The sequence below is a fragment of the Urocitellus parryii genome, chromosome 2 (genome assembly GCF_045843805.1).
Source record: "Urocitellus parryii isolate mUroPar1 chromosome 2, mUroPar1.hap1, whole genome shotgun sequence".
Taxonomy (NCBI): Eukaryota; Metazoa; Chordata; class Mammalia; order Rodentia; family Sciuridae; genus Urocitellus; species Urocitellus parryii.
The window spans coordinates 130,300,499-130,444,677 of NC_135532.1; the positions used below are offsets into that span (position 1 = coordinate 130,300,499).

Below are 144,179 nucleotides of genomic sequence, written 5' to 3' on the forward strand. Positions count from 1 at the left end.
CTTAAGCAACTTAGTGAAAACCTGTTTCAAAATAAAACAAAAAGGGCTGGCTGGGGATGTGGCTCGGTGGTCAAGTGCCCCTGAATTTAATCCCCTGTACCAAAAAAACAAAACCCAGAAAATGATCACAGACTTAATGCTAACTATCTTTCCCAGGCTAACCAATACAGCCTAGGATGCAACATATGAAAGAACAGAACACCCAACCACCCAGGAGACTGAGGCAGGAGGAATGCAAGTTCGAGGTCAGCCTCAGCAATTAATAAGACTCTCAAAATAAAAAATAAAAAGGGCTGGGGGAACATAACTCAGTGGTAAATTGCCCCTGGGTTCTAGCACACACCCACCCTCACCTGTTGGCCAAAAATAAATAGAATACTGGTCTGGAACTTGAAAGACATTGTTGCTGGTTCCAACTTTGAAAAAAAAAAATTTAGACAAGTCATTTAAACCCCTGTAAATTCAGTTTCTTCATCTTCTAGAGCCATTACATTTGTCATAATTATTATTTGCAAAAGTTTTTCACACAAACTGTCTCATTAGATGAATTTAAAAGCTACACCCTTATTCCAAAATTCTAGAAGAGAATCATTTTGCTAAAAAGAAAATGTATCAAATGTTTGTAATACTGAAATGGGGAGGGTCGACTTCATACTTTGAGTATAAACCATGCTGCTGGACTGCAGACTTTTAAAGTGACATTTCCTCCACTTTTCTTCTTCCCTTTACCACCTCCCTAACAGCAGGGAAACATGACTAATTCCTGAAGTGTCCCCAGGCTAAGCCAGTGTGTCCTTCATTGTCCAGAATATCGCCTCCCGCAAGAGTAAACTTCAAACCTGGGAACTGGAGTAGGGCTCTCTGAAGAATATTTGTTGGACACTAATTACTTATATTTACTGATAATATTTAGAACCCATCCCTGTATTCCTCTTTTAAAAGCTCTGTGGTTCTCCCCTTGCCCCCCCCCAACTTCTGTGACAGGAATCCCTGTATTTTCCTCTGTTAGCAATCAATAAAACTTTCCTTTTCCTCAAATCCTTGTCCTCACTATTGGATTGGCAAAGGTGACAAGGGCCAAACTTTCAGTACAAACATTAAGAATTTTCTAAAAAAAATAATAATATACACTAATCAGAGGAGAATTTCAACTATAATAGTTAAACAACAACTATAGATTTATTTAAATTTTGAATTAATTAAATCACTCTTAAAAACCGAGAGAAAAGCATTTCTAGTCCATGGAAATCCTTCTCTCAAGGGCTCACTACCACAAAGTTCATAAATGTGAGAAGCAAAAGTACCACTAGATGGAGCAGGAACAAAAGGCATCGCTCTAGTTTAAAGAATTTGCAGTCTTCAAAAGGGGTTTTAAGAGATGACCTTCTGAGAAAAGGGAGGCTTAATAAAGCAGAGTTCTTGAAAATTCTGTTGCCAAAAGCTCAGTCCTTGTCCCTGATGTCAATCCAATAATGAGGACACAGTTTTGAGAAAAAGGAAAAATGAAGGTTTATTGCTTTACTAGCAAAGGAGAAACACAGAGGACTCCAGAGGCTGTGATTCTGCCCATCAGCAGAATCAGGAGGCCCATGTGTTCTCTCTTGGAGATGTAATTCCCTTGTTAATCTGGGAAATAGTCCCTTCTGAGATCTTCTGGTACCATCCCCAAAGACTGGATTATTTCATTCCTATGGTAGGTTTGTACTCAAGGACAGATAAATCTGTCTAAAATGGGGACAAAAGGTAATCTTGTTTCCCCTGAGATTAGAGAGAAGCAGGGAGAGAGGAAAAGAAAGAAGCATGTCCATTTAAAAATAAGTTGCAGTAACTCAGTGAGACCCTGTCTTTAAATAAAATATAAAGCTGGGGATGTGGCTCAGTGTTTGAGTACTGCCTGAGTTCAATCCCCAGTACCAAAACAAACAAGAAGCAACCACAAAACCCCAGGTCATGCACATTTTTATCCTGGTATCTTCTTGAAATTTTATAATTGTATATTTTACATGTGTCTGTGATCTAGCTTGAGTTGACTTTTGTTAAAAGTGTAAGGACTGTGTCTAGACTTGATTCTTTTTTGCATATGGTTGTCCAATTTTTCCAGCACCATTTAAAAATTTTTTTCCTTTTTCCATTAAACTGTCTTTGCATCTTTGTCAAAAATCAGTTGACTATATTTGTGTAGGTCTATTTCTAGACTCCGTTCTGTTCCACTGATCTTGTTATGAATTCTTTCCTTATACAGTATTGTTTTGGTCACTGTAACATTATAGTAATTGTTGAAATTGAGTACTGTCAGTCCTTTTGCTTTGTTTTTCATCAATATTGTATTGCTACTTCTGAGTCTTTTGCTTTTCCACAAAACATTGAGTTATTGATTTGAATTTGATTGAGGTTGTGTGGAATTTACAGACTGTTGGGAAGAACTGATATTTTAACAATATTGAATCTTCCTATCCTATTCATGAATAAAGGAATGTTTCTTCATTAAAATAAATAAATAAATTGCAGTTGGCCAAGCAGCTAGGACTATATTCAAAGCATAAAGTAGACCACTTTAATTTAAATCCAGAAAGATTATTGGCAAAATTGGTACAATAACTTCATTCCTTATTTTGTGTTCTTCTCCACAAAACCACATAGACCAGGAAAAAAATCCTTTTTCTTCTTAGAGAACATTACCTCCCAAGCCAGGAAAATGGTGCATAACTATAACTCTAGCAGCTTTGGAGCCTAGGCAAGGAAAACCACAAGTACCGGGCCAGCCTCATTGACTTGGGGAGAACCTGTCTCAAATTTAAAAGAGAACTAGCTCAGTGATAAAGCACACCTGGGTTCAAGCCCTGGTACCAGGGGAAAATAAAGAAAAACCCCTGGTAACAGGGAAATAAAATAAGAAAATTACCTTACTAGCAACTGTGGATTTCACTTTTTCACATTTCTTAACAATGTGATGCTAACAAATACTTCTGTTAAACAACTCTGAGGGACCTATTTCAGGTAATAGGCTGAGATGCTACAAACATATACTTCATTGAACCCACCAGGGACTCAAAATGACCTACATCACCAGCCCTCTTTTATTTTGTGGTGCTGGTGATTGAACACAGGGCCTTCTGCTTGCAAGGCAAGCACTCTATCAACTGAGCTATACCCGCAGCTCACAGCATCTCCTTAAATTCTTGCTCAAGCTGGCCTCAAACTTGGCATCTGCTAACCCTCAAAAGCATCAAGATTAGAGCTCTTTGAGTATAACCCTGATGATTTGCCTTCATAATGCAGGCTCCTGGCTTTCCCAGACAGGGTAACCTAGAAACGTGATTCTAAGGAAGTAAAGGCACTAAATTAGGATGATGAATCACACCTAAAGTTTGGAGTTTTTCATGAGTGGGAAAAAATAGCCTGTTTGTGTGGGTTTTTTTTTTTTTTTTTTTTTTAAACCTAACTGGCCATCAGTTCATTTCCTTTACTGAAAGAAAATCAGACCCAATACCTTGGGAGGGAGTATGAATGGAGATGGACTAGAGAAAGGGTATATATTCCTTTCTAATTTTTTCCTTCTTTCTCCATTTAATATCTTACATCCAAAGTCAGAGTTAAAAATGAAATGTAAAAACCATTAAGGAACAAAGATTCCGCTTAGAAAACTGCCAGAACTTTTAGTTAAAAACTTAAAATCTCATGCTGGGGTTGTAGCTCAGTAGTAGAGCACTTGCCTAGCTTAAGTGAGGCACTGCGTTGGATCCTCAACACATTTTTTTTTTTTAAAGGGTACTTTTTTTAGTTCACCTACAACTAAAATATTTTAAAAATTTTAATCTGGGGCTGGGGTTGTGGCTCAGTGGTAGAGCACTTGCCTAGCACGTGTGAGACCCTGGGTTCGATTCTCAGCACCGCATATAAGACCCATCATCAACTAAAAAATAATTTTTTTAAATTTTAATCTTACACAGGCTCGTGCACATTACACACTGTTCTTCCACGCCTAAGGGACTGCTCTGCATACCTTGAAAAGGACAAAACCCCAACACACTTCGCACTCAGGAACTAAATGATAATGCAAGAATAAGGGCAACAAAAGGTGTGGGGGAACAAAATAAACCTCTAAGCGGGAACGTCTAGTTGGCAACCTTAGGTCACTGCCCATTAATTTGGGCCAACTCTGGAGGTTGCTCCACGTCTCCTGCCAAATTTACAAGCACTCTAGTCCACTTTTCTAGGTCCGGGGCGTCACTAAGCCCACCACTGACAGCGAGGGACTATGGACAGCACAACCGGCGTTCGCCATTCCATAGGGGATGCATGTATGAACCGAGTCCCGGGTCCACTTCCCACAGCTCAAGGAAGCGCACCGCGCACGGGGACCAGTTCCGTTCCTCTTCCTGCGACCAGACGGCCTAAGCCTTGCCCTTCGCAACCGAGACACCCGCGGCTGACAGAGACGAACTCTTCACGGCGGCAATGGGTGCCTCCGGAGAAGCCCCGGGCCTACCGCGGCCTTTAGGCGGGGCGCGGGAACAGGGCGGGCGAGCCCCCGCAGGTCCCCGGGAGAGGTGACGGGTCAGTGGCTGACATTTTTTGTTTGCTCCAGACTAAACGGTGGTTGGCGGTAGGCCAAGGCTTTTCCGCCCGCTGAAAGTCAGCCAGAAAAACAGCGCGCGGGGACCAAAAGCACGGCGCCTACGCCATTCTTAGTTAGGGTTAGAAAAAGGGTGACCGCCACCCCTCCCGGGCCCACCCTCCGCAACCCGCCGGGAAGCGTGCAGCAGCACCTTATAAAGGAAGAGGACGTCGCTGCGCGGATTGGCTAAGTATTTGCCACAGATCTCGCGAGAGTTGGCCGCAGAATGGGGGAGAATTCTTGAGATTGCATTTCCGGCCATGAGGGCAAGCACCGCCCCTCCCCCTCTGTGGAAGCCGCGGTGTGGTCTTTTACTGTACTTTAAAGATGAAACCAATTGTGCTTCAGAACGCTTTTTTCTTCTTTTAAATGTCTTTTAAGATTCTTCTGATTACTGTATATATGAGAGTGTGGGGCGGCCAGGACACTGCTCTGGTCTTATTTATTGAACCTTTTCACATATCGTTCCTCCACCCCTCAGTTCGAGGGTAGTGGGGAAGCCACTGTTAGGGGGAAAATGGCCAGGTCTGTCTCTAGGGCTTGTAGAGTGTACCAGGAAGAATGGAGCAGGCTTGCTTTCTTTTCTCTAGAGCCAGTAGGCGGAGTGCCTTTTTCTGTCTCCAAACGGACCAGATGCTGTGTTCCTTCACTTCAAGATGGAGTTAACAGGAAAAAATAAAAAAATAGGGCCGAGAACCCAACAGTGATTTCTAGTTCCAATTCCCACATTTGTTTGAGACCTCTATGAAAACAGATTCCTGGGCAGCATACGAATTCCTGTCCTGCCCACTTATACCTGGAAGAACTTTTTCAGCTTCTTGTGCTGAAGATGGGTTTTATTAAGTGAGTGTACAACTGGTTTTCTTGTTGGCAGTACTGGGGATGGAACCCAGGGCTCTGTGCGTGCTAGGTAAGGGTTGAACTACTGAGCTACATCCCTAGCCCTGCTTCACACATAAGAACCAACTCTCTGGATTGGGGATATGGTTCAGTGGTAGAGTGTGCATGAGGCCCTGGGTTCTACCCCAGTACCTGAAAAGAAAAAATAAAGAACACCTCCACGTCTCCTTTTTAGGAAAGAAAGGCTTTCAGTCCTTGACAGTGCTTGAAAGTAAGGTTGTGCTGTGATAAATAGGATCAATGCACCACAAATGGTAGGTTTTTACAATGGCCAGTATGATGTAGTTTGGTGTATAACTGGGCAGCTGATCTTAAATTTTACTTGTGCTCAGTTGGGAAAACTCACTGTTGGCCCTCCTTCAAAAAAATGAAATGATAATGTAACAGGGGTTCACTTGATGTTTTGACTATATCCCTTATGGGTTTGAAAATTGCATCCCCCCCCCCAATCTTCTTTTCCCTAAACTACCCCTCCCTGATCTTCATTTCCCTAATCTCATTTTCTCTGAAACACCTCTATAAAAACGTTTGTGTTCCTGCTGACAGGCAGTATCACAGCCTTTGGGACGGGGGTCACCTGTGTTTCTCCTTTGCTAGCAAAGCAATAAACATTCTTTTTCCTTTTTCTCAAAACCACGTCCTCAATGCATAGGCATCAGGAACAAGGATCAAGCTTTCAGCAACAATAAGAGTTTGGTTTATGATGATTGTTAATGACAGAGAAAAATATAACTAAAACTGAAATTTCATATTTTGTTCCCTAGATTTCACCTGAAAAGGAATACCTATGACTCATGGAAGAGGCTGGAGTCTACAGGATATTCTAGGCTGGTTGTTCTTGTTTAAGAGACCAAGATTAAGGACTGTGTGCCTGGATTAGCCATGCAAGCTACTTTTGGATCACTTTAAACTGAAATCTCAACCTCTTTAAATATAGATTTCATAACTTGTGAAATGGAAATAAGATTTATCTCTTGAAGTTTTTGAAGTTTAAATTAGATAATGTATAATTAGTCCTACTTTCTTTTTTAAAGTGCTTTACAAATTATAAAATGAGGAGTTGGAAAGTAATTGGCCTTGTGGGAGCTGAAGTCAGCTTTTTGGTGAACTTAATGTGGACTTTGATGAGCTTGTGTAGTTCTGCTTTATATTCATAAAGATAGGGTTTTGTTTTAACTTCCAAAGAAAAGCTATTCTCTAATCTAAAAACTAATCTTTGGGGTAAAGAGTTAAGTGTCCAAAGGTTTTAACTGTTCATGAGGTCAGAGGGAGTTAGCCTGGCACTTGAACTCTGCCCTTTCACAGCTGACAAGATTCCTACAGAAGTGTATTTAAATTCTCTAGTACTAGACAATGCTGGGCAGGGTGAGTGAGGGGATAGGGCTGGGTATTTTAACAAGTGATTGCCAAGGAGTAGTGTCTGGACAAAACAAAGTCACTTCCCATTTTTTTTGAAACAAAATAAACTTGAAAAAATAATTTTTGTTTGGTAAAAATGGGAGAGAATTCCCACCAATGTCCCTAGCCACAAGGGACCAGTTCCTCTGAGAAATGAATAGTGGAAACTCAAATTTGAAAACATTTTGGGAAAAGGAAAATTGGCTTTCTGTTAATTGGCAAGTGTTCCAGTGGGACTCTATTTTTTATGGGATGTTTATGTTGTATGTACCTGTATATAGACCAGAGTCTCATTTGAGTTTATAAGGTTCAGAAAAGATGATTGGTAAAATTTTTATTTTTGTTAATTTATCTCAATAAAAGCCCACTGGAATGCCAAAAAAAAAGAGGGCTTGGGATCATTCTGTCTTCAGTGCTTGTGAATCTAGTTGAGTGTGAGCATCAACTGTTAAAACTGCCCTCAAATAATCATTTTTTACACTTTACCCAATCCAGACAATCAGTAAAATGCACCTCTTCACAAATGCTTGACTCAAGCCAAAGGAGTTATTTCCTGCTCTTGTTTTTTTTTTTTTTTTTTTTTTACAGCTCAGAAATTTTGCCTTACAGTTCTCTTGGGGGAAAAGTAGCTATATGGTCAGTTTTGTAAGGACCTTGCTTAACATCTGGACAGCCACAATTTTAAGAAAAATTTCCCTCTCCCACTCAAGGGTATTTCTTCCAAAGGCTCACCACGCCCTCATACCAACCCCACCCTTAACCACCCACATTTGGACCCACCTGTTTCTAATCCCTGAGCCTGCCCTATAAAAGTCCTGAACCCCAAGCCTGTTTTGCCTGTCTATGGAGAGATGGCCTTTATTTGTCAGCTCTGACAAACTCTGGTGTGTATCTCTGCCTGGTCTCCATCTTTCATTTCTTGCATGCCTGTATCCTGGTTCCTCACTTTCTTTTCAAGTTTTATATATAAATATAGCTACCAGGAGTGTACCATAGTAGGCATCAGAGGAGACAGAGATGAAAAGGAAAATCTAAGAGCTTATCTAGTGAGGGAGAGAGGCAAGCAAACCAGAAGATATTACTTCATAAATTAAGAGGGCAGTACAAGTAATGGAATGTACTAGAAAATATGAAGTACAAGTAATGAAATATACTAGAAAATATGAAGGAATCATTTTGATGCCATGGAGGGAGTAATATCTGAACTGGGCCTGTAAATTCTCTTAATTTTATAAGCAAAAAAAAAAAAAGTTGTTTCAAAAATCCCTTAAGTACATTATTTCATTGAACTTCACAATGACCCTGTGAGACAGATAGGAATCAGCAACCCCATTTTATGGATGAGGACATTTATCTTCAAAATGTTTAAATAGCTGGATTCCAGTGTTGCACACTATAATTACAGCAATTTGGGAGGCTGAGGAAGGAAGATTGCAAGTTCAAGGCCAGGCAAAGTAACTGAAAAACCAGCCTCTACCTCAGAGCAAAGCCTGTCCAAGGAAGGGGAAAAGACCCTTGTCCTTGGAAAGACCCACAGGCACATACCCACCCTGCTGAGTTGCTTATCTACAAATAACAGGAGAGATCTTTGGAGCCAGGTGTCCCAGACTCACTCAGGCTAGGTGAGGACCCATAGCAACCCCCTAGCAACCACCAATCAGTATGAGACAGGGAAAATACCTGGGATGCCAGATGACCTTCCCAGTAGTTTATGGTGGTTGATAACGTGTTGAGAAACCGCGTAGTTCAGCACATACACCCCTTGTGGCTTAAACCAATCAATTCAAAGGAATCCTCCTCTTGTACTAACCAATCATCCTTACCCAACTTGTTCCCACCAGTGAATGTGCTAATCATATTTTAGAGTTGTTTTATGATTTTCCCGTGGTGTGTGATGATTTGCTAAGAGATGCTATGATGTATGTGAAGTCCCTGCCTTCCCCAAAGAGTGTATAAAACTGCTGCAAAGCCTCTCAGCGTCACCAGTTGCTGTGTACATGTGGAAGACCAAGCTAGCTCGCAATAAACACCTCTTTGCTGCTTACATGATCTTGGTCTCTGGTGGTCTTTGGGGTGTCCCGAATTCAAGCATAACACAACTTATTGAGACCCTGTCTCAAAGGGGGCCCAGGGGTGCTGAAGATGTACCTCAGTGGTACAGCACCCCAGTATTGAAAAAAAATAAAGTTTAACCAGTGGCTCAGGAAGCTGAGACAGGAGGATCACAAGCTCAAAGCCAGCCTCAGCAATGGTGAGGCGCTAAACAATGAAGTGAGACCCTGTCTCTAAAAAAACACAAAAATAGGGCTAGGGATGTGGCTCAGTGGCTGAGTGACCCTGAGTTCAATCCCTGGTACCAAAAACAAACAAACAAATAAATAAATAAAAATAAAGTTTAAACAGCTTGCTTTAAGTCATGCAGTTGGTAGCTGGCAGAGTCTGCACCTAAACCCACACATTTTGCCCCTAAATTCTTATGGAAAGGCACTCCATTAGGTATAAATTCTCATTGTCTTTCAAGCCTAGCCCCAAATCAAATCTATTGGAAAGTCTTCCTTGAGCTCTCAACTAATATTGGATCCTTAGAGCATTTTATACTTCTCATGGGACACTAAATCACTTTTTACCATGTATTATTATAATTTAGGTATAAATGAATTCTGTCTGTTCTACGAGGTTGCCAGAGTTTGTTGTTTAAGAGATGAGGTCTTAGAGCTGGAATTGTGGCTCAGTGGTAGAATACTTGCCTAGCATGTGTGAGGCACTGGCTTCAATTCTCAGCATCATATACACATAAATAAAATTTAAAAAGTTCATCAACAACTAATACACATATTTTTTTTTTAAGTGGGGGGAATGAGGTCTCACTATGTTGCCGAGGCTGGCTCTCGACTCCTGGGCTCAAGCAATCTTCCTGCCTCAGCCTCCTGAGAACTTAGGACTATCAGTTCATGCCACTGTACTCAGTCTCATCATCTTAAGGACAGAATCTGATTCCTGATTTAGCATTTATTACACTTGGCACAGTACTTTTCACAAATCATATGCTAAAAACTTTGAATTATATGTCAATACTATCACCATTCTCTCAGCTACCCAGGTCATTTCAGAACTTCTTTTCCCTTTCATATCTAACTTGATACCTAGTCTTGTCAGTTTTTCATAATTTTATTCTTTTTAATTCCTATTGCTCTTAATCTGGAGTAAAAGGGATGACTACTTTATATAATTTACCAAATGAGATCACTGAATCTCCAGGGCCTTCCCAGTCTAATTTATTCTCCAAACTACTCCCACATTCACTTTAACGTAATTCCCTTATGTCTACTACTTTTAAATCTTTGCCTAAAAGTCATTTAACACTTAAAACCTTTAAGTCTTTGCCTTAATTTACTTTCCTAGTCATAGCTCTCACTCTGATCCCTATGAGCTCTTCATTTTAATGAAACCTGTCTATTATACTTGCCTTGAATATGCTTTGTTCATATCCAGGATGCTCACCTGGATATCTGCCCACTCACCACTGTAACATCTATCTAATACCACCCCATCCATGATGTTATACCTCTGTTATGAAGACTTTCCTCACCAGAGCAACCTTCTTTCCCTAAACTTCAGCAAAACTTAAATCTTATCACTCATCTGATACATAGCACATTGTACCACCTATTGGTCTCATGCCAAGGGAAACATAAGCTCCCCAAGGTCAAGAATAGTTTTTCCTATAGCATTTATCTTGGTTCTACTCAATAAGTATCAATTTTTCCATCCTTATCACCATTCTTATTTCCCCCATTATAGAAATGCAACAGACATGGACATCCCAATAATTGAAATATTTTCTGTTCTCCCAGAAACATAATATCCAAAGTTTTCTGCCACAAATACTCAAAACATTTTCTTCTGACCATTTTATCTGTATTTTAGAAGCATCTTTGGTGTACTATATTGTGTCCAACTTCTTTAAATTCTGCAGCAGTGATCCACATGTCCCGAAAAGCAGACAGGGATGCAAGAATAGACCCTCCCATCCATACTGATATTTTCCTTTCTGGGGGAACTGTAACCTGCACTGAGGTATTAGGAGGTGCCACCTTTGCTATATCCTTAATTAGCCGCTTGTCTAAACCAGGGAAAGAGGTTGATCCCCCAGCAAGGATAATATTGGAGAAGAAGGAATTCCTCAGATCCACATCACATTTCATTATACTGCTGAAGCACATCTTGTCAATTCCAGGGGCATCGAGGTTCATGAGACACGGAGAGAAGAGGGCCTCCGGACAACGAAAGAGCTGGTCATGGAGCTTGAGGACCTTCCCATCAGGTAGTTGGTAAACTTTCTCTATGCACTCAGGTTTCTTGGCCCTTTCCTCTTCATAGTCTGTTGCCACATAACAAGAGGTTTCCTTAATGCTTTCAACAGTCTTTTTGTCTGTAGTACTAAGCAGCATGATGCCATGGTCCTTCAGTAGCATCATAAGGTAGTTGGTAAGGTCAAAGCCTGCCAGATCTAGCTGTTTTACACCATGAGGCAGACAGTAACCCTCAAAGATGGGTACACATTGAGTAACCCCAGCACCTGAATTCAGCACCAAGCCAGTAGTGAAGCCAGCGGCAAAGAGAGCCAGCACAGCCTGGATGGACATATAGAAGGCAGGAACACCCAGATGTTCAAAAAATACTTCAGTGGTTTTTTGCCTGTTGGCCAGTGGATTCAGTGCTGACTCTGTAATCAAGACTGGGCCATCACAGGGCTTTAGTTTCAGGTTAGAGTCATAGATGTGCTTCCACATAATCTCCATGTCCCCCCAGGAAGTAATGACACCACGCTCCACAGGATAGCTGTAGGGAGAGCAATAAGATAAATGGTAGGTTTTAATTTTCCCAGTTTCTGCTTTCTTCAGACCTCAACTAGTCCCTATATTATCGGTATCCCTTTCTAGGCAGTAATTGCTACAGCCTCTCAGAGGAGGTAACTGTCAGCCGAAGTGGCTGTTGCAGTTATACAACTGTAATTTTAAAAAACTGGAAAATTCCCAAATTATGGTATAACTTAAGTAGTTATACTATTTAGTTATTTGAAGATAAAACTCCAAATGACAAACAGCACCATAAATTATGTAACACCATTAAAGGAACTTGTATATCGTGAGCTATAGCTTTATTTACACGTTTGAATAAGTCTGTGAAGATACAGAGAACAAATAAAAGCCTTTAGATGTTTGGTACCCTAGGTCTCAGGCTGAGGCTTTCCGGTGTTCACTTCTTTCTCTTTCACCGTAGCCCGCCCCCTCTCTCTAGGCTCGAGGCCGGCCCTGCCCGCGGGGAGGAGGGAGTACCTGATAGACAGCGAATGTCTCCTTTCCTGCACCTGGTCACCCAGCCACAGCTCCAGCGCGCCGTCGGCCGCCAAGTTCTGACATTTGTCGCGGCCAACAATGTTCGGGTAGACAAAGTCCGGCTCCCGGTTCCCGGCCAGGCCGGCCTTGATCACTCCCGAGCCGTTGTCGATCACCACTGGTAGCTGGTAGCAGTTCATGCCGCCGCCGCCGTCGCCGCCGCCTGCTGTCCCAGGCCGCGCCTTCTTTGGGCTCTGCCAGGCCAGCGGCCTGGAACGCCGCGTCACAGAGGCCCTGCACCGCGCAGTCCTGTCGGAGCCCCGTGGCTGCGGGCCGCCGGTCCGGAGCGCGACAGGCCCACGGACGGGTTCCCGCGGTGAGCCCCGCGGTGCAGCCTGCGACTGCCACTCCTCCGCTTCCTGGAATCGCGGAATACCAAAATACTAGGAAAAAAATCCCCAAAGATAGCAAATCTACCCCTTCACAGGTGCATTTCTCAACACTCTGAAAAACCACGAAAACATTGTTCCCCAAAGTCCTAGAATTCTACTTAAGGCGTGTGCGTTTTAGAGTCCGCGGGAAGCTCTGGAAGGCGCCCTGGAAACCGGGAAAGTGGTCGCAGCATGGAGGCAGTGTCCTGTATCTGAAAGGCTCAACTTTTAGGAAAAGAAAATTGCCGAGTTTTAGACACTTTATTGTTTCTGTGCACTGGGCAATGCTTCCTTGAATTTCTTGCCTGGGATTTCTAAAAACGTACGCAATTAAAACAAATTATCAAACAACAAAACATCTCCTCCTTTTTCTTTTGGTTTGGTTTAAATAGCAATGTCTTCGCATTATATCCCTCGGTTTTTGGAAGCTTAGTCTTTAGTCTTGATTTTTAGGCATAAGTATGCGTCTGCCTCTTTGTAGTTTAAGTGAGGTTCATCCGCAGGTCATATGGAGAAAAAAAGTACATTGCGTATTCAAAAACAAAGTACTTGGTGTCTGGTTTGGCACACCCTTTAGGGAATTTTAAAATAAGTACACAAATTAGAAATTTTGGTTGGTCTTCAGGAGCGCTAAAAGGAAATCAAAACGGTATTTACACGTTCTTCCACGAGGCCGAAAGGTTTGCTTTGTCACTGGCTGACTAAGAGCATTGGGGGTCGGAGAAGCAACCCGTCGCGGGCTTTGGAACGTGGGTATCCGCTCAGGGATCGCATTCCCAAAAAAGAAAGCCCCAGGACGTGCCCGGGATTCTGAACAGCTTGACGATCTGGAAGGGTGGGGATGGGTTTTTAAGTGTGCCCAAAGAACTGGCAATTAGCGGGTGCCTGAGTTTTACAGCGGTCCCGGGAGCTCTGCAAGGAAATCAACTCAAATTCGAACTTTCGAAATACTTTGAGTACTGTTCAATTGAACATGTGGTTTTATTTTCTGGGTGATTGTTATTTTATATAGACATATTGTTGTCCACTAACTATTAAAACAATTCCGTTTCCTTTAGGTGAAACTGCATGTTGCAACATAGACTTCAGGGACTTTGAGGAGACCGGCCAACAGCTCGGTTTCCGTAGTGTAGTGGTTATCACGTTCGCCTAACACGCGAAAGGTCCCCGGTTCGAAACCGGGCGGAAACAACAGCGAGTTTTTTTTTTTTTTTTTAAATCAGTAACAAAGCAAAGATGAAAATTAAGTATCCACTTTTTCCATGCATGTGATTTTAATAACAACTCTGCAGAACTTTTGAGAGTCTGAACTTTTCAGTTTGGCGTTATTTGATTCATTCACCAAATGTTTTAGTAGGAGATTCGCCACGTGAAAGAACTGCCCCAGATTCTAAAAAATTGAATTTGTACTATATATAGTGTTATATTAAGTTTATAAGTATTTCTCAATAAATTATGGAAAATGGTTCTGACCCCTTCCTAATGGAACCAAGAAAAAAGATAATTAAGACAGAACCAGTCTAAGATTTTTTTTTTCTTACAAAACGGCTGTGGTTTTATTCACAAATTTGATTCATACAAGAGGAAATCCATTGAGCAGGAAGAAGCTAGTAGAAAAAATCTCACGGAAAGAAGAGGAAATAATTCAAGTTGAGATTAACCTTCAAAATAAAGTCATAGGTTAAATTCCTTAAAGTCTTTTTATTGGTGGGGGTATTGGGGACTGAATCCAGGGATGCTTAGCCATCGAGCCACATCCCCAGCTCTTTTTAAAAATTTTGAGACAGGGTCTCACCTAGTTGCTAAGGGCCTCGCTAAATTGCTGAGGTTGGCTTTGACCTCAGATCCTCCTGCCTTAGCCTCCAAAGCCGCTGTGATTACAGGCGTGCATAACAGCGCGGGCTGACGCAGAATTTTTTTAAAAAATATTTTATTAGTTATTGACGGACCTTTATTTATTTGATTACACATGGTGCTGAGATTGAATCCAGTGCCTCACACATGAGAGGCAAGCCCTGCACCACAAGATAAAATAAATATTTAAGTTGTAGTTTTGAGATTCATGATATCCACAGTTAATAGGAAAGAATCCACCCTAACACATCAGTAAGGCTCATTTTATTGATACTTTTGTATATTGCAGACATAATTGATAGCCTTTTCCCTAACTGTACTAACCCCAAACTCGAAGTAAATAATTGTATTAAAATTACTCGGGTCTAGACTTTGGAAAACCTTTTCCGGTATAAAGCCCACCTTCCTCTGATGCTGCGCATGCCCAGTGTGTTCTACTGCTTTGGTTTGCTTTCGTGCGTATCAGACTTCTTTCACCAGGTAAGGCATCCTGGAAACAGAGCTATAGTTGGCTGGCACAAACAAAACCCAGGGGGTCCCAAGAGACTTCGGGTACGTAAAAGGGAAGGGGGTGCTCGCCCTCTGCGTTAACAGCCCCCACGGCCGAGAGCCAGAGTACATAAAGCAGCAGTTTCCACTGGCTGGGCCGGGAGGGAGGATGACGGGAGAAGACAAGCAACTACAAGCCCCAGCATGCAGTGCGCAGCGTGGTCTCCCGAGAGACTGGCGGTGCAGGCTGCCCGGCCGCGGTCCAGAGTCGGGCTGACCGATACAGGCTGACTGTCGGCCAGAGAGCTCAGCATGAGGAAGAAGGGTGCGGCACTGTGCACCAGCCTTTAGGTCTCGCATCCCTGGTGCCTGCTGTTTCGGGGACGCCTAGCATGCTGGGGAGTCAGGCTTCTACTGGCCAGCTTGTCGGCCTTGGCCTGTGTGGGACCTCCACGGCACTAGAGCCTCCGGAGTTACCACGGGAGTACGGAGCCGGATGTGACGCTGCCGTCGAGGAAGAAGGGAGAGGCGGAGCGTGGCGCGGTGACGTCCTCCCAAGATGGCGGAGAGACAGTGAAGAAACTGTTCCCCCTGGGTGGCCGTCGGTGAGTGCCCACTTCACCGTAGACCCCCGTCACCGCTCTCTCCAGACCCTGGGCCATGGGAGGGCAGGCTTCTTGGAGTTCTAGCGCTGGTCGGGGCGAAGGTGGAATGCTGTGCGAAGCAGCCCCCGTGGTGGCTTTGGCCTGTCTCAGCTGTGGGATTTCGCGGGAGTGGGAACCGGGCGGAGGCCAGGGCAGTGGAGGCCGAGGAAGAATCGGCTTCTGTTGTCACTCTCCGAAGCCGCCAGGCCAGGGGGGAGTAGGAGGGGAGGGGTGTGGCCTCCTGGGGCGAGTGACAGAACCTTTGACAACCCTTGGCCCTATGCATTCCCCGCCCCTCGGGCACGCGCCTCACGCTTTGGAGAAACTGCACCGTGTAAACTAACAAGTTTTGGTGATTTGAGGGGAAATTTTTTAAGTATTTTTCTTCCCATCTGTCCCAAGGAGTTGTTTCTTGATAGTTTGTTATTTTTTTTTCCCCGTTAACCATTTACTGAGTGAAAGTTTTGAGGGTTCAACTGATGTAAAACCTTGAAATTGTGCGGGTTTTTATTTTTATTTTTTGCAGTTTGTGCAGTATTTTCATTCACGTTCATCACAGTCATTTGTTGTTATGTGCAAGGATTGTGTTAGTGTCCAAGGCAAAACAAAATCATTTATCAGGTTTTTTTTTCTTTTTTGTTGCTGGGATTGAATCCGGGTCGTTTTACCAGTGGCTGACATCCCCAGTCCTTTTTCATTTTTTATTTTGGGTCTCATTAAGTTGCCCTAGCTGTCCTCTAATTGCCTCTCAGCATTTTTAACTGGACTTTTCAGAGGAGATAAAATAAGACCTTTTTTTCTTTAAAGTTTGTCCTCTGTCCCTTCTCCCCTCAAATGAGTGAACCTTTGATGAAAAATTGTGATTATTGATTACTTTTTTTCTTTGTCTTTTAGATCAAGGGTAAAATCCCATTCTGATATCAAAATGCAGTATTCACACCACTGTGAGCACCTTTTAGAGAGACTGAACAAACAACGGGAAGCAGGTTTTCTTTGTGACTGCACCATAGTGATTGGGGAATTCCAGTTTAAAGCCCATAGGAATGTGCTTGCTTCCTTTAGTGAGTATTTTGGTGCAATCTACAGAAGCACTTCTGAAAACAATGTTTTTCTTGATCAGAGTCAGGTGAAAGCTGATGGATTTCAGAAATTGTTGGAGTTTATATACACAGGAACTTTAAATCTTGACAGGTAAAGTACACATTTTATTTTCAGTTTTAAAAGCTGCTCAGTAGTCTTTAGAGCTCAAGTCATTTGTATTTTTTCTATTCGGTCTCTTCATTCATTCTTCAAATATTTATGCACACAATGTTTTTCTTTTAATAAAGAAGTCAGTGTCACTGACTTGGGATTAACAAGTATTTGATAAGCACAAAAAACAAAAATTTAGCACATTTGTCAACCACAACAAAGGCTGTGATTTCAGCTTTGTAAATGCAAAATTTAAACAGTAAATTCCAGTTTCCCTTTGCTTTTTGATCTTTATATCCCTCTGTTGTTCTTTCTCCCTTCTTCCATCTCCTACTTCTTAAGGTATCTGGAGTATAGATGGGGGAAGAAGGAAGAACTTCTGGGCTCATAGAGTAGTGCTTCCATTGCCAACCATAAATAGCAGTGTGCAGGATAGCTTCCTGATCCTGATTCGGGAAAATTGCTTTGCTGGAGCCTAGATGGCAGTAACTCTGTTATCTCTTAACATTAACCCACCATATTAATGCTTAAATCAGGTTGGTGCTAGCATGCTTCTCTAAAATGCTTACTGCTGTCACTGCATATACCAATAGGTTCTGAGGGACCTGACAACATAGGCACTGTGTGTCTTCTCTACGTAATGAACCAGATAATTAAAATCAATAGCAATACATTTAGTAGTAGTAGGAGAAAAGGGGGAGAGGATAAAGCAAAGAGAAACTGATGATATTATTGCTGTTTTCCTACTGCTATCACTTGTGAAAGTCGTAGAAGAATATAATACTATTCTCAGTCTCCCCCCCCCCCCCAATCTCTTGATAATCCTGGGGATTGAACCCAGGGCCTAAAACATGCTAGGCAAGAACTCTACCACTGAGCCACATCCCCAGGCTTAGTCAAGACTATTCATAATCTTCTGAGATAGATTTATGGGCTTTAGAATGAGATCTTGCCAGCCAATCAGTGTCTCCTTGACCAAGTTGTAACTTCCCTGGGCTTCAATTTCCCCATCTGTAAAAATGAGAAATAACTACTTTGATATTGTTGTGAAGATCACATGAGAATTTACTTGAAGCCCCAATAAACATTAGTTTATTCCTTCTAATAATGAATAACATTAATTTTTTTTCTTCTATACTCCCCACCCACATTCTGATTCCACATTTTTCAGAGAAAAATTAGAAAGAAAAAATACCTGAAATTTTGCCACCCACTAATAACCACTATAACTTTTTTTTTTTTTTTTTTTTTTTTTAGTTCTGGGAGGCTTCTATTAATATAGCAGATTTCCACTCTATCCCCTTGATTTTTTTTTTATTATTTTTTTTATTGGTTGTTCACAACATTACAAAGCTCATGACATATCATATTTCATACATTAGATTGAAGTGGGTTATGAACTCCCAATTTTACCCCAAATGCAGATTGCAGAATCACGTCGGTTACACATCCACAATTTTACATAATGCCCAATTAGTAATTGTTGTATTCTGCTACTTTTCCTATCCCCTACTATCCCCCCTCCCCTCCCCACCCATCTTCTCTCTCTACCCCATCTATTGTAATTCATTTCTCTCCTTGTTAATTTTCCCATTCCCCTCACAACCTCTTATATGTAATATTGTATAGCAATGAGGGTCTCCCTTCATTTCCATGCAATTTCCCTTTTCTCTCCCTTTCCCTCCCATCTCATGTCTCTGTTTAATGTTAATCTTTTCTTCCTGCTCTTCCTCCCTGCTCTGTTCATAGTTGCTCTCATTATATCAAAGAAGACCTTTGGTATTTGTTTTTTAGGGATTGACTAGCTTCACTAAGCATAATCTGCTCTAGTGCCATCCATTTCCCTGCAAATTCTATGATTTTGTCATTTTTTATTGCTGCATAGTACTCCATTGTGTATAGATGCCACATTTTTTTTTATCCATTCATCTATTGAAGGGCATCTGGGTTGGTTCCACAGTCTAGCTATTGTGAATTGTGCTGCTATGAACATCGATGTGGCAGCATCCCTGTAGCATGCTCTTTTAAGGTCTTCAGGGAATAGTCCGAGAAGGGCAATAGCAGGGTCAAATGGTGGTTCCATTCCCAGCTTTCCCAGGAATCTCCAAACTGCTTTCCAAATTGGCCGCACCAATTTGCAGTCCCACCAGCAATGTACAAGAGTACCCTTTTCTCCACATCCTCGCCAGCACTTGTTGTTGTTTGACTTCATAGTGGCTGCCAATCTTACTGGAGTGAGATGGTATCTTAGGGTGGTTTTGATTTGCATTTCTCTGACTGCTAGCGATGGTGAGCATTTTTTCATGTACTTGTTGATTGATTGTATATCCTCCTCTGAGAAGTGTCTGTTCAGGTCCTTGGCCCATTTGTTGATTGGGTTATTTGCTATCTTATTGTTTAATTTTTTGAGTTCTTTGTATACTCTGGATATTAGGGCTCTATCTGAAGTGTGAGGAGTAAAAATTTGTTCCCAGGATGTAGGCTCCCTATTTACCTCTCTTATTGTTTCTCTTGCTGAGAAAAAACTTTTTAGTTTAAGTAAGTCCCATTTGTTGATTCTTGTTATTAACTCTTGTGCTATGGGTGTCCTATTAAGGAATAACCACTATAACTTTTTAATATATATTTATTCTTTTCCTGAAGATCTGTATAGATATTTACATGTACACATTAAGTAAAATTCTTCTCTTTTATATTGCAGTTTATTATGGAACTATACTTCTTTAAAAAGTAAGAATCAGGATACTGCTTCATCCTTTTGAAAAGGAAACTTTTCATGCTGTTTTGTAATTATTTTTAAATTTTGGTAAAATGAAATTTTTAAGTGAATCAGTTCTGTTTGATTAAAGGAACAAAACAGTGTCATAAGTTAATCTCACATAATAAATTACTTAAATTTGCTAAATAGTTGATTGTGCAGGTACCTCTGATCTAAGATTTTAGAATACTTGATAGAAAATAACCACATACCAGTGATTTTTGGTTGACCTTCAATTTAATGGTTTCTTTTTCTTGATTAACTATGCAGGAAAAGATCTTAACTTGATTTGAACTCACTGCAGAGCATCTTTCTTTGTGCCTTCATGCAAAGAAGCAATGTGAAGAAGAGCCAGGTGTTTTGTTCAGTCTTTTTTCGATGCATATCTTTCCTGGTGAGCTGGGGAACTAATTGTTTGAGCCCAGCCAGGAATGTAAGAGAAGATTTATACCAAAATAGAAAGGCTATAAAATTTAGTTATTAAGAAAAAAGACATGGTGGTACGTAGTACCTGTAATCTCAGATTACAAGGCTGAGGCATCAGGATCCAAGTTTGATATCCTGACTCAAACAAAAAAAGGGCTGGGACATATGGTTTAGTGGAAGATTGTCCCTGGGTTCAATCCCTTGTACCAGAAACAAACAAAACCTAAACAGAGTAATAGAAAATCAAGTGGGCTCAGGAGCCAAATTGTCTTGGTCAAATCTTGGAATCTTAGTTCTAACACTCTGTAATCTTGGACAAGTTACATAGTTTCTTTGGAACTCTGACTTTTCTTTTCCTTTCTTTCCTTTCTTTCACCAGTGCTGGGGATTGAACCCAGTGCCTCATGCATGTTAGACAAGCGCTCTACCACTAACCTATACCCTAGCCCCTGATTTTTCATTTGTATGTACAATGAGAATTATAAAAGATTTCATAGGCACCTTCTGAGGATTAAGTGAACCAATTCTGTAAAGTATTTAGCCATATAGCTGGCAATAAGTAATTAGATGACCTTCAATGATTAAAAAATGATAGAAGTCTGGATGTTATAACTTCGTGTTTGTAAACAAAAGCAAAAGATCAGTTATTGAAATAAACAAATGCTGACTGGCTCTCTTAACTGTTGCTGAGATTATAGACTATGAAATAAACAAATAGTTTGTATAAATCACTGTTTCAGTATTGAACAATTAATGTGTCTTAATGCTAGTTTTATAGGCCTTTAAGGCTACCTGACCTGGTTGTTTGGTTCATTTTATGCAACACAGAGCATATTAATTTAAGACCACAAGATCTGTTTTAGTTAAGTATAATAAGTGGTACAGGAAGTTTGATTTTTATCCTAGTAGTGTCTCTCATTAATTGTACTTTTAGTAACACATTATAAAGTCAATAAAAATGCTGAAAGATGTTTTTAGATACTGATAATGCTGTATACCCATAAGAAAAAAATTGGATAAAAAGTGAATATAATTATATTTGGGGCATTTGTGCTATTTGGCAAGTAGAGAATTAACATGATTACAAAGAGTCATTATATATTTTTAAATTATAGCAATGGCCAATAAGAAAAGAATATCTTAGGTAATATTTTCTTATCTAGGGGAAAGACTGAGACTATACCAAAAATTTATTTGTAATCTGTTTAAGATGTGGGATGGATTTTCTGAGAGAATAAAATATTCTAAGCTGGAAGTTAGGTTTACAAATTAGCCTACAAATCTACTTAATCTGTAATGAACTGAAAATTGATTGTTTGCAATAAAATACAAATTTTTAAAAGACTTTGTAATGCTAGATTGAATAAGAGAAAACAAGGCAGGTTTAATTGTAAGATGATGAGAAATAGGTAGAGATTTGCAGGTACTGTAAAATGCTTGTAGATATCCTAGAGGTTCATGATGTTATTATTTTTAATTAAAATTCAAATTTTAGTCCTAAAAGTAATAATATTACCAGCACTATATTAGTATTAACTACAATTAAAATTAGAAGAGATCATCTTAGAGGACCAAATAATTTAGGAGAGAAATGACAAGTAAGGAAAGTTATTTGAAGGTGGTCTGTTTGTATCTATATTCAGTATGACCCTTTGGTCATATTTTTAGTATTGATAACACAAACTTTCTTTTTTTTTTTTTTTGTTGAGAGAGAGAGAGAGATATATATTTTTTTAATATTTATTTATTTTTTTAGTTTTCGGCGGACACAACATCTTTGTATGTATGTGGTGCTGAGGATCGAACCCGGGCCGCACCCATGCCAGGCGAGCGTGCTACCGTGTGAGCCACATCCCCAGCCCAACACAAACTTTCTTAATTTTATAGCTAGAAAATTGGAGTTTCCAAAGGTGCAGACTCACCCAAAATAATTTGTTAGTACTACCAGCCAAATCTAGTGATTTTTCTCTATATTGTAAACTTGTGGTAGGCAGGGACTATTTGATATTTCTTAATCTCTCTCTCAGTATCACTCATGTTAGATGCTCAGTAAATATTAACTAGAATGCTGAACAGAGTGACTTGTCTTTCTATATAACTCTAACATGACAAACTGTAAAGCCAACTTAGATTCTGAGTATCACCAAAAATGTGGGAAAGTTGCTAGAGGGAGCTTAATGCATTCTAAAACATTGTTCTTCTCGGCTATGATCCATGGACCTGAAGCATTGACATCACCAGGGCATATATTAGAAATGTAGAATGTCAGGCTCTGTAAAGACTTCCTGAATTTGAACCTTTATTTAACACAATTCCTGGGTGAGTCACATACACAGTGAAGTTTTAGAAGCAGTTAAAAGTCTCCCAGAGGAGCAGGGCAGAATAGTTGAAGACAAGTTTCATTAGACTCTTCCTGTTGCCAATTAAGAAAAGTTGGGTTGCTATCTGAAGAGATTTCAGAGTGAATGAAAGGAAGCAGGGAGTTGCCAACCACTATTTTTGTTTCCATGGTTTTTTAAAAGCAACCAGATAATTAACATTGTTTTCCTATAGTGGTCCACCTGCAGCTGTAGCCATTATTTTCCATCTTTTCATATTTTGTAAAATTGAAGATCTTTGCCTAAACATTATTTTGAATGAATTAAATTGTGTAAATTTGCTGTTAAGTTATACCTTTTTTCAGTATTCTGTTTCATTTGGTTTGTAAAATATGTGTAGCTCTGTTTCAAAAACAGTTTTTCTTTGATCAGAATATTGTCATTTAGCCTTGTTTCCTTACAGTTGGAATGTTAAAGAAATTCATCAGGCTGCTGACTATCTCAAAGTGGAAGAGGTAGTAACTAAATGTAAAATAAAGATGGAAGATTTTGCTTTTATTGCTAATCCCTCTTCTACGGAGATATCTAGTATCACCGGAAACATTGAATTGAATCAACAGACTTGTCTTCTTACTCTTCGAGATTATAACAATCGGGAAAAGTCAGAAGTATCTACAGATTTAGTTCAGGCAAATTCTAAACGAGGAGCTTTAGCAAAGAAGTCTTCTCAAACTAAAAAGAAGAAAAAAACTTTCAACTCCCAGAAAACAGGGCAGAATAAAACAGTGCAATATCCCAGTGACATTTTAGAGAATACATCTGTTGAATTATTTCTAGATGCAAATAAGTTGTCCACACCTGTAGTCGAACAAGTTGCACAGACAAACAGTTCAGAACTCGAGTTGACATCAGTTGTGGAAAATACTTTTCCTGCACAAGATATTGTACAAACTGTTAGAGTGAAACGGAAGCGTGGAAAATCACAGCCAAATTGTGCTCTGAAAGAACACTCTATGTCTAATATAGCCAGTATCAAGAGTCCTTATGAGCTGGAGAACTCTGGGGAAGAGCTGGATCAGAGGTATTCCAAGGCCAAGCCAACATGTAACACATGTGGGAAAGTGTTTTCTGAAGCCAGCAGCTTGAGAAGGCACATGAGAATACATAAAGGAGTGAAACCTTATGTTTGCCACTTGTGTGGAAAGGCATTTACCCAGTGTAATCAGCTGAAAACGCATGTAAGAACTCATACAGGTAAGACTGGTTGACTGTGGGAATATTCAACTCTGTTTTTTTTTGTTGTTGTTGGATATGTATGTGTGTGTGTGTGTGTGTGTGTGTGGTTTTTGTTTTTGTTTTGGTACTGGGAATTGAAATCATAGGTGCTTTACCATTGAGCTACATCCCCAGTCCTTTTTCATTGTTTATGACAGGGTTTTGCTAAGTTCATGAGATTGGCCTTAAACTTGTGATCCTCTTGCCTCAGCCTCCTAGTCACTGTATAGTGTGCTACTGCACCAGGATGACTTTTTTTTTTAATACTATAGCTACAAGGATTTGGGTGAGGGATGCTGGGCAATGAACCCAGAACCTTTAACATTCTAAGGATACAGCCTACCACTGAAGTGTCTATTCCCTGACATAAAATAGTATTTTTATAGGCAGCATATTAGCATACAGTATTTTCCACTTATGATCAAAATTTGCCATGTTCTTTTATTCATAGAAGTATTTAGCAATGTTAAACTGTTGGAAAGCTATTTGTAATTATAAGCAAGTATTTAATGGTTGTTTGTTTTATTGTAATTGACATTTTAAATCCTAAGGTGCTAGTTCCTTATTCCCTTTTTTCTCAAAATAAGCATAAACGTGGTTCTAGCTTGCTGAGTATTCAACAGAGACAGGATTACAACTGGTAAGAGAAAATATAATCACAACTTAAGCCAGTTTTCACATATTACCAACCACTCTTATTATGTGCTCCTTTGTTGACTTCTGAACATGTTTATTAGAATCATATATATAGGGGCTGGGGTTGTGGCTCAGCAGTAGAGCACTTGCCCAGCACGGGCAAGGCCCTGGGTTCAATCCTCAGCACCATATAAAAAAAAAATCAATTAATTAAAGATATTGTATACAACTAAAAAAATAAAAAAAAGAATCATATATACATTCTTAGATGGGCACAGTGGTGCATGTCTATAATCCTTGCTGCTTGGAAGGCTGAGACATGAGGGTCACAAGTTCAAAGCCAGCCTCAGCAATGGCGAGGCACTTAGCAACTCAGTGAGACCCTGTCCCTAAATAAAATACAAAAATAGCAAAATAGGGCTGGGTATGTGGCTCAGTGGTTGAGTACCCCTGAGTTCAATCCCGGGTCCAGAAGGAAAAAAAAAAAGAGTTGTAATTTTTCGTCAGTTTCTACCTTTACCTTATTTTGCTTGTTCTCTTTCTGGTGGCAAAGTATGAGCACCATTGGTACACTTACATTTATGCTTTTTTATATATATTTCTCTTATTGGTCACTTTTCACTATTATGAATTATAATGAGAAACATTAATTTATTTTATTCTACCAATATTTCCAATATTTTCAATAGTCTGGAAAGAGGTCCTCTTTACTTTTTTTTTTTTTGAGATAGAGAGAAAGAGAGAATTTTAACATCATTTAAACATCTTTGTTTTGTATGTGGTGCTGAGGATCGAACCCAGGCTGCATGCATGCCAGGCGAGCGCGCTACTGCTTGAGCCACATCCCCAGCCCAGCAGTTAACATTTTCTAAATACCAAAACTACTACTATTGATGAACACTTTTGAAAACTTAAATGACTTTAGCAACTAAAACAGAATTTTTCCTTCTTAACATATTTATTTGCTCCTTCAGGTGAGAGGCCATACAAATGTGAATTATGTGATAAAGGATTTGCTCAGAAATGCCAGCTAGTCTTCCATAGTCGCATGCATCATGGTGAGGAAAAGCCCTATAAATGTGATGCGTGCAATTTACAATTTGCAACTTCTAGCAATCTCAAGATTCATGCAAGGTAATACAAACAAAAAATGACTTGTTTAACTTTAAGTTTGTTAATCACCATAATCTTATGAATATACTGCTATATTAAAATTCAGGACAGTAGTGGTTCCAGCCTTCAGTATTCTTAGCACAATCCAGAAAATGTGGTAGTTGAAGGGTAATAAGAAGGGGTAAAAACTAGGAAATAAGGTCAGGGTGATATGGTGATTGGATGGTATAGTTCCCCCCCAACCCCATAAGCCATTGCAGAGCTTTACCTCTTGAGATTGAGAAACAAGTGATATGACTTGCATTTTAAGAGGATCATTCGGGCTGCTCTAGTAGGAAAAGACTGTAGGATTGCAAGAGTGGAAGCAGGGTGACTAGTTAGGAATCTGTTCATAAAATTCAAGTGAAGGGATTATGACTTAGGGCAGGGTCATAATAGGCAAGGGGATGGGTACCAGACATTTTAGAAATAGAACTAACAGAATTTGTTGACAGCTTGGATACAGGATCTGTAAGAAGAGTCAAAGATGATTTCAAGGTTTGGGGCCTGAGGATCTGAAAGGATGGAGCTGACATTAATGGAGGAGGGTTATAGAGAGAGCTGTTTAAGAAGGAGTTCAAGAGTCTACAAGTACAGTTCTGAAAATTTTAAATTTGAAATGACTACTACACATCTCACAAGAGATGTGCCATAGACAATTAGTTATCTAAGTCTGGAGCTTAGGAGACAAATTTGGTAGTCATCAGTCTATGGTCACCAAGAGAATGAATGTGGATAGAAAAAGGTGGGAAGACTAAATCCTGAAGTACTCTAGGGAGCTCTTAGATCTGGGATATGTGCAAAAACCAGCAGAGGTAGTCAGTAGAAAAGAAGGGCCAGTGTAAGAGGAAAACCAGGAAAATGGGCTGCCCTGGTATCCAAATGAAGACAATTATTCCAGAAGGGCATAATCACCTCCTAAATTCTGGTGATAGGGAGATGAAGATTTAAGAATTTACTTGAATTTAGTGAAATGGGAGGTAAGCAATTCTCATAACAAAAGCCTTATTAGCAGAGGTTAGTAGAGAATGAAGTGAGTAGAGAAGAAATGGAAATAAAAGTTTTAGAGACTCAAATTTTTGGTAAAAGGGAACAGATAAATGGAGGAATAAGGTGGGTCAGGTTTGTTTTTGTTTTAAGAGGGAAGACATACTGTTTGTATGCTGTGATCCAGTAGCAGGGATGGATGGTATAGGATGGGGGGCGGGTATATTGTAGGAGTGATGCCGTTGAGTAGGATTTCAAGTACTGTACAAATAGTCTCTCTGGATTCAGATGAACTGTCATCCTCATATTTGTTTCCAGAAGGAAAACAAAACGATATAGGAGGCAAGATGTCAGCTGGGAGCAAGGATGGATGAGGATGTGCTGGTGATTTGAGGAAGGAATTTTGACAAATGAGTGAACGGACCAATAAAAATAAGTGCAGTATTAGGAATTCACTGGCAACCATGTAAAGATGATAGCAAAACTTCCTGGCTCTCAAAACTAATGTTTTAATAATTTTATTTAACATTTAATTTTGGCAGTGTTTTACATTGAAACAACTATTGATTTTAATTTGAAATAAAATACTCTGTGAAATATTATTTGCAAAATGACTGCTGCATAGTTTTACCTCTAAATTGTTTTACTTAACAGAATACAATTGTGTATTTATTTACCAACAGGAAGCATAGTGGAGAGAAGCCATATGTTTGTGATAGATGTGGACAGAGATTTGCCCAGGCCAGCACCCTGACCTATCATGTCCGTAGGCATACTGGAGAAAAGCCATATGTGTGTGACACCTGTGGGAAGGCATTTGCTGTCTCTAGTTCTCTTATCACTCATTCTCGAAAACATACAGGTAAGAGTTTAACACAGAGATTGCCTAAAATAAGGAAAGTTGTACATAAAAGAAAAAGGGGAATTGGCCCTTTATAGAAGGAAGATTATAGATTTTATAGTTAGATATCTGTTCATACTTCTTGAAGCTATTGTGATTTTCACCTAAATATTAGATATAAAATCTGACACATTTTCTAGAATAATACAGGTGGATGAAATTTTTTATCATGTAACACATTAAAATCAGTGAGGTAATTTTGATACTTACATAAACTTGAATTAAGACATGTTTTATAACTTTAGAAAACATCCTAAGCCTCTTGAGAATTTATTTCCTTTGGGTAAATTGTGGAGGGAAGTTAAGAGGTAGGAATAGGTTTAGGTGGTACAGAATTTAAACTTAAGACTTTTCCTACATAGACATTCTGAGATTTGTAACTTAAACAGATAATGCAGCATATTATCAGTCTTGAAGCATACTATTGATTTGAGTCTCATTTTTTGGTAAGGTATGTTTTAAAAGAGAATCGTCCTTAAGTGCTTTATTCTCCTTGAATAATATAATAGATGCAAGATCTGAAATATGGATTCATGAATTTACATAATCTTAATCACCTAAAAATCTACTTGCCCAGTTCATCTCTACCAGAAGGGACATTTGTAGGAATAAAGTTTCAGTATATGAAAAGTATCAGGTTATAAGAACAGTATAAAATGATTATTAATAATTCATATAAGTTGGATCACTGAAACTACCTCTAAAATACAACATAGGTTTTAATTTAAATATTTTAGAAAGCTTACTTTAGATTTTTTGTAATTGACAAATATTATGTTGGTTATAGTACACCACTTCGCTATCTTTTATTTTCCATCTAGGTGAAAAACCATACATATGTGGTATTTGTGGGAAAAGTTTTATTTCCTCAGGAGAGCTCAACAAACACTTTCGATCCCATACAGGTCTGTGTTTAGGGAGAACGTATTATTTTTTGTTCTCTCTTAATTTCTTTTAATGTAAACCTTGGCTTTTAAACCATTATGAACTATATGGTATCTAGTCATAATTTACCTATAACAATATTTTAATGTATGAATATCAACATTTTAATTGCCTTTTTTTGTTTAAAATATGAATTAAATTTGGTCAGGAATTTTAAAGATTTTCCAAGAAATATGCCAGAAATCAATAGGATTTGAATTAAATCACACAAATGTACCAAGAAACAAAAGGAACCAATAATATCAAGAAAATATCAGATTTTCTTATTAAACTGTTTCTGTACGCAAGATTTAGGAATAAATTTAAACATTTTATTGTAAAAAGTAGTACAAAAGCATATAAAGAAAATATTTAAAACAAAGGAAATACCACTTTTAAAGTATAGTATTTTAAAGAATTCTTCCTCATAATTCCTAAGTAGATTAGTGTGAATATCTAGTAGAGATTTAATAAATTTATTGGCAACTTCTGTATTCCCATGTTTCTTGGTTTATGGTGTGAAGCACTGAATCGCTCTTATTTCAAAAGAATTACAGAGCTGGGGATGTGGCTCAGGGATAGAGTACTTGCTTAATGTGTGCAAGGCCCCGGATTCTATCCCCAGCACCACAAAAAAGGGAAAAAAGAGAATTATAATATTGTACCCTATTGTCATTGTTTAAGAATTTTCTAATTTATAAGCTATCTGAGAGCAGAAACCATAATTACATTGTTTTCTCTAGCTCTTTTAGCCAGGGTCTGGCATAAATTGACACTCAATAAGTACCTAAATGATAGAAGTAAAAGAGTAGGTTACTTTCTGGTTTGTAAACAAATTTCAGATAATGAAAAAAAAATACTCAAATTTTTCTGAAATTGGGATATACTATGAAGTACAGGAATGCCTATGTGTATAGAATTTCTCATTTCAGTATATTATAACCAAGTGATTAAAATGGTAGATTAAAACCAAACTTAAAAAGTATAATGATTTTTGCCTTATATTCATAAACATTGAACATTCAACAGCTTTGTGAATATTAAAGTTTTAACTTGCTTTTTAGGAGAAAGACCATTTATCTGTGAATTATGTGGAAATTCTTACACAGATATTAAAAATTTAAAGAAGCACAAAACAAAAGTCCATTCTGGTAAGTACTTTGTTGTTCTCCCATTGCTGCGTTTCGTTAAAATGTTGAGTGTACATTTTAACAGTTTAAATTAGATATCAGTTCTTAAAAACTAAGACCAGAAATCTAATAAATAAATGGAAAATGTAGGACATAATAGATAAAAAGTGATATAGTTTTTCTGGGGTATTAGGAAAGTTCTAATTTTAGGAATTTTAGGAATGAACAGAGTTCAAAGAATGAACATGGGTAAGGGAGGGTTCTTTCTAGGCCAGCCTCAGCAGCCTAGTGAGATCCATCTCAAAATAAAAAGGGTTGGGGGTGTATGTGACTGTGGTAGAACTTCCCTAGGTTCAAACCCCCAGTATCGCTAAAGAAATAAACAATACAAAACAAGAAAAAAAGATAGTAGAAAGTTTTCCCCCTGAGTAAAGCAGAATTTCTGACCTCTTAATATAAATGTAAGTGCCATTATCTGAACTTGAGTTCACAGAATAGTAAAACACTCAAATTTTTTGTTTTCCAGTATTTAGAAGGTACTGGAGTAAAAAATCTGAGGAATTTACAGCCTAGTTGAAGATTCAAGGCATACGTAGGTAGACTGTTATATAGCAGTGAGAGAGAGATGCCACAAGGCAGTATATGAAACTTTACAAATGTATAATGAAGTAATAAAAAAAAGTTTGTTCTTATCTAGAATAACTAGTTCCATTTTTTTAATGGAGTTGGTGCTTAAACTTAGCCTTGAGACCCAGATGGAGTATGTATAAATAAGGCAGGTATATCAGTAAAAGAGAAAATGCTAACACAAAGCTGCGAAGGTTTAGTGCAGTTCTGGGACCAGTAAGTAGATTTGTGTAGTTCAGGCATTTGGGGTTTTTTAAAAAGATTGTGTGAATTTTTTCCCCTTCCATTTCAGGTACAGATAAAACTCTGGATCCCAATATGGAGGATCATACTTTGAGTGAACAAGATTCAATACAAAAAAGTCCTTTGTCAGAAACTATGGATGTGAAGCCTTCTGATATGACTCTACCATTAAGTCTTCCACTTGGGACTGAGGACCACCACATGCTTCTGCCTGTCACAGATAATCAGTCTCCTACATCAGATACATTGTTGAGGTCAACTGTGAATGGATATTCAGAACCACAGTTGATTTTTTTACAACAATTGTACTGACTTTATGAGGAATATGGAATTGCTAAGACTTCTGTGGTAGTAAGCATAAACATCTCTGGTAAGGTGCATATATTCATATTAAATTCTCATTCATTTGAATTGTGACCATTCTTTTCATTCACCGAAGTAAAAGCACCTGATGCTGCATTCATAACTGCAGTGCTTGTTTTGTTTGGGGGCTTTTATGTCTAGACTATATACACAGCTTTTTAAGGAATGAATTAATTCTGTGGTAGCACTATCTTGGGTGGGTGGATTAGTTTTATTCTCTTTTAAATTAGAGCCTTCTTAATTCCATTTTTATTTGAATTTTAGAGTTGCCTTCATTTATTGAAGTAGAATCTGTCAGTTTGTAGTGCTTCTGTTTTGACCTGTGGGATTTTCTAATCTTCCCCTACCCCATTCCCGCTCAAAATTTAAACAAAATCCATGCTAGTATCAGTCCTAAAGTGTTGTAAGCTCCATAGGTCAAACCATAAACTATGGTGGAAAATTTTTTCATATTTCCACCTATGAAAATTCAGTCACTGAGTAAGAGCTGTGCTGTTTTTATAATTATATGTTCCATTAGAGGTAACTTCTCTAATGAAACCAAAAGAATTGTTTTTTCTTAAAAACTAGGAAACTATAAAAATTTTCGTCATTTAGAACTCAATATTCTGGGTTCTAAACCAATGGTCAGTTGAGTCGGTGTTTTTGATTTATTGGAGACTATATTTTCAAAATGTATTTTAAATAGACATTTGGTGTTTTTAATCTAGTCAAGACAGTTTTGAAATTTGATTCAGTTTATATCTTATTGAGTTTTTGGATTGGAAATGAGGAATATATACTAAGTTTTGAAAATTTTTGATAAGCCTCTCATGACTATTATACACTTTTTAAAACAAATATTCTACAAAGAATTTTCTGGACACAAATAGTGTAAACTAGAAATCACTTTGCTTCTAAATTTGATACATTATATTGCATAAAGATTCAAGAAATTCGCCTAGCAAACTTGAGGCACTGGCTGTCCACAGCACTTCAAAAAAGGAAAAGAAGAAATCAATTTCAATTACAGTTAACATTTTGGGTTATCAAAAGTTCAGTTTATCAAACATTTTATATAAGCTTTGTGTTCTTAAATTTTCTAAGTTGAATCACAATTTTGGGTTGTTGTCATGGTTTTATATTGCTTCTTTTTCTTCCAAGAGGAAAATCAGTATTTATCCTCATATTTGCTACCACTCTTTTCCATCTCACTTTTCCTACATATTAATTTATTTCACCCTTGATCTTTGAACATTAAATTATTATTGTTTCACAAAGTCATTTCCCATAATGCTGATAGAACATCATGGTGACATAATTTCTCATTTCTTCCATGCATTAATTGTGGCTTATTTGTTTTTGAGTTTTAAACTACACGTATAATAAAGTTAATGTGTTCATTCATCTTGATTTCTTTAATCACAATTTTCTTTATTTGGGGTCCAAGTCATAGGAATATATTGAAGGATGTAATAAAAACAGTGAATTTTGTAGACTAAGAAATTTTCACCATTTCCCAGCACACACAATTTATTTTCACAATAAATTGCCACCAGTGGAAATGACTTAATTAAATAGAGTATAAAATGCTACATTTGTATAATGCAAATTTAGTGTTTGGTCATTTAGTTAAAAAAATCTAATTATGCATGTGTATTAAGTTAACGTACTGGGTTTAAATAAAATCTATATAAAATCTATAAAGTTTAATGTTAAGCTAATTTGTTTTAGCTTAAATTCAGTAGGAAATTTGAATGTGAAGAAATTTAAAAAATTAAAACACTCAAGCCTCTTTAAGAGGTTTGCCAAAATGGAAAGATTAGTTTAATCTATATCTTCATTAATCCAAACTTCTAATGGATAAAATTTCTTTTTAAAAAATGACTATGGCCATGGCATAATTCTGTGAGGGCAAGAATGGTCAAATTTCTTCAAATATAATGATAATTAGTATTTTGCCTTTGCATAAATTAGCCTACAAAGTTATTATTTTTAGTATTATTTAGTAAAATTGGAGTGGCTGGGGTTGTGCTTTTTTAAAATCACATCTGCTTAGCTAAAATAATTTTACTTTAATATTGCTTGAGTCATTGTTATCCTCTCCTTTTCACTAATTATAGACCAAGAGAGCTTGACGACAGTATCCCTTATAATTTTACTATTTATCATAATATGCTTGTATTTTAGTTTGTCTGGTAATCATGATAACACATGAATCATTTAATTAACTCCTTTAAATATATTTGTTAAGCAATGCAGGAAAGATTTAATTAGTCAAGTATTACAGAATTTTTTGAAAGTTTGTCTTTAGAATGTTGAATATCTTTCTGAGAAACTATTATTTTCTAAATGAATTAATTTTATACTAGATTCCTACTGTATTGCTAGTTTTAAACTTTATAAAAGGAAATCATAGATCATTTATAAATGAATTTTTTGCTATTTTAAAATGGTATTTGTTTTATGTTTAATTTCACAGGATAATTTTGGTAGACACACTTTAGAAATTTTTTTTTTCCCCAAAGTGAGAGCTTCTATCACTTCCATTGTAGTAGTATTTATCATCTTTTCTCTATATTTATTCATCTTTTCTCTATATTCTAATCCTATAGAAATTGTGCACATGAAAGTGGTTAAAATAGACAGTAAGGGCTGGGGATGTGGCTCAAGCTGTAGTGCGCTCACCTGGCATGCACAGGGCGCTGTGTTCGATCCTCAGCACCACATAAAAATAAAATAAAGATGTTGTGTCCACCAAAAAAATAAAAATTAAAAATTCTCTCTCAAAAAAAAATAGAAGTGTACAGGTACTAATTTAAAGAAATATCCTGGACTAATAGCTCTTTTTTTTTTGGTACTAGGGATTGAACTCAAGGGTACTGGACCACTGAGCCACATCCCCAACCCTATTTTGTATTTTATTTAGATACAGGGTCTGACTGAGTTACATAGCACCTTGCCATTGCTGAGGCTGGCTTTTGATTCTCCTGTCTCAGCAGGAGACAGTCCCACTGGGATTACAGGCATGCTTTCCTGCGCCTGTAACATTTTAATTCATAATCAGAAATGAGTTTAAGAAAGAGCAATATCCAGGCCCACTTCACCTTAGACTTAATAAATCAGACAATCTCCAGGAAATATATACATGCTGGAAAAGCTCCACAAGTGATATATACCAAACACTGGGAACTATTATCCTAAACATTTCTTGGTTTTCTACCTTTGGAAAGCAGTTAAAAGAAGCTCTTGAATATAATTTTCCATCTTTTAGGGGACTTTGAGTTGCCATTTCTTAGCTAGAAACATCATCATGTAAAAAGGAGTCATATTAAAATAAGAAATTTAAATTCTAGGGCTGGGTTTGTTGCTCAGTGGTAGAGCACTTGCCTAGCATGTGCAAGGCCCTGGGTTCGATCCTCAGCACCACATAAAAATAAAATAAAGATACTGTGTCCAACTACAAAAAATAAATATTAAAAAAAAAGAAATTTAAATTCTAAATTTTCACCCACTGTTTTTGAATAATAATTGAAATTTAGTTATTGAAGCAGTAATTTCTTGACACCATGATATAATCGACTCTTCTGTCCTCTGCAACCCCTGTCCCCATTCATTCAAGTAAAGTTTGATGTATTTAAGAAAGTAGGTAATTAGAGTGTAAACATAGTAACTTTTCGGAATTAGTGTCTTTAATTTTGAGAAGGGGATAGTAAACACTGGAGGTGAACATCCTCTGATTTGGATAAAATATCTGGTTAGTATTTCAAATGCTGGAACAAATACAGAATGTGTAAAGATAAAAAATTAATAAGATAAACTCTACCCTTAAGTATAATCATGGAAAAAGCCAGCCTTACTATAACTAGCAGTAAAATAAGCCAGAATGTTGAGTGTTATGGTAACAGAAGGCAAGAAAGGAAATGTTAAGCAGTAAGTGGGAGTTAAATAGAGAAAGGGCCTTTGCCCACCTGGATAGACAAACAGGAAATGGCTGAAGGGAGGAAGTAGCACGAAGCTGACTGAGGAGTGAACTAGGAAGAATGGAGAAGTATTAAATGAATAGATACAGGAGTGAGAGAAATGTCCAGCATTGTACCCACACCGACTTACCTGAAATAGTCCTCTACCAATGTCTGCTAAAGCAGAGGCAGATAGCCAGCTTTATAACCCATGATCTCACCCAACAACCCCAGTTCACTTCTGGAGCTGCATTTGTAACACGATTCTATACTTGTGACCCCCATCTACTAGACACCTTAAGAAACAGTTTCCTGGACCAGACACCTGGACAGACTCTTTCTCAAGAATTTGAGCCATAAAATTCAGACTGTCAAAAAATAATATATGTTTGGGGAGCCAAGAGACTGCTCCAGAGAGGAAGGAGTGACCCTGGTTTTGGGCTTTGTAATCCCATGCCTGAGGAGGGGTCACAACAGTGCTTCATTTCCTCCACTGGATGCCAGTGATTTTGACAGTTGTGTCCTTGCATTAAATCCCCTTTTCCTCAAATGGGCTTTAGAATATCTGTTCCTTGGAGTCAGACAACCCTAAGTTGGACTCTTGATTTTGAATACTTGGTGATTGAGAAGATGGTGATACCAACTGTGAAAGAAACATAAGGAGTAGGTCTGGAAGGTGATCTTGGATATATATTTGATTGGTACTGGGATAGGCTGGCAATATTTGGAATTCAAGCCTAGGAATTATTAAATCTAGAAATGTAGATCTTGCAGCTCTGTATGAGGCCAACAACAATTTATTGAAATGATGAAGGCAGCCTGGGAGATGATATGGGAGAATAAAAGATGAGGACCAAAAATTGAGGGAAATATATATAAAGTACGTGCAAAGACAGAAAAGGAGGTGAAAATAACAGAAAAACAGGAAGATATCCAGAGTTGTGCAAGTTTCTCAAATGGGACTTTACAGTGATCACAAGGTAGAATGCAAATCAAAGACATAATTGGGTTAGGGAATTGAAGCATGATTATCATTTGAGAAGGCAGCTGCAGTGTAATACAGTAGGAGCCAGATGGATACTATTTGAGAAGTAGATATTAAGACATAATGAATGAATAGTACTGGAGAAATCTGAAAGTGACAATGTGTAAAGAACATTATTTGAAAGTGTATACTACTTTATTCCATTTTGCTTTCAGATCTGAAAGGAGGAGTATAATATGATCTGTGACTATGTAATAAGCTATATTTAAGCTGGATCTTTTGTAGTAATAAGAATTAAACCAAGAGCGCTCCACCAATGAGCTACATCTCCAACACTTTTAAAATTTATTTTTAATTTTATATTTTTATTTTGAGACAGACTAAACTGCTGAGTCATTGGGATTACAGGTGTGTACCACTGTGCTTAGCTAAGCTGAGTCTGATAGCTGCCAAGCTTGGTGGTGCATGCCTGTAACCCAAGGATGCGGGAGGCTAAGGCAAGAGGATCCAAGTTCAAGGTAGATCTCAACAATTTAGTGAGATCTTAAGCAATTTAGCAAGATCCTGTATCAAGATAAAAAGGGACCAGGGATGTAGCTAAGTTAAAGTCTAAAGGAAATTATGAGTAAGCAGAGAAAAGCAATCTGTAAAGGAAGAAATGAAGTTTGGGGAGCCAAGAGTTAAATTCCCAGTCACCGTCCCCCCCCACTCCAAAAAAAAGGATAATTGCTAAGAGGAAAATGGGCGAAAGTTATACAATATGGTTGCAGATTTACTCATTATGATTAAGATGTGCAGAGGAAATGGAGTTTTCTTAACAGAACTAATATAACCTTCTTAAACCCTACCTATTGGTAAGTCCATAGAAAATTAACTTCTGATCTTAGCCAGTTGAAAACTTACCATATACTCTGATATAAAGGAGATATAAAATATAATAGCTTAAGGTATCTAAAGTAATCCTTAATCTGCTAGGAAATGCTATCTGGCTTCTGCCTTTTGTCTCTCAAATTTGTGTCCAGATGTATGGAGAGGGCTTACATGACATAATGGCATTAGTGTGAGGGATCTTGAGCTCTTCCATTCTCTGGGCATCCTACTGGCCTCTGATATAGTTAAGCAGTGGCTTATAAAAATATATGATCAAGTCTTTCCTAACTCGGTCAGAGCCTGGTGGTTCTTGGCTGAACTGGCCTCACCTCCGTTCTCTTGGGTGTGGAGAAATCTCTGAGGCTCTGCCACCTGCAGTTCTGTCTCAAGCAGTCTAATGTAGGTCAGGCTGCAGGTTTATCACTTGCCATTCCACAGTAGGCTCAGGAGAGCCCCGTTGCTTCCCCTTTAGTTATATTTCTCCAAAAATATAGGAACTTGTGGGTCCATTCCATACCATACAGGAATAGAGAAAGCAAACTATATTGCTAAAAAGACTTCTTTTAACATGGCTGTGTCTTTGCCTGAAAGGCCATATCTTTTCATAATCCTTTAGACTATTCTACTTCCAAGCATATGATAGAATACTTCAAAACAATTAAAAATGGACTACTGTACATTCAGCAACATGAATTGCATGTATATAATGTTGAATAAAAGAAGCCAAACACAAAAAGATTATATGATTCCATTTACATAAAGATAAAAAATTGGCAGAAAGACTCTGTAGTATTAAAAGTCAGTATAGTAGTTGTCTATGAGAGGAAGGTTGGAGGAGCTAGCAGCACTCACTTCCTTGGAAAGGGTATATATTTATTTGCCTGTATTTATGAAATAGTTATTAAAATCTATCTGTAATACCTAAATAGGATACATACATAGAATATTTTTTCAACTTCTAAACTTTGAAAATCCTTTAAATTCACTGGGAATTTGTTACCTGAAACCTTTCTACCATTTTGTAAACAACTTTCAGTTAAGGTATCTGTAATGACCTTTATCTGTATCCTGTTTCACTACTTGGTTGTATTTTCATTATAAAAATAATTAGTATGGTTTCTTCAGGATTAAAGTTTTAGTCTTTTTTTTTTTTTTTTTGGTGGTGCTGGGGATCGAACCCAGGTATGCATGTGAAGCAAGCACTCTACCAACTGAGCTATGTCCCCGGCCCTAAAATTTTAATCTTCATATTGTAAATTTTTTTAAAAAATTACCCAGTTTTTCACAATGACAGCTATACAAAGTTTTACGCATTTCATAAAAGTAACCTAATTTATGAAAGAGAATAGGACATAAATCCAACAGAAGTAATTACATGAAAACTATTTTAGAGCTTGCTTTTCAGAAATATGGACCTACTGAAACAACACAGCAAAATTTGCACTAGATGAGGGGCTATTAGCATCTCTATGAGTTGGTGTCCAGTAATAATGCTTTTTAAGGCCGTTGGAAACTTCTGCAAGATACACGTGTCCATCCACCACATATGGCTCCACATCTGTATTGTTTGGTTTTAGATGGCCCATTTGAATTAAATCTGAATATGCCTAGGATTTTTAGGAAAAATTATCATTAGGAATATAATTTATTCAACTTACAATGCTGAAACAAATATAAACATTTGATTTAGCCATGTATTTTGTAGTTTAAAATACTCTTAACGTGGTTGAATTTTAATATTTTCCAGATATTTTTAATTCATTTAATTATGATGAAATTGTAATATTGCAAAATTTTTTTAAAGTTTTTAATATATTAGGCATGTTTTGTTATTTTGTAACTCTTCAATTCCTTATACTAAGTGGACCAAAGGTTTCACAGTCAAATTTAAGTCTTACAAGGTGATGGTGCACTGAGTAGAGGGTTGTTTTGGTTGCTCTGAAAAATCTGATGATAGCTGGGGACCCATTCCTCCGAAAAAATAAATGGAACCCTAGGATTTGGACATTTCAAGAATTCCACAGTATTATATGCTGGCCTATTATTTCTTCATTGTAGAATTTTCTTTGCATATCTCTTGGATCCTTGGTGTCTATATAAGGGTATCATACAATTACGGTGAATTGGTTTGTTAATAAGGTTTACATTATAGAAAGAGGCAGAAATTTAGACATGAAAAGATTTAGCTAGGCCAGGCCCAGTGGCAAAGTCCTGTAATACCAACTATTCAGGAGGTTAAGAAAGGAGAATGGTAAGTTCAAAGCCAGCCTGGGCAAGTTAGCAAGACCCTGTCTCAAAACAAAAATTTTAAAAAGGATTTGGGCATGTTGGTGCATGCCTGTAATCCCAGCAGTTTGAGAGACTGAGTTAGCAGGATCACAAGTTGGGAGACCAGTTTCAGCAACTTAATGAGGCCCATTCTCAAAAACATAAAAAGGACTGAGGATGTAGCTCCTTGATAAAGTGTCCCTTGGGTTCATAGTACTTCCCCCACCCCCCAAAAAAAGAAAAGAAAGAAAGTGTTAAGGATGTTGTTCAGATCAGTGGTAGAGTACCTGCCTAGCATGCCCAGGATGTGGGTTTGATCACTGGCATCATCAAAATTAAGAAAAAAGATTTAAAGGTTTGTTTTGCTTTCCATATTTAGCTTGTCATTATCAGTGGTTCCAAAATCAACTTACATACCTTCTAGTTTATAGAACTACTAAAGGACATTGATGTTTTTCAAAATTTATGAGTGTTTGTTAGACAGTAGTATGTATTTTAGTACCCTGTAAGTAGTGGAGTTTCGGTTAGTCCTTTTGTAAATTTTGAGAATTTTATCTTCTTTTTTTCCCCCAGTAATTCCTTATTATTTATTCTCCTCTTAGACACTTGGATATATAAATATAAAATAAATATAAAATGGTATATATCATACTTAGCAATAGCCAAATACACATTTTCTTGGTACTCCCCATAAGAATAAACTAATGAAATTTTCAGAAGCATACTATATACTCTATCCCTCTCACCTTCTTGGGGAAAAAAAAAAAAAAAAGGTCAATTCTTTCAATTCTCCACAATTTCTTTTTGAGGGGGGTGAGTTACTAGGGATTGAACACCCAGAGGCACTTAACCACTTAACCATCCCAAACCCTTTTTATATTTTATTTTGAGACAGGGTCTCACTAAGTTGCCTAGGGCCTTGCTAAGTTGTTGAGGCTGGCTTTGAATTTGTGATCCTCCTGCCTCAGCCTCCTGAACTGCTGGGATTACAGGGGTGTGCCACTGCACCTGGCTCCATGATTTTTAACAATGGAGTCTCAAATTAAGTAATCTAAGTCTATTGAGAGACTAAAATATCTAAATCAACAAATTTTAAAATATTTGTATGTGGGCCAGGCCCGGTAGCACATGCCTATAATCACATTGGCTGGGGAGATTGAGGCAGGAGGATCACAAATTCAAAGCCAGCCTCAGCAAAAGTGAGACACTAAGCAACTCAGTTGCTTAGTCTATGTCTAAATAAGATACAGTCTATGTCTAAATAAGATAAGATTTAGTCCTATGTCTAAATAAGATACAAAAAAAATAGAGCTAGGAATGTGGTTCAGTGGTCGAGTGCCCCTGAGTTAATCCCTGGTACCAAAATAAATAAATAAATAAATAAAAATATACACACACATACATATATATGTATGTGGCTGTACATCCACATACACAATGTATAATATCATGTTGCCAAGAAACTCCAACTAACAAATATTCTAAATAAGGTTTTCATTTCTTACATTTTGCATGAATAGATTCTGTTCTGTTCAAATCTGCATGGCAATTAAAACAAAGTTGAGTGCAATATACATGTGTTTGTGTGTATGTGCGCGTACATATGTGTATTCTCTTAAAACATTAAATACAGGTATATTTAGTATACATCTCCTTATATCTTGGAACCATTTCTGAGGCACATGTAAATAATGTCTGTCATAGAGAAGTTCCAGAAAAAGCCTTCATTGACGAAAAACTTACCACACATGTGGCCTCATCAAATTTGTTTCCCCAAATGTAGATATTAGATAATGTGGGATTTGTTTTCACTGACTGTGAAAGTGCAACAAGTCCTTCTCCCTCTATATTGTTGCTGACTACTGATAATCTGTAGAAAAACAAAAGGTAATAATGCTAGAAACCAGTAGTTCAACAAAGAAAAAAATGTGTAAGTTAGCAATAACATGTATTACAGCCATTTTCACATGTAAAATCTCAGCATTACTCTTTAATGTTTTAATGTGAACAAAATATTGGCCATATAATTTCTAAAGTTCAAGAAGTTTTTCTTATCATATGCTTCATTTAATTAGAAAAGCTGCCTAGCTTTTAAAAGTAGTCTGCTTTATATTATTCAGTAAATGTTTGGGTAGATTGTAGATATAAGTCTGTATCATAGTGAATGTTTCTGATTTTTCAATATAATTCAAGGTACATAATATAGTCAACAAGAATTTTCTCATGAATTTTTCTTTTTTCCTGTGGTGCTGGGGATTGAACCCAGGCCTTGTGATGCTAGACAAGCACTCTACCAACTGAGCTATATCCCCAGCACCTCTCAAGGGCTAAACATCTAATATTTAAAAGGCATTACTTTTGAAAAATAGAAATTAAATACTTACTGTAACTTAGTAGGGAAAGATTTAGAAACTGAATCTTCACATTTTATCATAATTTAAGATTTAAGGAGTTTGAGATTAGTATTGTTAAAAAAACATGTTTTTCTGTTAATGTGATTAAATATAAAACCATACTAACACTTTAAGACTTCTGTTGTGAGAAGTAAGAGTTTCACTGAGACAGTTTGCTCCTGCATTTTCTATTCTGTTAAAAGAAAGATCTAAAACTTCCAGGGTAGTATTGCTTTTCAGAACATCAGCCAAATACTCCATTCCATCACGAGTTATTTTATTGCTGTGAAAGGAAAAATATTTGGTAATATTTGAAAATACAAAGTACTGCTTTGTTATTTACAGTAGTAAGATGCTTGAAAACATAATAAATAGTACTTTCTATTTTAGCTCACTCAATTTCCAAAAAAGTTAATGAATTTATAAAATATTGTTCCATATCTGATTAACATAACTAAATTATTCATTCAAGATATGAGATTATCAAGGACCTAGGAATTAAACCAGAGACCCTGTGTCTCATAGAAGAAAAAGTAGGCCCAGATCTTCATCATATCAGATTAGGCCCCTACTTCCTTAATAAGACTCCTATAGCACAAGAATTAATAAATGGGATGGACTCAAACTAAAAAGCTTCTTCTCGGCAAAGAAATAATCAGTGGGGTGAATAGAGAGTCTATAGCTTGGGAACAAATTTTTATCACTTGCACATCAGATAGAGCACTAATCTCTAGGGTATATAAAGAACTCAAAAAGCTAAACACCAAAAAACAAATAACCCAATCAATAAATGGGCTAAGGAATTGAACAGACACTTCAGAAGATAATATATAATCAATCAACAAATATATGAAAAAATGTTCAACATCTCTAGGAATTAGAGAAATGCAAATCAAGACTACTCTTAAGATTTCATCTTACTCCAGTCAGAATGGCAGCTATTAAGAATACAGACAACAACAAACGTTGGCGAGGATGTGGGAAAAAGGGCACACTCATACACTGCTGGTGAGACTGCAAAATGGTGCAGCCAATATGGAAAATAGTATGGAGATTCCTTGGAAAACTCTGAATGGAACCACCTTTTGACCCAGCTATCCCACTCTTCCATGTATACCCAAAGGACTTAAAAAAGCAGCATATTACAGGACACAGCCACATCAATGTTTACTGCAGCACAATTCAAAATAGCTAAACTTGAATTAACCTAGATGCCCTTCAATAGATGAATGAATAAAGAAAATGTGGTATACATACACAATGGAATATTACTCAGGAATAAAAATAAAATCATGGCATTTGCAGGTAAATGGATGAAGTTAGAGAAGATAAGGCTAAGTGAAGTTAGCCAATCCCCAAAAAGCAAATGCTGAATGTTTTCTCTAATATAAGGAAGCTGATTCATAGTGGGATTGGGAGGGGAGCATGGGAGGAATAGACAAACTCTAGATAGGGCAAAGGGGTGGAAGGGTAAGGGAGGGGGCATGGGGGTAGGAAAGTTGGTGGAATGAGATGGACATCATTACCCTAAGTACATGTATGAAGACACGAATGATGTGAATATACTTTGTATACCACCAGGGATATGAAAAATTGTGCTCTATATGTGTAATATGAATTGTAATGCATTCTGCTGTCATATATAATACATTAGAATAAAAAATTTAAAAAGCAAAAAAAGATGAGATTATAAGAGACATAATAACAATATTATCTAAATTAATAAATATTAAGGCTTAGGATGAAAAGTTGACAATGTTTGCCTTTCCCAATCACTGAAAATAGTGTGTAACAAAATATCTCATGTACAACTTTTGATTTAGTAACAAGTAAATTATCACTTACCAGCTGATATCAAGGTAACGCAGGCTTCTGTTCAGATACAGTGCATCGCATAACTTCTGCATACCACAGTTTTTTATACCATGCTTACATATGTGTAGTTCAACAAGCCATTGGTTTTCTTTCAACATGTGGCCTAGATGGACAGTGGACTCTTCCTGAAAATAGATAAAATCTTGTTTTTAAAATACAAATTTGAGGGGTTGGAGTTGTAGCTCAGTGGTAGAGCACTTGCCTGGCATGTGTGAGGCCCTGGGTTTGATCCTCACCACATATAAAAAATAAATAAAATGAAAGATACATTTAAAAAAAATACAAATTTGAAGCAATGCGTGTTTATTCCAAACATGCTACTATTTAAATTAGCTTTTTAGAAATATATATATTTTTGTTTTGTTTTTGCAGTATAGTGGGGATTGAACCCAGGGCCTTACGCACACCAGACAAGTGCTCTACCACAAACTAATATCCCAGCCCAAAAGTTTGAGACTTTCTTGCTAAGTAGCTCAGGCAGGCCCTGAACTTGTTATCCTCCTGCTTCAGCCACCATAGTTAGGATAATTTGACATGTACAATGATGCCAGACATGAGAAAGGTTATACTGTTTTTTTTTTTAATTTTTATTTATTTATTTTTTAGTCATACATGACAGTAGAAAAAAATATGGAACGCTTCATGAATTTGCGTGTCATCCTTGCGAAGGGGCCATGCTAATCTTCTCTGTATAGTCCCAATTTTAGTATATGTGCTGCCGAAGCGAGCACAAGAAAGGTTATACTGTTTAAGACTATTAGTCTACTCAAAGTTGTATTTGGCCTTAAGAAAAAAAATCATCTTTGCCTCAAATCATATGTTTATTTGTTTGTTTTGTTTGTTTATTTATGCATGCAATGCTAGGGGTTGAACCCAGGGGCATTCTATCACCGTGCTACATACATCCCCCTCCCTTTTTTAAATTTTTATTTTGAGATAGGGTCTTACTAAGTTGCCAAGGGTCTTGCTAGCCTCAAATTTGTAATCTCCCTGCCTCAGCCTTCTAAATAGCTGGTATTACAGTTTGTGTCACAGTTCCTGGCTTGTACCCTCTTAGAAATAGGTATCAGGCACTTGTAAGATGCAGTGAGTAAGGATGTAGAAAAAGATGGAGAGTTTGATTTACAAAAACAATAATCAGTCATTTCATGAGGGAAAAAATAAAAATAATTGGTTAATCCTACATTAAACACGTAAATTCCCCTACTGCTGGCTGGACCCTCAAGAATCTCTGAAACTTTCTTATATCCTCTGTATGTTCCTGAACTTTGCCCCTGATTTCTACTCTCTTTTTACTTATAGTGTTGGGGATTGAACCCAGTGCTCTAATACTAAGCAATACATGAAGCCCTTTTTTTTTTTTTTTTTTTTTTTGTATGTTTCATTTTGAGACAAGGTCTTGCTAAATTGCCCAGGCTGTTCTCAGACTTATGGGTATGCACTACTAGGCCCAGTCCTGATCTCCACTCTTAATGGTTTAAGACAAAATACAAAGACATTTCCAATCTTGATTTTACTTTTAAAATATACTCATTAACCCTGTGATATATTTGATTACTTTCCTTTTATATGCATGCCAAGAATGTGTTCTACTCTTGTTTTCTGATCACCAGAAGACTTTTTTTTTTCATTTTTTAAATTTCATAGTCTAGCTACTTCTAAGAAAAATTATATACGTAGTCCCAACTAAGGTTTGAATACTAAGCATTTTAAGTTTTTAGAAAAATTGAAGCATATCTTAAAATGAATGAGCCCAGGTATTTTGTGGTAAGAAATCTTAAGATTGCTCTGTAACATAAGTAGTTTTACAGTCACTGGAAATATTGATGATGAACATGGACAACTACATGTTCTTATTATGTATAAATACATTGAGATAAACTAAAAGTTAAAGGAAACAACATAGTAATAACAAAATGTACATACGTTTTATAATAATCAAAACTGTCCAGATGTTAGTTTTACCTTTTTCCTGGACTATATGAATTTCAGCAAATTTCATCTAGCCCAGTCTCAATTTACTTTTCTGTAAAATAGGTGAAATTATGCTACCCTCACAGAATTAAGTAAGTCAACAAATAAGCACCTGCCACAAAATAAGTATTCTATAGTAAACTGTAAATCATTTATTATTGTTCAGTTTTCCAAAATTCTGTATCTGATTTGTTGAAATTACTGAAAAGATATAACTAAAGAAATTGCTATATAGTCTGGAATCTTAAAAAATGCAAACTGACCACTTACAGGTCCACTATTGCTCTGCTTCCTGCCGACAAGAGGACATAATACATTTTTGTGTTTGTACCCTGACTGCATTTTTAAACTAAGAAGCTTGAAAAAGGAACCATCTTTATTAAAGGAGAGAACTACTATCAGAAATAGTAAAGGATATTGTCCCCATTTGCTGAGTTTGTGACTTAATTTAGTTGCACCTGGCATCACTATTTATCTAAGCTTCCCAGATAATATCAATGAGCATCAAAGGTTAGGTCAACATTTACAACTTTTTATCTTATCATCCTGATTTTTCTATGGTAATGAACATTAAACCTTAAATGCAATAGGTTTGCAGGCTTTTATTTGGGAACTACACTGTATAGGAAAGAAGGTTTTTACTCTACAAATACTAAAAAGTGGACTAATGCCCTCTAGGATACATACAGTGATGTCTACCTTAGAAAAGAGAGGAGGCCTGAAGTATCAGGCTAGGCAAGAACATGGCCCCACATAGGAGCCCTGGGCTTTTAATATTTGTTCTCAGACAGATTTGTGATTAATGACACCACTCAACAAATTTAGAAGAGGGATTGCATCTAATGTGATTTCATATATTTAAACATACTTATTTCCTAAAAGATATGGTCCAAAAAATTTTTAATTCAACTGTCAAACTTGTCAGGTCCTCAATCTGAGATCCTTCCGTGCTGCCTCACCTCTCCCTGCTTTGATTTCAGTGCCTTCCTTATGCTCCTGTGGCACCCCGAGCACATCATTCTCTAGACTGGTTGATTTCCCTCTACACAGACTGAAAACTCCTGAAGACAGGGTCATATGATTTGATCTTTTATCTCTGTCACCCTGCATTTTGTCTGGTTTAGGGTTGCATTCAAATATTTATGATTCGTAAATGAAGCAGTTCACTGTGTGTCTACTTTGAGCCAGGTATTTTGCTGGTATTCAAAGCATTTTTAAAAGTATGTTTCTATTATTTGAGGATTCTAGGTGTCTGGTTGAACAGATTAAATTTCTGTTTATGAAACAATATGATATAAAACTCAAAAAATGTTAGTAAAGAAAAGTACAGAGGTAATTCAAAGGGAGAGATCTACATAGGCAAAGAATGCAAGATACACTTCTGAATGTGAAAAATAGTACTTAAAATATGGTTCTGAATTACTCATACTACGATGTAACTATCAGGTAGTTAATTTTAAGTTATTTAAAGAGCTTTGAATTTTGTTAAATTTCATTTGGAAGTTCAAAACTCACTTAAATATTGAACTTAAAACATTAAACATATGCACATTGAACTTTAATAAAGTTTATTTTTTGGACTATATAAAGTGCTTTGGTGGTGCACACATATAATCCCAGCAACTTGGGAGGCTGAGGCAGAAGGATCACAAGTTTGAGGCCAACCTTAGCATTTAGTGAGACCCTCAGCATCTTCCTGATATCCTGTCTCAAAATAAAAAAGAAAAAGGACTGGGGTCATAGCTCAGGGATTAACCATCCCTGGGTTCAATTCTCAGTACTTAAAGAAAAAAAAAGTCCTTTGGATATTTACTTTTCCTTTTAGTAGATATATCTCTTTTTATTTAGACCAATAAAAAAGGGGTTCTTATTCCTTTTTTAACTTTTATAAAATTTAAAATATTTTTTAATTTGTTCTAATTAGTCATATTCTCTCTCTCTCTCTCTAACACTATTTAAGTAAGTTTAAGCCACTCTAAAGTGGCTTAAAGGATATTTGTTAAGGAAAAAGAAGCCTGAAAGAAGCAACCATGTTTTTTCTATCTCCAACATGCACCTTAACTACACATAGGTTCAAGTTCAAACTTGCCAAACTGCTGTTCAGACACATTTTGCTGTTATTTGTTACCATGTTTCAAAAATACAATGCTTTGTCACATTTCAACAAATAAAGACAGTTGACACTGGGCTCTTACATCCTGGCCTTTAATAAAACTTTTACCATATATTATTTTTGTCTTGAATGTCTTAACCATATAGGTCTATTCATTCAGAGTTTGAGTTTCAAGAAAAAAAGACATTTGATGCTTAAATAAGCAATATCTAAAAGCATATTCAATTTTAAAAGTCTTATCAAGAATATAATAATTTTCCTTTAAAAAATTTCTATTTGTAAGTAGTAGTTTACAAGATATAAGGATAATTCAAAAAATACAATGTATTCATACACTATAAACTTCACTAAGAACTCAGTTTTATTCACATGCTGTTATACTAGCTACCATCACTTTGAAAACATACCTGTTCCCCGTACAGTATAGGTCGGTTTAGGTTTATTCCTTTAATTGCTTGGTTTTGAGTTAATACTGTTGCAAATGCTATCACACTTTGCATTCCCTAAAAAATAAATAGGAAAATTCATTAAGGAAACTGACAATATATAAATTAATCTCTCTACATAAATATTTCAAGATCATTTATCTGAATTCTAATAAATCAAACTTTGTTTTTAAAAAGATTGCTCTTTGAATTATAGGTTGATTGAATTCAGAAATCAATTGTTATTGTAGTCTTCTTTCCCTGGCCTAAAATCTGTTTGCAACACGCACAAGGAGTTTCTTAACATTTCAGTATTCATTTCTTGGGTGTCTGACTCTAGTCTTGCTTCTTGGCCCTCAAGGTTTTGTGTGGGGTCCTCAAGATGTGGACCCCAGCTAGGGATCATACTACTTATGCAATATATGACTTTGCACAGGCATTCTTTTATGTTCATATAGCACATGAAGACAAGCAAAAACCACATTTTTCATTTTCAGGCTCAGAGTAGCTTTTACCATCCTAGTATTTTTCTTTTATTTTTTTAGCATTATTTTAAATTTTTTATGGCATAATGTAAATATTACAAAGTATTTTCAAAGTAAAGGAATTTGTATTATATTAGAGAACTAGTATTTGTTTAATTAAAAATGAACATGATTGTTTTCTTTAAAATTCCCTTACAGGTTAAGATGAGTATGGACAAAAGTTTAGGAATGTTTTTATTATACTGTATATTTTTCTATGATATTTACTATAATCTGATTTTATTAACAGTCTGTACTATTATATCAAGGAAAAAATCCCATCTTTTATTTTAGACATTAGGGACAAGATTAACAATTCATAAGACTGCCATTTGACTGGTTTCTTGGATGGTTCTCTATGCTGATTTCCTGGGAGAATAACACATTATCTTGGTGATTTGTTTCATAAACAATTTACTCACCAGGTCACAGTCACCCAGATCTAATTTCTCTAAGGATGAATTAATTTGCAGCATTGAAGCAAAAAACATTCCACCTTTATTTTCAATCTTATTTCCAGTCATTCGCAGGTATTTCAAAGTTGTATTCTTCTAAAAAAGAAAAGAATCAAAACTTATTTAACTCTTTTTTTGGGGGGTACTGGGCATTGAACCCAGGGGCACTCAATCACTGAGCCATATTCCCAGCCCTATTTTATTTTTTATTTAGAGACAGGGTCTCACTGAGTTGCTTAGTTCCTTGCTTTTGCTGAGGCTGGCTTTGAACTCAGGATCCTCCTGCCTCAGTCTCCTGAGACACTGGGATTACATGTGTGCACTGCTGCGCCCAGCTGTTATTTAACTTTTTAATCCATGGAATTCTCTAAATTAAATGAGTTAGGAGAGGGAATATTACCATTTATAAACACATGTAATCTTCAAGGAGATAGACTAGGATATTCCTTAAAGGTAATACTCAATTTCCAACAATAGATAAAAATCTACTAGTTTAGTAAAACGAATGACCAAGAAACAGAAGTCCAGTCAATAACCAGTAAATAAAACACATTTTAATAAACTTTCCTTTCATTGAAAATATAAATTTATTTTCTAAGAAATTACACCACTTTTTTATAGAGGTGAAATCCACATAATGGATTTATTAATCCATAATAATAAAATTAACCATTTTAAAGTATACAGCTCAGTGGCATTTACTACATTCCCAATGTTGTGTAGCTATCATTTGTAGCTAGTTCCAAAACATTTTCATTACTTCTAAAAGTAGTCCTGTACCCATTCAGCAGTCATTTTCCATTATGCCATCACTTTTTTTGTTGTTGCAATGTTAAATTCCTAACTCCCATTTTAAAGCAATATAATTTCTCAGACACTTGCAAGACTTAATTCCATTTCTTATTTCACTCTTGATTAAATAACAAAATTATAGCTATTTCATTATTCTAATGAATACATGTTAGGATATATAATAATGTAAATAATTATCTGTTTAAAATGAATTCAAACTCCTTTAAGATCAGGAAGAAGAGAAGTATGTCTGTTCTGGTCACTTCTATTTAACACTGTATGGAAAGTTAGAGCTAGGGAAATTTGGCAAGAAAAAGAAAAAAAAATCCAAATTAGAAAAAATGCTTGGATATGACATGATCTTGTACTGAATATGAAAAACCCCTAAGGGATCCACTAAAGAAATGCTGTTAGAACTAATAAACAAATTCAGCATAGGATACAATATCAAAATACAAAAATCAATTGTATTTCTATACTCTAGCAATGAACAACCTAAAAATGAAGTTATAAAAACAATTTAACTTTCAGTACCATCAGAAAAAAATAAAACATTAATAAATAAATTTAACAAAAGAATAGCAGACCTGCACATTGCAACCTACAAAACACAGTTGAAAGAAATTACATGGAACACATTCCATGTTCTTAGTTTGGAAGACTTAATATTGTTAAAATGGCAATACTCTACAAATTTATCTACAGATTTAACAAAATTCCTATCAAACTCCTAGCTGCTTTTTCTTATAGAAATTGATAAACTCCTAAAATGTATATAGAAATAAAGGGATCCAGAAGATCCAATATAATCTTGAAAAATTAGTAAAGTTAGAAGACTCACACTTATTAATTTCAAAACTTACTACAAAACTATAAAAATCAAGATAGTATAGTACTGGCATAAGGACAGAAAATGGATTAATGGAATTCAGAGTACTGCAGAAATAAACCCTCACATTTACATCAGCTTTTTTTTTTTTTTTTTTTGACAAAGGGGTCAAGATAATTCAATGGGGGTAAAGAACAGTTTTCTTAACAAATGTGGTAGGGACAAGTGGATAGCCATTATATAAAAGAATGAAGTTAAGAGTGAAGTTTGATGCCTACCTCATACCATATATAAAAATTAATTCAAAATGGATGAAAGAACTAAATGAAAAGAGCTAAAACTACAAAACTCTTAGAAAATATACATGTAAATCTTTGTGACCTTGTGTTGGGCAAAGCGTTCTAGATATTTAACATCAAAAGAAAAGCAACAAAATTAAAAATTGGGTTGATGAAAAATCTAAAAGGTTTTATACTTCAAAGAACATCAAAGAAGTGAAAAGACAACGTACAGAATGAGAGAAAATGACTTGCAGATCACGTATTTGATAAGAAACATATCTAGAATATATAAAGAATTCTTACAACCCAAAAGGACAACCCACCAGTTGCAGGGCATACCCCTGTAGTCCCAGCCACTCAGGAGGCGGAGGCAAGAGGATCTCTTTAGCCCAGAAGTTCAAGACCAATCTGAGGGGCTGGAGATAGAGCTCAGGGGTAGAGCACTTGCCTAGCATTTACATATGTAAACTCTGGGTTCAATCCTCAGTGCTTCAAAGAAGGAGAAAAAAATAAAATGGCCAACCTGAATAATATGATAAGACCTTATCTCAAAATAAAACCCAATCTAAAAAGGGCAAAAGATTTGAACAGAGTTTTCTCCAAAGGATATATACAGATGAACCATAAGCACATGAAAAGATTGTCTACATCATTATTCATTAGAGAAAAGTAAATCAAAAAACTACAAACTGTTTCACACTCCCTACGAAGGTTAAAATTAGGCAATAACACGTGCTGGTGAGGATGTGGAGAAATTGGAACACCTCAACATTGCTGGTAGAATTGTTGGTAGCTGCAGCCACTGTGGAAAACAATTGTCAGTTCTTCAAAATGTTAGACCTCATATGACCCAGCAATTTCACTCCTAGGTATGTATCCTACAAACTGAAAACAAGTCCATAAAAAATATGTGACTATCCATAGTAGCATTATTCATAATAGCCAAAAAGTAGAAACCCAAATGTCCATCAACAGATAGATGAACACAATTGATATATCCATACAGTGGAATATTACTTGCTAATAAAAACAGATGGAACGTGTTACAATATGGATGAAACTTTACACATTAAGGCCTTGTATCATAGGATTCATCTATATGAAATGTTCAGAATAGGTAAGTGTACATATAGTAAGTAGATTGGTAGCCTCTAAAGACTGGAGAGAACTGGGAGGGAATAATGGAGGGGGGATTGCTATAGGTTTGGAGTTTCTATAGGATGGGGTGATGAAAATGTTCTAAAAATATTGATAGTGGTGATGGCTGCACAGCTCTCTAAATATACTTTTTATTAAAAACTCTCACTGAATTAAAGACTTTAAAAGGGTAAATTTATTATGTATTATAATCTTGATAAAACTATTTTTAAATGAATTCAAAAGTGCTCATGTAATGTCCATACTTTAATAGACTAAAAGTGAAATAAAGAAATAATATAATTTTACATTAACATTTAATTATGTTGTTACCAAGCAATCAAAACTTAAAATTCCCAAGTAATATGTTAGTTTGAAGTACATAAATGCTTACATGAAGTGCTTTAGCAATCAATTCTCCACCTTCAGGTCCAATATCATTAAACATAAGATTTAAGTAAATGAGATACCTCTGTGTCTATGAGAGAGAAAAAAGAAGCTATTATACATGTATTGTGGAAATCAATCATATACACATTTATTTAATTAAAAACACTAACCAAAGAAAATTTTTATGATCCAGAAAAACTGAATTCCAGCAAAAGCAACTACCGTTAAGGAAAAATAATGAATTTTCAATAATAAGTGAAAGAAAATTACTGTATTCACTTTTACCAACAACTCAAAGTGTGGACATGCTATGGTAATTCATAATGGTGGGGGAAGAATAGAGGTATTTTGAACTAGAGAGAGGAGTGAAGGAGGGGGCATTCTGCCGCACAACCAGCATGCGAGCTTCATAAAAGAGGTTCCAAGCATAGAAATTAACTGGTGAGTTTTAAAATTAAAGAGACATACTCTCGTTACCTTTAATAACCAGCTCCGGAGATGGCTTCTCCTAGCTCCCGCCTCCAGCCACCTAATTCGGTGAGCGAGAGAGGGAGAGCACGCCAGGGAGTGAGCTTTTATTGGGGAACAAAAAATTCAAGGGAAAATCCCATCCAATGAAGGTCGAGGAGGGCAGCATTCCAAGGTCAGGGTCAGTGATTGGTCTTCAGGTCAGTGGTCAGGCACACCTCCACACGGACAAGCCCTCGCACCTGGGACTGGGTGGGGAAGGCTCTGACACAGTTGTCAAAGCGCCTCTCACCCAGCCAGGGAGGTAACTCAAATCACGTGCGAGAACGGCTTCCCACAGGGCATGGGTGTAGAAATGATTGTAGAATAAATTGGACATTATTACCCTATGTGCATATATGATTATATGACCTGGGTAACTCTACATCATGTACAACCAGACAAATGAGAAGTTATACTCCAATTATGTATGATGTGTCAAAAGGCATTCTACTTTCATGAATAACTAATTAGAACAAATTTTAAAATATTTAAAATTATTAAAAAAGTGTGGACATACTTTATGTATTTAACAAGTTTGCAAAAGATAACTCAGGAAATCTGGGTATCAGCTCTACTGAGACCAAATATGAATTTCCATGTATTTCAAGTGTTATAAATATAGCACAGAGTCAGGACCTTCACATTTTGCATAACTAGTGTTTGTGTATGTGCCATTATACTAAGTAGTTTCACTGTAAACAGAACTAAGAATATTCTGTAGTCAAATAATACCTGAAGCAGGTTTGCAGCATAGTATGCACCAGCATCACTTAGAACGTTATATCTCACATCCAAACCTGAAAGACACAGATGAAACTTTACATTCCTTATAAAATAGAACACTGAAGAGCAGGAGGTACTTATTCTTAATCAAACATACCATTAATATATGGGCAACTCTCTAAAATTTGGGAAAGAATCCCAAAATCTTCATCTGTTACTCTTTCTACTGGGATTAATCTATTGTTACCCGCGATGTTTAAGGTGATTCTTTTTTCCAATCTGTTAAAATAAAAATAAAAAAAAAAGAAAGAAAGAAAGAAAAAAATGGAGAAAAGATTCTGAAATACAAAGATGACAGATACTGGAACCATGTAGTAGAATGACTTACAAGTATATAGTAGATTTTTACCAGGTAACTAAAAACTACTGGACATTCTATAGACTTCGCAAAGCACTTTAGTGTATTCTGTATGAGTTAATTTCTCTCTTACACACACATATGCAAAGTATTCCCTCTTTATATTAACAACATAGACAATATTGATGATTTGCCTAAATTTGTCAGCTCACAGAGCTAAAAGGAATCTGGAGCCCTGATTTGAGGGCTCTTGGTCTAGTGCCCTTCCCAGTATCCTACACCATCTCTAAGATCTACCAACAGTGTCACTCATCTACTTATTCATCTGAATCAAAACATTCATCCATTTTTACCCAGCTTTTTCATGGCTATAAAATCAGTGACTTTCACACATCTAAGAATTAGTAAAACTACTAATGTAGTCAAATACTTATTTTTCTTACCCCTTTTTAATATCTTCATCCACTTCTTGGAGTACATGCAATATATAAGGATTTATTTTCTTGGAGTTTTCCAAACACAGATTACAATAATATTCCTGGAGCCCAGCAATAGATTCTGGAACTTTTGAAAAAATAAATGTATCTATCATCACAAATTATTCTAAAAGTTTTTTTCTCAATATATGTCCTTCAAAAAGTGTGTGTGTGTGTGTGTGTGTGAGAGAGAGAGAGAGAGAGAGAGAGAGAGAGAGAGAGAGAGAGAGAGAGAGAGAGGAGAGAGAGAGAGAGAATGTGTAAAAGAAAAGGAGAGAGAACTAAGGATAAAAAGAGAAGAGAAATAAAAGCAATGGGAGACCAAATAAAAATGCTGATATTCCTTATAAAGAATAATTTCTACGAGGGCCATTGATGCACCCACCAAGGCTGGGCAGACACTGGCTGATGACAGTGGAAATGACATAAAGGGAGAACTAACCTCTTTCCTTTGGTAGCTGAGGAAAATGCTGTCCAGAGAAATATTTTATGTGAAGTCATGTAATAATAATGGAATGTGCAAAATCAAACCGATTTCAGACTCTTCCCATTGTGCCATATGAACTGTAAATATAAATGAAGCAAGTACAACAGATTTCACAAGTGTGTATGTGTGTGTGTGTGTGTGTTGGCTGCACCATGGACCAGGATACCAGAAATGTGTCAGATTTAGGAGTGGTTTTTGTGAAGGCATAAAGGAATTTTTGATTAGAGCCTAAACATTAGTTTAAGAAAGTTGCAAGAATATTTTTATTTAATTAGCTAGCCATATTTTAAAGCTTTGCTATATTTCCCTGTTACTCTTTTGATTTAAAATTCACCTGTGTTTTATATATGGAAATTTTATGGTGCCAATAATTGGCTTTCTATACTATATTCTTTTTTTTTAAAGAGAGAGTGAGAGAGGAGAGAGAGAGTGAGAGAGAGAGAATTTTTAATATTTATTTTTTAGTTCTCAGCGGACACAACATCTTTGTTGGTATGTGGTGCTGAGGATCGAACCCGGGCCCACACGCTTGCCAGGCGAGCACGCTACCGCTTGAGCCACATCCCCAGCCCTATACTATATTCTTATTAGCATAAAAATATTAAATCAGTCTTCAAATTGTAAAGCAAATTGAAAGGCAAAACTAGGTAACAATAGCTACACGGGAAAATGTCAAGAATCTAACCCAAATTTCGTTTTTTATCTACACCTCTGGCAGACATTTAAAAATTTCTAGAGAACAGGTCTACTTATTTTGGAGGCAGCTCTCTCCAGATCATCTTTTATGGCGGAACAGCCACATACTGGAAAATCCAAGAGTTTGAATCAGATTTTGTCGTCCATACTCTGTGGTATGTAACTTTAAGCAAATTAAATTCTCAGAGCTTAAATTTCCTTTTATGCTAAAGGCAGAGCATAATAATGTTTTGTTCTGGTGCAATGAGGATTAGGGCTCTTTATCCACCTTGTTTCACATCCATCAACACACACTTTAAAACAAGCCCAGTGACTGGAGAGGCCGAGGCAGGAAGATCTTGAGTTTGAGGCCAGACCTCTGCAACTTATTGAAACCTGTCTCAGAATAAAAAATAAAAGGGGCTGGAGATGTAGGTAAAGCATCCCTGAGTTCAGTCTCTAGTTTCAAATAAATAAATAAATAAATCCAAATTTGAAATAGGGGACAGGTGTCATTCAGGCTAAGCTTTTTTCGTTAAACTAAGGCAGTCCAAAAGTGCAAAGTCAGAACGGTCTCCAGATTTCTCTTGCTCCACTGGGATCTGACCAATGCGGCGACGAGCCCCTAAACACACCTTCCTTCAGACTCCGGAAAGCAGCTACGCGACTGGCGCGCACAGGGCACACCGCGGGCGGTCTGGGCTTTTCTCCTGCCAGGGTTTGGAGACTCCGCAAAGTCTGGTCCAGAGTTGGGGTGCCCAAGGGCATCCTCCAGCCGCGCCGCTCTGGGCAGGCAGCTCCTCGCGCGTTGCGTCCGGGCCAGGTGGGAGCACAACGGCACCCTCCTTCTTACCGTTCTTGCTCGCGGAGGCCGAGTCTGGGTTGGGGTTAGGGGTGAGAGTAGGAGTTGGGGTATCATCGGTCTCCACCGCCTCGACGACGTTCTCCTGCAGGCTACTCGACATCCTGTGCTCTTCTAAACGCTGCTGCAGCGGCGACATTGCCCTGGCAACTGCTCGCCGCGCCGCGCCGCGCCGCGCTATGGCCCGCCCAGGGGCGGTGCCTCAGGGAAAGAATGGGGCGGAGCCACGGCGCAGGCCCCGAGCGCCGGGTCCAGCGTGTTGCGCGCTCCTTGCCCCGCGCGCGTGGGCCTTGAGGCCCTGCTGGGCACGCGGAGAAGCAGATTCTGAGGCTCTTTGGCTACCCTGCCTGGGCTGAAAGGCACACTGAAGGAGGGCTCCCCGGCTCCTTTGCAGGGAGGAGTTCCCGGGATTTGGGTGGATATAGGGCTAGGGGCTGGGGCTAGAGAGACGATTATGACACATCCGTCACCCGCAAAGGGTGCACAGGTCTGCGGATGCCAAGCTCTGGAAACTGATGGTAGCACCAGCACGCGTTAAGGACGTGGCGGTATGGGAACATAAAGGGTTTTGTGGAGGGGCGGGACCATCCAGGAGGACTTTCTGGAGGAGGTGACAACCAAACTAGTCAAGAGGTAACCTGTCAGAGGGCACAATTGCTTAGTGTGTGTTGCAGAGGCGCAGGTACTTTGGGTGTACCCGGATCAGTTCAAGGAGGTGAGAGGCAGGCGCATCTTCCAAGGAGCACAACTGTGATGGAGCTGGAGCATCAACTGTTAAGGGACAGGGGCCCCCAGAGCCCTCAGATCGCAAGACACTGATGATAGAGGATGGATTTGACTGGACCTAGACGGGAAACCTAGTCACAGGCAGGTCCAGCAACCCAAGAGAGACTGGCTAAGGTGGGAGTCTTACCGCTCCGGTTTCACCGAAGGCAGCAAGAGGGGACAGAACCCAGTGATATTACAAAGTACTACTGCGGTCAGGATGTGGGGCTTTTTTGAGTGTAGGGGGGAAACAAGGTAGGAAAAGGGCAAGATCTTCTGTTTGGGAGTTGCCATAGACCGAAGCGAAGGAGATGGAGGGGACATGTAGAGGACTGTGGAACTATTTGAGACTCCTTGCGGGTGAGAAAGTGGAGGAAAATGCGAAAGGTGAAAACAGGCCACTTATAATTAAGTATAGAATGCTTGACTAGTGCATGCAAGACCCCAGGTTCAATCCCCAGTAAGAAACACACACACACACACACACACACACACACACACACACACTCACACACACACCACACTTCTCCTTCAGCTAATTAGCTTTTTAAAACAATAAACATCGCCTCCCTTGTACTACCGTACTGGGCGAATTCCTAAACAAACCAGCACTCCATCTCATGAAATTGTGTTCGACCTTGCTTGCCTATATGTTTTAGAGTATCACTTGAAATGTCCTTTCTCCAGGTGAAACATGATGATTATAGGGAGCGCTGTATTCATTTATACTATGTGCTCCCAACAAAGTTAAGAGGCAGCTTGGAATTCTAAAGCAAGAGTGAGTCCAGTTCCAGTACCCATGTGCCTTTTCCTATCTCTCCCTTACAGTATTTAGAATTAAGAAGGTAAGGGAAAGCAAAGAGGGTGAGGATGCTACTACTGAGGAAGGATGGAATACTCTTCCAAGGAAACAATAAGTAGTTCCAGAGAGTGACTAACTAACAGAATAGAAAAGGAGCTGCCTTAAACCAAGCAGCACCTATAGCACTGTTTTCCTCTCCACCTTAGCAAAACAAAGCAGAAACAATGAGAGAGCATTTACACCGAACTACAGTGATGTCAAATACATATCGAATAAAATGGTTGAAAGGACACTAATCACATCTACAACTAGTTTCCATCAATATATTTCTCCTTATTAGTGATTCCCAGGTGGAGGGGGATGTAGTCCAAAAAGCTACCTCTTAAGAATCACTGATGGGGGGAAGATGTTATTGAACAGACGTAAAGGAAACTTGGGTGGGTTTGCTGAATACTTAAATTCAAGATTCCAGAGTGGAGGTATAATTTGATTCTGAACTTTCTAGAAATCAGAACAAAAGATAATATATGTTCCAATAAAGGGCAGTATTTGCATTTTTCTGGCTTCTTATCCTAGGAAAGTTTAGTATGTATTCTTATATGAGTAACTTAATAAACAATGTACTATTGCTTGGTAGAAGATCCATAAATATTTTTAAATGATTGCTTCTTTTGCTTTAACTCAATGTAACAATCCAAAATCATGGCATTCAATCATAATTTAAAGGTGTCATTTCTCTAGAAACCCAGATAATACTTACACAGAGAAAAGGCTTGCTGCCCAAAGCACATAGAAGCCAATACCATGGCACCCCGTTTTTGTGAAAAGAAAGGGTTTTCATGTCAAGGAGACAGGAAGCATTCTCAAATCTGTCTCCTCTCTGAGCTGTATCAAAGGAATTTAAGCAGCTTGGGGTAAGGAATTGTGCCCAGTAAAAGGGAACAGGGAGAATTGTGGGTACTTTGTAACTGGGAAGTTTCCAGTCTCTTTGTTCTGGTCTGCTCTGCTCTGTAAGGTCCTGTTCTGATAATTTGTGTTCCACTCAATGAAGACTTTGGTTATGGCCAGGTTCTCAGTCATTTTAAGCCAAGTTGTAGGATTCTGCACCTGTGTTCTGAAGAACAGCTTGGACAATTTTTAGAAATAGGGAATTTGATGTTTTATAGACCACTTTCAATATGGCCCATCTAGGTATGTTTTCTTATAATTTAGAGATGGAACTCAAAGGATTCAGGGAATTCATACTTAACATATCCATCAGCTATATATATATATATATTTTCCTACCAGATGGCTCAACTGTGCTGCTATCAAGTGCTGGAACAGGGTAGACTTGTGGTTGAAATTGCTGACACTGATTTTTCTGAGGGGTATTTGGAGTGCTGGCTTCTGGTGTTATTCAGGCATGCATGTTTGGGTATTGAATATGTAGGTGGAAGAATTAGTGTTTTGTTACTTAAAAATTTTTGGCCCATGGATAAGAGTGAGTCATGAAAATTCTACATTTTTATTTTCTGATGAGATGGAAAAGTATGGTAGTGAATACCTACCTTCTTGCTCATTATGAAAGGTAAGTTTGAAATAACAAATTCTTTAAAAATAAATAAAGAAGATTTTTCCTGTGAATTGCCAGAGAGATGGTGTGAGTAGGGGAATGAAGAGTAGAAACACTCCAAAAAATGGGTAAAATGCCATTTTTGAGTCTATCTAAAGGAAATAAGTCCTAAAAGCTGTTTAGATGAATAGTTTGGTGTTGGGCTGATGGGGGCACACTGCTGTACACAAGTGCTGACAATTCTGGCAAAGGGATATTCTGCTAAGGACTTTTTCACCTTTAGGCAACTGATCAGATTTTTTTTTTTAACCAGGGATTGAACCTAGGGGAACTTAATCATTGACACATCTGCAGCCCTTTTTATATTTTATTTTGAGACAGGGTCTCACTAAGCTGCTTAGTCCTTCCTAAGTTGGTGAGGCTGGCTTTGAACTTGCAATCCTCCTGACTCAGCCTCCTGAGCCACTGGGATTTTAGACATATACCACTGACTCTGTCCTGATCAGAGATTTTCAAAAGGATGAAGTTACTGAATCCCAGCTTATCAGAACTCTGGGGACATTTTAAAGCCCATGATAAGGGTTGTTTCTCCTCCTACCATTTTTCTTTCTTTTTTTTTAATTGATTGTTCAAAACATTACAGAGCTCATGATAAATCATCTTTCATACATTTGACTCAATTGGGTTTTGAACTCCCATTTCTACCCCAAATACAGATTGCAGAATCACATCTGTTACATACTCACATTTTTACATAATGGCATATTAGTGACTGTTGTATTCTGCTACCTTTCCTATCCCCTACTATCCCCCCTCCCCTCCCCTCCCATCTTCCCTCTCTGTCTCCTCTGCTGTTGTTCAATTATCTCCCTTTTTTCCCCTCCCCCTTGCCCCTCATAACCTCTAATAATTTTGTGTATCATTGAAGGTCTCCTACCATTTCCATATGCTTTCCCTTCTCTCTCCCTTTCTCTCCCCCCATTCGTCTTTGTTTACTGTTAGTCTTTTCCTCATGCTCTTCCTTCCTGTTCTGTTCTTAGTTGCTCTCTTTATATCAAAGAAGACATTTGGCATTTGTTTTTTAGGGCTTGGCTAGCTTCACTTAGCATAATCTGCTCTAATGCCATCCATTTCCCTGCAAATTCTATGATTTTGTCATTTCTTAGTGCTGCATAATACTCCATTGTATATAGATGCCACATTTTTTTTATCCATTCATCTATTGAAGGGCATCTAGGTTGGTTCCACAGTCTAGCTATTGTGAATTGTGCCGCTATAATCATTGATGTGGCTGTATCCCTATAGTGCGTTCTTTTAAGGTCCTCAGGGAATAGTCCGAGAAGGGCGATATCTGGGTCAAATGGTGGATCCATTCCCAGCTTTCCCAGGAATCTCCATACTGCTTTCCAAATTGGCCTCACCATTTTGCAGCCCCACCAGCAGTGTACAAGTGTACCCTTTTCCCCACATCCTCAACAACACTTATTGTTGTTTGACTTCATAATGGCTGCCAATCTTACTGGAGTGAGATGGTATCTTAGGGTGGTTTTGATTTGCATTTCTCTGATTGCTAAAGATGGTGAGCATTTTTTCATGTACTTGTTGATTGATTGTATGTCCTCCTCTGAGAAAAATCTGTTCAGGTCCTTGGCCCATTTGTTGATTGGATTATTTGTTATCTTATTGTTTAATTTTTTGAGTTCTTTGTACATTCTGGATATTAGGGCTCTATCTGATGTGTGAGGGGTAAAAATTTGTTCCCAGGATGTAGGCTCTCTATTTACCTCTTTTATTGTTTCTCTTGCTGAGAAAAAACTTTTTAGTTTAAGTAAGTCCTATTTGTTTATTCTTGTTGTTAACTCTTGGGCTATGGGAGTCCTATTAAGGAATTTGGAGCCCGACCCCACAATATGTAGATCATAGCCAACTTTTTCTTCTATCAGACGCAGTGTCTCTGATTTGATATCTAGCTCCTTGATCCATTTTGAGTTAACTTTTGTGGCTGGCGAGAGAAAGGGATTCAATTTCATTTTGTTGCATATGGATTTCCAATTTTCCCAGCACCATTTGTTGAAGATGCTATCCTTCCTCCATTGCATGTTTTTAGCCCCTTTATCAAATATAAGATAGTTGTAACTTTGTGGATTAGTCTATGTGTCCTCTATTCTGTACCATTGGCCCACCCGCCTGTTTTGATACCAGTACCATGCTGTTTTTGTTACTATTGCTTTGTAGTACAGTTTGAACTCTGGTATTGATATACCTCCAGATTCACACTTCCTGCTTAGAATTGCTTTTGCTATTCTGGGTCTTTTGTTTTTCCATATGAATTTCATGATTGCTCTATCTATTTCTACAAGAAATGCCGTTGGGATTTTGATTGGCATCGCATTAAACCTGTAGAGAACTTTGGGTAATATCACCATTTTGATGATGTTAGTTCTGCCTATCCATGAACAGGGTACATTTTTCCATCTTCTGAGATCTTCTTCTATCTCTCTCTTTAGGGTTCTGTAGTTTTCATTGTATAAATCTTTCACCTCTTTTGTTAGGTTGATTCCCAAGTATCTTATTTTCTTTGAGGATATTGTGAATGGAGTGGTTTTCCTTATTTCCATTTCAGAGGTTTTGTTGCTGATATACAGGAATGCCTTTGATTTATGCATGTTTATTTTATAACCTGCCACTTTGCTGAATTCATTTATTAACTCTAGCAGCTTCTTTGTAGACCCTTTTGGGTCTGTTAAGTATATTATCATGTCATCCGCAAATAGCGATAATTTAATTTCTTCTTTTCCTATTTTTATGCCTTTAATTTCTTTTGTCTGTCTAATTGCTCTGGCTTGTACTTCGAGAACTAAATTGAATAGAAGTGGTGATAGAGGGCACCCCTGTCTTGTTCCAGATTTTAGAGGGAATGCCTTCAGTTTTTCTCCATTTAGGATGATGCTAGCCTGAGGTTTAGCATATATAGCTTTTACAATGTTGAGGTAAGTTCATGTTATCCCTAGTTTTTCTAGTGTTTTGAACATAAAGGGATGCTGTACTTTGTCAAATGCTTTTTCTGCATCTATCGAGATGATCATATGGTTCTTGTCTGTAAGTCTATTGATGTGGTGAATAGCATTTATTGATTTCCGTATATTGAACCAGCCTTGGATCCCAGGGATGAATCCTACTTGATCATGGTGCACACGTTTTCTGATATGTTTTTGTATTCGATTTGCCAGAATTTTATTGAGAATTTTTGCATCCAAGTTCATTAGAGATATTGGTCTGTAGTTTTCTTTCTTTGAAGTATCTTTGTCTGGTTTTGGGATCAGAGTGATGTTGGCCTCATAGAATGAATTTGGAAGAGCTCCTTCTTTTTCTATTTCTTGAAATAGCTTGAAAAGTATTGGTATTAATTCTTCTTTGAAGGTTTTGTAGAACTCCGCTGTATATCCATCCGGTCCAGGACTTTTCTTGGTTGGTAGTCTTTTGATGGCTTCTTCTATTTCTTCCTTTGTTATTGGTCTGTTTAAATTGTGTGTGTCTTCCTGTCTCAATCTGGGCAAATCATATGCCTTCAGAAATTTATCGATATCTTCACTATCTTCTATTTTATTGGAATATAGGGTTTCAAAATACTTTCTAATTATCTTCTGTATTTCTGTTGTGTCTGTTGTGATATTGCCTTTTTCATCCCATATGTTAGTAATTTGAGTTCTCTCTCTTCTTCTTTTCGTTAGCATGGCTAAGGGCTTGTCTATCTTATTTATTTTTTCAAAGAACCAACTTTTAGTTTTATCTATTTTTTCAATGGTTTTTTTTGTTTCAATTTCGTTGATTTCTGCTCTAATTTTAATTATTTCTTGTCTTCTACTACATTTGCTGTTGTTTTGCTCTTCCTTTTCTAGATTTTTGAGGCGTAGTGTGAGTTCATTTATTTGTTGTTTTTTTTCTTTTTTTGAGGAAAGAACTCCAAGAAATGAATTTCCCTCTTAAAACTGCTTTCATTGTGTCCCATAGATTCCGGTATATTGTGTCTGTATTATCATTTGACTCTAAGAATTTTTTCATCTCCTCCTTTATGTCTTCTGTAACCCATTGATCATTCAATAACATATTGTTCATTTTCCATGTGGTGTAGGGTTTTTCCTTCCTTCTTTTATCATTGATTTCCAATTTCATTCCATTATGGTCAGATATGGTGCATGGTATTATCTCCACACCTTTATATTTACTAAGAGTTGCCTTATGGCATAATATATGGTCTATCTTTGAGTAGGATCCATGTGCTGCTGAGAAGAACGTGTATCCACTTGATGAAGGTTGATATATTCTATATATGTCGGTTAAATCTAGGTTGTTGATTGTGCTGTTGAGTTCTATAGTTTCTTTATTCAGTTTTTGTCTAGAGGATCTGTCTAATGGCGAGAGCGGTGTGTTGAAATCACCCATAATTATTGTGTTGTGGTCTATTTGACTCTTGAACTTGAGGAGGGTTTGTTTTATGAACATTGCAGCTCCATTGTTTGGTGCATACAAATTGATAATTGTTATGTCTTGTTGGTGGATGGTTCCTTTTAACAGTATATAGTGCCCTTCTTTATCCTTCTTGATTAACTTAGGTTTGAAGTTGATTTTATTCGATATGAGTATGGCCACTCCTGCTTGCTTCCGAGGGCCATGTGAGTGGTATGATTTTTCCCAACCTTTTACCTTCAGCCTGTGTATGTCTTTTCCTATCATATGAGTCTCCTGAAGGCAGCATATTGTTGGATTTGTTTTTTTGATCCAGGTTACTAGCCTATGTCTCTTGATTGCTGAGTTTAGGCCATTAACATTTAAGGTTACAATTGAGATATGATTTGTACTCCCCGTCATGTTTCTTTATTTATTTATTTTAGTTTGGCTAGTTTTACTTTTTGGTTATTTTCCTCCCCTTTACTGAGATACCTCCTGCTATTGGTTTTGGGCACTGTTTTTCAATTCCTCTTCTTGTAGTATTTTGCTCAAAATACTTTGCAGTGCTGGTTTTCTTGCTGCGAATTCTTTTAGCTTTTGTTTATCATGAAAGATTTTAATTTCGTTGTCAAATCTGAAGCTCAATTTTGCTGGGTACAGTATTCTTGGTTGGAATCCATTATTTTTCAGCGTTTGAAATACATTGTTCCAGGATCTTCTCGCTTTCAAAGTCTGTGATGAGAAATCAGTCGTTAACCTAATTGGTTTACCCCTGAATGTAATCTGCCTCTTTTCTCTCGTAGCTTTTAATATTCTCTCCTTGTTCTGTATGTTGGCTATCTTCATTATTATGTGTCTTGGAGTTGGTCTATTATGGTTTTGAATGTTTGGGGTCCTGTAGGCTTCCAGGATTTGGCAATCCATTCTATCTTTCATCTCTGGGAAGTTTTCTACAATTATTTCATTTAATATGCTGTCCATTCCTTTGGTTTGAATCTCTGTGCCTTCTTCTATCCCGATGACTCTCAAATTTGGTTTTTTTATGACATCCCATATCTCTTGAATAGTTTGCTCGTGGGATTTAAGCATCTTTTCTGTGTTGACTATACTCTTTTCAAGTTGATAAACCTTGTCTTCATTATCTGATGTTCTGACTTCTACTTGATCAAGTCTATTTGTAATATTCTCGTTTGAGTTTTTAATTTGGTTTATAGTTTCCTGCAATTCTAGGATTATTGTTTGATTTTTTTTTAAGATCTCTATCCCCTGGTAGAGCTCGTTCTTTGCCATTTGAATTTGTTTAATTCATTTTCAAAATATACTTTTATTTCTTGGACTTGCTGTCTCACGTCTTCTCTAATATTCCTTTCCATTTGAGTTAGGTATGCCTTGAGTTCTTTCCCTATCCCTGCTTCTGATGATTCTATGTCCTCCTATAGAATTAAGTTGTCTTGCATTGTTTGTACTCCTTTTTTCCCTTGTTTTCTCATGTTGTCCACGTTACTTTCCAGCTCCTTTTGATTGTCGTGTTTCTGCTCTCTTCTATAGCTTTGTTTTGGTTCTGTATTACTCTGATGTCTCTCCTTTGTGTTGTTAAATTATGCCTGCCTAACATGGATTCCGCTGGGAAGGGATTCCGACGTCAGAGCTCCACTGACGACACTGCTCTGCTATGGCGGGCCCCAGGCTCCTTGCTGGGGTGTCCTAATGGGGGGGTGTGACTGGACTATCTCTGTTTGGTTTTAGTTCCCGGTCGCGGCAGGTGGGCGGTCTCCAGCCACCCAGTATCACAGGCCGAGGGCGGGTGATCGGTCGCCTGAAGGCGGCGTTCTCCTACCGCCCAGTTACGCAGGCAGTGGGTGAACTGTCGCCGGCGGGCCTGCGGTTTCCAGCCACCCAGTCGCGAGGGCCTTTCCTCTAGTCTCCTGGTTTCTCCTGCTAGTCTTGGTTTCTCCTGCTAGACCAGATTTCCCCTGAGTGATGGCTCTCGGCAGTTCAAACTGTACTCTGGGCCTGCCGTTTGTTGGGTGTGGAGGGTGACTATTGGGAACCCCGGCACTCTATTGTTTTGTTTCTGTTGTGGGGGATGGGACTGTACCGCTTTCTTCCGCGTCTGAAATCCCGTACTCAGCCCGGGGGTCAGTGTTGGCTTGGCTGGCGGGATGCCACCGACTCGCAGCCACTTTTCTCCCTGCTTGCTAATTAATCGCTTCTCTGCGGCGCCCCGCCTTCTGTAGCCGCGGGGCAGGCCGCGAGAATCAGTCGGCCTGGATCTCCGGGGTCCCACTGCTGGCTATTGGGATCCCTGGCACTCTATCGCTTTGATTTTTTCTGCTTGCCCCTCCCCCAGTGCTGGCTAGCCAGGTTTCGTTTTTGGCTGCTACTGGGAGAAGGGGTTGGAGGTCAGGTGTCTCTAGTTTCCCCCTAGTCTTTATGGAGGCTCACTCTGATACTCCCTCCCCCGGAAAGCCTAGGAGAGATTTTATGCAAATTCCCCGATGTCTGGGGGGTGAGCTGAGTGACACACACTTGTTTTGATGTTGCAATCTGTTGGAGAGTGGTGGTGTATACTTCAGCTTTCCAAGATGGTGGCTGCTGATTCTACCATTTTTCTTAAGCATAAAACATATCAAGGATCTAAAAATTCCAAACTCTACTCTTTTAAAAAATTTTTTTTAGTTGATGGACACAATACCTTTATTTTATTTATTTATCTTTATGTGGTGCTGAGGACTGAACCCAGGGCTTCACACATGGTAGGCAAGTGCTCTACCACTGAGCTACAACCCCAGCCCCCCAAACTCTACTTTTATGATTGTCTGAAACTTTGAGATTCTCTTCACCCACTGTTAAATATCTAACTCTCTTATAACAAGAAGTTCACTCCAGCTTATATGGAACTTCATTTCAAGGGATTTTATAGTTTCCCAGAAGTTTGTTTTAATCAAAGAAAAGGGTAACGTTACTATAAGGTAGACAAGACTTTACCCCACTAATATCCCTGTCTGAACCTGAAAATTAATTTGACATAAAATAGGTAAGCAGAAGAAAATCATACAAACAATATAAATTTAACAAGGTATGAGAGCTCTTGTAAGAAAATGTAGACCCAAAGAAGTGGCAAAACCTACATACTTTTAGATTATGTTGAACAAAGAAAGGCAATTCTGGAAAAGTAACAAAATTATGTGGGGAGGCTTAAGGAAGATTGGATTTTTTTTTTTTTTTTTTAGTATCAGGGATTGAACCTAGGGATGCTTAACCACTGATCACATCCCCAGACCATTGATTGATTGATTGATTGATTGATTCATTGATTCATTGATTCATTCATTTATTTTGAGATACGGTCTCACTAAGTTGCTAAGACTGGCCGTGAACTCCGGCCCCAGCCTTCTGAGTTGCTAGGATTACAGGCATGTGCCACCAAACCCATGGTGAATGCCTGTCTAGGAATTATTTTTAACAAGGTCTGTTTGTACAGAATTCTCTCAGCTATGACTCCCATTGAAGAGTGTTACCTTGCTCCTGGTTTAGGGAGGCCATCTTTCACAGAGAAGTTTTTTTATCTCTTGCTTTCTAAGAAAAACAGGAAGATTTTCCCATATAAAATGCTTATCAATTTTTACTAAAAAGAAAAAAAAATTTTGCTGAGATTTGTATTGCTATTACATTGAAACTAGAGATTAAATTGGTGGATCTTTGGCATTTCAACCTTATTGCATATTCTAATCCACTGGCATCCTTTATATCTTCATTTATTTAGGTTTTTAATTTCTTGTTTACAGCTTTGGTTAAAATCTCTGCCATTTAAAAATATTGCTTAGGGTTTTAAGCCCATTCCTCCAGCCAGACTTGGAGATCTAAAACATGAAATCTACAGGTTCTCCGCTTTTTAATCCAGCCTGTGACTTTCCCTACAGCCACTTAGTCAGCCAAAGTTTAATAGAGGACATCTATCTAGTGGGGAGAACTGATTCTAAACTTGAGAACACTCCAGATTCTAACCTCCTATGCCAACCTACACAGGGCTGGTAAAAAGTTTGACTAGCTGTCCTCCTCCCAGAAACTCTTCTCTGCCTGCCAGCCCCAAATGTGAAACATGCCAGGCATGAAAGGGCCCCATCACTGGCCTCTACTTACATAAAAACAGCTGGTCCATGTGTAGAATTTCATTCTTTTAGCTGTCTTCAGCCTAGTGGCTTTAAGGAAAATAATAACATTTTAAAAATATGATTCCATTTCTATTTTTCCCTCAGTGTTATGGCAAAACAATATTTTGCAAACTTCTATAGCCTATCTATAAGCATTTTTAGAAACTGGTATTAGACTCTCCCCGCCTTTTTTCCATGTGAGTCAGCCTGTTAGGAGAAAGAGGAGCCTATACTTTAATTCTTATCCTAACATGAAACACAAAAGTCTAAATTTTAGGTTGCATAATAATTTCAAGCACCAAATTTAATCAGTGAGATCTTAATTGTTTTCTTTTGTAGAGATAGCAAATCTGTTGACCGGAGATTTCTGATATTTTTCTTTTCATAGTATTTTGGATTTTGAATATTTGAATTATTCTCCAAAATAATGTCAAAGGATTTACTAAAATTACAAGAACATTCACCTAAAGTTCTTCTGAGAAATGATCCACCACAGGTCACAGATAGGACATTCTTCATCGACGCTTCTAATCAAAGCCTGACTGCCATTCCACTGGAGATCTTGGCATTAAAGGAATTAGAAGAAGTGCATTTGGAAAATAACCAGATTGAAGCAATACCCGAGGACATTCAGCAATTAAAGAATGTCAGGATCCTCTACCTGAATAAGAACAAACTGCACGACCTGTGCCTGGAGCTGGGGACGCTGAGCAACCTGGAGGGCCTGGACCTCAGTTACAACCCCCTCCTCTCCTCTTCCCTCCCAGTCATCAGCAGCCTCCGCTCCCTGCGGGAGCTCCGGCTCTACCAGACTGACCTGAGGGAGATTCCCATCCTGATCTGCAAAAGCCTTCGCCATCTGGAACTGCTGGGACTGGCTGGAAATCACCTGGAATCGCTACCGAAGGAAATAGTGAACCAGACCAAACTAAGGGAAATCTACCTGAGGAAAAACCAGTTCAAGGAGTTCCCGCAGGAACTCTGTGTCCTCTATGACCTGGAGATCATCGACCTGGACGAGAACAAACTAACTGCCATCCCAGAGGAAATCGGGAATCTGACGAGGCTGCAGAAGTTCTATGTGGCTTTTAACAACCTGACCTTTTTGCCCGAGTCTCTGGGCCAGTGTAGGGAAATATCAGTGCTCGATTTATCTCACAACCTTCTCCATTCCATCCCGCGTACCTTTAGTGAGCTCCTGGAGATGACGGAAATGGGGCTGAGTGGGAACCGCCTGGAGAAGGTGCCGCGCCTTATCTGCAAGTGGACCTCGCTGCACCTGCTCTACCTGCGCGACACCGGCCTGTGCGCGCTGCGGCGCTCCTTTAAGCGGCTGGACAACTTGCGCTTCCTGGATCTCAGCCAGAACCACCTGGACCACTTTCCGAAGCTGATCTGTGGGCTGAAGAACCTGGAAATCCTGGCGATGGATGATAATCAAATAGGGAAGGTACTGACTCCCTTCCCTGCTGTCACTATCTTCTTGGGGCTCTTCCTGTCCTAAGTTGGTGTGTTCTGTGTGTAAACAGAAAATCTGAACTGACTTTATGGGTGAAAATTCAGTGTGACCAAATATATCCTCCAGGGGAGGGGTACTTTGTACTGTTTTCCTGTAAATAGCAGTGGCTATCATAAATAGCAGCTAATATTTAATTAGAACCTGTATGTGCCAGTCATCAAGCTAAGTATTTTACACCTCTTATTTTGTTTAATCCTCACAATGACTTTTTTTTTTTTTTTTTTTTTTTTTTGTCTTTGGTGGCACGTGAGGAAAATGACAGGCAGGGAGCTGAACTTGTCCAAGGCCACACAGCCTGTAAGTGATAGAGCCAGAGCCCAACCCACAGCTGCTGGCCTCCAGGGTCTATAATAAAGTCTACTTCCTGACAGGGTTTCCATAAACAGCAGGTTTTTCTTACACATACATTTAGACCTAAATGTTCCCATTCATGGGAAACTGCACAGATTTGTTCCTAATTTCCCACAGGTGTGCAGGCTTATAGTTCAAATTGGTCATTATAGCATTGTTGATAATCATGAAGTATGGGAGACAATCTGAATGTCCCTTAGTAGGGGATTGGGCAAAATCAACTGTGGTACATTTGTAACATAGAATGCTGTACCATAATCTAAGAACTGGAACTATATACGTGAAGGTGGATGGAACTCAAATTTTAGAATAAGAACCACAGTAAATATTTTCTGGTTCTGAGCACTTTAGATCAGCAGTTCTTTTTTTTTTTTTTAAGAGAGAGGGGGGTGGAGGGAGAATTTTTTAATATTTATCTTTTAGTTTTCAGCAGACACAACATCTTTGTATGTGGTGCTGAGGATCAAACCCTGGCCGAACGCATGCCAGGCGAAAGGCGCTACCGCTTGAGCCACATCCTCAGCCTAGAACTCAAATTTTAGTATTGACTAAAAAGCCACAAAATTGTGGAACTTTATCATTTTTGTACATTATTAAATCACAAAAAAATCACACATGTATACATCCATATATATGTATGTGTATACATATACACATATATATGTATTTTTATGGATATTTGTGTACATAATAAAAGTATGTAAATATAAATTGAAAGGAAAATGACTAAATTCTTGATGGTAGATGCCTCTTGGAAGAGAAAAGAAAAGTCAACAAAATGGGGAAGGGATAATAAGGAAGTGACTTTAATATTAGAATTTCATTGTGTTTATTAAAAGATTTGTGCAGTGGGCGACTTTAATATTAGAATTTCATTGTGTTTATTAAAAGATTTGTGCAGTGGGCATGCATGTGTTTTTATCTTTATTATTTATTAATATTTGAAAATTAAAAAGAATAGAGTTGCTATTTCAAGCAAAGGGCAACTGCAGAGAGAGAAAAGGGAGATTTTGGAAATCAAAATCTGGAACCAAATAATAGTTCTGATTTTCCTGGCCATGGACACCAATCTCATATATTCACCATAAGTTATAAAAAATCCTGGGCCTAATGGATTTATATTTTAAATATTTGTGGGGGGTAATAGGGATTGAACTCAGGGGTACTCAACCACTGAGTCACATCCCCAGCCTATTTTGTATTTTATTTAGAGACAGGGTCTTACTGAGTTGCCCAGTGCCTCCCCATTGCTGAGGCTGGCTTTAAACTCAAAATCCTCCTGTCTCAGCCTCCCAAGCTGCTCGGATTATAGGCATACACTACCCTGCCCAGCTATATTTTAAATATTTTTGATTTGCAATTTCTAAAACTTTTTCCTAATTGCTATGGGGTTTTCTTTTCTTTTTAGGTTTCACAATTTTATTTTATAGAAAAGTATTCAACATATACTTATTGAGCACTCTATTGCTGTGGGGTTTTAAAACTACATTTTGATGGCAATCTGAAATATACCAAGAGAATCTAAGACTTACTCTCTACTAAGGTAGCACCCCACCTTGGAGAATTTTCAAGGTTCCATTGTACATGACAGCAAATTCCCCCCCACTATTCAACTGCTTATATAAGAAATTCTTTTTAGTGGACAAGCCTTTCATTCTAGAGTTGAAGTAAAAGGAATTAAAACATAAAGTGCTTTGGGGAAAGAAAACACATTGACTTCATTCCTATCAAGTTATAAAGGATACCTAATCCTTTCTTGAGAAATTTTAAGAGGTCAGAGTCATACAGAGACTGCTTGTTGACAAAGATAAACCTTATTCAATACCACGAGTTACTGTAAATGAAACTGTACTGCAATGTAGACATGATAAATATTTTTATATTGAACACAAAAATCTCTATGTACCATTGCTTTTATCTTTAATTATTCTGATGGCATGTTTTGTGCTTTTGTCCTTCTTTCTAGTTTTCCTCTTAGGCTAATTCCACATGTAACCTCCAGGGCGTTTCTCTCCTTAATGACACATGACCTTCAAACTAGCTTCTTATCTCTCCCATCCCAAAATCTCAGCTGATGGGTTTTTGGCTCTTGAAGCCTGACCAATGGCTTCTGTTAAAATTAAGTCCATGCATCAAACATCAGCTGATGTTTGATGCATGGACTTAATTTGTACTGTAGATTTCTATTAAGGGAGAAAACCAAAACAATGGATTCAACATCAAAATGGCATAGCTCAATTATAGTGCCAGCAATCATTCCCCTCTATTGATGTGCTGTAGATTCACTCTATATCCAGATTTATTTCCATTATACTTTAATATGACTATGAGAATCTAAATATTGGATCCTGAAAAAAATCTCTGAACATTCAATATACTTTGAAAAAGAAAAGCTAAACCTATGTGTTAAGTAAACAGCAATAAGAGCAAAATCACTAGGTTAAAATAAAGTTATTAGATTGAAAAATCTTTTCCCATTCTTTTGAATTGCACCGAACACAGGTGCTTTCTTCTTCTTCTCCTTCTTCTTGGTATTGAGGGTTGAACCCAGAGATGCTTTATCACTTAGCTACATCTGCAGTCCTTTTTATTTGTTATTTATTTTATTTTTTAAAAATATTATTTCAGTGTCTTGCTAAGTTGCTGAGGCTGATCTGGAACTTGCTATTCTTCTGCCTTAGCCTCCTGGGTTGCTGGGATTAAAGGTATGTGCTACCTCATGCCCAGCATGCAGGTGCTTTGTATGGAAGGAAATAAAATGCCTGATGAAGAATTTTTAAAAACCAAGGAGAAGAGTTTAAACATCAATTTCTCTGAAGATTGACTTATCTGATTTTTTAAACTAAATAAATAACTGTGTATGATGGCACATGATTGTTAATCCCAGTGGCCTGGGAGGCCGAGGCAAGAGGATGGCAAGTTTAAGGCCAGCCTCAAACTGGTGGTAATAATAATAATAATAATAATAACGATGATAAAATAAAAATACATTTTTTAAAAAGTAAATTTTTAAAACTGAAAACATTTTAAAAGTATTGGGAAAGTGAGACCATATTTTATGCACACACAAAAGAAAAATGTCTTCTGGATGATTCCAGGTGTGTGAGACTTTAACAGATAAGTTATACATCTGGTGGGCTTTTCCCCTGCCAACTGTGAGTGACCGTTCACCAGTGATCTTCCACTCAGCTGTCGAGGTGTGAGGGAGAGGGGGCCTTCGATGAGCTGAGGTCAAACCAGAATGGAAAGCAGGGTAGCAGATTAGGGAATGGGTGGGAAGAATGCCCAAGGGTAATGCAGGGGAACTAGGAGAAAGGATTTCCTGGTCAGGAATAAAACCAAATTCAGAAGTACGTGAGAAGCAGATGAGATGCATGGCTGGGCTTTTTTCTTTCTATAAGAAAATCTGTAATACAATTAATAGTGTGATTATGTCATATACATTTTAAAAATGAGATTTTTTTCCACGAGGTTCAAGAGAGCCAGAAAGAGACTGATTGGTGAACATGATAGTCATGCAGATTATGATTTGTTGAAAGAAGGGAATCTGATGTTTATAGGTATTGGCTGAAGGTAATGAACTTGTCTTTCCAGGTGATGGGTAACTAGGAGCCTAGGTGGCTAGTTATCACAGTGGTGGCACAGAACCTCCCTACAGGCTTCCAACCCCAGAAGTTTGGCTATCTGTGAGATGCCCACCCATTACTCATATGGGACACTAGAGCTTTGGTATTCACTGGAAAGCAGAACGTGACAAGTGAGGGTCATAATAGTCTTCACCAAATGCTCCAATTGGAAATGATATGAACACATGTTTGTTTCCAACTGAGATTTCAACTGGGGTTTCAAAATTGCTCAATTAAAGCCTTTAAGGCCCGATGTGGTGTCATACACCTGTAAACCCAGTGACTCAAGAGGCTAAGGCAGGAGGATTACAAGTTGGAAGTCAGCCTCAGTAACTTAGCAAGACCTCCTTGTCTCAAAATAAATAAATAAATAAATAAAAGAGATGGGGAAGTAGCTCAACGAAAAAGCACCCCTGGGTTCAATCCTTGGTAGCACAATAAATAAAGTCTTTACTGTAAAGGATGAGAGTCACATTACTAAATTTGTCAGTTCTGGTAACTGAATTTATTAAGAATTAATTATCACTGCAATATCATACAACCACAGTACCTTTTCTTTTAAAAGTATCAGGCATTTACCATATGAGAGTTCAAAAATTTGCAATAAAGCATGTTATAATCACTCCGATTTAAAGTAGTGCATAAAAGTGGGAACCAGAAAGGTGATAGGAAAAAAGGTAGAATTTCAGAGTTATGATCTACAAGTAAATATACTGCATGTGTAAACTTTTCACAGTAAGAGATGCTGCCTTGCCCTACTTTTCATTTAGCAATCTGCCTCAAAACCAGAAGTGGCATTTATTTTCTGACTGTTAAAGATAATCTTGATTTTAAACTCATCTCTTTGGAATACTTCTAGTTGCCTTTGGAGTTGGGCTTACTTTCGAAACTGAAGATACTTGGACTATCAGGAAATGAGTTCTCTTCCTTCCCAGAGGAAATCTTTTCTTTGGTGTCTCTAGAGAAGTTATACATGGGGCAAGACCAGGGATCCAAGCTTACCCAAGTGCCAGAACACATTGGGAAATTACAGGTAAGTCCCAAATGAAGACAGAAGCAGGCCACTTACCCCTAAATACAGGGCCTAAGAAAACACAAGGTGCCCCAGAAGCTGGGTATAGGATCATCCATGTTAGATTTTCAGTTCCAAACAAGTAGTCATTTTTACAGTTTGAGGTTTTGCTGTCACTGAACAACCCATACCACATGATGATCACTGCTGGATATGTCATGCCATATTTATTTCCATTGTGGGTTTGGTCATGTTCCAGTTGTAGAAATTAAGTTACACTTCTTTCAAATACATTTGCATGTTGGTAAGTAGCCCCCTGAAAACTGTACTATTTTCAAGCTAGAGTACTGTACTAATGGCACGACCAGGGTCTGCATTCTGGTAGAAAGGATTCCCTCCAAGAGGCGGTGTGAGCTCCCTCCCTGCTTGGAGATGAGCAAATTATGTTGCACCAGGTTCCTGCTGATGATGGGACGGTCCACAGGACTGTGCTGAATCCTACCAAAGTAACAAGATAGCTTCATTAAGAGGAGGCTTACTGGCATCTTTTTATATATTCATCTTTTAAAGGACTGGTGTTTTCCCCATGTTACTGAATTCTTAATAATGATAAAGTAGATAGCTGGGTGCAGTGGTACATGCCAGTAATCCAGTGATTTGAGAGGCTGAGTCAGGAGGATTGCAAGTTTGAGGCCAGTCTCAGCAATTTATTTTGAGACAGTGAGACTCTGCCTCAATAACAACAACAAAAAAAAAAAAAAAAAGAAAAAAAGAAAAAAAAGGAAAGGGCTAGGGATGTAGCTCAGTGAAAAAGTAACTATGGATTCAATTCCCAGAATAGATAGATGATAGATAGGATAGATAGATGATATATAGAAGTGTGGGCTACCATAAAACCCCCCAGTCATGGAACTGACCAACATGGCATGTATAACAGGTAATCCTCACTGTGACATAGAAGTCCTGTTCCTAATTCCCCATGCCTCTACCCTATGTTCATAGAACAACTTTTGTCTTCTAGCTCCTTGTACATGTTATACCACAATCAAAAAGTGAAATGCAAACACTGAATTTTTACCCAGGAAAGTTGGAAATAGTTATTGAACCCAAACCCATTATCAGTGCATTTTGTCTACTTCTACTTAAGTCAATGTTAGGTTGATAGCTGAAGCAATTATAATTCTCTCATAACTTCTGTGGATAACTAGTTATTGAAAGGAAGCAAGTGATAAATGCAGTTAAATTGTCCACACTATTTTTCTGTAAAGTTGTAGTAAGATAAATTTTCCATATTTTCTTTTCCCCGAATAAATGGAAACTAAATCTTTATTAAAAAATAATTTTAATAGTTGATGATGATCCTTCAAATTTGTTTTTCCTTTTATCCCAATGCATGATTTTCCATTGAGTACTCATAGGCACTCAAAGGGGATTTCGGTTATTATAATTCATTTTTTCAAGATAAGGATTATTGTGGTGTACTATCATGTTATTTCAGAGTCTTAAAGAATTGTATGTAGAGAACAATCATCTGGAGTTCCTGCCTGTATCCTTGGGAACAATGCCTAACCTGGAAGTTCTTGATTGCCGGCACAATTTGCTTAAGCAACTCCCAAATGCCATTTGCCAAGCACAAGGTGAGAAACTTATTAGACTCACACCTAGGAGAGTCTGCAGTCAACAGTCCCATGATGAACATCTTTGTTGCCTTATTAAAGATCCATCTCGGTGCTTGGAGAACCGAGCCCTGTCCCACTACCTCCTTTCAGGGCTCACTAGTGAGTGACGTGGGAGAGGCCAGGCCCTGATCATGAGGTTAAGAGTTTTATACACGTAGGTTGTAATTTGAGTTGGAAAGAGAAATTAATAGCAACTGCTGAAAAAATTAGCATAAGTACACCTACCATCAGCAGAAGTTTACTGAATACATCTTATATGTCCGAATTTTGAGTGGGGGTCCTGCAATAAATTTTCATATAGGACACCAGTCACTTGAATAAAAGGAAAAGTATGGCATAGAATGGTGAAATCAAGAATGGACTTTTGCAATTAAATGATTGACTTGGAAAATCACATAACAAGCCAGGCATGGTCACGCACAGTTGTAATTCCAGACACTCCTGAAAGCCTGAGGTAGGAGGATCACAAGATCAAGGCTAGCCTCAGCAACTTAGTGAGATCTTCTCTCAAAAAATAAAATATAGATTCTGACCATTCATTATAGTATGTTTACCATTTTGATGAAGTTTTATGTGCATGTATGTGTAGACCTGCATGTGCCTTGATAGTTTCTGTACCAAAAAAAAAAGTACCCAAATATTTTCCACTGGGCTAAATTTTTTGTCTGCACATGTATCCATCCATGGAACCATTCATCTGTCTACCTAGCCATTCATCCATCCATCTACTTAACAAGCTTTTGTTGAGTACCTACTAGGACCAGATGAAATTTTTTGGCCACACTCTGATGAATCTCCAGGTTTACTGACATGTTTTTAAACTGTGGCTATTCAATGAAAGGAGGTGAAGAAATATGAGAGTTGAAGTTGTCACCTGCATACAAGACATTTCAAAAATCAAGGTCAGGTGTGGGAATGCTCCTGTTCTTGGTCCCTGGAGGAGTAAAATATTCTCAAAATTTTCAGTGTTAACTCTCTTCCTGTCCCTAGTATTTATTTACACTAGCCTAAATACTTCCTGTTGTTATGAAGAAGAGAACTTGGTTTGCCCCATTAAATCAGATGCCTCTTGTACATGGCAGGAAATAAGTGTTTCAAAATAACTGGACTAACAAATGCATATTTTAATTTTGCCTGATTTTTATTATGCATATGATTTGTATTATGTTCACGAAACATACAAATCAAAATTTCCCTGTATTTATCTTTTCTTCGGTAAATCAAGTAGAGAAAAGTAGCTGAGTTTGTAAGCCATTTATCACAGAGTACGATTTAAATAAAATTTTTCTCTTCTCCCTCCTTTATACTGAGTATTATCAAACTTTTCATCTCTGCCTATAGGATTAATGAAATACTGCATTTTGGTGTTTCATTTGCATTTGTTTTCATTGGGTGATGTTGAGTATCTTTCCCAGGTTTACTAGTCATTTTTATTTCTCTTTCAATGAAGAGTTTAAGATATTTCCTTGCAAAATATAGATCTGAACCATTATAGTATGTTATCATTTTGTAAAGTTTTATGTGCATGTATCTGTAGACCTGCAAGTGCCTAGATACTTTCTGTAAGGACTCACAGAAATCTGATAACAGTGGTTCCTTGTGACAGTTAAGATGTGACAGGGTTGGTATGAAAGGGGGAATCATTTTTATACTTTGTTTATTTATATGAGGTTACTTTTATATCAGAAAGTATACAATTTTTCAAAAAAATAATTTGCTTATTAACTTGAGAGTGGTAGAGAAATGACTATGTGAGTCAGATGCCCCACGTTCCACTCTCTCTATTGACTAGACAGGTCACATCCATGTGTCCAACCCTGGAGTGATAATAGGAAGTAGCAAGGCTTGTAGGCTACTGGAGTGTCCCATCCAAAGGCACAGAGCCAGGTCTTCCAATATTCTGCTGATCTAAGAAACAAGTCTGAGGGCATTTTTTTCCAGTGAGCCGTCAGTTGGCAACTACTGCTATAAAATAAAAGCAAAACCAAACAAATGAAAGAAAACCCCAAAGACGACATCCACTCTTAGAAGGATAAGAATATCCAATTGCTGAGTTTCTACTTTCTCTATTATGAGGAAGAAGACACGTAGAGATGGGCTTTTTATTATATGAAATGAAAATATTTGTCCGTTCTTATACATCTGTGCTCTGATTTCTCTTACTAATGCAGAGGTGGATCCCTCAAATACTGGACAGGTTTAGGAGCCAAGTTAATGTTGCTTGTTCTTAAGATAAAAAATCACCATTTGACAAAGTTAATTGGATAACTTTCCTTTAGTTACACCCCAGAGTCATTGTTTATTCCTTTTACATATACATATATTGTTATTATTTATTTATTTATTTATCATGGTGCTGGGGATCGAGCCCAGGGCCTTGTGCATGCTAGGCTCTACCACTAAGCCACATCCCCAGCCAAAATCCATTTGAAACCAAAATCTTTCTAGGCTTGAAAGAGTTGCTGCTAGAGAACAACTTGCTCACCCATCTCCCAGAGAATTTGGACCGCCTGGTGAACCTTAAGGTTCTTACACTGATGGACAACCCCATGGAAGATCCCCCTGAAGAAGTGTGTGCTCAAGGAAATGAGGCCATATGGAACCACCTTAAGGAAAACAGAAGAAAGAAAATAATGGTCACAAAGGTAAAATCAGCACAGATTCTTGTTAACACATTTGCGGGGTCTAGTGTTAAACAAATTGGAAATTTTTCTATGGAGCCGGTTTTTATATTTCTCTACCTTGTCCTTCTTGGGAAGAGACTCTTTTTTTTAATATTTATTTTTTTAGTTGTAGTTGGACACAATACCTTTGTTTTATTTATTATTTTAATGTGATGTTGGGGATTGAACCCAGGGCCTCACATGCCCTAGGTGGGTGCTCTTCCACTGAGCCACAACCCCAGCCTCAGGGAAGAGACTCTTAGGTACTTTTATGGAATTTTTGAGAGAATTTTTAAATTTTGGCTCTCATATTTTTGTCCTGTATGTCTCCTATCTCTTGTCAAATAAGAAACCAACACACAAGCAAAGGAAACCAAAACTTTAAATCCCAAGAACAATCTAAAATTCTTGAATGATTTCACTTGAGTGAAAAAAGCTTGTATTAACAAAGGCAGAAAATTGAAGTTGAAAAATTAAAAATGAAAGCATTTGTGGATCAGAAGCTCAGAGACCAGAGTTTTGCTGAGCCAGGGCCAGGATCAAAGGGCAAGGAGCCTTGGGATCCTGCTCTTGGCCATTGAGTCCATGAGACATAGAATGCGCCAGACAGACCAGGAGGTGTCCACTTCAGTCAGTGCTGGGGATTGAACCCAGGGGTACTTTACCACTGAGTTATACCCCAGCTCCTTTTGTTTTTTATGTTGAGACACAGTCTCACTAAGTTGCTCAGGATGGCCTCGAACTTGCAATCCTCCTGCCTCAGCCTCCCTAGTTGCTGGCATGACAAGCCTGTCAATGTTCTTTATTCTTCAGCGGGTCAAGTCCCCATCATCTCTTACCAGTGTCACTACATTAGTCCCCAAATTGTCATCCCTACTTCCACATCCATTTTCCCTATAATCTGCCTCCACTCAATAGTCATACAAAGCCTGTTAAAATAGATTGAATAGCACTACTCTTTGCTGAAATCAACAGTTATTCTTTCACCTGGAGCAAGAATCAAAGTCTTTGGTCTGAAAGATTCTTTATCAATGACTCTCAACCCTATCAGACTTACTACCCTCCCTTTTATAAGAAATATTTGTGATATCTCCTTTTCTAAAATTTTAATAGAAAATATCACCTATCAAAACATCATTTCAATAAATCAAAATAATGCACAAATTACAACATAAAGAAATTTTATAATTGTGTTATAAATTATAAAGTAAATTAGAATTTTTTTTTGTACTGGGAATTGAACCCAGGGCTGCTTCACCACTGACCCACATCCCCAGCCCTTTTTAATATTTTATTTAGAGATAAGGTCTCACTGAGTTACTTAGAGCATCCATAAATTGCTAAGGCTGGCTTTGAACTCATGATCCTCCTGCCTCAGCCTCCCAAGTTGCTGGGATTATAGGCAAGGGCCACTTCGTCCAGAATAACCTTCATTTCTATTACGTTTTCCCTCAAAGCTGATACTAAGGTTTTACACATATTTTATTTTATTCTTTTCTGAATTTTTTTTTTCCAGAAAAGATCACACATGCAAGGCAAACCCTTTACCACTGAGCTGTGACCCCAGCCCCTACTTTTTCTTTTTGGTACACAAGGATTAAACCTAGGGGAAATATACCACTAAGCTATATCTCCAGTCCTATTTATTTATTTTAAAATTTGAGACAGGCCAGGATCAGTGGCATAATCTGTAATCCCAGCAGCTCAGGAGGCTGAGGCAGGAGGATCACAAGTTCAAAGCCAGTCTCAGTAACTTAGTGAGAACCTGTCTCAAAATAAAAAATAAAAAGGGCTGCAGATGTGGCTCAGCGATTAAGCAGCCCTGGGTTCTATTCCAGTATGGAGGGGGGTAGTTGATACAGGGTCTAGCTAAGTTACTGAATTGCTGAGGCTAGCCTCCAACTTGCAATCCTCTTGCCTCAGCCTCTGAAGTTGATGGAATTACAAGTGTATACCACCATGCTGGCTCCTTAACTCTTTTAGGTTGCCTTTTTGTCCAGCTAGGCAACAAAACATTTATATAAATTCTACTTTTAAACTAAATTTTTTTCTGTGAACATGTTTTTTCAATATTTTAGGCCATTTTATTACAATTACTAATAGTATAAAATCATCTAAAAGAACATATTTGTTACAAATTTTTATAATTGTGAGACATATCCAAATGAGAGGGACTTTTTTGCACTTTGTTTCGATAACCATGCATAAATATTGTGAATTACTAGAAGGAGACAGGTTTTATCATGGATTCTACTCATGTAAATCTTTATTCACAAAGATGAGTTGTGAGAATGGAAGTTTTTTTGTATTATTTTGTTTTAAATAATAATGCCTCACACATTTCTGAACTTCTTCCATATTTATATATCTAAAAGGAGAACGCAGGTCTTAGCTGACATATCAACTAGTTTTGCTTCTAATTTCTGTCCTTTTTTTTTCTTCTATTGTTTGAAAGCAGAGTTGGAATTCCTCAGTCCTTGAGCCGTTTGCGGTCCCAATGTCTACCCTTGTGTTTTGTATTGTCCTTTCTCTTGAAACTCCAGACATTTTGAGTCCAGGGCAATACTTCATAGTAAGACCTAGAAGAATTCAAGGTGTGCCAGTTCTCTGGAAAGTGCCAGAAGGGCAGTGGTGAGGGGGATCAGCAGTTGTATTCCCAGGCTGATCTTAGGAAGGGGCAGTAGGGAAGTGGAAGCTTGGGAGAGAGATTGCTTTCAAGCTACTCCTGCCTGCACACCTTTCAGGAAGGTGGTGATCCGGACTACACATCACATGATGAGAGACTGCTTAACCCAAACAAAAAATACTGTATGTTTCCAAAGTGCCTCTAGAGGGCGCACTGTTCCTTAAATAATCACCTCCCTGTTTTCACTCCCCATCTTTCTCTTCAACTTAAATCAGATCCTGAGTGTTCTTCCAGGAACCAAGCATCATCCTGCCTCAGGGTTTTCCTCTACCTAAAGATGCCTTCCCCAGATATAGGCAAGATTCTGGTCCCCACTTCAGTGTCTTCTCCAAAGTCCTCTGACGAGAAAGAGCCCTTCCTGATCTACCTTATATAAGACAGCATAGCCCTACCACCTCATTCATTTAATCAGTAAATATTTATCAATTTTCTACCATATCCCAGGCACTATCCTAGGCACTGGAAATACATCAGTGGACAACACAAATATTTCTGTCCTCGAATTGCTTTAAATCCTAGTGTGAGGGGAATAAAACCATGAAAAAAATAAAACAAAGTTTTATACTATATAAAAAATGATAAGTGCTGTTGGGGGAAAAATAAGTTGAAACTTAGGGGAACTGAGATTTCCAGAACTGGTGTGTATGTAAACAGAGAGAGTGTTGATTTCCAGGAGATGATCAGGGGCGGTCTCATGGAAAAGACGGCTGCCGTAGTCCACCAGGGCTGCCATAACAGGGTATTGTACTCAAATGGCAGAAGTGTGGTGGGAAGCACAAGGTCTCTGATGTCTCTTAAAAGGACCCTAATCCCATCCTAAGGGCCCCACATTCATGCTCTCATCTAAGCTTAACTCCCCTAACCCCCCTCCAAATAGCACCACATGGCAGGTTAAGGCTTCAAGATCTGAATTTGGAGGAACACAGTACACTCCATAGCAATGACAATCAAGCAAACACTTGAGAATCAACCCTTCTGACCATTGGAAAGTTGGTTAGAGGCAGAGAGAGTACAAAGGCCCCAATTTAGGATTGTGTCTGGTGTCTCTGAGCAGGAAGGAGGCTCATGTGGATGGGAGTGAACAAGACAGAGACTAGTTAAGGGGTCCAAGACGTCATGGGAGGAAGCAAATAAGATAGGGCCTTGAAGCCATTGGAAGGACTTTGACTTTAATTTTGGAGAGAATTCGGGGGCCACAGGAAGTTCTGATAAGAATCTATTATGAGAGGAGAGGTTTTCCTGAGTGAGTGGAACAGAGTAGGAACGAGGGAATAGGATCCGGCTCCAGTGGGAGCTGGTTTTAGGTAGGAGCCCAGTTGGATAGCAACTGATGTTACACACGGATTCCCCAGGCTTCCATTTCTATGCACGTCATTCTCCACAGTACTTGTCACCATCTGTCAAAATATATATATATATACATGTGTTTATTGTTTTTTCTGCCCACTGAAATGTGAGCTTCAGAAACTCAGGGACACTAATATTTAATTGCTGTTTCCCAAATGTGTAGAACAGTACTTTTTTTTTTTTTTTGCTTGACTGATTGGCTGATTGAGAAAGATAGAATATAAGATTTAGAATTCAAGCCACCTCCCACTCTCTGCATCTTTAAGACCACACACCAGAACAAAGAGATTTAATGATCTCCAGTGTATCATTGTCTTAATCCATTTTTGTTGTTGTTGCTATAACAGAATACCTGAGAACAGGTGAGTCATAGAAAATAAATAAAGGTTTATTTGGCTCATGGTTCTCAAGGCCAGGAAGTCCAAGAGCAATGGTATCTGAAAAGGGTGTCACAATATGGCAGAAGGTGAAAGTGCAATTGAGCACATTCCAAAGGAGGTGAAACACACAAGTGGAGGCCTTGCTTTGTAACCGTTGTCTCTTGCTGTCATTAACCCAGTCCTATGAGAACAAGGACTGTGTGTTAAGCCGGCATGGCCCAGCAGCTTTTAAAGATTCCACCACTTCTCAATGCCATTACATTGGGAATCGTATCCACGTGAGTTCCAGAGGAGACAGACCAAATTAAAAAGGCAACAATCATGACATCAGCAGATGCTAAGTTTGGGTTTACTTTGTTTGCAGATCCAGGCATGGTGGCGTGGGACCATGGTACGGAAAGGATTTGGGAAATATGAAGAACTAATCAAAACACGAAAGAAAGGAAAGACGTCTCCAAAAGATAAGAAAGGAAAGAAGGTGGAAAAAGGAAAACCCGTAAAGGAAAAAAAGAAATAATTTTTATAAATTAATGAATTGAGGTAGTGATTAATGGATTAAGAAGGCAAAATGACCAGGAATTAGATGCCTTCCACGCTCAAACTTATAGAATTGTGGTTATTTGTGATAATAAATGATTCCTACTTTTGCTGAATTATTTATGGACAAAAGAATATACCTGGGAATGGCTTCAAAATAATATGGGGGAGGAGGAAGAGAATAGAGATTGGCTATAAACCAACAACTGTAAAGCAAGTGGTTGGTACTAGGAGTTTATTTTAATATTATGTCTGCTTAAAATTTTATTTTGAAAAAATTATAGATTCACAGGAAGTTCCAAAGAATGGTACAGGTAGATCCAAGCACCCTTCACCCTCCCTCAATGCTAACATCTTACATAATTGTAATATAATAATAAAACTACAATGACATTGGTACAATCAACAAAACTATTTCAGATTTCTTCAGTTTGCACATGTCCTGGTGTGTGTGTGTGTGTGTGTGTGTGTGTGTGTGTGTATCAATGCACTTTTGAAACATGAGCTTTCTATAAACCATCACAATCAAGATACAGAATTGTTCTTTACAAGTCTCCCTTGTGCTATTCTTTTGTAGTCATACCTACCACTACGAACCTCAATCCCTAAACTGTTCTCCATCTCTAAAATCCCATTATTTCAAGAATGTCATATAAATGGAATCACACAATTTGTAATTAAGATTGACTTTTTTCTACTTAGCATAATCACTAGTAGTTCATCCAAAATATTGCATGTATTAAGTTTATTCCTCTTTGTTTCTGAATATATTACATAGACCACAGTTTGTTTAAGCATTCATTCGCTGAAAGATATTGGGTTCTTTCCAGTTTGGGGTTATTACAAATCAAGCTGCTATGAACATTCATACACAGATATTTGCATAAGCATAGATGTTTATGAAATTCATGGCACTGCACAGGGAAGAGAATATCACATTAACCAAAATATGCCCTTCTATAGCCCTCAAAACCACTCACCCTGATGACTCTTTTGAAGTAGTACTGATTTAAAATTTACATGTTTTCTAAGCAATGATTGCAATCCTAATTATATTGTAGCTAGAGAAAAGCAAGACATAATGTGATTTGATGGTATCAGAACAGAAATGTGTATGCAAACATCTCTGCTCTGCAATGGCTTTGATGCAGTAGTATAAGAAAAACAAAAACAAAAATATTGGGGGTGAAGTATAGGGAATTGAAACCAGGGGTACTTAACTACTAAGATACTTCCCCATCCCTTTTCATTTTAATTTTGAGGCAGGGTATTTCTATGTTGCTTAGGGCCTCAATAAGTTGCTAAATCTGGACTCAAACATGGAATCCTCCTGCCTCAGCCTCCTGAGTTGTTGGATTACAGGTGTGTGTGTGCCACCAAGCCTGGTTTCAAGAAAAATTTTTTTTCAAAAATTGCTTAGAGAAACACAAAAGTTTTTTATTAATGAATTAGTAATAAGAAATACCCAGAGGTGATAAGTTAACAATTTGTTGTAACTATAAAATATTTTACTTTATTTTAATGAGATGTGATTTTCATGCAGGATTTTGAATTTTTGGCTACCTTTTAACCAAGATTTATATATCAATGGCCATTATTAGTGTACATAGTTTATATCTGAGAGAAAAATGCAACACAACAAAGTTTTATGTTATAATAGCAAAGATAACATAGCACTTTTACACAGCTAGTTTCTTTCACATTAGATTCACATTTATGTGCATTTAGGTACACACACACACACACACACACACACCTTTATATTTAGAACATGAATAGGAAAACAAGAAAGAAAAAATTTCAGAGTAAGAAGAAAGCAAACACTCTATCAGAATCTCAACATGTTTGGTAGGCTTTCTAAATAGTAAGTGAACTAATTATATATCCAAAACAAAATCTGTTGAAAAATGTCATCCTTTTTTTCATAAGACAGAGAATAAAGACATGCTGGAATTGAATTATTAGCTACATATATTTACAAAGCTCTTGTAACATAAGTCCCAGTAAACAACCACAAGTTGATACTCAGTTGATGACACTGGAATTTGCTCATACTCTTTTCCTGCTCTAGAGAATTGTTCCTAGCTAAGTAAGACCTAAGAAGCCAGTTTACCGAAACCCACCATGGTCAAAGTGAATGCCTCTTCTTTTGGGATCTTGGTCAAAGGATCCTAGTTCTTCCTCCTGTGAGGCTGGGAGGGTCCATCTTTTCATTCCTATCTCAGTGATTTCAGGGAGTTTGGTCACAGCACATAACAGGTATCTAAACCAACGTCCACAGTCCCGAAAGTGTGATGGCCGAAGGCTAATATCCAGCTCTGTTAACTCTTTGAGGAACCACAAGTTTTGGCAGAAGATGGCCCATCCTGCATCACAGATGCCATCATTATAGCTCAGGTCAAGCTTCTGCAGTTTGGTCAGATGTCCCATCCGTATAACTGATGCTGCAAAACAAAATGAGTATTGCTCCCAACACTAAGAAATAATATTTTCTACCCTTGTTGTTTCCTATTTCACATAACACGGCATCTCTGGGATTAATAATGACAATATTAGTAATTAGTAATAATTTGTTTCTAACTAACAGCTTTTACTCAGGCATCTGAACAAAATTTCTCCTGTACATGCCATTTACAGTTTGAAAATGGATTTTTTTTTCATTTTTCGAAATCTCAACCCAAAAAATTTCATTTTTGTCCGGTTCCTGCTCTCTGCCTCCCTGGACCCCGGTTTTCCTTCAGACTTAAACGTCTGGAGAGACGATTCATTGGCATGAATTCAGGACCACTTGTAAATAGTCTTCTTGTTGTTTAATACTGTTTAGTTATTTCCTAGTCATTCATTCCATCATTCTTCATTCAATAATTATTTAACCAAGCACTTTCAGTGTGCAAAACATACTTGGATAATTTCACTTTAGAGATCACTAGTACACAGGACAATTTCCCCCTTTGAATAGTATATTCCATAATAGATTCTATAAAGGCACTTAATAAATAATAGTTATGATAAAACTAAGAGAAGATAACAACTTCTGCAAGAACAGGTGGGAGAGATACCCAAGGCAAATAGCACACTCTTTCCTCTTCAGCCAAGGTATCTTGGAGTGTCAAGGGATCATGAAAGACTCCCCATTCAACCTCCAGAGCAATGACTAGAGAGGAATCCCTTTGACAGCCCTCTATGGGTGACTACCATGACTCCACCTGAACCATCCTTTCAAGTTCATTGGGAAGCCACTTTAGCAGGAAGAATCCCTTCTTGGGCCCCCTGTCTGCTCCCAGTGACTTTCACCCATCAGTTCTGCTGGTTAGCTGGAAAACTCAGCTCCTCCTTCTCATGCGAGTCCTGCAGTGTTGGACAACAGTCAGGTCTGCCTCAAATTCCACTGTGAGGACTAACCATGCCCTGGTCTTTCAATCACTTCTCACCCATCATGGATCCCAGATCAAGTAGGGCACTCCAACCCCATCTCTTTCACTCGCCAACAGGGGGCGCTGGAGAGCTCAGTCGTCTGAACACTCAAGAGCTGCTGTCTGTCCCTAAGTGTCGGTTTCAGTGTGTGTGTCACCTTAATGTCTTATCTCACAACATTACTCACAGTATTCTCAAGATCTGACCTATGTTAAAGACAGCGTGCATGTTTTCCCCCCACTCTTTAGAAAAGTTTGTAGCAGAGTGTAGTGGTGTGTGCTTTTATGGCCGAGGAGTTAAAGGCCAGCCTAAGCAACAGCCTAAGCAACAGCCTAAGCAACTCATCTGGTGGCAGGGGTGGGGGTGAGGGGGTTGAATTATGGAAATTATCAAATATACAACAATTAGAGAGGAGAGTGTGGCTGCCCTGTCCCAGCGTTCAGCCTCAACAGTTGTCTTCATTACACTAATTTTGCCTCATATAATCCTCTTTCGTCTACCCTCTCCTTTTTAAAAAGTATTTTTAAAGCAAATCTCACTCATTTTTCTATCCTTTTTGGATTTTCCATATGTGAGCACCCTATTTACAGTATTATTTTTTAATATTTTATATTTATTATATCTTTAAAGATCTGGGTAGTGGAATTGTGGGTCATGTAAATATTTGCTTTGTAGTCTACTCTATGGGGAAAAAATGTTTGTTTATAAAGGAAATGAACACCAGCTACCAGTGATTAACAAATCCTTAATGTTTCTGTTAGAAAGAAAGCAATATAAAAGTGGCAAAGGCTAAACCCACATTTAGTAATATTGCTCCTAAAAATTGAAAGAAATAAAAAATATCCCTGACAAATGTAAAAGTATAAATTTTATGTAAGGGAAAAAAACTAGCGGCAAAAATTAAGAAAAACATACAATGACTGAAGGTATAATTGATAAAATTTGATGTCGACCCAAATAAAATGAATTAAAGAAATAAATTTTAATTGTAAACTTTAAATAAAATAACTAAACTTATGTATATTTAATGGTTTCAAGCTTGGCCTGGTGGCACACATCTGTTAACTCAGGAGGCTGAGACAGGAGTATCACAAGTTCAAGGCCAGCCTCACCAACTCTGTGAGACCCTGTCTCAAAATAAAAAAATAAACAAAAGATGGGGCTGGGGTTGTGACTCAGTGGTGAAGCGCTTGCCTAGCATGTGTGAGACACTGGGTTTGATCCTCAGCACCACATAAAAATAAATAAATAAAAGGTATTGTGTCCATCTACAAGTAAAAAAAAATATTTTAAAAAATAAACAAAGGGCTGAACTACATTAGGTAGAGCACTCCTGGGTTTAATCCCCAGTACCAAAAAATATTTTTAAAAATTTTAAAAAAGAAATAAAAGGGCTAAGGATATAGCTCAGTGGTACAGCATCCCTGGGTTCGATTCCCCAGTACCAAAAATAAATAAATATAAATAAACAAATATATATAACTATATATATAGGTAACATATGCATATAACTATATATATACATAGCAAATACACATACATAGTTATCTCTCTTGATATACATCTTTTGAATTGGATACCATTAAAAATACATATATTTAAAATATATATTTTTATTAGTTAATATAAAATATATATTTTAATGGTATCCAATTCAGAAAATAGACTTTTAAAAAGCTGATTCTTTCAGAAGATTGGTAACATTGAGGAACATCTGTGGTACTCAGAATTCTATGATGGGACCCCCCAAATTTCCACCCTACTCTCCAGGACTGTGAATATGATAGATTTTGCTTCTATAAATAAGTTACATGAAATGGCGCAGGTAATATTAAGAAAGGGAGAGTGGAGCTAACCTAATCATACCCTCACTTTAAAAAGAGAGCATTTTCTCCTGCTGGAGGCAGAGGAGGAAGGAGGTCATTTAGGAATGGTGAGAGGTTTGAAGGATGAGAAGCTCAGAAACTGTTTCGCTGGCTTGAATACAAGGGATCCAAGTACCCAGCAATGTGGGCATCCTCTGGGAGCTGACAGCAGTCCCCATTTGAGAGCTAGTAAGAAAGTGAGGACCTCATTCCTACAGCTGGAAGATACTAGAGTCTGCCCCACAAGAACAAGCTTGAACGTGGATTCATCCCCAGGACCAGACTGACACTTTGGTTTTAGCCTCGTGGTTTTCTGAACACAGAACACACAAGCCATGCCAGACTTCTGATCTATGGAACTGGGAGTAAATACATGGATATTGTTTGAAGGTACAAATTAATCTGTTACACAGCAATGGAAAACTATACGTTTAGTCAGACTAGTCAAGGGAAAATAAGGATAGAAATACACATTTCAATATCAGCAATGAGGAAAAGTATATAGCAACGGTCATTAAAAGGATAATAAGGGAACTACTTAATTTCTATAAATTCAACCACCTAGGTGAAATGAAAGACACAAACTATCAAAACTTACTACAGAAGATAATATGAGTAATTTTATCAATTTTTTTAAGAGAGAGTGAGAGAGGAGAGAGAGAGAGAGAGAGAGAGAGAGAGAGAGAGAGAGAGAGAATTTTTAATATTTATTTATTTTTTTTAGTTCTTGGCGGACACAACATCTTTGTCTGTATGTGGTGCTGAGGATCGAACCCGGGCCGCACGCATGCCAGGCGAGCACGCTACCGCTTGAGCCACATCCCCAGCCCCCAATTTTATCAATTTTTGAAATTGAATTTATAATTTAAAACATTCCACAAGGAAAATTTCACCTTTAGCTGACTTCAGTGGTGATTTCTGTGAAACGACTGAGGAAGGAAATAAGACCAATTCTATATAATATTCTCAGGAAATAAAAGAGGAAGGAACATGCTCCAACTCATCATATGAGACCATTAGTACCTTGATACTAAAGCCAGACAAAGACATTATAAGAAAACAATGGGATCGTTATCCTTCATAAAGATAACACACAAATATCCCAACAACATATTAGCAAATCAAATTCAACAGTATGTAAAAAAAAACAAAAACATAACATCAGAATGGGGCTTACCCTGGGAATGTAAGGCTGATTTAATATTTGAAAATCAATATTATTCACAATATTAACAGATCAAAGATTTAAAAACATAACACTTGCTCATCTCGACATAGAAAAAGCATTTGCCAAAATCTATCTTTAATCCACTATAAGAACACTTAATGAATTAGGATTCCTTACCTGACAAAAGGCAGCTACAAAAAACCGACTGCTAACATTGTATTTAATGAGGGAAAAGACTGAATTCTTTCCACCTAAGATTGGGAACAGAGCAAGGATATCTGCTTTCATCTCATTCAACATCTACTGGAAATCTTAGTGAAATAACCAAGAAAAAGAAGGAAAAGATACATAGAGTGGAAAGAAAGATAAAACTTTCTTTCATCATAGATGACATGATTGTGGAAAATCTTACAGAATCTGCCAAAAATCTTCTAGAAATAATAGATGATCAGCAACATTACAAGTATAAAAATTTACAACATTACAGTATAAAATATCAGTATTCAAAAATCAATTGTAGGGGTTGAGGTAGTAGCTCAGCAGTACAGCATTTGCCTGGCATATGTGGGTTCAATCCTCAGGCCCACATAAAAAAATAAGTAAATAAAATAAAGGTATTGTGTCCAACCAGAACTAAAAAAAAAAAAAAATAAATTTTAAAAAAATCTATTGTATTTCCACACATTAGCAATGATTAATTTGGATTCAAAAATTAAATAGTACCTCTTATAATAGTACCATAAAAATTAAATACTCAGATATAAATTTAATAAAATATGTGCAGGATCTATACAGCAAGTTATGAAACAACAATGAAAGAACCAAAGAGTACCTTAATAGGGAGATATAATATGTTCATGGATTGGAATATTCAGTATTGTCAAAATGTCATTTTTCCCTGAATTGGTCTATATATTCAATGGAGTTCAAATCAAATTTCCATGAGGATTAAAAATGATATTGACAATATGAGTCCAACTTTATATGAAGATGCCAAGGAATTAGAAAAAACAAAATACTTTTGAAAAAGAACAAAGTCAGAACACTCATACTGCCTGACTTCAAGACGTAAAGTAAATCAATTCAGTGTGATATTGGTAAAATAATATTGACATAGATCAATGGAGCAGAAAAGAAAGGTCAGAAATAGACCCTCACAAATAGGGCTAGTTGAATTTTTACAAAAATACAAAGGAAATGCAATGGAGAAAGGAGAGGTTTTTTTTTTTTCAATTAACAGTATTCAAATAATTAGAAAGTCATATGAAATAAACACTAATTTCTATTCATACCTCACATCTCATATAAAATTAACTCAAATGGATAACAGGTAAAATGTAAATATAAAACTTTTAGAACTACCGGAAAAAAATCCTTGAGAGTTTTGTATTTTCAAAAAGTTCTAAGTTGAAACACAGAAAAGCTCTATCCAACAAATTAACAAAAATATAAATAGACCTACTCCAAAACTGAAGGTTTTGCTCTGCAAAAAAACAGTTAAAGAGAATGAAAAGCAGATCAGAGAAAATACTTGCCAATGACGTATTTGGTAAAGGACTTAATGTCCAGGAAATCAAGACAGATCTCAACAGTCATTAATAAGAAAACAAATGATCCAACTTTTTAAATTAGGCAAAATATTTAGAGCAGACACTTCACCAAAGAAGATGTACAGTTGACAAATAAGCACACAAAAAGATTTTCACATCATCGATCACTAGGGAAATACACATAAAAATCACAATGTTTTGTCCCAATCTTCTAATCACAATCATTTTTGTTATAACATTTGTTTTGAGAATGCAACTTTCTTCCAACTAGATTGAAATCTCAGGGAACAGTTTGAGCATAATGCAAATTCCTTCTTTGTTTTGCACAATGACCAACAGGAAACACCAGGTGAACGTATAAAACCACCCCAGCTGCTCATGGGAATAAATCTGTACACACGAACACACCTCAGGCGAACAACAATGCTCACTCAACCACATCTGGTGTTGGAACTTACTATTCTACCTCAGGTAATTCTCCTTCCACAGACAAACTTTAGATCTTTTCAAAGTGCCATATTCACTGTTATTTCTGTATTTCTTAGCCAATTTAACACAGAAAACAAGTCTACTGGTATTTCTACTAGTTCCTATGTGTCACTGATGAAGTTTCAAGTGCTGTGCCTCTAACCATAAACGCTGTGGTTATTACGGAGTGATTTTTGCATAGCACGTGATTTTTAGGCACAGGTGTCCTCTCATAGCAGAACAGGTGGTAAACACTGAGAACATAGACACAGCTACCTCATTTCCATGGGTGCTCATGGCTTCAGAGATCTGAAAGTTGGTGGCTGAATAAAATGGGGGTGTGGGGACAAGGAAATATAGGAAACAGAGACTCTCCAATTCATCATTTCCCAAGGGGAAGTGGACCTGCCTAGTGATTTCAGGTATTACATTGCCTAGAATCTCACAGTACAAAAGTTATTCAATTCTCCTTATAGCTTTCTAAGTTGACATGGAGAAAGATTTATTTATTTTTCTATTGATTTGCAAAGAGAGAATTAACCTCTTCTCACAGTCTTCAACAGGCATAATTTTAATCTGTATGAGAATTAACACATATTTCAGTGTGAAAATTGTGTTCTAACTTCCTATATATTTTTGGCTTATTTTATTCATTTATTTATTTTGTACTAGAGTGAAATCTGGGGTGCGAAAGGGGAGCTCTATCACTGAGCTCCATCCCCAGCCTTTTTTATTTTTTTATTTTGAAGGGTCTAAGTTGCCCAGAACAGCCTCTACTGTTCCTCCTGCCTCAGCCTCCTGAGTAGCTGAGAATACAGGCATGTGCCACCATGCTTGGCCAGTTTTCTATCTAAATAAAGCAAGAGTCAATTCAGAGGCAAAATTAAGTAGTAGTGCAAATACCGTGTGGTTAGGGCAAACCTCGTGGAAGTAAAATGATGGATGTGTGAACACTGAAGACTCAACATATGGGAGGGTGTGGAGCAAAAGCTATTTCCTGACAGGCACCTCCTCACCTATCTATATCCATCTCCTCTTATGAAACACTTTTAATGTCATTTCCTTTTATTTATTTTTTTGGACACAATACCTTTATTTTATTTATGTATTTTTATGTGGTGCTGAGGATTGAACCTCACATGTGCTAGGCAAGTGCTCCACTACTGAGCCACAACCTCAACCCCTGCCATTTGCTTTTAGAATTGTCCCTCGTTTTAACCAGACCTCTCCTAGACAGATTTTGGGGAAAGGGGAAGCTTACCTGGACCTTAGCCCCAGGCCTCCTGCCTTCTCCCCCTCCCCCCTCCCTGTGCTCTGCATGCCAAGACTGCCTTGGAATGATTTGATACAAACCCAGGAGTTTCACGTCCTCTGTCACCAGGGAACAGCTGCTCAGCCTCAGCACTTGAAGAGATGTTGATAGCTTTAGTGTTTCCAGAAGCATTTTCAGGTTGCCACCAACACATTTATTCCAAGAAAGGTTGACTATTTCCAGAGCGGGGAGGTGAATAGAGGCTTCGACTAAAAGTGATAATGATAAGAATAACTTAGATATCATAAGCCTTGAACTTGAGGAGCATAGACCAAGACAACATATTAATATACTCAGGGTGGAGAAAGTTGTAGAGATTGTTTTCTCCGGCCTGAAATTCATGGCGTCAATTTATATTGATGATTTTTAGTTGGGAATACATTGGAAACTTCAGAACAGTAAAACGTGATTAAATGGAATTCACTATTGACTGGGGGTTTTTCTCTCTTTTTCTTCATATTTGGGAAGGAGAAAAAGGGAAAGTGCTTGGAGAGCTAATCAAGATTTTCAGAGCATGCCCTGGCTGGTTACATGCTCCACTGTACAGTCACTGCTGAAAGTCAGAGAGAGATGGGGATAAGCCTCCCGAAGGCTCTGGAACAACAAGATATATTTGGGTTTACTTCACTGCAATTACTGAGGCAAGGAAAAGAACCCATGTATTCTGGAAAGTTTTTAAAGAAAATGAAAACATTTTCTGCTTGATTCTCAGTTGACCTTAGAGTTAGAATTAACCAGAACAACTTATTCCCAAGCATAGTAATTAAAAACACTTTTTGTGCTCTGTTTTCTTTCTAAAGAACAATATGGCTAGGTGCTATGGTGCATGCCTGTAATCCCAGCGACTAGTGAGTTTTGAGCATGAGGATCACAAGTTAGAGGCCAGTCTTAGCAATTCAGTGAGGCCCTGAGCAACTTACTGAGACCCTGTCTCAAAATGAAAAATTAAAAGGACTGGAGCGGTAACTCAGTGGTAAAGTACCCCTGGGTTTAATCCCCAATATCAAAATAAAAAGAATAAACAATAATATGTGTTCAAAGGAAAATATCTATTCTTGTAGTATGTTGTAAGAAAATCTCTCTCACTTATGATACAAAGATGTACAATAAAGAAAAATCAAACTTTTCTTAAAGAAGAAATGTAGAGTACTACTTGGGAGACTGAGGCAGGAGGATTGCAAATTTGAGGCCAGCCCAGGGCAACTTAGAAGACCCTGTCTCAAAGCAAAAACTAAAAAAGGCTTGGGGTGCCGCTCAGCGGTAGAGTGCTGGCTGAGCCTATGCAAGGCCCTGGAATCAATCCCCACTACCACAAAATAAATAAATGAATAAATAAAAAGTGATTTATAGTATATCTACCCATTAGGTTAATTTAAATTGAGTGGGTAGAGTTATGTTGGATGATATAATTCAGTGTAATATCTACTTGATCATGATTCATTGTGCAGCTAGAATTAAAAAGTCATGTATCTTTGGACAGCTTGATTTCTTCAATATTTTTTTCTTTTTCTTAAAAAAATTATTTTCCCTACTGGAATTATATTTATGAAATATTATGCTGACCCCAAATTTACTCTTTTTTGGAACTTATCTAAATTAGTCTAAGCAGTAGAGTGTGTCATGCCTACCTAACCATTTGATGAATTACAGACCCTTTTAAGAAGTTTGTTTATTTATTTAGTAACTTAACTAATGTTAACTAACTTAACTAAGTGTAGATAGTACCTAAAATGTGCTTCAGGTATGCAATAAAGAATCAACACAATCTCTCCCCTCAAGGAGATTACAATCTAAAAGAAATATAGACATTAAACAACCACACAATAAAATACATAATTATAAATTTTGATGAAGGTTATAAACAGGTTCCTAATTTAGATAACAAGAGACATTTTTATGTGTTCTGTTTTCTTGGGACCTGAAAATTGAGTCAAAACTCCCCAGGAAAGAGTAGGGATTGGAGGTAGGGCACGACAGAGAACAGGATGGTCTTGTGTGACATGAAGGAACAGAAAGAATCCAACTGAGGTTGGGTTCAGAGAGCAAAGAAAAGAATAGTCAAGGTACTGAGGCTAGATCACTAGGGCCATTTAAACCACATTGAGGAATGGGGGTATCACCTGAGGTGCGACAGGAAGGACACTGAATTTTTTAAACAGGGCAGTGATCCAACACTATTTGCTTTAAAAATGAAATTTATAGACTCTCTCCCCATAATAACATCAACAACTGACATTTATTGAACATTTATTGAACAGCCAGGAGCTTTCTAAGAACTTTACATGCATGAACCCACTTAATTCTGACAACCTCGTGAGGTATGTACTATTTTTTCATCTTATATTTTACAGATGAGGAAAGTGAAACATGGAGCAATAATATTAAATACCTGAGGTCCCACAGGTCTCAAGAGCCACAGTCAGGATTTGATTTCAGGCAGACTGAATTCCAGGCGTTTTGGGGGGCAGGAAATGTACCAAACACTCCCCCAACACAGAATAATTGTGATCAATTTTAGGGAGCTCATAGATGGGCCCCCTTGAGCATACCTATGGACTCTCTGTGACCCCAGATAAAGAATGCCAGGTCTGATAGGAACATGACCTGGGATTTCTCCCTATCCAGACACATGGCACAGAGATGAAAGATCACAGCTTGGGAGCAGTAATGACAAGGACCAGGGTCTACATGGGTGAATGCATCGGAAGTCAGCAGTGCCCTTAGAATTTGGAGTGAGTGATATGTATTTATTTTTATTAATAGAATGCATTTCATTAGTAATAGCCCTTGTCTGGTCCACAGCACAATACACTTTTCATGAAGTGTCAACTGGCATAGCACTTGAGAAAGGGTCAGAGGGGAGGACTCTGTTTTCATCACTACTTAGGAAGTACCCGGATCCAATGGCTTTAGCCACATGCACGATCCAATGGCTTTAGTCTCGTGCTCGTGTGCAAAAAAGAGGTAACATAGTAAGCCTGAGACTCCTACCCGAAAAAGGCCTGCTACTGACCATGCCCTTTGCTGGCATGTGGGAGCTTGGAGTTGGGGAATGTTCTTACCATTCCCTGATAAGGCTAGATCACTATGCCCAATCAGTTTGTACTTATGATTTATGCTGAACATCAGCTTTCCTTCTGTGAGTCTGGAATTTTGGAGTGTGCCAGGCAGAGGAGGCCTATATGATTGAGCCTCAATAAAAACCCTGAACTTTTAGGAAGTTCAGGCAAGCTCCACTGGGAGATGATATGTCACACATGTCATCATAACTCACTGCTGGAGGAATTAAGTGTGCCCTGTATGGCTCCTCTGAGAAAGGACTCTTGGAATCTTGTGCTTGGTTTCCTCTGGACTTTGTCCTGTCTACCTTCCCCTTTGTCAGTTTTGCTTTGTATCCTTTCACTGTAATAAGTCTTAGCCATGAGTGCAATGGCATGCTGAAACCTGAGTCCTCCTAGTGAATCACTGAACCGGGAGCTGCAGTTGGGGGCCTCCAGCACCACAGTACAAAGTGCTGGTTGCCCAGGTGGTATATTTTGAAAAACGCTACAAAGTCCTTTTGCCTCAAAATATCTCCTTCTACTTGCTGACCATACTCTTGCTCCTAAATAGGCAGAAATTTCAGATCCAGTAGGCCCTTGATCTAGGTTGGTATATCCATGAACTTGAGGCATACCCAGGTTCCTGAGAAAGAACAGCAAGAGCTGTGGGGATCTGGGTGCCGTGGTGCACACCCACAATCTCAGCAATTCGGGAGGCTGAGGCAAGAGGATCACAAGTTCAAGGGCAGCCTGGGTAACTTAGAAAAACCCTGTCTCCTAATAAAAAATAAAAAGGGGGTTGGGGGATGTAGCTCAGTGGTAGAGCACCCTGGGTTCAATCCTCAATACTGAAAAGAAAAAAAAAAAAGAACTGTGAGGAAGTGAACTCAGTCAGCAAGACTCACACACCTTCCATCAATGTACTGCAGTCTCAATTCAGATGGAAACTTCTGGAAAATTTTAAGTTATCATGGGTGTAGACCCCTCCAGAGTTGGTTATATACAAGGTAAATTTAAAATATAAAATCTGCAGTTTCCAGAATCATTTGCCTTGAGAAGATCACTTGTAAGAGGGCATATTTCCTAAGAAGACAAACTATAGTCATAAACTTCATGACTACGTACCTCATTGTACCTGTGGCTTGAGCTTTGGAATGAAATTTGTGCATAGAGAAAGAGAGCATGGACCCTCCCCCGTTATTGCGTGGTGCCTGCAGGGATCTGGGCAATTCTCTCACCGAGAGCTGTGAAAGTCTCACTTTCCAAAGCGCAGTTGTTTATGAGTAACGACTTCAATGCGGGTAAAAATCGGAGCCTGCTGAGTAGGTTCTCAGAAGAGCTGCCCATGTTTTTGTTGGCCGATAAGTCCAGTTCTTGAAGATTGGAGAGTAAAGGGATAATCTGGGCTGTTAAAATACCAACAGTGACATGTTTTAGGCACCATCTCACAGACCCATCCAGTGTTGGGTTGTCACAATCCTCTTAACTGAACAGTCAACCAACTCTCCCCAGTGTGACTTTGTCCTTTTTACACCTTCCAAACCAGCCTCTTCCCAGGAAGCCACTCGGGCTTTTCTGCTTCAAAGCCTCTCCCCAGACTAGAGAGGTTAAGAACAAAGACTTTGGAGAAAAGAAAGAACTGGGCTCCAGTCCTGGATCCTACTACTAAAGAGCAGTGTGATTTGGAACAAGTTACCCATTCTGAACCTTTGTTTTCTCAACCATAAAACACATCCTTCACAGGATCATTAGGAAGATAGGAATTGGTCTATGCAAAGTACTTGGTACAGTACCTGACACATATTAAAGTTTGATATCATTCTTTTCTTAGAATGTAAGTACCAGGCCAGGTGTGGTGGCACACACCTGTAATCCCTTAACTCGGGAGGCTGAGGCAGGAGGATTGTGAGTTCAAACCTAGCCTCAGCAACTTACCAAGGCCCTAAGCAATTCAGCAAGATCTCATCTCAAAATAAAAAAATAAAAAGGGCTGAGGATGTGGCTCAGTAATAAAATGCCACTGGAGTCAATCCCTGGTACAAAAAAAAAAAAAAAAGCAGGGAAGTTGGGGTGAATATAAGTATTAGGAAGCAGGAAGGCATTGAAACCAAGCAATCAGGGCACCTGTCAGTAACAGCACCAGAGTGGTTCCTATTACCCCTAATTCACTATCCTGTGCTGTATTTCCTGCCCCCAGGCCTTTGCCCCAGCTCTACCAAGATGGGAAATGCAGTATCCTGGGATCTTCAGAAGGCTGGCTCATTTCCTCAGATCCTTCCATGGCCACCCAAGCTAATGTAAGCCCATGGTCACTTCACATCACCCTATTTTTTATTTGACAGCACCCACTGTTGTGGGTGATATTTTCTTGTTTAGTATTTGTTTTCTGTCTCCCTCATTGAAGGAAAGTTCTAGGTATGGGGGACTACCTCGACCCCAGGATGGGGATCAGTACCCAGGATGGGGATCAGAGGTACAAAAGCTTGTGCAAGGAGGGAAGCGAAGGAAGGGAAGGCAGGCCGGGCAGGGAGTTTTCATCCCAACAGGTGGAACTGCTTCCTCCTCTTCCAGCATCTTGAATACCCCCACCTCACCGTGTAATCCGGATAGGGATTGTTTTTATTCCTGCCGCTACCATACTGAAGCTCTTTGATTGTCTGAGTTTCCCGTAGACCATGGCATGGTGCCTCGCACAATTAGAAGATTAATCAACAGTTATTGACCAAATGATCTACAATTCAGTTTCTTTGGAATTATCTGCAACAATCAGACAAATGAATGTTCAGTGATTTAGCGTCATGAAGCATTTCCAGCCTTTAAAAATTAAGTAGAAGGTGGACAATACCATTTGCTCCAGTTATTACGTAATAGTTGGCTTTCTGAGGCTGTTCATCCATATTAGTGGTTGTGACCTGGATAAGGAAGGATTATCCCTCAGTTATACTGGTGGTAGCCATGGAGATCCTCTAGCACTTTAATCTTTCTCTTATCCACCTTATTTAATAAGATAAGATGCGATACTCATGTTATTTGGTTCCACCAAGGGAATCCAGAGGCCTGAAAACTCACCTGTCTCCTTAGGTGTGACTCTCAGCTCTGATAGGTCAAGGGGATGGTAACACCACATAATGCTCCATGTAGGGCTCAAAGGAATTTTCTTTTTTGTACTTCAGAAATCTTCATAAAAACCTTTAAATTTTCTCATTTCCCCAAATCAAGGGATAAGGACCTGAGAAATAATTTAGCAGTTCTACAGGATAGATGCTAAACCTGAAAACCTATTTTACTATTTTTCTCCCAAATTGTACTAAAATTTTTTTACAATTATATTTATTCATGCTTGCCATTCATCTATTCATTTATTCATATATTCAACATGCATATATTGGGGACCAACTATATGCAGGTGCCTGTGCTTGAGCAATGTGCAGGTGCCTAATGAGACACATACTGACCCTGGAGTTGCCCATGGTCCAGAGAGAGCAAGAGCAAAAGCCCCCAGGCCAGTGCATGCCTGGTGTGTCTAGAGGTGAGGAAGGATAGCATGGCCAGGTGGAGTAAATGAAAAGGGGTAGAGAACTCAAGCAGAGTGGGGGCGGGAACAGGGAGACTGTTTGGATCTTGTAATAATCTAGGCATGCGATGGCAGGGGCCTCAGCTAGTAGAGGTTTATATGGTAAGCCGTGCTCAGATTCCAAATGTGTGCTCAAGGTTTATTGTGGCCATGGATAAAAATAAAACCCTTAATCTCAAGGCTATGCTTGCTCTGTTTGCTGTGGGAAATTGCATTCACATACAACATGTTGCAACAACAGACCTATGTTTATGGTAGGGAAATAAGTGAACCTATCTTGAGCCATTATGTTTACCCATCACGTACCACTACCTGGCTCTTTTTCTGTAGCATCACTTGTTTGAGTGGCTTGACTTTACTGGGCAAGTTTGAACATCATTTTGGCATTCTCTCTACATACCTGTTTGTAATCAGCTTCGTGACACTAAAAGATTCATTGCTAAGCAGAAACATAAATTCAAATTTTTCTCCAAGTGCCAAATCTATCATTTACAGCCGTGCATAGGAGGAATCTAGACTCAATAACATTTACTGAGCATTCAGTATATGCTAAACACTGTGTTGAGATAGTTCCAGAACTTTGATAATTTGCTCCTTCCAATAACTTCATAAAAACTAAATTTAAATGTACATCTCAAATTTTCCAAGTTCCCCAAAGTCTCTCCTTTACAGAATATACTTACTCAGTGACATTATGTCGTCCACTGTTAGTGAGCACTGGTGAAGATCTAGGACTTCCAGATGCTTTAGCATGACCAGTGGGGCTGATGCATCTTCAAAACCTCCACCCAGCTCCTTATTGCAGGAAAGATCTAATTTCCTCAGTTCACCCAAGTATCTAAAAGCGGCATCTAAAAAGAGTCAAAATGGCATTTTAACATATTTTAAGGTGGTAGGAAGGTATGTGACAAGGAAGGCAGAAGTGCTGCAGGAAGAGAGGCTGACTGAGCACACCGTGTTGATAAAAGCCAAAAGGAGGTATACCAGTAAGTACACTTCCGCCAGCTGGTGCTGTGTGGATCTGACATGATTCCACACACATGCTCCCTGACATCTGCATGGATGACCAGTGGTTCTGACCTGAATCCTACAACTATATGCCCCCAACTATATTTGAGCAATGGAGTTTCTGTGGACTCTTGGACTTATCAAGTTGCCAGGAGAAGGATATTACAGGCTCTGTAAGCCAGAGGAAAAAACACAGTGTCATGCTCTACGACCTGGAGACTTCACACAGGGCAATGTTTTAACCATAGACACCATTGAAGCCATTATTTTTATCAATACCAATTCCTTCCTACCACTGAGCATAAAATAATGCTGAAGTTTTTCAAAGACACGGAAAACCTGCCAGCTATAGTATCACAAAAACTTTTCCCTTTTCTACTCTCTTATCTCATGCCTAAAATATCCTGCCTTTTCAGAATCAGCCATTTCAAAAGTTTATTTTTGTAATCATGATATGTTTACTGTAAAATATTAATAAAATAAATAAAACATGAAGAATATTTAAATTACCCATCCATAATTGTATTCCCCAATATATCTACTGCTTACCTTTTGTTTTATTTCCTAAGAGCTTTTAAATATGTATTTGTGCATCATCTATACTGATGGTTTATGATAATTTTATATTTTATAGATATGTTGTTAACGCACCCAATATTTTGACACTCTTTTGTGATAATCCACATGAATGTAACTTCAGTACTTTCAGAGTTGAGGCACTTTGTAATCCCTGAGCAATACTGTTGAGACTACCACCGATGTTTCTGTTAATGGAAAGATCAAGTACTTCAAGACTTTGCAGCTTGGGTAGCAACCGACCTGGAAGACAGGAAATCCAAACAAGAAGAGCAACACTGTAAAAACATAGCATGTGAAAGTCCAGGGAAAGAAGGAGAGAGAATGAAGTTTCCAGAGACCTGAGGATAGAGTGAGCCTCCCTTAAAATACAGGGTAAGAGAAAGCCCAGCAAATGTAGATTCCCAAGCTACCAATCATGGACATCTTCCCATTCTTTTTTCCCTAGGAAAAGTTCTTCCAAATTCCACTTACCCACAAATGCCCCATCTTCTGATGTGAGGGCACAATCCATTAGTTCAAGGACATGTATCTTGCTCCCTTTTTGGAACTTCTGGAGAATCAGAGGCAAGTTTCCTCCCACTTTACTATTCCAGGACAAATTTAACTCTTCAAGTTCAGGTATCATATCAAGCGCTTCTCCTGTTACAGAATGGCCAAAAAATCCAGTTGATCATTACACAGAAAAGCAAGAAATTCATTTCAAAATTGGTACAATCATTATTTCGGGAGTATGAAAACTGGGCCAGGTGCTATGCTAGTTGACACAGAAGTGAGGGAAGATAAGGACCCAGTTCCTGTCTCCTTACAGAAGGGTGAGTTTTTATATTTGCAGGCATAGCTATTCTAGTCTCTCTAAAATTATGAAGCCATGATTGGACGTTAGAAAAAAAAATGGTTGTTGTTAAAATAAATCCACCTATCAATAGGATGGTTCTACTGGGTTGTTTTTGTGGTAGTAAATATCTGTACCAGGCCATCTGCTTGATCTCATCGGTCCTCTCTGGGATCTGTTTGGGGTGTAAGTGAGGCAAAGCTGTGAACTGGCTACCATGGGGTAAAGCTCACCTCATCATCAAGAATATCATGTGCAGCTAAACAGCCAGCGAGGAACTAATAATAGAACACCGAGTGTTAGCAGCTACCACAACCACATAGCCTCAGAGGGGAGAGAGGTACAGAGAGGGAGGGGTGAAACTTGACTATTTCCGGTCTAAAGCCATTTCTAGCAGAAAAGCTTCTGAAGGCTAGAATGGAGGCTGGGCAAGATGAGGGAAATCACCAGAGAGATTAGCTGTAGAAATGATTTTTACTGCCTGAGGAATAGAACACACACATGCAAAAGTACCTCCTCATATGTTCAGTATAAATCTTTACACCCATCAGTTAAGGATTCTGGAAAATCCCTGTATCCAAAAGCCTCTCTTCCACTGTCTGCAATTGGGCTGGGACTTCTACTATGGTTTATTCATTCCATGGGTTAAGGTTCGGGGAGTCCAGGAGTTCTGGGTTGAAATGCATATTCTCCATTAGTTACAACATCTTAACCAGGAATGAACAAGTGTCATTTGTGGGTCATTGCCAGTCAACCTGAGGCGACTTTCTACAGCCCCACAGTATCCCCAGGATCCAAGAGAAAGAGTGATGATTAATTAGTTATGTCTACAATGAACATGAGAGTGGAAGGCATTAAGCAATTAAGAAAGGTAACAGTTTTGAAATGCCTCCTGATTGATGGATGTTATCATATCAATAAACCACTTGTTCTCCTTGTACTCCAGCTGCCATTAAGGCTCAGTGAGGACAGAGTATGGATGATAAATAAGACCTCCTTCATGGGAGAGGATTTGGGAGTTCTTCCAGAGACAACAGCTCTGGGACAGGGAGGAAGGTACAGAACTTCAGTGACAAGGGTGCTGAGTCTCTCCAAGACCAGGTAAGTGTGGAATGGATCTCAAGGCAGAAATTCAACTTCTTGGATTCCTACAGACAACGCATTGTGAAAGCTCAGGTAAATAAAGAAACCAAACTGATTTCACACATGATTAATGTTATGTTAAATTTGAGACTCTGCTACATAATAACCAGCTGCTAACTGTTAGCTATATTGATCATGTACACCCTCAGAGAGGTATTTTGAATGAGAGAATAGGGGGAAAAAAAGGAACTATTAGTTAGTGAGCACCTACTATGTACCAAGCATGTAGTAGGCACTTTACAGAAATTAATTAGTTCTCCCACAGTTTTTTGAGGCAGATATTAGCCTCATTTATTAGATTAACAAAAGGCTGAGTTTCAGAAAGATCAAATTACTTGTTAAATTATTATGTTTACACAGTTAGTTGAAAATCAAAGCTAAGATTTAACCCAGGATCTGGCCAACTCCAGGATGTTTAGTGTTTCTCCTTGGCCACAGGAAAGTGACCAGAGACATCAGGAGCCTCAACTTACCATGGACTAAACCCAGGAGACAGTTGGCATACATTGTGCTAACAGAAATCTTTAAAGAGATGTAAGTGATCAAAGTAAGAAACTTCAGACTGAAAAAGAATATAAAACATTCATTTCATCTAACAAGCCAGCTAGCCTTTTAACCAAAAAGTTGGGTAAGTAGTATGACTTTGTACAGATTTTATCCTATGTTCAGTATATCAACTGATTTATTTGAGGTTCTAGTTCTAGTTAAACCATCATTTTTAGTTAAAATCTTGTCTTGATCAATTTTTTTAAATGGGGGTAGGAAAATAGGGGAGGTATTATTTTGGAATTTGAAAAGAACTTAAATATTATCTACTCCAACTCCTGTCTTTTATAGATGAGGTAACAGAGACCCAGAGCAAGCTAGTGCTACAAGAGCCTTACTTAAACTCCATGAAAGCAGTTATCTGGTCAGCCTTGTTCCTTCCCTTATCCACAGAGCTTAGCATAACACCAAGTATAGGGTCACATAACTCTTCAGCAGTTGTACAAGTGCCCAACACGGCATTGCATTGCATTATATTGACCATGATCACCGGGATAGTCTGTAATATAGATTTGTTTGCCCTTGAGGGTTTGAGGTGCAAAGGTGCTTCCAGGAAATCATTCATCATACCCAGTGCTTGGACATCCTCAGTGGTAAGTCTGCAACTAGCCAGCCTCAGGACTTTTAACTTGCTGGTAACATGCATTTGTTGAGTGATTGAGGGGAGGTTCCCACCAACAAAATCATTCCAGGAAATATCCAGTTCTTCCAAGTCTGGGAGAAAAGGCAGCAAAGCAACTAGAAGTAAACAGAGGAAAATACTGATTTGTATATGTAATTTTTAGTAAGCAGAATTCAAATCTTACATGCACAAGATTAGTTTTGCACTATAAGAGGTTGGGGGAGGTGTAAGCCATGTTGACTTTCAGCCAAACAGGGATTTTTCAAGCTGTACAATTGGAGAAATTATGGCATTTAAATTTCCTATTTCTTGGGATGCTTTCTATCGATGCTAAATAACTGTACCCTGAAAATATGGTGATGTCTTCATAAGATCCTTTATTGGGGTTGAACCCAATAGTAGTAATGATAATTCTACTGTTGCTGCTGGGACCACTGTGACTGTGATATGTATTCTAGTCTCTTTATTTTGCAAAACCCCCTGACACCCATCACCCATCACCCTATTGGATCCTCAGAGCTAGGAAATGCTCTAAAGGCCAGGACTGCTGAGATTGGCTGTGCCTGTTATGTTTTCTTTTTTTATCTTGATTACCTGGCCATCACTACTTTATACTTCAGTTGACCAAGAAGTGGAGGTTTGAACAGGCTTACAGCTTGATAGGAGCCTTCTCCAAATCTCTGCCACTGCTCATTAAAAGTGAATTTACTTTCTGTGGAAAAGATTCTTGAAGGGCACCTAGCTCCTGAAGCAATAAAACTTGAGAATGGAAATGCTAGAGTAGAAGAGATAAAGTATCTCTGCTTGCTTGCTTTTAAATCTGTCTTGAACTTTAAAATAGTGGTCACATTCAAGCAGCCTATTGAGTTTCTGTGGTTACAGGCACAGGAATTCCAGTCCTTCCAAAATTCTGAAACCATGTGACAAATAAAAAAGTTTCCACTAGCATGAAAAGCACTTTAGCAACTGCATCTTATTTACCATAATCAAAATATTATAAAAAGGATTAAACTATTGAATACATTAGGAAAAAAAAGGAAAAAACACAGTGACATGCTTTTTTTTTCTTTTTAAAAGATTTGTCCTTTCTTCATATATATAAACCTTTATCTTCTTTCTTTATTTTTTTTTAATGTGGTGCTGAGGATTGAACCCAGTGCCTCACACATGGTAGGCAAGCACTCTACCACTAAGCCATAACCCCAGCCCCAACCACGTGCTTTTTTTTTTTTTAACATCAAACATTGAATTAGCAGATGATTGTGTCCCATAACCTTTTACTCCAATTTTGATTTTAACAAAGGAAATCAAGCCTCCTTCCTGTTAGTAATCTCATTAAGAAAATGCAATACCCGTACACAACATACAGGCCAGCGGCCAAACTTCAGCTTGCATCAGAATCCCCATGTGAGGCTTGTTAAAATACAGAATTGTGGGGCCCGTCTGAAAGGCTGATTCATTAGGTTTGAGCTGGATTCTGGTGATCGCATTTCCATGCCCTCTGCAAGTGGATTCTGATCCCATATGCACGAGGAACCACAGTTTCCTCTTAAGGGACCTGTCCAAGTGTTAAATAAAATAGTGCTCTGATCTGAATGTTCACAGACCCCCAAAATGCATATGTTGAAATTTAATCCCCAGTCTAACAGCACTAAGGGGTGGGGCCTGTAGGAGGTGATTAAGTAATGAAGGTGGAGCCCTTATGCATGGGCTTAATGCCCTTTTAAAAGAGGCTCAAGGGAAGTTTTTTGGCCCTTTCTATCATGTGAGGGCAGAGTTAGGAGGTGCCATCTATGAAGTCTTGATCTTGGACTTCCCAGGCTCCAAAACTGTGAGAAGTAGGTTTCTGTTTTATGAATTAACCCAGTCTACAGCCCGAATAGATCAGAACAAATGGTTAAGGACCCCTCACTCAAAACGGATTCTGTTTCTCTCTTTGTTGGCAGACATGTACAATCTAATTAAAGGCTTGTTTTAAGATATCTAAGAAAAAGAGAGTTAAAAAAAAAAAGGTGGTGTGGGGAGGAGGGCTTTTCAGAAAATGGAAGGTATATGTGTGTTTATAAAAATGTGTAAGCAATAATTGCCCAGAGTTATACTTTTCATCCCACAATAATGAACAGCATAATACTTCTTTAAATTCCTATCAGGGCTCAGTTTTATGGATGAGTTTTATGAGTTTATATCAAATGCAAGAACAGATGTATTTTAAGGATAAAGAGGTAATTACTAGGTAGGCAAATTTGCTTAGGAAAAAAACAAATGAATCAATCTAAAATCAGCTCAAATATTTGAAGAATGATGAAGGGTTGAAGAAGGGTCAGCTAATTTTTTTCCAGTATCGGGGATCGAACAGAAGAGGTCTCTACCACTGAGCTACATTCCTAGCCCTATCTATCTGTTCATTTATACATACCAGGGATTGAACTCAGGGGCATTAACCACTGAGCCACATTCCCATCCCTTTTGAAAAATTTTTAATTTTGAGACAGGATCTCGCAAAGTTGCTGAGACTGGCTTTGAACTCATCATCCTCCTGCCTCAGCCTCCCAAGTCAATGGGATTATGGGCATGCACCACTGTGCCCAACTGAGCCCTTTTTATTTTGAGACAAGATCTCACTAAATTGCTGAGGCTGTCCTCAAAGTTAGGATCCTCTTGCCTCAGCCTCTTGAGCAGCCGGGATTACTTGCATGTGCCACCGAATTAACATCATAAATAAATAAATAGTGTTGCAGCAGTTCTTTCTGACATTATCTCGCACTGCTCAGCAAACTTTGGCCTACCAAAGTCACTGAATGTGTTTTGCCTGCTCATCTCAACATAAAAGCCCTGTATTTCTCTGTACAAGGTCAGCTGCATACAGACCCATTTTGCGCACATCTGCGGTTGTTAATCCACAGCTATTCAAATCTAGACACTTGTTGACGATCTTTTTGCCCAGCGTCTGCAGGAACTGATCATTTTTCTCCATCCTGGATCCCAATTGCGTTTCTGAACTGAGAGTGTTAGCTATATAAAAATAGAGAAATTGTCTTTTAATAACAGAGAGCATTAAAGAGGCTTAATGACCATATAAAACAAGTGAAAAAGAAACCCTGATAACAACCCTGAATCATTCCCTAGGAAACCCACCTCAAAAGGGGACACACTTACCAGGCACAAAACTTGACCCTGTTCCTGCTTCCAGGTGCTCAGACACCAACCCTCCAGGAGCCTGAGCCACTCAGTAGATTTTCTTTCCTGACCTGCCCTGGACTTCTCAGTGTGAAGACAGAATTGCATTCCTGGGCAACTGAGAGACGCTTGCTGCCTCAAGAACACACATACCTTTGGCAAATACAACTGACAGGCAGGAAGCTCAGATATTTGCCTCCAAAAATTAAACAGGTAAAGAAGCATTGAATCTCATTGTCAATGAGATTCAGGTGGTCAGCGGGAGTGAGGAAACCATGTGCGGATCAGCCCCTAGATAGTTCAATTGGCACACAGAAATCCAGAGACAACAGTGTCCTGGAGAGCTTTGGTTATTTTCTCAACTCCTGCCAGAGAATGACTTCAGAAAGCCTCATTTGTCTTTCTTGCTCTTAGGGACTGCTTACACCTCAACAAGTTCTCTGTAATAGCACTATGCTAACATGATATCATAATAACAAAAGGTACTTCATTAAGCACCTATTATGTACCAGTTCTCCTCTATTTACCTGTGCCAGCACGTAAAACAAACATAAAGTACATCATTCTTTTGTAAGGATAAATAAAGATGCAGGTACTGAGAGTGACTTTAAAGTGGTTTTGTTAGGTGTTTATTTATTTATTTTCGATACTAGGAATTTAACCCAGGAATGCTTTACCACTGAGCCACATCCCCAGCCCTTTTTATGTTTTATTTTGAGACAGTGTCTCACTAAGTTGCAGAGGGCCTCACTGAGTTGCTGAGGCTGGCTTTGATCCTCCTGCCTCAGACTCCCAAGTCACTGGGATTACAGGTGTGCACCACCATGCCCAGCTAAAAAGTATAATTTTAAATATATAAAATGAGCATATTGAAATCCCAAAGGAAATCCTAAGTTCTGATGGCACGGTAATATTTTACTAACCCTGACAAAAAAAGTGGTTAAGAAGAATAGTCAATACCAGTAAAAAATTAAAAAGATAGTAGGCTATGGTAGTAATAAGTTTAGACTAAAAGATTAGAAGGTTCATAAAACTCCACTTCTCAACCACCGTGTATCTTGTGACTTGCTGTTTTTGGTAAGAAACAGGTGCACACATGATGGCTGGTCTTGCCAGGTTCTACCAGTAGGAGGCAGCACCATCCCCATTGGTCTGAAATTTCTGTCATGGCACATTGGATACAAGGTATTTTATTTGAGGTAGCATTGCCAGATATGAGAAATACAAAAACAAGTACTTGGTTAAATTCAAATTTCAGGTACAAAAAGAATTATTTTTAGTATGTCCCACATTACATGTAATTTTATCTAGCACCTCTAGTTTTGAGTGGGGCAGAGCAGAGAGCTGTGGGACTCGGAGCAGGGAAGGATTGCCTCTTACCTGCTCACAAGTACAGGACATCTTGCCTAAACTTAATGATAAGAGTCACAAACTATTCATAGCTTTGGAAACTTAGACTACTAATTAATAGTCAGAAGCAGAGCCAGAATTTGAACTCAGAATATTTTGCTCCAAAGCAAATATTGGTGTGTGTGACTTTTGCATTTTAAAATATTTCTCTGTGTTGCATCTTATTGTCTTCTCTCTTTATAAAATCTCCAACATACAAGTTCCAGCCCCACCAACTTTTCATGTCTTCTCTTATCTACTCAAGTCACTGTTTTGTCAACCGTTTCCTTTATTGTCAAATGTTTGGAAAGAGTGGTTTGTACTTGCCAGCCCCATTTCTTCACCACACTGTCAGTTCTGGTTGCCACACTCAGCTATCCAAATCACTTTTTAAAAGTCACCAACAGTGACCTACTAATCGACAGATTCAGGAATCTCTTCTCCGTCCAGCATGTACCTACCTGGCTGCTCTGTAGATGATTGACAAGTCTACAGCAGCACAGACAGAACACTGGGTTCAAATCATGAGCCCATTAAGTGAACAACTCACCTCACTTCTCTGAGTCTTGGTTTATTCCTCTACAGAATGGATGTATTTCCTGCCTGGCTCATTTCTCTAGAGCATAATGATTTAAACTTACTGAAGCCTCCCATGATCAGGGGACTCAGTAGTGCCTTTTACCTGAGAGGTACTTGAGAAATATTTGTTGAATGAACAAATAATTGAATTTTGGCTCTACAGTTCTTAATTACCAAAATAAACCAACACTCTATGTCTTGATCAAAATGCCTACGTATGAGTACTAACTTAGGAGACGCCTAGACATTTCTTCAAAGACTTTATTTTAGTTTTTGTTCAAAAACATTTTCTGCAAATGATCTCTTATATCATGCTCAGTGTGTAAAACAAATGAGCCACGCTATAGAATTGAGCTGGGGGGAGGTCCAGCCCTCCATGGAGGACAGAGCAGTGGTCACAGGAGTAGCTCTGTGGAATGATTTGGGCCCTCTTACTGGCTGCTTTAGGTCTGAACAAAATCTCTTGGTTCTCCAGTTAGTTCTGTGAGCTCACCAGTATCTTCTCATTGAGTTCCTTTCCAACTTAAATGTCAGGGTTGGTTTCTGTTGTTTACTATCCAGAAGAGCAATACTTCCATAAATCATTATGAAATGTTGGTCACATGAGTGGTACTGCTCAGGGAGCCAAGGTAACAAGGTCCTGTGTGCTAGGAGCCACAGCAAAAATATTGATACAGGCACCTTTGGGTTTAGTGACTGCCAGCCAGCCATTCAAATTATGATTATGTTAAGTTACATTCATATGCTAATTGGACTCCTGCTGTTTACCTGGGCCCGTTTCGGGACTCAGGTTACTCATGTCACTCTTGTAATGGGAGAGTTCCCATTGGTTGGGAAAGGATGGTAGGAGGGTGTTCCAGGGGAAGTGGAGCCCCCCCCCCTCAGGACACACACGTGGATGGACCCACTTGTTAGGGGACTCACACTGCCTCTCACAAAATAAAACTTTGTTTCAGTTTGACTGGCTTGTGTTTTTGTGCCCAACCGGGTTGCAAGATTGCAAGCCGGCGTGCACTGACAGCCCAGTAGGGAAGCGCCCAGCAGGAGTGCGGCAGGCAGTGCTGGCGAGAGCAGCGCAGCGGCAGGAGTGGAGCTCAGCCAGCCCGCTTGACCCGGGGCCGAGCAGCCTGCAGCACCTGTGTTCAGAGGGCTACCTGTTACCGGAGGAGACAGACAAGAAAGACACAGTTACAGTGCAGACGAAAAGCGCAATAGAGGCACACCATGGGTGTATGCAGCATGCCTCGGTGACAATAAGAACCTCAGAGAGTGGGAGAGAATGGGAGAGAGAAGGGGAATTGCATGGAAGATGGAAGGAGACCCTCATTGTTATACAAAATTACATATAAAAGGATGTGAAGGGAAAGGGAAAAAAAGAGAGAAATGAATTACAGTAGATGGAGTAGAGAGAGTTGATGGGAGGGGAGGGGAGGGGAGGGGGGATAGGAAGAGGATAGGAAAGGCAGCAGAATACAACAGACACTAGTATGGCAGTTTGTATAAACATGGATGTGTAACCAATGTGATCCTGCAATCTGTACACATGGTAAAAATAAGAATTCATACCCCACTTGAATCAAATGTATGAAATATGATATGTCAAGATCATTGTAATGTTTTGAGCAACCAATAAATAAATAAATAAAAGAACCTCAGAGATAGTGTTCCCAGGCATGGTAGGTGACTTTTGAAAGCTTCTAAGAGAAATTGGTGTTTGAATTGCACTGAAAATGAGTGACAGTCAGGTGTGTGGGTATTTTGGAGGAGGATGGTCACACAAGAGAAGGTTTTCTGGGCCCAGGAAACCACTTGGGGGAAACAAGTCCAGTTCAGGAAATTGTAAGTAAGTCAGAATGTCAGGAGAACAGGATGAATATGGGCTGTGGTAGGAGGTCAGGGGTAGGCAGAGGTCATGAAGAAATATCCATCTGCTCTACATGAAGTCCATGCTTGGGAGGGAAGACTTTCTCTTCAAGGCAACAGAGACTTAGTGAAGGGTTTTAAGCAGATGAGAGACCGTCATATCTCTGGTTTACAAAGAGAACTCAGGCTGGGTGTGGTAGTGCAAGCCTATAATCCTAGGGGCTCGGGAGGCTTAGGCAAGAGGATCACTAGTTCAAAGCCAGCCTCAGCAAAGTAGCAAAGCCTATGCAATTTAGACCCCGTCTCTAAATAAAAATATAAAAGGGGCTAGGGATGTGGCTCAGTGGTTAAGCACCCCTGGGTTCAATCCCTGGTACAAAAAAAAAAAAAAAAGGAAGGAAGAAAGAGTGAGCCTTCAGTGGTAGAGTGGAGGAAGGTTGGCAATAGAGCAAACTTGAAGCAGAGAAGCTAATGAGGAGGCTGTGGAGGTGGTGCAGGCAAACAACCATGAGAGCCAGACCACAGCCATGGAGAGGAGGAACCAGGACTGAGGGCCTCTGAAGGCAGAATTAACAAGACTCCAGGGGCCCCTGGATTTGGGGAGAAACGGAAATGGAGAAGACAAACATGGACTCGGGGTGTGGGGGCAGTGTTGCCCAGCCGGGGTGACCAACTGCTCGGTTTTGCATGGTTAACTTAAGCACTATTACAGGAATTCATTAACCACTTTCCTGAAGCTCCAGATCACACTTTGAAACAAATATGAACAACTTTCTAATGTAGATCGTCTCCTTGTAAAAGTAGACAGTAACTTTCTCTTAACAAAAAATGCTTTAAATATATTTAATTTACCTCCTGGTGAAACAGCATTATATTTAGTATTTGATGCCAAACAATCCAGGGGAAGTGAGTTAGGTATAAATGAAACAATACTGTCTGTCTTGCTAACGGTAGGTGATCACAGGAACTCCTTCTACTGTTTGCTTCATTTTTGTATATGTTTGCATAAAATGTTTTAAAAATACATTGAATATATTGATGACATTGAATATGACACATAACCTTGGAGAGAGATTTGGCAGTTTTTATTCTCAGAACCCTTTAATTTGTAATCCCTATTCTGTCAATTTATACCAAAAAAAGAAGAAGAAGAAGAAGAAGAAGAAGAAGAAGAAGAGAACAATTTGCTGAAATACAGTGAAGCAGGTAATAGGAAAGAGTATTTGCAAGAGGGTGAAAGAAGAAGCTAATTATATCATGTAATGGAATATTATGCATCTACGAAAATTAGACATATACACATCGTGTAGCAAAATGGGATTGAGCAGTATAAGAATATGTTCTGGGGCTGGGTTAGTGACTCAGTGGTAGAGTGCTTGCCTAGCATGTGTGAGACACTGGACTTGATCCTCAGCACCATAAAAAAATAAAATAAAAATACAAAAAATATCAAGAAAAGATGCATCTATTGCATTTACATATATATGTAGATAGACAGATAGATACATACATACATATAAAAGAATATTTTCTGAGCCTGGTGTGGTGGGACATTCCTGTAATCCCAGTAGCTTGGGAGGCTGAGGCAAGAGGATCACAGGTTCCAAGCCAGCCTCAGCAATTTAGCAAGAATGTAAGCAACCCAGTGAGAGCCTGCCTCAAAAAATAAAAAGAGCTAGGGATGTAGCTCAGTGACTAAGCACCCCTGGGTTCAATACCTGTTATCAGAGGGGGAAAAAGAGAATATGTTCTGAAAGTAAGATCAAGGTCCCATGTAAGCTCAGGAAAGATTTATAAACTATTACTGAAGCAGCAACTCCTACCTAAGATGTTTCTTTTTATCTCTGTTAATAGCTACAACCTGCTAGTTTCTGCTTCTGCAATCATGCTTGCTCAGCATCTATGGCAGGAACCAAAGCTGCGTGGAGAAAGGGGGAGACATCATGATTACTTCCATAAGAAAGCCCTGAAACCCAAAAGTCTGTGCTGTAGAAAAGATACTGAGAACAAAGAACTGTGCTCAGCTTTGGGAGAGGACCCCGCTGAGCCCCAACCAGTGCTGACCAAACCTTTCTCTTCTATAGCTCCAAGTGCCGCTTGTCTCTTTCCAGGGCCAAAATTTTCCATATTTTCTGTAACATTACAACTGTGCAAGAGATGCCTGTCCGGCTCTAGCTGCCTCTTGGACTTGTCTCCCACATCTCTCATCTTCAGCATCCCTGACCTCCTGGCTCGCTCTCACATACTCTGGGCTCACTTTCACCTGGGGCCTTTGCACTTGGAGCTCCCTGTGCCTAGAAAGCATTTCCCAACATGTGCATATGTCTGGCTTCATTCATTCCTTCCACATGGCTAATTTTATTCAGATCTGTGCTTAAATGCTACCAAATGAGACTCCCTTTTTCTAGACCCAACTAAAATAGTGCCCGGTGCCAACGTCATTCTCTGCCTTCTTAGCTTGCTCCCCCCCCCATATCACTTAACACCTGGAATTATATCTGCACTGGGGTCATTGTTTATATAATGTACTTTTTTTATGGCTGTATTTCTAGCAGTGGCTGGAACACAGTAGGCACTATGTTGACTGGCTTACTGACTGCACATAAATGCATACATATGCAAAAAGACCGAAGGCAATTTTAAAGAAAGGACAGAGCTGGATACAACTGTGCATACCCCTAGTCTTGGCCAAGGTGGGAGGATCATTTGAACCCAGCAGTCGGAGGCCAGCCTGGGCAACACAGCAAGACCACATCTCAAAAAATAAAAAAAAAAAGTAAAAAAAAATTGATCTTTTCTGTTATAATGAAAGAAAGTTGGGGATTTCCTCTAAACCTTTTATAATATTGTATTGCTTTTTGTAACCTAAAAGTAAAAACTTTTGAAAAGCCAAACTATTGAAAACATGAAAGTAACATAAATGTTTAGCATAGAGACTCATCAGCTTTGGTTTAACACACAGATTTCTTTACAGGAAAACATTATTCTAAAAAATAAATAGTAGCATCTAATAGTTTACCAGTGTCTGAGGTGGCCATCCTGTGGGACCCGTTGCTGGGCTGGGGAACAGTTGTTTTAAAGTCACTGTTGTCTTTTCTGCTTTCAGCTTTGAACCTGAGTCTTGAGCACCCAGGAAATTTGCTGGCAAATGAAATCTGGGACTTAGTTTCTCTAAGGAATTTTTCCTCCTTTTTTGACTCATGGTCAAGTTGAAAGGGTCTTTCTCAGTAGAACAGCTTCTGATGCCTTTCTGTTTTCTAGGATTGCTTGGAAGAAAACAATACTCTGTCAAAACATCCTCCTTTACATGAGTTTCCTGTGTCCTTTTCCAAACTGTTTATTGTTGGTAATGTTTAACATAAAAAATGAATGAGGCAGCCCAGGATCCGTGATGGTAACAGATACAAAGCCAAAGCAAATTTGAGTTTTTAACTTTGCCCTATGTTATTGTGTGAGATACAGATCATTAAACACTACTTTGGCAAACGTATCAACTGTGCCAATAGACTTTAAGCTACAGAAGCCAATTAGTGCTACCTTGTAAGAGATGTCAATTAAGGAGGACTTTCGGGTGCCTCTCAGCAGGACTGGCTGTTTGCAAAGCTAGAGGAAATTGCCTTCAGCAACCCAGCCTCTTCTCCTATATAGCTCCTTTTATATCTTACCATTTCCATATTTTCTCTACCACCATCTCATGGAAAAACATGTTGGCAGTAAAGAATTCATTCATTCCATGAATACTTTTAAAGAAATAACTGTGGGTGGATTACTATTTCTAGATGTGAGAGGTTCAAGGACAAACAAGACCCAGCTCTTGTCATTGATGCAGGTGGGAAGATGGACCTATGTGCGGACGACTGTAATCATGTGGGACAGGGCTGCAGGGAGGAGAGGCAGAAGGAGTCGAGGACTTCCTGGGTGAGTGAAGCCTGCCTCAGAGAACAGTCTGAGCAAGAGTAACATTGCCTGGAGTTTGAAGAACAGAGAGGTAACTAGAAAGTGAAGAGTAATTAAAAAGCAGGATGTTGGGTAATTATGAAGTTATGGGACATAAACCTAAAAAGAAGAAAAATGTTATTCTAAAAAACCTATCAAATATCAGCTTGTATTATTTCCATTTCTGTAAAAATTTGTTTAGGTGTTTGTATTGAAGTAGAAAAAACATAGGTGAATAATGACATGACCATAGATGAATATTTGCTGATAATATATACATATATCTATGAGAGAGAGAGAGAGAGAGAGAGAGAGAGAGAGAGAGAGAGAGAGAGAGAGAGAAATTCATGATAGAGAAAGCAAAGCAAAAGCAAATTGAAAGGAGATATATATATTCTGAAAATAAAATAACCAACCCAAACAAACAAAAAACCGTGAAGAGAGGGAAGGTCATGCCAGGCACAAAACAGCAAGCTCAAAAGTTACCAGGCCTGAAGTTCTAGAAGAGCCTTCCTTGGCTTTAGGCATGAATCCTGGTTTGCCTGGAGCTGGGGAACAAGGAAGAATGGAGGTTAAGGGTGGAGTCTGGTATGATTAGAAGCAAAAAGGATTCCTGGGGTCTGATCTATCATTTTTCTAGACATTAGCTTACAGTTTATGGGAGGGTTAAAGGCTTAAATAAAAGGAATACAACTGTAAGTAGAATTCAGAGATTCTTGAAATTGGTTCTCTTTCTATTAAATAGTTCTTTCTGTGATTATGTTTCCAGAACGGCTCTTGAAACATTATGTACAGAAAATCTTAAAAACTGACCTTGCAGAACCCATCATAGCCTGTGGGATGGAATGTTCTTGTACATCTGGAGTGCTGCTTTAGGATCACACCTGGACATCCCATTTTCTTTTTTTAAATTTTCTTTTCATATCAGAACAGGAACCAGTCCTGGTTTACCCAGAAACAGACAGCAATGCAACCAGATGATTGCTTCAATTACACTGGCCTCCCCACAAGGTCGTTAAATGGGGTTAAGTGGGAAAGAGACAGGAAGGACCCCCTACTGAGATTCTCTCATAAACCTGGCAGAGCCTGCAGAACTGGTTGTCTCACCCTGATCCCAAATTTCCCCATAAACCCATTTCATTGTACTGGTCTTCCAATCCCCACCCAAGACTTACCTCCAGGGTCGTTTGCACCCAATTTCACCTTCTGGAGATTCATGCAAGGCCATTTTCTCTCAGAAGCCTGCTCAGTGAACGGCTTCACTACCCGCCCCCCACCCCACCCCAAAGTGTACAGACTCCAACTCCCCAAGTCTTAAGAAAACACTGCTGGAGGTGCTCCAGGATGTGGTAATTTGCCCAAACAAAACCCCACCCAGTTCTGAGGCCTGCTGAGTTATCTATGCAGGTTAATAGCACACCAGGGAGCTGGGGAGCCAGGGCAAGCAAGAGACCCATGCAGGACCCAACCAACAGAAGAGGAAACCAAAGGAAGGAGAGAAATGCAAGAAGTAATCCAGAAAGGAGCCCTTACTGGGAAGGGAGACTTGGGAGCTAAGAGGGCAAAGCACCTGCACATTGCTTACTATATCCTCATTTAAGTAGCAGGTTGTCATGCGCAACTTTGAAAAAAAAATATTTTTCCTCGAAATGCATTTGGGAAAATTCCTCTTTACATGATAAAGTTTAATAAACCCTCAGGCATCCCATATTCAAGCTTTAAAAATGGGCTTAACCAAATCTTCTGCATCTCCCTTGCCTCAGCCTGGACTTGACTATATGAAGATAAACCCGGAAACGGGATTTCGGAAGGGCTTCAGATCACAGTACAGGCTTCACACTACAGCAGCTGAAAACTGTCTCTTCTCCTGGGACCAAAGGCATTCACTTAAGAGCCCCTTGGGAAAATTAATTTCAATTCAGCCCACTGACATTAATTGAGCAGTTACTTTAGACATTTATTGTATTCTTGGTAAGCTAGGTTATTGCCAAAAAAAACCCAAGAGTAATTCATATTTGATGGGTTATTTCTCTTACATGTAAGCTGTTTGTATTCTGCTACTTTTGCAGAACTGAGGAATACCCTTGTTTTCCATTCTTAGGTTTGGGCTTAACATTTTTAATTTTTTTAAGAAATGCTTTTTCAAAGGCCTTACATTTTTTGATTCAGTATTTCAGAGTGAATCCTCTTTTCAATGTTGCTTGTTAAAGTGAGATGCACTTTTTTTCCCTTTCTCTACAAAATCTGCTTTTTAGAAAGGAACAGAAATCTTGTTTCATGTTGCAACTTGGATAAATCTAGAGAACATTATGGCAAGAGAAGTAACTCATTCACAGCAAGACAATACAGGACAATACTGCCACACAAAGTATCTAAAGTGTCAAACATGCAAACAGCAACTAGAATGGTGGTTGCTAAGGACAGGGTAGCTGGGTGGTGGTGGGGAATGTGTAGTTATTTAATGTGTATGGAGTTTTGCAAAATGAAAAGACAAAAAAGTTCTGGAGATTCAATGCACAACATTACAGAACTTATGCTTAAAAATGGCTAATATGATAAATTTTATGTTATGTGTTTTTTACTCAATTAAAAATTTTAACAGTATATTTTTAAAAAGTGACCTAGAACTAGAACTCTCAATGTAAAGAAGTTCTAGGAATACCTTAATCAACTTCTGCTTTCATTTTCCTTCTTATGTATTCATAAGTGTGGTAAGAATTTTTAAAACCCATATATATATATAAATTTTAAATAATTAAAAGTTAAAACCTAAGTAATTAAAAAAAACTTCACTTAATTCTAAAGCACTTTAAGAACATACAGTATCTTGAGTTTTATGCCTGATGGGCTTAGTTCATCCCTATCAGAACTCTAACCTTGAAAAGATATTATTAGACATATTTATAGAAGTTTAGTAAATACTACTATTCACAGTTAATGTAAATAGAAAAAGATTTATTAAAGGAATGGCAGAATGTCTATTGAATGGATCTCAGAGGTAAATATGTGTTCACCCCTGCTCTTTTTGAAACCCCATGGAAACAATAGTTAAAGATTATTTTTTGTTTTGTTTTGTTTTGTTTAGTCATAATTCTAGCCAGGCATAGTGGCACATGCCTATAATCCCAGAGGCTTAGGAGGCTGTGGCAGGAGGAATCTGAGTTCAAAGCCAGTAATTTAGCAAGGCCCTAAGCAACTCAGCAAGACCCTGTCTCTAGATAAAATATCAAATAGGGCTGGGGTGTGGCTCAGTGATGAAACCCCTCCTGGTTCAATCCCTGGTACCAAAAAAATAATAATTAGTCATAACTCTATAAGGGTAAAGAGAACTGGATATATGTCAATACAATTTTGGACTCTAGAGAGAATGACTGAATTTAAAGGTAAGTGCCTGGTAGGATTGAGAGAACAAAATTTTCAACTATAGACTCTCAAAAGGCTTAGTGATTGAAGATGCCAGGTAATTCCTAAGAAGGAAATGGGATATGGGTAGGACTGTACAAAAATGGATTAGTTTGTAAGGCATTAAAATGTTAGATACCATTTCTCATCCCAGGGTAGCCAGATAACCACCTCTTCTCCACCCTGTCAAAGGGTAGAAAGTTTGCTGGTGCAGAGGCCCATTCTGTAACCCCAGCTACTTAGAAGGCTGAGGCAGAGGGATTACAAGTTCAAAGCCTGCTTGGGCAATTTAGCAGGACCCTGTCTCGAAATAAAAAAAAATAAAAAGGGCTGGAGATATAGCTAAGTGTTTGAGTGCCCCCAGGTGCAATTCCCAATACCACAAAGGAAAAAAAACTAAGAAAGAAAGTTTATTTTCAGGACAGGTTGAAACACAGAGTGATCTAAACTCAGATACTGGTCGTGTTTTGAGTACCTTATCCAAAAAAGAAGTTAAATTTATATCTTGAGCCATCACACCCTTCCTTATCCCCTTCTGTTCCTCTAAGAACATACTGGCCACCAAGCCTAACCACCCTCTTCCACCACTCAACAAAGGCACAGTGGAAGACACCTACCCGGGGAAACTGGCTAGCCCAAGAGAAAAGACCTACATAGTAGCCGTCGAGATCCCTCAACTAAATGACTCTATCCCTGCTCAAGCACACTACACAGAAGCCTAAGGACTGACCGCTCCCAAATATATGACACATAATTCTATATGTGCATGGAGGACCAAGGTTCTCAAGATAGTTGAGGAAAGACTCTGGCATGAAAAGGAGAAGCAGAAACAATAAGAAAAAGGAAACTTGGAGAAACTAAAGACAACATATGGAGAAGAAGACACTTTAGAGTCTTTTAAGACTTTCTAAAGACTTTCTCTACTTGGAGAGTTAAGAGATGATGTAGAGCTTATAAATCAAGAACCAGAAGATATAAGAAAGGAAACATCCAGAGAACAAAAGAACTTTTAGAAATTAAAAATATTTGATAGCAGTTTCCAGGCAAATGCAAGTGGCGATAGTGTAATTTTGAATCTCCAGTCCGCCAAAATGCACAACCATTTCTACCAACTATGAGAGAGACGAGGCGTCCCCTGAATCCCTAAATATAAGGGGAGGGATGACTGACTGACAGCAGTAAGGCCCCCATGGAACGCATGGAATCGGCAGGTGGGCAGGAGGAGGTACAAAGCAAAGAGCCAGCAAGCCTATAATAAAATGGTCTTTACCCCCAAATTAAAATGTCCTCACTCAGCATTTAAACCCTTAGAGTCTTTTTGAGAACAGCTGCCAGATTTGGAAAGGAGTTTTTTTTTGGGGGGGGGGTGAACGCAAAGGAAAAGTTAGATGGTGTGGGAACCTCTGCACCCTATTAAACCTCAAGACCAACCGACTAATCTCCTTTCCAGGACAAAATGCCCCACGGAGGAGAATCTGCTGGCAGCCAAGTCTAAATTGAACAGCCAGAGACCTAAGGGCACAGGAAAGAGAACATCCAGATAAAAATGGGGAAAGAGAACAGAAAAGGTAGTTTCAGAAAGTACAAGTACACTGCTTATCTCCTTCTAAGAGCCACAGGAAAACCATGAGCTGGGGAAGTGATCCTGGCCCACCCTTTTATCCTATGGTCCACCACAGGGGCCTCTGCTTGGGGCTCCTGGGTATATTCTCCTGACACAGCAGCTGCCTTATCAAAAGCAAGTGACTCAGAGAGAAAAAGGACAAGGGTGTGATGCCGGTTATGACCTAGTCATGCACCATCAATTCTACCAGTCCTGTTGGTTAGAAGTGAGTCACTAAATCCAGTGACCAACAAGATAAGGGAAATAGCCTTTACCTTTCTCAGGAAGGAGTATCGAAAGATTTTCTGAACACCTTAAAACTGTTTTAAAATATAAAAAGGATTATTGAGAAAATAAAAGATATAAATAGCAGATAGTCAAAGATAAACCGACATTTTTTTCCTTTTCTTCTTTTTAAATTTCTTTTTAAAAATTTGTTCTTTTTGGTTATACATGACACTAGAATATATTTTGACATACCATATATACAGGGAGTATAACTTCCCATTTTTATGGTTGTGCGTGATATGGAGTTACTCTGGTCGAGTATTCATATATGAACATAGGAAAGTTATGTCCAGTTCATTCTACTGTCTTTCCCATTGCCATCCCCCTTCCCTTTCACTCCACCCTGTCCAATCTGTTGAACTTTCCCTCCCCACCTCCACACCTCTTGTTAGTCAACATCAGAGATGGCCTTTGATTTGGGGGGATTGGCTTATTTGACTTAGCATTGGCTTATTTGTCCATCCATTTACCAGCTAATGCCATAATTTCATTCTTCTTTATGGCTCAGTAATGTTCCATTGTGTACATATACCAGATTTTCTTTATCCATTCATCTGTTGAAGGGCACTTAGGTTAGTTCCATAACTTTACCTGTTGTGAATTGAACTGTTATAAACATTGATGTGGCCGCATCACTATAGCATGCTGATTTTAAGTCCTTTGGGTGTATGGAATGGGATAACTGGGTCAAATGGTGGTTCCATTCCATGTTTTCTGAGGAATCTCCATACTGCTTTCCATAGTGGTTGCACCAATTTGCAGTCCCACCAGCAATGTATGAGAGTACCTTCTCCCCACATCCTCACCAACATTTATCATTACTTTTATGTCGGCAGCGGCAAATGAATCATTGTTTTGAACTCCATAGTCTTGGACAGCTAGCCTGCTCTTTTGGGTATCTCTCAATACAACGGTGCTGGAAGACACGTCCATTTGCAGGTGGCTCCTGTTAATGGGGCAGAATCCATGCCTGGCCTGGGATTTATGTGTTCAGTATCTTTGAATTCAGATGCCTGCTGCCCTGGGGTGAAAGAAACATGGAGCATTCAATGGCCTTGAGGCACTAGCTGTCCAGAGCAAGAAGAAGATATTCCGCAAATAGATGAGCCTCCATTAGCCCATTCCTTCGGACTTTGTTTACCTTGAAGAACCCTTCCTAACAATAAATCCCTTTGTTGTGTTTGACTACATAATAAAGGATTCTCGGGTTTTTTTTTTTATTTGTTAGGGATCAGATCCATTAGGTCCGGCCACCCACCAGGCCCCCTGCTTTTGAAACTACTTTCCTGTGTCTTTTGTCTTTTATTTCTCATTAATTACTTCAGACTTTTAATTCCTCTATTTGGTTTACTGATCCCTAGCTGTGCAGGATGTAGAGAGACTTGTATTCTTGATAATTGCCATTCTGACTGGAGTGAGATGAAATTTCCGTATAGTTTTAATTTTCATTTCTCTCTTGCTAGTGATCTTGAGCATTTTTTCCATATATTTGTTGATGGATTGTATTTCTTCCTTGAAGTGTCTATAATGTCTATTCAGTTCCTTTGCCCATTTATTGATTGGGTTATTTGGTTTTTGTTTTGTTTTTTTGGTGTTAAGTTTTTTGAGTACTTTATAAATCCTGGAGGTTAACACTCTATCGGAGGTACAGGTGGCAAAAATTTCCCTCAGTCTGTAGGCCCTCTCTTCACATTCTTGTTTCCTTTGCTGTGAAGAAGCTTTTTAGTTTGACACCATCCCATTTATTGAGTCTTGATTTTACTTCTTGCGTTTTAGGATTCATGTTGAGGAATTTCCTAAATTGACATGATGGAGAGTTGGGCCTACATTTTCTTCTAGGGGCAGTGTCTCTGGTCTATGCCCAGGTCTTTGATCCATTTAGAGTTGAGACAAACCAACATTTACATAATGGGATTCCCTGACACAGAAATCCAAAGGAAATACTAAAACCTTTAATTCTTGAAAACATTTATAAAATAAAATAAAACTTAAATTTACCTAGCAAAATGACACAGTACATCTTTAGGAAAATCTATTTGGAATGGATAACAACAAGATGTATTGTAATAAAACTAATAAGTTTGAAAGAGAAAAAGAAAGAACAGATAGACTAAGTTATTTATAGGGTAAAGTCATCAGATTTTCCAACAGTTTATTATTTGTTTCCAGATAGTGGAATAGCTTATTTTATTTTATTGTTAATTTTTGATACTAGGGGTTGAACTCCAGAGAATTTTACTATTGAGCTACATCCCCAGCCCTCTTTATTTTTTTTATTTTGAGACAGGTTTCACTAAGTTGCCCAGGATGGTCTCAAGCCTGCAATCCTCCTGCCTCAGCTTCCCGAGTCACTGGGATTACAGGTGTGTGCAACTGTGCCCAGTTTGGAATACCATATTTTAAATATTCGGGGGTGGAGGGATAAACCAATTACTCTATAGTTAGCCATTCTGAACTCTACGTACTTTAAGAAACATTTAAGAACTCAGGAAATACCATTGCCATGAACTTTTCATGGAGAATCTAATCTAAAGAATGATCTTCAAATAATAAAAGTAATTGAAGAGAAAGAAAAATTGACTAGTGTTGATCTATGAATACATACTTTTCTATAGAGCTATGAATCACTGTTGTGGGCTGGGATTGTGGCTCAGTGGTAGAGTGCTTGCCCGGCACATGTGAGGCACTCGGTCGATCCTCAGCACCACATATAAATAAATTAATTAAATAAAGGTATTGTGTCCATCTACAACTAAAAAAAAATTAAATATTAAAAAAAAAAGAATCGGGCTGGAGTTGTAACTCAGTGGTAGAGCACTTGCCTTGCATGTGTGAGCACTGGGTTCGATCCCTGGTACCACATAAAAATAAAATAAAGTCATTGTACCCATTTACAACTAAAAAAAATATTTTTTAAAAAAGAATCATTGTTGTATTTAAGGGAGACCAAGTGTTTAATAGCTTTGTGATTTGATACTGTGGATATTAAATTATGAAAATGCTAAAAAGAAATAGCTATTATAAAACAGGCATGGTGGCACATGCCTGTAATCCCAGCAGCTTGGTAGGCTGAATCAGGAGGATTGCAAGTTCAAAGCCAGCCTCAGCAATTTAGTGAGGGCCTAAGCAACTCAGCGAGACCCTGTCTATAAATAAAGTACAAAAAAAAAAAGGCTGGGGATATGGCTCAGTAGTTTAGTGCCCCAGGATTCCATCCCCAGTATGAAAGGAAGAAAGAAAGAGCTATTATGGTATAAAGATTATAGACTAATCTAGTATAATTTCTGTATTTTTTTTAGAAACAATAATAAATAAATAACTACAACAAAATAAAAATCGGTTGTACTTCAAGAGACAAAACAAAAACAAAGAAATTATATGAGAAAAGTTCCAGAATTTAAAAGTATGCATTTCTACATTGAAATAGCCTCTTGAATGGCCATCAGGAGAATAGGGGTGGGGAACATACACCTATCAACCCTATGTCAAAGTACTTCTTGAAATTTCAAAATAATGAGGAGAAATAGAAGATGATAAAAGCCGCTATAGAAGAAAAACTCAGTTACATAAAAAATATTAGGACTCAACATATCACTGGGCTTTCAACATCAACCTTAAAAGCCAAAAAGACCTCCAAAACTCTAGGAGAATTATTTCCAATATAGAATATTGTCTTCCCAGGCAAACTGTCTCGTGGAAAGGTCAGGAGAAGGTATTTTCAAACATGCTAAGTCTTAAGAAGTTTCTGTCTCATAAACCCTCTCAGGAAGCCTCCTTGAAAATGAGGGAGCCAGCCAAGATAAAGAAAAACATGGGTTCCAGTAAGAAAGGAGGATTCCAAGATGGCTATCCAGGGAAATCCTGGTATGACAGGAACCAGGTCTACAGTCAACCAGCCAGTGAAAGTCAAAAACAGTGACTTCAACAGGGCTCCTTCAAAGAAAGAGAAGAGGAGGAAGGAATAATATCTGAGTCATCTGGCCCTAGTGGAAGGAGTTTTGAAGCTCTGCCAGAATTCACGGATGAATTGGTAATAAGTACAATAGGAAGCACATTTAAAATGTAATAACTTCCAAACAATTACAAGTAATAAGGCACTGAGACCTGTGTCGGTGGAAGCCAGGATGTGGGCAGGCAACTGGGGAGGGCCCAGCGGTGACCCCAGAAAAAGGAGAAGGAGGGGGGCCAGCATGGAGAGCCAGCACCTGGAGCTGCAGGCTAAGTGCAGCACCCAGGGTGCAAGAACATGAAGTCACAGTTGTATTGTGTCTGCATTTCTCCTGGAAAACAAGGCTTGAATGCAAAGCCAGCATCAAACAGATCTAGAATGAAAAGCCAAAACAAGTTGTTTAACAACACGGTTTCAGGCCCAGGGTGATACAACTGGTGGAATTCAAAGGGAGATGCCTTCCTTGTGGTTTTTCTTGAGTATTCTTGAGAATGTTCGGTCAACCGGAGCTGTACAGGAGTTTTGATATTGCTGTCTGCCTTTGGCCGAAGGACGGTTTACTCCTTCAATACTTCACTCAGGTGAAAAATCAGGAACTGGCTGGGGTAAGTATTCTGACACTTTTCAAGCTTAGATCTTCCTTTTTCTGATGATGATTTGTTACAATATCTGGTTCCATCTACAAGTAGATGTAAGACACTTGTAGAAAAGCCTGTGAAGAGTTTTGTCTCCAAATCCAAGGATGGTTTCTTTTGCTAGAGTGACCTGCTTCTGATTGAAAAAGGAAAGGACCGTGGTGGGAGACATTGCTGGTTATCTCCCAATATCTGCCTTCCTCTTCTTCCCTAATAAAAGACTTTTAAGCTGGACACACGGCTGACTGAAACAAGATTTACCTTTTTCAGCATCTCATTTGAAGGAGGAGGAGGAGGAAGAAGAGAAGAAGGAGAAAATAATAAACAAGCTTGGCAATTGTGGGATCAATATACAAAATTCAATTTTATTTCTATACGTTTAGCAATCCCTGACTTTTTCTATCTAATTTTTGACACAAGATTTCACTAAGTTGTCCAGGCTGACCTCCAACTTGCCATCCTCCTGCCTCAGCCTCCCCAGTCGCTCAGGCTCAGCTCAAAAGACCTAATATTTTTTAAGTTGCTATATTCCCCCAACTGATCTACAGATTCACTATAATCACTATCATAATCCCAGCTTCTTTGTAGAATCTAAGAAACTGGTCCTAAAATTCACATGGATACTAGAGACCCTAAGTAGCTAAAAATCTTGAAAAAGAACAAACATTGGAGGATTCACTCTTTCTGAGTTCAAAACTAACGACAAAGCAACAGTAATCAAGGCAGTGTGATATTGGCATAAGGATAGACATAGAGATTAATGGAATAGACTCGAGAGTATAGAAATAAACCCTCACAGTTATGGTCAGTTGATTTTCAACAAGGGTGCCAAGACCATTCACTGTGGAAAGAATAGTTCTTTCAACAAGTGGTGCTGAGACACTAGATCCACACGCAAAAGAATGCGGTTGGACTCTCACCTCACATCATTAAAAACTAACTCAAAATGCATCAACGATTTGAATGTAAGTTTCAAAAAATCCTTAGAAGAAACATCAGGTTAAATCTTTGTGACTTGGATTTGTCATTTCTTAGATACCATACAGAGAGAACATAGGCAGCCAGGAGAAAAAAAATAGATCAATGAGGCTCCATCCAAATTTAAAACTTTTGTTCTTTAAAAGACACTATCAAGAAAGTGAAATGACAACTCACAGGGAGAAAATGTTTGTAAATCATCTATCCGAAAAGGGTTTATACCTAGAATACAGGAAGAATGATGGGGACAAATAAAAGACAACCCAGTTTTCAAAGGAGTCATTGATCTGAATAGATATTTCTCCAAAGAATATATACAAATGACCAATGAAAACATAAATGATGCTCAAATCATAGGCCATTAGAGAAAATCAAATCAAAATTCCAATGAGATGTCACTTCCTAACCAGTAGATGGCTAGAATTGAGAAGTTAGGATGCAGAAAACCCAGAACCAACAGAAGCTGCTGAGGGAATATAACTCAGTGCAGTTACTTTGGAAAGAGTCTGCAGTTCCTCAAAAAGTTAAACACGGAGTTACCATTTGATCTGAAGATTTTACTCCAGGTATATATCTAAAGAAATGAAAGCACAGCTACCAGGACTAATCTGTGCACAAATGTTCATAGCAGCATTATTCACATGGCCCAAAGATGAAAACAACCCAAATTCCCATCAACTGATGCATGGATAGACAAAATGTTATTTTACAAATGGAATATCATTCAGATATAATAGTGGAGTATAGATATATAGAGCATAGGTGGAGCTTAAGAAGATTGTGCTGATGAGAGAGGTCTGACACAGAAGGCTACATATATTAAATAGCCAGATTTGGCAAGTAGAGAGAGACAGGAAGTCAATCAGTGGTTGTTTTAGGAATGTGGAAATAAGGTTGTGATCACTAAAGGATATGCGGTTTCTTTGTGGGGACAGGGACTGAAAATATCCTAAAATTGATTCTGCTGATGGTTGCCCATCTCTGTGAATATATTAAAAATCATTGAATTGTCCACATTATATCTGGGGAATTATATCTCGATAAAGCTATTACTTTAAAAAAATAAAGTAATCATTACCAAAAAAAAAAAAAACCCAAAATGTGGAAAAACATAAATGTGGGTTGGTGATATGGCTCAGTGGTAGAAAACTTGCCTAGTATGTGCAAAGCCTTGGGTTCAATTCCCAGCACTGCAATTAAAAATAAATAAAAATGCATCAATATGTTTTGTCTATTTTATGGTTAAGCTATAAATAACCTTTATGTAGCCATAACAATATGAATGTTAGGTATCAATTAAAAAAAAAAACACCAACTCTGTAACCACACTGTAAGGCTGAGGAAAAGGAAAATAGAGTTGAAACAAGTAAATCCATATGTGGTTTACAGAGAAGATAATAGTTAACCTCTAAAAATGAAATAACAGGGGCTGAATGTGCAGCTCAGTGGTAGAGCATCTGCCTAGCCTGTGCAAGGCCCTTGGTTCAATCCCCAGCAAAATCAAACAAACAAAATAAAAATGAAATAACCATGTAAGTGTATTATTTAGAAGTGCAAAGCAAACAGCAGACAAATGAACAAAAGAATTGAAATAAGTTGTCTGAACAAAACTCTTATCATAATTAGGTTTTCTGAACCTGACAGAAACACTTTAGATTTTTTAAAAACATTTTTTTCTTATTAAGTCTCGGAAGAAGAAAGAAATGAGAAACCACAGTGATAACTCAAAGAACAAAAAGCTGTTCTGACTTTTTATAACCTTTTGAAGAACAATGAAAATATACATCAGTGTTGTCATTTTCAATCTAAGGATAACATTTTATGAACTAACATTTTCATACAAGAGAAAAAATGCTAAGTTCAAAAAATTATTTTGTCTAGAAATTACAGTGAAGGTCTTTAAATACATTAAAAGATTTAAACAAACGAGTTTTTCATAATAAGAAATAGAGGAAGCAAACAGTTATTTAGTACTACCAGGAGCTTTCTTCAACTAAGGCCTTTCATAGTATGCCATCTTTAAAGTCCTTTTTGTCTTAGTTATTCCTTTTTAATCGAAGTTGGGCAAAAGGAGACACAAACAATTTTATTCCCTGTTTTCTCTCTGTTATCCCCCGCTGACCTTATTGATGGAGGGGCCTGGGGCCCCTTGCTAGAACATTGGCTCAGGCTGCCTTTGAAGTCTAGCATAATTCCAACAGCTGAAGTCATCCTTCATAATGGATTCAGCATGGTCCAACTGCTGAGCTTCCCAGGAGATTCTTTGAAATAGCTATAAAATTCAAAACAAAATGGTTTGGGGTGGGGGGAAATATGGATAAAAGAAATTATTGGTGAAACCTAGGTCATGTGCCCATGTGTTCCAGGAAAGATGGCTGGGAAATTTAAAATCGGGCATCTGCAGCTTCTATAGTTGGAAGTGACTCTTCTCCTGTATATGGAAGATTCTCTAAATATTGAAAAGTCTTCATTGTGTGAAGTCATTCAATAATGTGTGACTATCTATTTCATTCACAGGATTTCATTCTCTGTGTTTTAAATTCTTATACTGATTAAAATCTTGACATGCATGTACACCTGTTTTTCAAGGGGAAAGTGAAAAAAATTATTTTATTTATTTATTTATTTATTTTTTATTGTTGGTCGTTCAAAACATTACATAGTTCTTAATATATCATATTTCACAGTTTGATTCAAGTGGGTTATGAACTCCCGCTTTTACCCCGTATACAGATTGCTGTATCACATCAGTTACCCTTCCATTGATTGACATATTACCATTCTAGTGTCTGATGTATTCTGCTGTCTGTCCTATTCTCTACTATCCCCCCTCCCCTCCCCTCCCCTCCCCTCCCCTCCCCTCCCCTCTTCTCTCTCTACCCCCTCTACTGTAAATCATTTCTTCCACTTGTATTATCTTGTCTTACCCCTCCTTTCCTCTTATATGTAATTTTGTATAACCCTGAGGATCACCTTCCATTTCCATGCGATTTCCCTTCTCACTCCCTTTCCCTCCCACCTCTCATCCCTGTTTAATGTTTATCTTCTTCTCAAGCTCTTCGTCCCTACCCTGTCCTTGGTTACTCCCCTTATATCAAAGGAGTCATTTAGCATTTGTTTTTTAAAGATTGACTAGCTTCACTTAACATAATCTGCTCTAATGCCATCCATTTCCCTCCAAATTCTATGATTTTGTCATTTTTTAATGCAGAGTAATACTCCATTGTGTATAAATGCCACATTTTTTTTATCCATTCATCTATTGAAGGGCGTCTAGGTTGGTTCCACAATCTTGCTATCGTGAATTGTGCTGCTATGAACATTGATGTAGCAGTGTCCCTGTAGCATGCTCTTATTAGGTCTTTAGGGAATAGACCAAGAAGGGGAATAGCTGGGTCAAATGGTGGTTCCATTCCCAGCTTTCCAGGAAATCTCCATACTGCTTTCCAAATTGGCTGCACCAATTTGCAGTCCCACCAACAATGAACAAGTGTGCCCTTTTCCCCGCATCCTCTCCAGCACTTGTTGTTGTTTGACTTCCTAATGGCTGCCAATCTTACTGGAGTGAGATGGTATCTTAGGGTGGTTTTGATTTGCATTTCTCTGACTGCTAGAGATGGTGAGCATTTTTTCATGTACTTATTGATTGATTGTATGTCCTCCTCTGAGAAGTGTCTGTTCAGGTCCTTGGCCCATTTATTGATTGGGTTATTTGTTTTCTTATTGTCTATTTTTTTGAGTTCTTTGTATACTCTGGATATTAGGGCTGTATCTGAAGTGTGTGGAGTAAAGATTTGTTCTCAGGATGTAGGTTCCCTGTTTATCTCTCTTATTGCTTCTTTTGCTGAGAAAAAACTTTTTAGTTTGAGTAAGTCCCATTTGTTGATTCTAGTTGTTAACTCTTGCGCTATGGGTGTCCTATTGAGGAATTTGGAGCCCAACCCCACAGTATATAGATCATAGCCAACTTTTTCTTCTGTCAGACGCCGTGTCTCTGGTTTAATATCAAGCTCCTTGATCCATTTTGAGTTAACTTTTGTGCATGGCAAGAGAAAGGGATTCAGATTCATTTTGATGCAAATGGATTTCCAGTTTTCCCAGCACCATTTGTTGAAGATGCTATCCTTCCTCCATTGCATGTTTTTAGCCCCTTTATCAAATATAAGATAGTTGTAGTTTTGTGGATTGGTTACTGTGTCCTCTATTCTGTACCATTGGTCCACCCGCCTTTTCTGGTACCAGTACCATGCTATTTTTGTTACTATTGCTCTGTAGTATAATTTGAAGTCTGGTATCGCTATACTGCCTGATTCACTCTTCCTGCTTAGCATTGTTTTTGCTATTCTGGGTCTTTTATTATTCCATATGAATTTCATGATTGTTTTATCTATTTCTACAAGAAATTCTGTTGGGATTTTGATTGGCATTGCATTGAACTTATAGAGAACTTTTGGTAATATCGCCATTTTGATGATGTTAGTTCTGCCTATCCATGAACAGGGTATATTTTTCCATCTTCTAAGGTCTTCTTCTATATCTCTCTTTAGGGTTCTGTAGTTTTCATTGTATAAGTCTTTCACCTCTTTTGTTAGGTTGATTCCCAAGTATTTTTCAGAGGATTTGTCGCTGATATACAGGAATGCTTTTGATTTATGCGTGTTGATTTTATATCCTGCCACTTTGCTGAATTCATTTATTAGCTCTAATAGCTTCTTTGTAGACCCTTTTGGGTCTGCTAGGTATAGAATCATGTCATCTGCAAATAGTGATAATTTAAGTTCTTCTTTTCCTATTTTTATGCCTTTAATTTCTTTCGTCTGTCTAATTGCTCTGGCCAGTGTTTCGAGAACTATGTTGAACAGAAGTGGTGAGAGAGGGCATCCCTGTCTTGTTCCAGATTTTAGAGGGAATGCCTTCAATTTTCCTCCATTCAGAATGATGCTAGCCTGAGGCTTAGCATAAATTGCTCTTACAATATTGAGGTATGTTCCTGTTATCCCTAGTTTTTCTAGAGTTTTGAACATAAAGGGATGCTGTACTTTGTCGAATGCTTTTTCTGCGTCTATCGAGATGATCATATGGTTCTTATCTTTAAGTCTATTGATGTGGTGAATAACATTTATTGATTTCCATATATTGAACCAGCCTTGCATCCCAGGGATGAATCCTACTTGATCATGGTGCACAATTTTTTTGATATGTTTTTGTATCCAATTCGCCAGAATTTTATTGAGGATTTTTGCATCTAGATTCATTAGAGATATTGGTCTGTAGTTTTCTTTCTTTGAAGTATCTTTGTCTGGTTTGGGAATCAGGGTGATGTTGGCCTCGTAGAATGAATTTGGAAGTTCTCCCTCTTTTTCTATTTCCTGGAATAGCTTGAAAAGTATTGGTATTAGTTCTTCTTTAAAGGTTTTGTAAAACTCTGCTGTATATCCATCTGGTCCTGGGCTTTTCTTACTTGGTAGTCTTTTGATGGCTTCTTCTATTTCCTCAATTGTTATCCTCAATTGATATTTGTCTGTTTAGGTTGTCTATATCCTCCTGACTCAATCTGGGTAGATCATATGACTTAAGAAATTTATTGATGCCTTCACTATCTTCTATTTTATTGGAGTATAAGGATTCAAAATAATTTCTAATTATCTTCTGTATTTCTGAAGTGTCTGTTTTGATATTGCCTTTTTCATCCCGTATGCTAGTAATTTGAGTTCTCTCTCTTCTTCTCTTCATTAGCATAGCTAAGGGTCTGTCGATCTTATTTATTTTTTCAAAGAACCAACTTTTAGTTTTGTCAATTTTTTCAATTGTTTCTTTTGTTTTGATTTCATTAATTTCAGCTCTGATTTTAATTATTTCTTGCCTTCTACTTTTTTTGCTGTTGTTTTGCTCTTCTTTTTCTAGGATTTTGAGAAGAAGTGTGAGATCATTTATTTGTTGGTTTTTCCTTTTTTTAAGGAATGAACTCCAGGCAATGAATTTTCCTCTTAGAACTGCTTGCATTGTGTCCCATAGATTCCGATATGTTGTGTCTGTGTTTTCATTTATCTCTAAGAATTTTTTAATTTCCTCCTTGATGTCTTCTATAACCCATTGATCATTCAGTAACCTATTGTTCATTCTCCAAGTGATGCATGATTTTTCCTTCCTTCTTTTATCGTTGATTTCCAGTTTCATTCCATTATGATCAGATAAGATGCATGGTATTATCTCTACTCCTTTATATTGTCTAAGAGTTGCCCTGTGACATAATATATGATCTATTTTTGAGAAGGATCCATGTGCTGCTGAGAAAAAAGTGTAACTGCTTGATGTTGGGTGGTATATTCTATATATGTCAATTAAGTCTAGGTTATTAATTGTATTATTGAGTTCTATAGTTTCTTTATTCAACTTTTGTTTGGAAGATCTGTCCAGTGGTGAGAGAGGTGTGTTGAAGTCTCCCATGATTATTGTATGGCGGTCTATTAGACTCTGGAACTTGAGAAGAGTTTGTTTGATGAACATAGCTGCACCATTGTTTGGAGCATATATATTTATGATTGTTATGTCTTGTTGGTGTATGGTTCCCTTGAGCAGTATGTAGTGTCCTTCTTGATCCCTTTTGATTAACTTTGGCTTGAAATCTATTTTATTTGATATGAGTATGGACACTCCTGCTTGTTTCCGAAGTCCATATGAGTGATATGGTTTTTCCCAACCTTTCACCTTCAGTCTATGTATGTCTTTTCCTATCAAATGTGTCTCCTGTAGGCAGCATATTGTTGGATCTTTTTTTTTTTTTTTTTGATCCACTCTACTAGCCTGTGTCTCTTAATTGGTGAGTTTAAGCCATTAACATTTAGGGTTATTATTGAGATATGGATTGTTCTTCCAGCCATATTTGTTTATTTATGTTATTTAACATGGTTTGTTTTTCCTCTTTGATTATTTTTTCCCTTTACTGTACTACCTCCCACTGTTGGTTTTCATTGTTATTTTCCATTTACTCTTCCTGTGAAAAAAATTTTTTTACCCTCTCAATTGTTCTAATTTTGCACATGAAAAAGTCTGTGTAAAATAAAATATTTTGTAAGACCCTCTAAGTTTCACCACTTTTCATGTGTTTACTTATTTATTTAATCTATGGTAATCCTAGGAGAGTACTTGTGACACATCTTAAATGCAACCATTAAGTCAAGAGTCTTTAAGCATCCTTTTAAAGGCGGGTATTCTGCAGATCACTAACAGGTAAGGGAAACTAACTACTAGATAATAAAAAGAGGTTTATAAGCTCTTAGAGACTTACTAGAGGCCATAGCATTAGTAAACAGACATCAAAATTTAACCCAAATTAGTGGCTATAAAAAATAAATAACATGAAATGCTAATGGCGATGGAGTGGTGGGGAGCATGGGAGGAATGGAGGAACCTTAAATAGGGAAAAGGGAAGGGAGGGGAAGAGAGGGGCCATGGGGGGTAGGAAAGACAGTGGAATGAGTTAGACATCATTATCCTAAGTACATGTATGAAGACATGAATGGTATGAATATACTTTACATACAACCAGAGATATGAAAAATTGTGCTCTATATGTTAATATGAATTGTAATGCATTCTTGTCATATATAACAAATTAGAATAAAAATATATTTAAAAAAGAAATAACAGGAAATAGGAGGATTTGCTTGTAACCATCAAATATGCCACTTTGCCTTTCTCCAACAAACTATTAAATCACATTTTCTGATGTAGCCTGAAAAGTGAACGCCCATATTCCACAAAAGAAAAGAGGCAAGTAAAGGCTGCCTTTGTGCACCAGAAGCTATAACCATTTCTGAGATGGGCCATCAATCTCAGATCACATAGTGAATGAAGTTGGCCACAGAGAGCTCCTTGCCAGTACCAAGCTCCTTGGTATTGCTTGACAGCACAGTTGGAAGCAAGGAAACTTCCAGACTTGAAATATGGTGTTGCAATACATTGGATGTCCAAGATATTTCTGATTGCAGTTGTATTGGTATCTTTTGCATGCATAAGCTTTTCTCTTTCAAAAGTGACAAAGTAGAATTTTTTTTCAAAAGCAACAGAACACTTTCCATTATGATCTGGTAGAAATTAACGTGACTTTGTGTGCTTTGCCTCATGGTGGTGCCATACCTAAAGCCAAGATTATAGTATAACACACTGTCCAGGAAAATGACACCACTAGAATGTAGAGCTGGCAATCGATCAAGAGAGAAAGAAGTTAGATCATGAGCTCACTCTCCATACTCAGTGGCTAGAAATAACATGAAGCAAGAAGGTTTTCTTGTTGTTCTGGTAGGGCACATTTGTAACCTATTCCCTACCCAACTTGTTCCAGAAACATACTTTCAAAGAAAAAAGAAAGACTGGATCTCACATTTCCCTGAAAATGTCATTAATGATAATATGTGTAAAAAGTCAATGTAGTATTTTCTCTTCAGTTTAGATTTCTTTGTTGCATAGAACAAATCCTTGCTGTATTCTAAGAATTTTGATGAAAATCATTAACTACAGAAAGAAGTCTGCTGAATTGTAAAGAGAGATATAATTTTACTTACAAAGGAAAGTGCTTAATTTTATCTTAAATGTGTACAGCCATTCAGATAGTTAAAGAATCTGAAACTGTTCCCAAAGCCCTTTGAGACTAACAAGATTTTTCCAGGACATTCTTGAAGAAATGAACATCCATTTTGGCCAGAATTTTAAAGGAATTTAATCCATTTATTAACGTAATGACTTAACTGGGTAATTAGTGGTTTTCTTCAAAGTGTAGTAACAATGCTTAACAAATAAGGCCCACCATAATTTTCCAGTTGGCTTGGATATTTTAGCTTCTAGTACAGGCAGCAAGTATTTATAATGAATCCTTATAATTTCTGAGCATGCTATGTCTCAGGCCTTAGATATCTGAGTTCAGTGTCTTTCATATGATAAATATATAATTAACCCAACTTAATTACTGACAACGAGTAAGTGCTGCTACAGGGCCTTGACTTTCTTTGGTTCATGCCAAGGAAGAGTGTAGCTATAAATGTAGCAGGCGTCCTGCCCTTAAAAAGGGATGGGGATATAGCTCAGAGGTAGAGCATCCCTGGGTTCAATCTCCAGTATGTCTCTCTCTCTCTCTCTCTCTCTCTCTCACACACACACACACACACACACGCACGCACGCACACAAGCTAATCATAGCATCACTAACTGTGGGAACTTACACAAATTATTAAATCTTCCTAAGTCTTATCGGATTCATTATCTGTCAAATGATGTGCAGGGCAGCGACAGGCTAGGAGAATAAAGTGAAAAAGTACCTGGAAATAACTAGAACAATTCTTAGCACATCAAGGTATTTAGCAGTACTTGTTTTCCTTCCCTAAGATTACATAAACGTCTGATAACGGGACACTAGATGTCATAGAAGGAGGCATGTTAAGAAGAAAGGAAGACATTCTAGCTGCAGGACATATTTTGATCAAAGTCACAAAACAAAAAACACACCAGGATTACCCATGGACACTGGGCAAGCCAGTCTCACTGGCACTTTGGCTACCACTTTGGCTCAGGTACACTGAGCCAGAGAATTCTCCCCAAAATGGTTAAGAAATGAACTAGACCATTGGTTGGGCTGCCATGCCAGTATCAGTGGAAATGTCACCTTCTTGGGAGGTTTAATTTGTTTCTTTTCAAATAAGTAATGAGGTAGTAGGAATTCAAGGCCCACAGGGTGTTTGCCACTGTCTATAGTGACAAAGGTTCCCTACTGCCCTTCAATTCATATGTTGAAGCCCTTACCCCTAACGTAACTATATTAGAGATGGGGTCTTTAAGGAGGTAATTAAAATTAAATGGGGTCATAAAGGTGATGTCCTTATAAAAAGAGGATGAGAGACCGGAGATCTCTGCTTGGGTGTTCAGGTGAGGACACAGGGAAAAGGTAGCTATTGGAAAGCCAGACAGTAGGGTGATTGAATGCTCATGGGAAGATCTAGAAATGACTAGGAGTAGGGCAGGGAATGATGATTTTTTTCCTTTGCCATGAGCTCCTCCCCTTTCTACTTTAAGACCTCTTTGAAGGTAATGAGAAGTCAGAGACCAGTCTTGGGTGCAGGATCTTAGGTGTAGCCAATGCGATACTGTAAGTCTTTCTTGATCTTCTCTAAAACCCCAAGACTTAGAACCCTGGCATCAGCATGCACTCACACATCCCTTATTACACAGTAATTTACCAGAAGGCTGCAAAGATAAGCCTTTGCCAATGGGCTCTTCCACTCCCATTTGGGGATGTTGATCCTCAGTTGTCTCTTCCAGCAGATTTGTCTCTTTATTGGCAATAAACAGAAAACACTATTTGAGCTCAAAGTGTCTCCAGATGGGTATAGGTGCTTACAACGGTTTCCTATCCTGGATATCACCTCCCCTGTGCCCAGCACCTGGAGAAATCAAGACTCACAAAATCCTGAGGCCCGAAGATCTATAATACATATTTCATAGTGCTTTTATTCCCGACAGAGGAAAAGACAACAGAAAGAAAAGGAGAGTGTCCCTAGATAAAGTGCAGGGTTTTAAAAACTACGGTGAGAGCTGGAAGACTTTCAAAGGGAGAAGTCCCACTTGTCAATCATGTTTTACTCCCTTAATTTCAGCTCTCTGCTTGTAGACTTTCCCTACTGTAAAGATGAAAAAGCTAAAGGAACTTTTCCCAGCCTTCCTTGAAGCTAGGTTCTGGACGTGATTTAGATCTGCTGAGCCCTGGCAATTGTGCAAGGCTTGAATTTGCAACTGAGATACATGGGGAAAGAATTGAGTTATGTGATGTCCAACTTCCTGGCGTGTGTGGTTTCTAGCCTGCAGCTGTGGCAGCCACTTTCAGTTTCAACAGGCAGTGTCTTCATCATGCTGAGCAGTCGCTTCCATGATGGGTGGCCAGGTCATGCGACGTGGCTTTGGGAGGATTTCCTAGAAATACAGCTTAGAATTTATTTCTCCGTAAGCTATTTAATACCGGCAATGGATCCCTTTCCACCTAATCTAGCCAAAGAGAATCCTGGTCTCTGCCAAAGAACCCTGCCAGATGTCCTGGGATGGCAGAGGGTGGAGGTAGTTGCTGGAGGAGTGGACGAGTCATGGGAGGTTTATGTTTCATGAGCCTGGCGACTGTGTCCCCATTTTCTCCTGTTCAGCCTTGCTTGTCTTTTCTTCAGATTCTCTGGGCAGACTTGGAATCTCAGCCTGGAACATTCTTTAGTTGCTAACTCCTACTTGTTCTTAAATCAACCCTCCCATTCAATCTTGAACCTCAGGATGCCCATGTTTTGTGATCTCTTAACATGTTCTAATTCCCTCATAATTTCAGTCAAGGCAATAATTAACTGACAGTTTATAGCATTTAAAATAGAGATCTACTCAGCCAGACGGGAAATTTCCTGATAGCAGAGACTTTGCCTTATATAGCTCTAGTGTATTCCCAGCGTCAATAAATAGAGTTTATTGTACAAGGTCAGTGCTCAATAATTAGAGTTTGAAGAAATGCACTCCATCTGCCTTCCTCCAACCTGGTGCCTCGAACTGAATACTTACTTCCATGATCGTTGCGGCAAAAGAAGATGAGCTGGAGAATTGGGCCTGGCTCTCAAATGCTTCTGCTTGGGAATAACATGCATCATTCATGAACATTTCATTGGTCAAAGAAAGTCACAAGGTCACCTAAATTCAAAAGAGTGATCCAGGACAGAAAAAAGAACTGAAAATGCTGGTGCACGGTTGTAGTGCCTGTTGCAGCCTCCCATCCAGGAAGCTGACCTAAACATTAAGGTTGGAGGAGGGGGAAGCTCTGATTATTCTGTAACTGGTGGCTTGAGTTTTATTTCCTAAAGCAAGGGCATTATATTCTTTGCTCGAAAGCATGTTTTTGGTATGTCACTTTTACTGTCTTGTTCTCTACTGGCTAATGTGCATTCTTATCTTGGCAGTTCTAAGCTCAGGGATTTACCAGAAATTTCCCTGTGAAAATGAGCTGTAGAGCAATAGCAGAATCTGCTTACCCAAGCGGGCTGACCATCTATTCATTGCTTTCACAAGGCACATGGATTTAGTTCCTTTGTTACACATGAACCATGGCTGTGCCCTGTTTTCATTCAGTTGCCTTGAAATTCAGTTGCTTTGGAGATTTGCAGAATGGAACTTGCATCAACAATCAATTGTACATTTACTGAACGTCTGTTCCCTATAACGCCTTTGACAGGTATTGATAGATGCAAAGAAATATAATTGATGGCTTTTGTCCTTAAGGAACTAAACTTCCAACTGAGGAAATAAGTTGTAAATCCCCCCAATACTACCAAAATTCATCGCTATGTATTTTTTTTTTTAATGTACTGGTCTTCAGGCAATAAAAGAATTTCAGAGGTAAGAAAGCTGCACAGAGTCAGGGTCTAGGGGATATGAAAGGTGAGCTGGGCTCAGGGGTAGTAGAACTTGGGTCACCATGCTGCATTATGTTCTAAGCCTGGGCTTCTTCAGTGAGAGCCTGAGAGAGAATAAAGGAGAGACAAGATCAGCCACAGGACAGAGGAGGGAGCACCTTAATGGCCATGGAATAGGTGTGGCTGGAGCAGCTGAGGAAAATACTGCATGTAGGCCACCTCGCCCAGTGCTGGCCTCCCTCCCTTGGGTCATCTCAGTGCTGACTTCAAGTCTTCCCCAGATTATATTCCCTTCTGGGATTTCAGAAACTCTACCTCTTCCTGGAAGTCCAGCCAGTGTGTCTGTTTCACATCCTCTTGGCCAACCTTTTACTCTGACCGTTGGTGTGCTGACCAGCTACATGCAGATGTAACCAGACAGCACACTGGGCTGACCCTCTGCCCTGGGCCTCTCTTCCACCACCTTGAGTGACAGACATCCCACAGTGGGTACCCACCCAGAAGTGCAAGGAAGTTGGCACCCCTGAGGTAAACCTTGACCAATGGGAAACTTAGGGGCTCACAAAAGATACATGTTTCTTTCTTTCAAGCCTTGGACTGCCAATTGTGAGGACATTTTACACATTTTCTCAGAGGGGTCCCAGAAGGAATGAACCACTGTGCCAGTAGGAGTTACCCCTTTTCCTCTTTGTCATTTCAGTTTTCCCTGTACCCCCCCCCCAAATCTTGGTGTGGGAGAATTGAACCCGGAGGGACTATATCACTGAGCTACATCCCCAGCCTTTTTTATTTATTTATTTATTTATTTATTTATTTTTGAGACAGGTTCTCAGTAAGTTGCCCATGCTATTCTCAAACTTACAATCCTGCCCCAACCTGCTGAGTCACTGAGATTACAGGTGCACACCACCACACCTGTCTAGGACACATACCTTCTTGGCATTGATGTGCAACAATATGCATTGAGTTTGAAGTAACCTGAACACTCCCAAGGAAGTTACTTGAGCCTGGGTGTTCAGTCTTTATTGGAATTTGGTTGAGTAGAAATTATTGACTGCTGTAGTTTTCAGCTCAACTGACACCCAAGACCCAAAGCCCCCACCCGACATCACATTGTAGGTGGAGCTCAGAGGCCATATCCTTCATTACATTGTTACTGTCTGGCCAGTCCAAGGACCTCAGGCAAACAAAGATATGCCTATCAGGAAGCTGAGGCTCCCAAAAGCAGAAGATGAAAGACCCGACCTCTTTTGCGGCAAGTTTAAATTTTTTACTGCACGATACCCAACTCAGAAATTATTCCACTAGATTTTTATAGGGAATTGTCTAATTATTATCATCCAATTTTTCCCTCAAAAAGTTGTTTAATCAAAATGGAAGTAACTACCAATTTGTTGATAGTAAGAAGTGTCTCTCCTGAATAGTCACAAGTGTCCTTAACAGCAGTTGGCTCAACACATGGCAAAGAGACAATAGCGGTACCCCCATCAAAGGATCCTCCAACCTCCCTCCCTCCCCAAACCTATCTCCTGTGGAAAACAGCAAGCTATATCAGGTCATATATTTTCCTCTTGGTCTTGAATCTCTGTTTATTTTAAGGGAAAATGAAACCCCTATGTTTCAGAATCACTTATACTTAACTCATTTAAAAATTTCACAATAGCAATTCTTTGCTCTCTTCTCTAAATCTTGCAAGGGACAAGGAGAAAAGTAAAGAAAAATTGAATAGCAGGTATTCAAACTTTTTCTGCCTTTTTTTTTTTTCAGTACTATGATTGAGGGGAGCTCTACCATGAGCTACGCCCTTGGCCCTTTTTATTATTTTGTTTGTTTTGAGACAAATTTTTTTTAAAAAAGTCTTGCTAAGTCATTGAAGCTGTCCTCAAACTTGAGATCCTTTTGCCTCATCTTCTTGAATAGCTGGGATTGCAGGCATGCACCACCATGCCTGGCCATTTCAAACTTTTAATACAACCACAATCTAGTTTGGGGCCATGAATAATAATGTCAGTGCTAATAATCCCACATGGACCATGTTCTTCCAGACCTAATATACTCAGATCACACCATCCTCACAAGCTCTCTGGGGCTATATCAGACCAAAAAGCATTTATCGTATTGATTACACCTATGTTCCCATCTAATGTCAACTTAAGAACTTATCTCTGCAAAAAGAGTGTAAAATCCTCAAGTAGGAGGGTACTTACTCTGTACACATTTCCCAGCTGAGCATACTTTTAAGCACTAGTGTTTCAGTCAGGTTTTTTTGGGAGGTAAGGTGAGGGGAGAAGGGATAGTACTGAGGTTTGAACTCAGGGTCACTTTACCACTGTGCTACATCCCCAGCCCTTTTTATTTTTTGAGACAAGTTCTCACTAAGTTACTAGGGGCCTTGCTAAATTGCTGAGGTTGGCCTCAAATTTACAATCCTCTTGTCTCAGCCTCCTGAACAACTGGGATTACAGACATGCACCAGCTTAGTCAACTTTTTAGTCACTGTGACCAAAAGACCTGACAAGAATAACATAGAGAAGGAAATTTTTATTTTGGCTCATAGTTTCAGAGATTTAGTCCATGGTCCTCCAATTCTATAGTTTGGGCCCAAGGTGAGGTAGAACATCATGGTGGAAGGACATGTTAGAGGAAAGCAGCTTAGAACATGATAACAGGAAGAAGAGAGAGAGAGAGAGAGAGAGAGAGAGAGAGAGAGAGAGAGAGAGAGAGAGAGAGATGGAGCTTTGCTCACCAGGGACAAAAGCATGCCCCAGTGACCTACCTCCTGTCACACCCTACAGGCCTACAGTTACTACCCAGTTAATCCATATCACTGGGTTAATCCACTGATTAGGTTAAGGTTGTCATAATCCAATTGTTTCACCTCTGAAAATTCTTGCATTGACTTACACATGAGCTTTTGGGGGATACCTCATATCTAAATCATAACAGCTAGCCAAGCACACAGTGGGTGTTCAAGAAGTACATGATGATAATGAGACAATTTATATTTTTGTAGGTTCCTTTTAAATATATTATTTATTTGAGCCCCATAATGCATATTAATTTTTGTTCTAAATTTGGAAAATGTGCTCCCCCCAACCCCTATTCTTTAGTTCTAAAATCCTGTACCACTAGCTCTAGTGAAGCCCACAGGAATTGTATTCTATACCTATTAATTACATATCTCTGTATGACACCAACAAGATGATATTAAACATGATTAAGTAGAAAAAAAATTTGAAAGAACTCCTGAGGTGTGGGAAATGAGGAATTTTGCTCTGGTTTTTAATATGGACTCTATCTGTCTCCTGCCCCCCACAATTGAGGAAAGTATGCAGTTAATCTACAATCAAAACCTACTGACTTTTTTTGTTCCTTAAATACACTTTATGTAACTTGTACATTAAATAAATTTAGACCTTGTCCATAAGCTCAATCATTACCAGTTTCCAAATTCTGCAGCTAGAAGTTGTATATTACACACGATATTTGGTTTCTGCTACACAATAATGTTTAATTAATCCACTGGTTTGGTTATGATGGAAGACCATATTTTGCCCTCAAAGGACCTTTAATGACTTACTGTCTTTGTCCAGGAAAACAGTGGAAATTTAGGAAAACAGAGGACACAGTGCCATTCAAAAAAAAAAATGTGGTCAGGGGACTGTTCTCTTTATTGCTAAAGTAATTGCAAGTGTTTTATTTAGTGGGTCAATTTTCAGTGTAGTCTAGCCATAATAAAAATTCTAAAAAAAAAATCTAGCATTGATACATTCTTTAAGACTTTGGGACAATCATTAATTAGATACACAAAGTATCCTTGTGATTTTGGGTCACAGGCATTTTTTTCCAGCTGAACATTTCTGAGGCTCTAGCAACTTTATCTGGTAATTATTTTGCAAAATATCGGAAAAACTGGTTGACTGTGAACAATTTTTAAAAACAGAACAGATTTTTCAGCAAGATGCTGTGACTTTATATGTAGTTCTAAAAGACATGAGCTCAAGGTCTTTCCCAGAGAGGAGATGTTGTGCAGACAAAACACTTTCACAGAAGTCCTTGAATAAGAACAATTTTCCTAACAATGCTAAGATGCTATTTGGCTGGTTCACTGTCATCCTTGTGGTAGAGTTTTGCAGAGGCTGGGTGACATGTGCTGTCACAACAAACTGAATGAAGAAACAGATCTGAAAATCTGCCTGTCTTCTTATAAACCAGATGTCACAGAGATTAGCACAAATGGAAAATAATGCCACCTTTCTCTCTAGATTTTTAAAAATATATATTTTTTTCACACAAATGTTACTTGTGTTAACATGTAGTGGGTTTATTATTGTGAGTTTAAAAATTGAATATTTTAAAATCTCTTTTAATTTCTAATGCAGTAGGCATTGACACAGATACCCAATGAAATAAGGTTCTGAGGCATTCAGCACATTTTTAGGAAAAAAATGGATCCTGAGACAAAAATGTTTAAGAAGTCTTACTGGTGTAAGGGAAATAGCAATGTTTTTGAATTGAGACAATCCTGCTGCATACCGGCCACCTTTACACACACACATAAATGCGCACGTGTACACACACACACAGACACACACACAGACACACACACACACACACACATAACCCAATCAAGCTTTCTCTCATTTCCTACTTAAGAAAAATAAACAATTTAATTCAACAAATCAATATTAATCTATTCAACAAAGCAATTAAAAGAAAAAATCCTCCACCTGAGTAATTTGTGGAAGAATTTCCTGAGAAATGGAATGAATGTTTATATCCCTCTAAAATTTTTATATGGAAAACCAAGTCCTAAGGTGACATTTGGAAGTGGGGCCTTTGGAGAACATTAGGTTATGAGGGCAGAGTGCTTGTGATGGGATTAGTGCCCCCCAAAAAGAGACCCTGGAAAGGTCACCTGTCCCTTCCACGGTACCTCTTTAAGTCTTGACAAGGAATAGTGACCATTTGTAACTCTAAGAAGGAGGTCACATGTATTCATATTTATTTTTATAAGCATAAAATATCTGAAAAAAAAACACAAAAAAAGGAGGGAAGCTGGAGTTAAAGGGAGAAAGATCATTGGAATTTTGAACCCTGTGAATGTATCAGTATTTACTCAAATTATAAAATAAAATTTAAACCAAAAAGAAGCTAGGAACATTTATTCTATTTTATGGAATAAAGTGTTGCCCAATTCTGGAATCACAAAGTCAGTTGAGATCTTTCAACAAAAACCTTTTTTTTTAAATTAAAAAATATTTTTAAAAAACAACACAAATCCAACTTTTTTCTAAAACAACTCCCAAATACTTGGTTCCAGATCTATGTCGTCCAATAACGGAGATTTGATTGGTGCTC

The 144,179-nt window shown here is 38.3% G+C and overlaps 5 protein-coding genes and 2 non-coding genes across 10 annotated transcripts; 3 read left to right on the top strand and 4 right to left on the bottom strand.

Annotated features, from left to right (window-relative positions):
- Positions 1 to 10,000: 10,000 nt before the first annotated feature.
- Positions 10,001 to 13,230, bottom strand: Actrt3 (actin related protein T3). The gene is made up of 2 exons (XM_026394987.2): positions 12,256 to 13,230; positions 10,001 to 11,758 (listed from the first exon to the last, which is right to left on the bottom strand). The coding sequence occupies exons 1-2, from the start codon at positions 12,453 to 12,455 to the stop codon at positions 10,840 to 10,842; spliced, it is 1,119 nt and encodes a 372-aa protein (XP_026250772.1). The 5' UTR covers positions 12,456 to 13,230; the 3' UTR covers positions 10,001 to 10,839.
- A 574-nt stretch (positions 13,231 to 13,804) lies between these two features.
- On the top strand, positions 13,805 to 13,877 carry Trnav-aac (transfer RNA valine (anticodon AAC)). The gene has a single exon. It is a non-coding gene; the product is annotated as a tRNA-Val (tRNA).
- Positions 13,878 to 14,851: 974 nt separating this feature from the next.
- Mynn (myoneurin) lies at positions 14,852 to 30,652 on the top strand. Of its 4 annotated transcripts, none has more exons than XM_026394981.2 (8): positions 14,853 to 15,634; positions 16,568 to 16,864; positions 22,830 to 23,620; positions 25,252 to 25,411; positions 27,100 to 27,278; positions 28,139 to 28,222; positions 29,306 to 29,392; positions 30,291 to 30,652. In XM_026394981.2, exons 2-8 carry the CDS (start codon positions 16,599 to 16,601, stop codon positions 30,551 to 30,553), a joined length of 1,830 nt encoding a protein of 609 aa, XP_026250766.1. In that variant the 5' UTR covers positions 14,853 to 15,634; positions 16,568 to 16,598; the 3' UTR covers positions 30,554 to 30,652. The 4 variants fall into 4 exon arrangements, with proteins under 4 accessions (XP_026250767.1, XP_026250766.1, XP_077651435.1 ...); XM_026394983.2 differs by lacking the exon at positions 14,853 to 15,634 and adding an exon at positions 21,805 to 21,890 and having other exon boundaries at positions 16,775 to 16,864; XM_026394982.2 differs by lacking the exon at positions 28,139 to 28,222 and having other exon boundaries at positions 14,852 to 15,634.
- A 6,799-nt stretch (positions 30,653 to 37,451) lies between these two features.
- Lrrc34 (leucine rich repeat containing 34) lies at positions 37,452 to 56,086 on the bottom strand. The gene is made up of 12 exons (XM_026395011.2): positions 55,939 to 56,086; positions 55,721 to 55,795; positions 53,891 to 54,011; positions 53,247 to 53,368; positions 53,099 to 53,163; positions 51,861 to 51,944; positions 48,395 to 48,523; positions 47,431 to 47,526; positions 42,907 to 43,061; positions 41,189 to 41,344; positions 40,412 to 40,538; positions 37,452 to 38,007 (listed from the first exon to the last, which is right to left on the bottom strand). Exons 1-12 carry the CDS (start codon positions 56,084 to 56,086, stop codon positions 37,816 to 37,818), a joined length of 1,470 nt encoding a protein of 489 aa, XP_026250796.1. The 3' UTR covers positions 37,452 to 37,815.
- LOC113187264 (U6 spliceosomal RNA) lies at positions 43,561 to 43,667 on the bottom strand. The gene has a single exon (XR_003301395.1). It is a non-coding gene; the product is annotated as a U6 spliceosomal RNA (small nuclear RNA).
- Positions 56,087 to 68,099: 12,013 nt separating the features above from the next.
- Positions 68,100 to 83,452, top strand: Lrriq4 (leucine rich repeats and IQ motif containing 4). The gene is made up of 5 exons (XM_026394971.2): positions 68,100 to 69,122; positions 74,028 to 74,201; positions 75,679 to 75,817; positions 78,308 to 78,504; positions 83,300 to 83,452. Exons 1-5 carry the CDS (start codon positions 68,100 to 68,102, stop codon positions 83,450 to 83,452), a joined length of 1,686 nt encoding a protein of 561 aa, XP_026250756.1.
- Positions 83,453 to 85,581: 2,129 nt separating this feature from the next.
- Lrrc31 (leucine rich repeat containing 31) lies at positions 85,582 to 116,766 on the bottom strand. The gene is made up of 10 exons (XM_077795507.1): positions 116,714 to 116,766; positions 114,622 to 114,716; positions 107,463 to 107,606; positions 104,543 to 104,710; positions 101,923 to 102,090; positions 101,524 to 101,691; positions 100,548 to 100,715; positions 97,529 to 97,696; positions 93,291 to 93,458; positions 85,582 to 85,916 (listed from the first exon to the last, which is right to left on the bottom strand). The coding sequence occupies exons 1-10, from the start codon at positions 116,764 to 116,766 to the stop codon at positions 85,582 to 85,584; spliced, it is 1,635 nt and encodes a 544-aa protein (XP_077651633.1).
- Between the last annotated feature and the right edge of the window lie 27,413 nt (positions 116,767 to 144,179).

What these genes read in the sequence shown, in the direction of transcription:
- Lrrc34 (XM_026395011.2), bottom strand. Translation starts at nt 56,086, where the DNA reads ATGTCGCCGCTGCAGCAGCGTTTAGAAGAGCACAGGATGTCGAGTAGC. An exon ending in TTTCCGGAGTCTGAAGGAAG is followed by an intron (nt 54,012 to 55,720) that starts GTGTGTTTAGGG and finishes TTTTTTCAAAAG; the next exon opens with TTCCAGAATCTATTGCTGGG. An exon ending in ATCTGGGTGACTGTGACCTG is followed by an intron (nt 47,527 to 48,394) that starts GTGAGTAAATTG and finishes TTTATTTTTTAG; the next exon opens with GGAATGCAAAGTGTGATAGC.
- Mynn (XM_026394981.2), top strand. Translation starts at nt 16,599, where the DNA reads ATGCAGTATTCACACCACTGTGAGCACCTTTTAGAGAGACTGAACAAA. An exon ending in GCATGTAAGAACTCATACAG is followed by an intron (nt 23,621 to 25,251) that starts GTAAGACTGGTT and finishes TTGCTCCTTCAG; the next exon opens with GTGAGAGGCCATACAAATGT. An exon ending in TCATTCTCGAAAACATACAG is followed by an intron (nt 27,279 to 28,138) that starts GTAAGAGTTTAA and finishes TTTTCCATCTAG; the next exon opens with GTGAAAAACCATACATATGT.
- Lrrc31 (XM_077795507.1), bottom strand. Translation starts at nt 116,766, where the DNA reads ATGGCCTTGCATGAATCTCCAGAAGGTGAAATTGGGTGCAAACGACCC. An exon ending in GATGGCCACCTCAGACACTG is followed by an intron (nt 107,607 to 114,621) that starts GTAAACTATTAG and finishes ATTTTTATATAG; the next exon opens with CTAACACTCTCAGTTCAGAA. An exon ending in AAAGAGTGTCAAAATATTGG is followed by an intron (nt 100,716 to 101,523) that starts GTGCGTTAACAA and finishes GACTCTTTTTAG; the next exon opens with ATGCCGCTTTTAGATACTTG.
- Actrt3 (XM_026394987.2), bottom strand. Translation starts at nt 12,455, where the DNA reads ATGAACTGCTACCAGCTACCAGTGGTGATCGACAACGGCTCGGGAGTG. An exon ending in AGACATTCGCTGTCTATCAG is followed by an intron (nt 11,759 to 12,255) that starts GTACTCCCTCCT and finishes CTCTCCCTACAG; the next exon opens with CTATCCTGTGGAGCGTGGTG.
- Lrriq4 (XM_026394971.2), top strand. Translation starts at nt 68,100, where the DNA reads ATGTCAAAGGATTTACTAAAATTACAAGAACATTCACCTAAAGTTCTT. An exon ending in TGCCATTTGCCAAGCACAAG is followed by an intron (nt 75,818 to 78,307) that starts GTGAGAAACTTA and finishes AAATCTTTCTAG; the next exon opens with GCTTGAAAGAGTTGCTGCTA. An exon ending in AGAAAATAATGGTCACAAAG is followed by an intron (nt 78,505 to 83,299) that starts GTAAAATCAGCA and finishes CTTTGTTTGCAG; the next exon opens with ATCCAGGCATGGTGGCGTGG.